Below are 144,179 nucleotides of genomic sequence, written 5' to 3' on the forward strand. Positions count from 1 at the left end.
ACTACAACTAGTAGTACAAGACTGTACCATGCAGTACCGAAGAGCCCTTACTGCTGCTCGATCATCCTATTTTTCTAACTTAATTGAGGAAAATAAGAACAATCCGAAATTCCTTTTTGATACTGTCGCAAAGCTATCTAAAAAGCAGCATTCCCCAAGAGAGGATGGCTTTCACTTCAGCAGTGATAAATTCATGAACTTCTTTGAGGAAAAGATCATGATTATTAGAAAGCAAATTATGGACTCCTCTTTAAATCTGCGTATTCCTTTAAAGCTCATTTGTCCTGAGTCTGCACAACTCTGCAAGGACCTAGGATCAAGAGAGACGCGAAAGTGTGTTAGTACTATATCTCTTGACACAATGATGAAAATAATCATGGCCTCTAAACCTTCAAGCTGCATACTGGACCCTATTCCAACTAAACTACTGAAAGAGCTGCTTCCTGTGCTTGGCCCTCCTATGTTGAACATAATAAACGGCTCTCTATCCACCGGATGTGTACCAAACTCACTAAAAGTGCCAGTAATAAAGCCTCTCTTGAAAAAGCCAAACCTTGACCCAGAAAATATAAAAAACTATCGGCCTATATCGAATCTTCCATTCCTCTCAAAATTTTTAGAAAAGGCTGTTATACAGCAACTCACTGCCTTTCTGAAGACAAACAATGTATACGAAATGCTTCAGTCTGGTTTTAGACCCCATCATAGCGCCGAGACTGCACTTGTGAAGGTGGTAAATTACCTTTTAATGGCATCAGACCGAGGCTCTGCATCTGTCCTCGTGCTCCTAGACCTTAGTGCTGCTTTTGATACCATCGATCACCACATTCTTTTGGAGAGATTGGAAACCCAAATTGGTCTACACGGACAAGTTCTGACCTGGTTTAGATCTTATCTGTCGGAAAAATATCAGTTTGTCTCTGTGAATGGTTTGTCCTCTGACAAATCAACCTTGTTCCTCAAGGTTCCGTTTTAGGACCACTATTGTTTTCACTATATATTTTACCTCTTGGGGATGTCATTCGAAAACATAATGTTAACTTTCACTGCTATGCGGATGACACACAGCTGTACATTTCAATGAAACATGGTGAAGCCCCAAAATTGCCCTCGCTAGAAGCATGTGTTTCAGACATAAGGAAGTGGATGGCTGCAAACTTTCTACTTTTAAACTCGGACAAAACAGAGATTCTTGTTCTAGTTCCCAAGAAACAAAGAGATCTTCTGTTGAATCTGACAATTAATCTTGATGGTTGTACAGTCGTCTCAAATAAAACTGTGAAGGACCTCGGCGTTACTCTGGACCCTGATCTCTCTTTTGAAGAACATATCAAGACCATTTCAAGGACAGCTCTTTTCCATCTACGTAACATTGCAAAAATCTGAAACTTTCTGTCCAAAAATGATGCAGAAAAATTAATCCATGCTTTTGTCACTTCTATGTTAGACTACTGCAATGCTCTACTTTCCGGCTACCCGGCTAAAGCACTAAAAAAACTTCAGTTAGTGCTAAATACGGCTGTTAGAATCCTGACTAGAACCAAGAAAATTGATCATATTACTCCAGTGCTAGCCTCCCTAAACTGGCTTCCTGTCAAGGCAAGGGCTGATTTCAAGGTTTTACTGCTAACCTACAAAGCATTACATGGGCTTGCTCCTACCTATCTCTCTGATTTGGTACTGCCGTACATACCTACACGTACGCTACGGTCATACGACGCAGGCCTCCTAATTGTCCCTAGAATTTCTAAGCAAACAGCTGGAGGCAGGGCTTTCTCCTATAGAGCTCCATTTTTATTGAATGGTCTGCCTACCCATGTAAGAGACGCAAACTCGGTCTCAACCTTTAAGTCTTTACTGAAGACTCATCTCTTCAGTGGGTCATATGATTGAGTGTAGTCTGGCCCAGGAGTGGGAAGGTGAACGGAAAGGCTCTGGAGCAACGAACCGCCCTTGCTGTCTCTGCCTGGCCGGTTCCCCTCTTTCCACGGGGATTCTCTGCCTCTAACCCTATTACAGGGGCTAAGTCACTGGCTTACTGAGGGCTCTTTCATACCGTCCCTGGGAGGGGTGCGTCACTTGAGTGGGTTGAGTCACTGATGTGATCTTCCTGTCTGGGTTGCCCCCCTTGGGTTGTGCCATGGCGGAGATCTTTGTGGGCTATACTCGGCCTTGTCTCAGGATGGCAAGTTGGTGGTTGAAGATATCCCTCTAGTGGTGTGGGGTCTGTGCTTTGGCAAAGTGAGTTGGGTTATATCCTTCCTGTTTGGCCCTGTCCGGGGGTGTCCTCGGATGGGGCCACAGTGTCTCCTGACCCCTCCTGTCTCAGCCTCCAGTATTTATGCTGCAGTAGTTTAAGTGTCGGGGGGCTAGGGTCAGTTTGTTATATCTGGAGTACTTCGGTGTCCTGTGTGAATTTAAGTGTGCTTTCTCTAATTCTCTCTTTCTCTCTTTATTTCTCTCTCTCGGAGGACCTAAGACCTAGGACCATGCCTCAGGACTACCTGACATGATGACTCCTTGCTGTCCCCAGTCCACCTGGCCGTGCTGCTGCTCCAGTTTTAACTGTTCTGCCGTATTATTATTGGACAATGCTGGTAATTTATGAACATTTGAACATCTTGGCCAAGTTCTGTTATAATCTCCCTCTGGCACAGCCAGAAGAGGACTGGCCACCCCACATAGCCTGGCTCCTCTCTAGGTTTCTTCCTAGGTGTTGGCCTTTCTAGGGAGTTTTTCCTAGCCAACGTGCTTCTACACCTGCATTGCTTGCTGTTTGGGGTTTTAGGCTGGGTTTCTGTACAGCACTTTGAGATATCAGCTGATGTACGAAGGGCTATATAAATAAATTGTATTTTATTTTATTTGAACTACTACCACTACTACTACTACTACTACTACTACTACTACTTCCACTCCCACCACTACTACTACTACTACTACTACCACAACTACCACTATTAACACTAGTACTACTACCACTACTACCACTACTACTGCCACTACTACCACTACTACTAGTACTACTACCTTTACTACTACCACTAGTAATACTACCACTACTACCACTAGTACTACTACCACTACTACCACTACTACTACTACTACTACCACTACTACTACCACTACTACTAGTACTACTACCAATACTACTACCACTAGTACTACTACCACTATTAACACTAGTACTACTACCACTACTACCACTTCTACTACTACCACTACTACCACTAATACTAGAACTACTACCATTACTACTACCACTAGTACTACTACCACTACTACTACTTCTACCAGTAGTACTACTACTACTACCACCACTACTACTACCACTACTACCACTAGTTCTACTACCACTACTACTTATTCTACTTCTACTACTACTACTACCACTACTACCACTCCTACTACTACCACTACTACCACCACCATTTCTGCTACCACATCTACCACTAGTTCTACTTCCACTACTACTACTACCACTAGGAATACTACCACTACAACCACTACTACTACTACTACCACTAGGCCTACTACTACTACCACTACTATTATACCACTAGGCCTACACATACTACCACTACTACTGCTACTACTATTACTACTACCACTAGTACTACTACCACTACTGCCACTACTACCACTACTACGAATAATAATACCTGCACTACTATGACTAGTACTACTACCACTACTGCCATTACTACCACTACTACGAATACTAATACCCGTACTACTACCACTAGTACTACTACCACTACTGCCAATACTACCACTACTACGAATACTAATACCCGTACTACTACCACTAGTACTACTACCACTACTGCCATTACTACCACTACTACGAATACTAATACCCGTACTACTATCACTAGTACTACTACTACAACTACTACTACTAGTAGTACTTCCACTACTACCATTACTACTACTACTACTACTACTACCACTATTACTTGTTACTTATTTTTCTTATTCTTATCTGCAATTCTTTAAACTGCATTGTTGGTTAGGGACTCGTAAGTAAGCATTTCACTGTAAGGTCCAGACCAGTTGAATTCAGCGCATGTGACTAATAAAATTAGATTTGATTTGATTTACTATTACTATTGCTTCTACTACTACTACTACTACTACATACATTTGGCCAGCTGAAGCAAGTCACACAATTCATAGAAAATGACCATTCTAGTTTTTTATTTTTTTTATTTGTGTATTCCTCTAGCATTGTGATAATTCAAGTAAGACTGGAGATCCAGAGATATATGAATTGTTTATGACAACCACTGTAATATTACATGAAGGGTAGCCAATATATTACACCATACATGCAGTACAGACATATATTCATTATAACACATTGAGACCTTGCTTTATATTGATGGTGGTATGAATGCCAAATGCCCATTGGTGTATATTGACACACATTGGGTTGTGGCCCACAGGACTATGAGGAGAGGTTTAAGATGTCAATCTTGTTTTTGATGAGATAGTAGACCATGCTTGTCCAGAGCAGGCCTTTGAGACATAGGCTCAGTAAGGGGCTTGTGTGTGGGCTCCTGATCTGGACCTGGACTGGACAGCAGCAGTCACTGAGGGGGTCACTGAGGGGGTCACTGAGGGGTCACTGAGGGGGCCTGTGGAAGCACAGCAGGCTGTCAGTGGCCGCTGGGGTAGAGCAGTGAGAAACATAGTCAAAATAATACAGTTTCTTTCTGCTTCATTATTGTCTTGACTTTCATAATGTGCGACCACACCCATGTAGATATGGCTGCTTGGCAAAATGTGCTGTTGGATGTGTGTTCAGGACTTATTGAACATCCATGTACCTGTGACAGATCTTGTTTACCAGCCGGCTCTTTCTCTTTCAAACCGTATTTCAACAATGGTCATGAAGAGACAGGAAATGGAGCCCATGGCAGGAGCGGATTTACATTGGCTGATATCTCAGTCCATCACCATCCAACATAACCCTTAGAACCTTCCCTCTACAAACAAATTAGGCTAAACAAGGAAGTGAGATGGGGAAATTAGAAAGCATGCACCTAGTTCTCACAGGTAAACGTTATATGCCCAAGATTTTCTCCAGTTTTCAATGTCAAACTGTAGCAGGCTGTCTCTCTCCTCCCTTGATTTGAACCCTTCCCCTTTCAAGTAACACTTCATTGCACAGTGTTTCCCGGCTCTATTTTTTGGTATCAATTGAGCCTGGGGATGAGGTTAAGCCATGACTGACTTAGATATGATGTGTCTGTGTTTATTATAGAAAGACTTTGAATAGGCCAATGGTCAGTATTCATCCTAAAGGGCTTTGGTTGATGCCTTTCCCAAAATAATATCGTATGTCATTGGATGTCTTCCCCATCACATGTTTCTTGGTGTTTTGCTCTGGCCTCAGCAATATAATGAAACATTTAGGAGAGATATGCAGAAAAGTAATCCAAAACTGGAGGCCAGAATAGCAAAGATCTCCACAGCTACAGTGAACTTCCCAGGAGAGCTGACATAAGCTGGGATAAAGGTGATCCAGACTGCACAGAATATGAGCATGCTGAAGGTGATGAATATGGCCTCATTGAAGTTGTCAGGCAGCATTCTAGCCAGAAAAGCCAGCACAAAGCACAAGAGAGCCAGGAGTCCTATATACCCCAAGAACAGCACAGAAACCAATAGCTGAACCCACATCACACTCTAGAATGATCTTTTCCTTGTAGGTCTTCATGTTCTTGTAGAGGAAAGGAGGTGGAGACTGTTAACCAAAGTACACAGATCAGAACCTGTATGAGAGTGAAAGCCATAACACTGAGTCTCTGCTGTGTAGGACCAAACCATTTCATGACATTACTGGCTGGAATTGTAGCCCTGAAGGCCATCAACACCACGATTGTTTTCCCCAGAACACAAGAGATGCAGAGGACGAAGGTGATCCCAAACGCTGTGTGGCGCAGCATACAGGACCACTCAGAGGGCCGGCCAATGAAAGTAAGAGAACACAGAAAACACAGAGTCAAGGAGAAGAGCAGCAGGAAGCTCAGCTCAGAGGTATTTGGCTCTGACGAGGTGAATCTGTCTGTAGTGGAAGAATATCGGTGCTATTGTCATTGTCAGACACCCACCAAACACAGAGAAGGTTACCAAGTATAACCTTGAGTTCCCCGATGGTTATGTACTCCATCCCTTTCAAATTGGAGTTATCTCCCTCTTCGTTTGACTTGTTGCACATCTCGCTGCATCTGAAAGCATAAACAGTTTGATTATGTACAGCGAGTACATGTTTACATAGACCAGTAAAGTGCTGGCTGAGATTCTTCCCCACATGAACATGATGAAGGCTAGCGTAAAAGCTATGAGCCCTGAGGTCTCACTTGTGGTGTTGCTGACCCGTTTGCACAGGAGATGCTGTTGAAGCAGCAGATGGGTTTCTTCTTAACGAAGGCCCGGCTGGTCCCTGGCAGACAGCTCTCACTGCAGATAGACCTGGGTAAATGGAACACACAGACGCACTTTAAACCAAGGGATCCCTCATGTTATTATATAATTATTCTTTAATACAAAATGTTCACTGTAAATAGACTTGGCCTAAAGGAGCACAGTCACACACAAAGCCATTCAGAACAGTTACACAGACCATCTCCCTAACAGGTCCTTACCTCAGGCCAATGGCCTGCCCAGACAGCACTCAAACTGCTGGCTCTCTGGCTGTGAGGCATCATAGTAGCCAATGGTCTCAATCAAGAAGTACCCTATGTTATCCATCAGCCAGTTGACCAGGCCGTAGACCTCCGATGCGTCTCCCTGCCCATCAATAACACCCTCTCAGCATGCTGACCAGGGTATAGCCATCAATAACACCCTCTCAGCATGCTGACCAGGGTATAGCCATCAAATAACCCCCTCTCACCACGCTGACCAGGGTATAGCCATCAAATAACACCCTTTCACCATGCTGACCAGGCCTTAGCCATCAATAACACCCTCTCAGCATGCTGACCAGGGTATAGCCATCAATAACACCCTCTCAGCATGCTGACCAGGGCATAGCCATCAAATAACACCCTCTCACCACGCTGACCAGGGTATAGCCATCAAATAACACCCTCTCACCACGCTGACCAGGGTATAGCCATCAAATAACACCCTCTCAGCATGCTGACCAGGCCTTAGCCATCAAATAACACCCTCTCACCACGCTGACCAGGGTATAGCCATCAATAACACCCTTTCAGCATGCTGACCAGGGTATAGCCATCAATAACACCCTTTCAGCATGCTGACCAGGGTATAGCCATCAAATAACACCCTCTCAGCATGCTGACCAGGGCATAGCCATCAATAACACCCTTTCACCATGCTGACCAGGCCTTAGCCATCAAATAACACCCTCTCAGCATGCTGACCAGGGCATAGCCATCAATAACACCCTTTCAGCATGCTGACCAGGGCTTAGCCATCAATAACACCCTTTCAGCATGCTGACCAGGCCTTAGCCATCAAATAACCCCCTCTCACCACGCTGACCAGGGTATAGCCATCAATAACACCCTCTCAGCATGCTGACCAGGCCTTAGCCATCAATAACACCCTCTCACCACGCTGACCAGGGTATAGCCATCAAATAACAACCTTTCACCATGCTGACCAGGCCTTAGCCATCAATAACACCCTCTCAGCATGCTGACCAGGCCTTAGCCATCAATAACACCCTTTCACCATGCTGACCAGGCCTTAGCCATCAATAACACCCTCTCAGCATGCTGACCAGGGTATAGCCATCAAATAACACCCTTTCACCATGCTGACCAGGCCTTAGCCATCAATAACACCCTCTCAGCATGCTGACCAGGGCATAGCCATCAATAACACCCTCTCAGCATGCTGACCAGGGCTTAGCCATCAAATAACACCCTCTCAGCATGCTGACCAGGCCTTAGCCATCAATAACCCCCTCTCACCATGCTGACCAGGGCATAGCCATCAATAACACCCTCTCAGCATGCTGACCAGGGCTTAGCCATCAATAACACCCTCTCAGCATGCTGACCAGGCCTTAGCCATCAATAACACCCTCACACCATGCTGACCAGGGCATAGCCATCAATAACACCCTCTCACCATGCTGACCAGGGCATAGACATCAATAACACCCTCTCAGCATACCAACCAGGGTATAGCCATCAATAACACCCTCTCACCATGTTGACCAGGATATAGCCATCAATAACACCCTCTCACCATGTTGACCAGGGTATAGCCATCAATAACACCCTCTCACCGTGCTTAGTGGTGAAATTCACACAATCTTGCTTTCTCCACCTTCCTTGCATCACAGGCTACAGGTGTTATTTATTGGCTTAGTAAAGCCACAGAGTTACAGGCTACAGGTGTTATTTATTGGCTTAGTAAAGCCACAGAGTTACAGGCTACAGGTGTTATTTGTTGGCTTAGTAAAGCCACAGTGTCACAGGCTAAATATATTATTTGTTGGTTTAGTAAAGCCACAGTGTCACAGGCTACACACATTATTTGTTGGCTTAGTAAAGCCACAGATTTACAGGCTACAGGTGTTATTTATTGGCTTAGTAAAGCCACAGAGTTACAGGCTACAGGTGTTATTTGTTGGTTTAGTAAAGCCACAGAGTTACAGGCTACAGGTGTTATTTGTTGGCTTAGTAAAGCCACAGAGTTACAGGCTACAGGTGTTATTTATTGGCTTAGTAAAGCCACAGTGTCACAGGCTAAATATATTATTTGTTGGTTTAGTAAAGCCACAGTGTCACAGGCTACACACATTATTTGTTGGCTTAGTAAAGCCACAGATTTACAGGCTACAGGTGTTATTTATTGGCTTAGTAAATCCACAGAGTTACAGGCTACAGGTGTTATTTGTTGGTTTAGTAAATCCACAGAGTTACAGGCTACAGGTGTTATTTGTTGGTTTAGTAAATCCACTCTCAGATGCAGACACGCTGAATTAACAACCGTTTAATAACCCAACAGGGGCAGGCAATAGACAGGATGGCATGCAGGGGTCAGTAAACCAGAGGTGGGACATTGGTACTGAATGGCAGGCAGGGGTCAGTAAACCAGAGGTGGGACATCGGTACTGAATGGCAGGCAGGGGTCAGTAAACCAGAGGTGGGACATCGGTACTGGATGGCAGGCAGGGGTCAGTAAACCAGAGGTGGGACATCGGTACTGGATGGCAGGCAGGGGTCAGTAAACCAGAGGTGGGACATCGGTACTGGATGGCAGGCAGGGGTCAGTAAACCAGAGGTGGGACATTGGTACTGGATGGCAGGCAGGGGTCAGTAAACCAGAGGTGGGACATTGGTGCTGAATGGCAGGCAGGGGTCAGTAAACCAGAGGTGGGACATTGGTACTGGATGGCAGGCAGGGGTCAGTAAACCAGAGGTGGGACATCGGTACTGAATGGCAGGCAGGGGTCAGTAAACCAGAGGTGGGACATCGGTACTGAATGGCAGGCAGGGGTCAGTAAACCAGAGGTGGGACATCGGTACAGGTCGGCAGGCAGGGGTCAGTAAACCAGAGGTGGGACATCGGTACTGGACGGCAGGCAGGCAGAGGTCAGGGTAGGCAGAGAGGTCAGGCAGGCGGGATCAGAGTCAGGACAGGAAATGGTCAAAACCAGGAGGGCGAGAAAAAGAGAGACTGAGAAAAGCAGGAGTTAATAACAAAAACACTGGTTGACTTGACAAACAAGACGAACTGGCAAAAGACAGACAGAGAACACAGGTATAAATACTCAGGGGATAATAGGAAAGATGGACGACACCTGGAGAGGGGTGGAGACAATCACAAAGACAGGTGAAACAGATCAGGGTGTGACAGCTTCAGAGTTTCAGGCTAAAGGTGTTATTTTTTGGCCTTGTTACCATAGTCACTGTTGGTTCTGATGGACCCCACCCAAGTCCAGCCAAAGTGTTTGACCAGCTGGGCCATGGCTCTGCTCATGTAGAGGTCACTAGAAACAGTTCTGAAGTATGAAGGGTATTGCCTTCTGTTACTCAGACAAGCACAGCTGGCTGAATGACTGGGCTGAAAGACAAAAAAAAACACAAAACAGTTCATTTTAACACTTTATGTTGCCATTCCGTTAAAAGTAGCACATAGGCAAGACAGTATTTTCACCTAGTATCATCTCTGCCTTTCTTTTGTATTAATACATACAGACAGACACTCCCTGACTCACCACAGGTATGTAGAAGGGGTCCATGGTGCGTGGCATGTCAGATACTCCCTGACTCACCACTGGTATGTAGAAGGGGTCCATGGTACGTGCCATGCCAGACACTCCCTGACTCACCACTGGTATGTAGAAGGGGTCCATGGTGCGTGGCATGTCAGATACTCCCTGACTCACCACTGGTATGTAGAAGGGGTCCATGGTACGTGCCATGCCAGACACTCCCTGACTCATCACTGGTATGTAGAAGGGGTCCATGGTGCGTGGCATGTCAGATACTCCCTGACTCACCACAGGTATGTAGAAGGGGTCCATGGTACGTGCCATGCCAGACACTCCCTGACTCACCACAGGTATGTAGAAGGGGTCCATGGTACGTGCCATGCCAGACACTCCCTGACTCACCACTGGTATGTAGAAGGGGTCCATGGTACGTGCCATGTCAGACACTCCCTGACTCACCACTGGTATGTAGAAGGGGTCCATGGTACGTGCCATGCCAGACACTCCCTGACTCACCACAGGTATGTAGAAGGGGTCCATGGTACGTGCCATGCCAGACACTCCCTGACTCACCACTGGTATGTAGAAGGGGTCCATGGTACGTGCCATGTCAGACACTCCCTGACTCACCACTGGTATGTAGAAGGGGTCCATGGTACGTGCCAGGCCTATAGTGGAGGTGGTGGTCTCCCCTATGACAGCGTGTACAGTGGGCTCGGTTCAGCTCTGTGGCCCCTCCTCATATCCGTTTATCAAAGCCAGGGACACCCGCACAGAGGGTGAGGCACGAGTTAAAAGGATCCTGTAGCCCAGAGACAGCCCTGGCAGCAGCTCAGAGCTGTTATTGATCTCCACTATGGCAAAGATCATGTTCTGGTTGTACTGGAGCTCACCTGGGTCCAACCTGCAAAGAGGAGATCTAGTACTGTCACTTCAGTTTTAGGAAGTGAAATCACAGGCAGATGGTTTTCAACACTTTCTTTTAAATATTATTAGTCTTACTCTGTGATTATACATGTTTGTGTATGTGAAAAAGAGACATAAAAGCAATAACTGTTTTTCAACACTTTCTTACCCTTCACACTGGATCCTTCCTGGGTTGACCTGCAAAGTTGGGTTCACACTGACTGGGTTTTGGTGAAAGGAGAAAACTTCTCCTATATTGATGTGTCCCTCGTTTGAGAACTGTGACAGTTATTATGTTCCATCACGTCTGCACACAGGCTCCCCAGCCTTAGCTATGACTGTTAGCGGATTGATCACCAGGAGGTCTTCCAGCTGCGGTGTCTCACACGTCAGGGTCCTGACAGCACTCCATCTGTTATCCTTGATATGTTACCGCTAATGATGGATGTTATGCTATAGGAGATTATCCCTCTCGTGGTGTGGCGGTTGTGCTTTGGCAAAGCGGGTGGGGTTAAATCCTTTCTGGTTGGCCTGTCCGGGGGTATCGTTGGACAGGGCCACAGTGTTCCCCTCACCCGGCCTGTCTCAGCCTCCAGTATCTATGCTGCAATAGTCTATGTGCTGGGGTCTAATTCTCCCATCTCTCTCTCTCTCTCCCCTCCACCCCCGGAAGACCTGAGACCTTGGACCATGCCTCAGGACTACCTGGCCTGATGACTCCTGGCTGTCCCGAGTCCACCTGGTCGTGCTGCTGCTCCAGTTTCAACTTTTCTGCCTGCGGCTATGGAACCCAGACCTGTTCACCGGATGTTCCACCTTGTCCCGGAACCTGCTGTTATGGACACTCTCTCTCCTTCTCTAATGCACCTGCTGTCTCAACCTCTGAAAGCTCGGCTATGAAAAGCAAATTGACATTTACTCCTGAGGTGCTGACCTGTTACACCCTCTTCAACCATGGATTATTATTTGACGCTGCTGTTCATCTATGAACATTTGAACATCGTGAAGAACCATCTGGCCTTAATGGCCATGTACTCTTATAATCTCAATCTGGCACAGCCAGAAGAGGACTGGCCACCCCTCAGAGCCCGGTTCCTCTCTAGCTTTACTAGGTTCCTGCCTTGCAAGGGAGTTTTTCTTAGCCACGGTGCTTCTATATAAAAATAAATAACTGTGCTTCTCCAAGCATGCACTTGTAGCCTAGGACTAAAGCCTACGGTATGGATAATTTGATTGAGACCATACTAAACAGCATATAGACACACTTGCTGTTGCACTCAGTGTGGAGAATCAGAGATGAAGGGCGGCATCGGGTACACATGGAGATGTAGCCTAATAAGCAACTCATTCTAAAACAATTACAAATATTGAAATGTCAACAATGAAAAATTACATGACCCTCATCTGGACTAGATTAAAAAAAAGTACTAAAACATCCCCCTGAATTAAATTGAAACCTTTTTCCTCCAGGTCCCTGTTCTGTAAACTACATTATTGTGATTTTACATGACTTTTCCCCATGATGTGTTTTTTTGTATTTTTCTCTGGTTTAAGTAATATGATATAACACTTTGGACCAAATATACAGAAAAGCAGCCCAAAACTGGAGGCCAAAATGGCAAATATCTCCACAGCTACTGTGAACTTCCCAGGAGAGCTGACATAAGCTGGGATAAAGGTGATCCAGACTGCACAGAATATGAGCATGCTGAAGGTGATGAATTTGGCCTCACTGAAGTTATCAGGCAGCTTTCGAGCCAGAAAAGCCAGCACAAAGCACAAGAGAGCCAGGAGTCCTATATACCCCAACACAGCCCAGAAACCAATAGCTGAACCCACATCACACTCTAGAATGACCTTTTCAGTGGCGTGGGCTGTGTTTTTGACTGGGACTGAAGGAGCGAGAGCTAACCAGAGAACACATATAACCACCTGTAGGAGGGTACAGCTGAACACACTGATTCTCTGGAGAGGAATAGAGCACTGGGGAACTGTATTGCCTGGCATTGTGGCCTGGAAAGCTATCACCACCGCTATGGTCTTTGCCAGGACGCAGGACATACACAGAGCAAAGGTGATCCCAAACGCTGTGTGGCGCAGCATACAGGACCACTCAGAGGGCCGGCCAATGAAAGTAAGAGAACACAGAAAACACAGAGTCAAGGAGAACAGCAGCAGGAAGCTCAGCTCAGAGTTGCTGGCCTTGACGACCGGAGTCTCTCGAAAGCAAAAGAAGATCAATGACACCAGTATGGTTAAACATGCTCCAACCAATGAGATTGCAGCCAGGAGGATTCCCATGGTTTCGTCAAATGAGAGAAATTCCACCACCTTTGGGACACAGCGACTCTTGTCTCCATTGGACCAGTATTCCAGGGAACACTGTGTGCATTTAGCTGAATCTACAAAGAAAATGCTATAGTCAATCTGATCAATAGTCAAGTTGTGTGTTATATTCTAGAAGATAACACATTTAACATTTTATGTATCTTTTTGGTAAGTGGATTTGGTTAGTATCGGTCAGAGCGACATCAGAGGCCGCTAGTGGCCCCCAGAGCAAAAATAAATGTTGCTTAGGGTTCCCAGAAGGCTCAACTCTTAGAAAAAACATGCTATCTAGAACCTAAAGGGATTCTTTCGGCGGTCCCCATAGGGGAACCCTTTCAAGAACCGTTTTTGGTTCCAGGTAGAACCATTTTGGGTTCCATATTAAACCTTTTCCACAGAGGGTTCTACATGGAACACAAAAAAGTTCTACCTGGAACCAAAAAGATTCATCCTATGGGGACACCCAAATAACCCTTTTGGAACCCTTTTTTCTAAGAGTATGGGGCCGGCGGTGGTATCAGGTGTCTCACCTGTTAGGTTGCTGATCTCTCCAGCAGCACAGGGGATACAGGAAAAACAGCAGACTGGCATTCCTTTGATCTCTGCTTGGCGGTACCCTGGGAGGCAGCTGTCACTACACACAGACCGAGGCCTCTGAAACACAACACAACACCTGCTCACTCCCTCTTCCTGTCTCTCTCTCTCTTTACTCCTTCACTCACATTATTAAACCCATTGGTTACACAATCACTCAATTCATTCTCACAGTATGTGTCAACAGATTTCTACCATCAATTAAAGTATATTTAATGTAATAATCTGTTTTGTTTAAGTACCTGTACCTGCTACCATGTGTTTTCTGTGTAACTGTGTACCTTTAAGGGATTGCCAGCCCATACAATCTGTATCCCATTCATGGCAAACTGGTCTCCTTTAGGGAGAGAGGCATTGTAATTCCCCACAGTGACAAACACAGTCTCTCCTGCCTGGTCTCTCTGCCAGTTCACCAGCTCATATATGGCTGTGGGGTCTCCGTTCTCATCAAAATACATTCTCTCCCCAGACTTCATGATGAAGTTTACGTCTCGCAGGTATCTCAACACCTGCAAGAGTTAAAATAATCAACATGGATTATAGTGTAAAATTCATACACAACACTGTCCCCATTGGAGAACGCTTTTTTGTTAAAGGTAGAATAATTTTTAGTGCCAGGTAGAACCCAAAGGGTTCCATGTAGAACCCTCTATGGAAAAGGTTTTATATGGAACCCAAAATGGTTCTACCTGGAACCCAAAGTGTTCTACTAGGAACCAAAAAGGGTTCCTTAAAGTGTTCTCCTATGGGGACAGCTGAAGAACCCTTTATGTTCTACATAGCACCTTTTTTCTAAGACTGTAGATTTCAAGTACTTTAGAAATAACATTGTGTGATTGTAAATATTTAGCAATTTCCTAAAACCTGTCAGTAAATAATCAAATCGGTTTAACAAAATGAATGTTAAATCAGTATAACACAAAAAACTATCGGTGGCCAATAGTTGTAGCCACTCACCTGTCCTGGCTCGATGCTGTCTCTGTGTGCACAGTTCCTATTCCCACCTTGGCCTTCACCGTGCCTGCAGGTCAGCAGGTCATGTATGGAGTGGGCCACAGCATACACTGCCTTATACACATTATTAGAGAACCTCAGCTCGGAAGTGTCAGTAAAGGGGTTACTGATTTCCTCTAGTCTCTCAGACCCAGAGCACTGCCTCTGCCTAGGCCCACTGTCTTTCTCCTGCTGAGGGGAAAACCTGCAGCTGAACGTGGTCTCCCAGAACTCTCTGAGCAGGGTGTTGTTTGGATCCTGGGCTGGACCGACACGGAGCAGGAACTCTCTGAGGCCTGGGATCTTAGACTTACTGATGGTGAATCCCAGAGTACCGCTGAGGACAGCAGAGCTCCTCCTAGTGGCCAGGCGATCAATAGCTGTCCAGGACTCACTGCCCACCCACTGCAGCCCGGTCAGGTTCTGGGCCAGTGCCTCCTCCAGCAGAACAGCCATCTCCAACTGGGACAGAAAGGCCACCACAACCTTGGAGCTGGCCCTGCTAATCACCTCAACCACCCTGGCTATCTGCTCCCTGGGGTTGTTCCATAAGATAGCCTCAGAGTACTCTATACACACACCCTCCAGACCAGCAGCCTCCATGAAGGTCGCCATGCCGTTGTTGCCGTAGGCGTTGTCACTTCTAACAGCCCCCACCCAGGTCCAGCCAAAGTATTTGACCAGTTGGGCCAGGGCTCTACTCTGGTAGAAGTCACTGGGGATGGTTCTGAAGAAGGAGGGGAACTCCTTTCTGTTACTCAGACATGCACAGGTGGCTAAGTGGCTGATCTAGATAGAACAGGAGGAATAAGACAATAAGTAATCATTTTTCATCAGCCAGAATTTTTCAACTGTATGTGTGACTTCATTACCACTGGTATTTGAAAAGCTCCTGTGGATCGTGACATCACAATAGTGGAGGAAGAATCAGAGGCACCGATGATGGCGTGGACTGCTGATTGGCCAGAGCAGGTCTTTCCCACCGTCCTCTCCTGACCGTTCATCAGAGCCATAACCGCACGCATGGAGGACAGAGTCGAGCCACAACTATCATATATCCTGTAGCCAATAGAGATGTTGGGGAGCAAAGAACTGCTGTTATTGATCTCTTCGATGGCGAAGATCATGGTCTGAGCTAAATGAAAATCTATGAGGTTCATGCTGCGGAAACAGAAGGGGAACAAAAAGCATTGCATTAGGTTCGTCTGGTAGAAGATGTGAAACTGCAGAAATGACCATGGTCCGATTTCATTGTCAGGTTTGGTTCTTCTTTGAATCTTATGATTCCAATCTTCTGTTCTACTTGTCAAAATAAAATGGTCAAGTCAATGACACATAAATCCATCACAGAGACTGGGTGACTGTCAAAGAGCTTACCTGGAGCAGATGAGAGGAGGTGGTGTGTCTGTGAAGGAGAGCAGGGGCTCTGAGATTTCGGTGTGGATGGTAAAGGCTCCTCCTATAGTCACGTCTCCTTCCTTGGACAGCATAGGGAACTCTGGTCTTCCCAGTATCCGACAGAGAGCCTCCTCTCCCTCTGCCCAAAAGGCTCTTAACACCCCCATCACTACCACCCATAGTAGCTGCATCACACTCTCTCACACACACTCTGTAAGAGGCCTCCTAAAGGAATCAGGGAAGACCTGACCCCCACCCCCTAAAATGTCTGGGTTTTATGCATGCTGGAGACTGTGACGCTTTCTTCTAAGCAAATCAGAGAAGGATGAGGTCATAAGGGCTGTGTTTTGGCTGTGCTACTGCCAAAATACGCAACACCACAGTTTTATAACAAATACCCTACATTATATATTCAAACTCCTGCATATTTAGGTTTGACCAATGTTGTATACACATTTTCCTAGTGAGTGATAACGAATACAGATTGTGTGTGTTTTAGGACTGCTAATGCCAGCACACAGTATACAGGTGGATGAAGGTGTCATATTCAAGTCCTTTGTGTGTATAGTTGTGCTTCCCTCTCAACCCTGCATGTTTTCCTAAACCTTAGCCTCCAGATGTAATCTCTCAGTGTACACCCTAATCACCAAACCTTATTAGAAAACAGATGTTCACACACCTTGCTCACAAGTTTTTATGGGATATGGGGGAGCCTTCCTAACAAACTTAAAACTGAAATATGTCTGATGTTGACTTACTAGTTTAGTATAGGTTGAGTCTCTGATGAGCAGTAGGGTCGTTCCAAGACATGAGTCCGATTTGCATCCCTTTAATATTTGAAGTAGAAATTGTGCCCAAATATTGCATTTCAAAACCTGTTGTATTAAATTAACATTACGTTTTTTTCTGGATATTTTTTTAATGTGTCAGACTAGTTGAAGCGTACAAATGCAGCATTTTCAAATGTCCCTCTGTGCACACTGTGTCTTCTCGGAAGATTTCAACCAACTTAACCCCAAAATGTCTCCAAGTGTTCACCATAATTTAAAAGCCACTGTTATTTTGTTGATAATTATTATTCATTTCATGTGAATAGTGAATTATTATTTAAGGAAAAAGGAAACTTCCTCATTGTAAGGTCAACACTGTTACATGAACTGGACTCTCGTTTTAACATGGGGAAACTATTGTTTTTTTGGCCATTTTCTGGTGTTTTGTGGTGAGAAACTGAGTGGGTCAATCATTACACATCGACCCTATTACCCATAGATAGACAGGCTATAAATGTTTGAACAACAGCATTTATTTTGTGAAGTTTGCATTCAGTTCCCCCTCCCTGTTGTACACTATAAGCTTCCATTCCCCCTGTCAGAAGGGGACTCATGGCTGATTTAACATGAAGTCATCATTCCTGTTACGGTCAACCATGTTACTTTATTTGGCAAATAAAGCTAGAATTCTTAGGGCTGGATTCAATCTGTATCGCAGAAGTATCGTGGAAGATCTTCATTGTTAAGCAATTGAAATTTAAGGGTAATATTGCTGTGTTCGCAGAGACTGCATTCGTGGTAAACACTTTATCTGTCAGATCAATCGGATATCATGATTACTATGATTTGTAGTAGAAGTAGAAGACATGATGTCATAATCTAGACATTACATTAATCAGGAATTGAATCCTGAAAAAAACTGGATTAGGACACACAGAGAGTAATTTTAGTTGTGTGTAGTTTGATTGTTGGGCTTGTGGTACCTGTAGCGTTGCTAATCTTTCCCTCTGCACATGGGACACAGTCATAACAGCATTCAGGCTTTCCATTATGTACAGCCTCTCTCACTGCACACTGACACAGTTATCTTTAGGGGACAGACAGTAGACATGGTTTACTCTAAATGTTACATGTTTTACTTCAGCAGGGTTTGTTACATAAATATTTTAAATTGCAATATTGAGCCACACATTAAGGAAGGAAAGGATGTTTTATTGTCACATACACCAAATAGGTGTGGTGAAATGTGTTGTTTTACAGGGCCAGCTATGGTAGTACAGCGCCCATGGAGCAAATTAGGGGTAGCCTTTTTCTGCAGTCAATGGCCAAATCACCCTCTTTGGCCGCATGGGTGGAATGTTACAAATATTTTTCATAATTTCATAATTAATATTGTCTTAGTTTTTGGGGGGGACAAAAAACATTGTTTCTACATCAATCAGTTTTGTTATACTTCTGTCATGTACACTACATTTAAAAAATATATATGGACACCCCTTCAAATGACTGGATTCTGCTATTTCAGCGACACCCGTTGCTGACAGGTGTATAAAAGACATACAATCTCCATAGACAAACAATGGCTGTAGAATGGCCTTACTGAAGAGCTCAGTGACTTTCAACGTGGCACCGTCACAGGATACCACCTTTCCAACAAGTCAGTTCTTCAAATTTCTGCCCTGCTAGAGCTGCCCCAGTCAACTGTAAATGCTATTATTATGAAGTGGAAACATCTAGGAGCAACAACAGCTCCTAGATGTGGTAGGCCACACAAATTAAAGCTCACCACCATTCGACTGGAGCAGTGGAAACACGTTCTGGAGAGATATAAAGCTCACCGCCAATGCTATGTGGAAGGTCTCCATGGTACGTGCCATCCCAGACACTCCCTGACTCACCACAGGTATGTAGAAGAGGTCCATGGTACGTGCCATGCCAGACACTCCCTGACTCATCACAGGTATGTAGAAGGGGTCCATGGTGCGTGCCATGCCAGACACTCCCTGACTCACCACTGGTATGTAGAAGGGGTCCATGGTACGTGCCATGCCAGACACTCCCTGACTCACCACAGGTATGTAGAAGGGGTCCATGGTACGTGCCATGCCAGACACTCCCTGACTCATCTCAGGTATGTAGAAGGGGTCCATGGTGCGTGCCATGCCTATAGTGGAGGTGGTGGTCTCCCCTATGGCAGTGTGTACAGTGGTCGGGCTCGGTTCAGCTCTGTGGCCCCTCCTCATATCCGTTTATCAAAGCCAGGGACACCTGCACAGAGGGTGAGGCACGAGTTAAAAGGATCCTGTAGCCCAGAGACAGCCCTGGCAGCAGCTCAGAGCTGTTATTGATCTCCACTATGGCAACGATCATGTTCTGGTTGCACTGGAGCTCACCTGGGTCCAGCCTGCAAAGAGGAGATCTAGTACTGTCACTTCAGTTTTAGGAAGTGAAATCACAGGCAAAATTATTAGTCTTACTCTGTGATTATGAATGTTTGTATATGTGAAAAAGATACATAAAAGCAATAACTGTTTTTCAACAGTTTTTTACCCTTCACACTGAATGCTTCCTGGGTTGACCTGCGTGTTTGATTCACACTGACTGAGAGAGAGAAAAAAGTAGACTTCGCACGTCAAACGTCTGATTTATGACCCTATGTCCGGATGACGTGTACATGCCCAAATTTACATCGTCACCACCCAAGCTGCTACCCCTGAGGTTGTAGGAAATCAAAATACCGGCAGACAGAATATGACGAGACAACCACCTGTTGTTTTTGGGTCTCTAAACATTCTGGGGTATTATATGACCATTTTTGTATACAGGATGTCTCCCGAAAAACATCACCCCCGCTCTGTAAACTAATTACAGAATATCTCTCCTTAGAGACACGACCGCAGAGCAAGGTTAGTGACAACAGATACTATCCATTCTGTACGTACGGCAAAAGTGAAACTCCAGACAAGGCCACCAGCTCCGAAGAGTTAGCAGCCCGGAACTTCTAAAAGATCATCTGTGAATCCGTCCTAATGGAGCTTTCTGAAGGTGAGATAGTGAAAACAATATATTAGATATTCTGTGGAAAGAACTGAAAACTGCTGTTCACAAATGCTCTCCATCCAACCTCACTGAGCTCGAGTTGTTTTGCAAGGAGGAATGGGAAAAAATGTCAGTCTCTCGATGTGCAAAACATATAGAGACATACCCCAAGCGACTTACAGCTGTAATTGCAGCAAAAGGTAGCGCTACAAAGTATTAACCTAAGGGGGCTGAAGAATTTTGCACGCCCAATTTTTCAGTTTTTGATTTGTTAAAAAAGTTTGAAATATCCAATAAATGTCGTTCCACTTCATGATTGTGTCCCACTTGTTGTTGATTCTTCACAAAAAAAATACAGTTTTATATCTTTATGTTTGAGGCCTGAAATGTGGCAAAAGGTCGCAAAGTTCAAGGGGGCCGAATACTTTCGCAAGGCGCTGTATACCTTACAAACAAAAAGTGTGCACCCTATATTAAAAGCTATTTTTGTGTTTACAGCTGACAGACCACAAAGAAGGATCCCGGCTGCAATATGGACTCTGAACGACTACGGCGGGTACGATGACATAGATGCTATTCTCCCGTTCTGTACGAACGTTTTTTCAGACAAACCGAGAACGTTTTTTCAGACAAACCGAGAACCGAGGCTATAACTGTCACATCAACTCCCCCGGGAACCTCCACTCACACACTCCATATTCCAGACCCAAACAAGTAACGCACAACTTATGCGCAAGTGCATTGCGCAGAATCACCCCAGCCCGAAAAGTGTGAGTGGGCAAGAAACTTACTGCTTCAAGAAATGGCGCTACATGGACACAGTATGAAGACATTATATATATATATATATATTATTAGTTATATATATTTGATTATTATTTATACATTTTTATGATTGAATATGTTAAATAAAAATGACAATTAATGTTTTTTCAGACTCCAACGAGATATGCCCGGCAGAATCTGGAATGCTTGGTGAAAAAAGTCTAGAGCCCCCGGTGTCCACGATTCGTCAGAACATCCCTCTTCAAAAAAGCTGAGGTAATTTAATTATGTATTGTTAATATATACTATTACACCTGAAATGTATTAGACATTTTTTATCTAATATATTTTATGGTTAATAACCTATTTTGTATGTATTATTGTCTTTCAGACTCCTCCTCGGTGTATAACAACACAGAAGACCATACACACCGAGAGCACGTGGAGGATTTCGGCACACCGGACATTCACAATAAAACACTGAAACCGGATGATTTTACAGTTTTAAATGACATTTCAGAGGAAGATGACTTGATATTATGTGAAATGGCCAACCTTCCTGATTCCTCCAATTCTTTTGTAGGGCGGGCGCAGTGACTTGAAAGCCATAAGGATCTTTTCAATGGCATATATTCAATAGCATATAGCACAGAAGTCACAATTTTAGCATGTGAACAATTTGATAGTACAAAAGCGACGAAGTCTGTCTGTTCATGTGTATGTTCCAAAGCCTGCAAGGATGTAACCTTTTTCATGCCTGTGTTTAGCTTTAAATGGATTGATTCTAAATCTTTTTTTTGCACCCAGTGTCATAGCTCAAGGTAGTAAAATCTTGTGTTTTGTAGGCCCCGCCTTCAACCAGAGATACGTTGACAGTTTAAGCTTCTTAGCCATGAGATTGGCTCAATTGCCAGAGGTCTTGGGTTTTGAAAACTCTGTGAAAGGTTGGTTCCCCCACTTCTTCACAACTGAGGAGAATCAACATTATATCGAATCTAATCCCAGCCCCGAAATGTACGGGTGTGATCAAATGTCTCCCAAAGAGTGAGAGAGATTCATGACGTGCTATGAGACAGTAAGACATAGCACCTTAGATTTGAATTGAGAGATGGAATCATACTGTGACAATGATGTGGTTATACTTAGACTGGTTTTATTTTCAATCTCTTCTCAATTTTAGTTCAATTATACCTTCCGGTAACCTGCCTCACCCAATGTGATACGGAACCGCTATTATTATTATTTTTATCCCTTATAGCAAGAACCACGTAGCCATCAGATGCTAACCAGCTAATTAGCTACAAGCTATATAGTCATTGTTAGCCACTTCTAGCGGCCTTTACCTTCTGCACAGGTACCAGCCTTTTATTTTATATATATATATATATTTTTTAGCCTGGATAATACTCGCCAGCCTACCAGTAACGGACTGTCTCTCCACTAAAACGCCGGATTCCTGACGTAATCCCTGGACCATTACTCCTGATCGTCATAGCTAGCTAGCACCCACCGAGTCACCCAGTACTGAAGCTATCCCTGAGTCCCACGTCCTGGCCTACTCAATTGTTCACCCGGATTCCACCGAAACACGGCTAGAACACACTACTCCACCAGATCCTTGCCGTAAGCTCTGGACCTTGACACCGGATCACCGCTGCTACCGAGTGGCTACAGTGACTAACACCCCTGCCCCGAAGCTAGCACAAGTTAGCCGTGAGCCAGGCACATCTCCAGGATAGAAAACTAAATTACTACAACTACAATACCTCTTTTGCCATCTGGTTTGGATCCTTAGTTGACACTGCGCCCCGCCGCACCACAACGACTGGTCTGCCGACGAATACTCCATCCCCTGTGCCTTCAATCGGCCTCCGTCGGATGTCGGAGCAGACACTTCTACTAGCCCCGGGCTACTAACTTTAAACGCTGTGTCGCCTGCGTGCTAGCGTAGTAGCGACTACTCCGTGGCTTCCCTGTTCCATCTATTGCTGCCCCCTGTACCATATGATAACTTGGCTACATAGCTGATGCCTGCTGGGCTATCCATTAATCACGGTACTCCATTCTGTTTATTTTTTTTGTTTATCTGTCGGCCCCAGCCGCAAACTCAGGCCCTGTATGTAGTTAACCGACCCTCTCTGCCCATTCATCACCATTTTACCTGTTGTTGTTTTAGTTGATTAGCTGTTGTTGTCTCACCCATTGTTGTCTTAGCTAGCTCTCCAAATCAACACCTGTGATTACATTATGCCTCGCTGTATGTCTCTCTCAAATGTCAATATGTCTTGTATACTGTTTAAGTTAGTTATCATTGTTTTAGTTTACAATGGAGCCCCTAGTTCCACTCATTATACCTCTGATACCTCCTTTGTCCCACCTCCCACACATGCGGTGACGCCCAGAAATCTGTTCCTTTTATTCTTTGTCTCCAACGCTCTAGGCGACCAGTTTTGATAGCCTTTAGCCGAACCCTCATCCTACTCCTCCTCTGTTCCTCGGGTGATGTGGAGGTAAACCCAGGCCCTGCGTGTCCCCAGGCACCCTCATTTGTTGACTTCTGTGATCGAAAAAACCTTGGTTTCATGCATGTCAACATCAGAAGCTGTAACGCTCAATGAGTGAATAGGTGTGGAGTCAGGCGCAGAGAGCAAAGGATGCGGGAAAAAACACGCTTTAATGTCCAGAATAAATCACAGGAACAAAAATAGTATACCAAACCAGGTAATATTACAGAACAAAAGTAACCTATCGTGAAAAATAAAAGGACAGCGAGAAACCCAAATGAAAACACTAACCACTCTAACACATACAGATGAACAAGCCCGCACAAACAGAAGCGGGCTGAACGAACTTAAATAACCCCACCCTAACAACCAAACAAGAAACAGGTGAAACCAATTAGACAAAACCAAACGAACACAGAACAAAGGATCGGTGGCAGCTATTAGACCGGTGATGACGACCGCCGAGTGCCACCCGAACAAGAAGGGGAGTCACCTTCGGTAATATTCAGACAGTACCCCCCCGACGCGCAGCTCCCGCAGCGCGCCGGCGCCGGCCTCGGGGACGACCCGGGGGCCGAGATGCCGAGCAATCCGGATGGAGGCGATGGAACTCTCTCAACATAGATGGATCCAGAATATCCCCCACCGGGACCCAGCACCTCTCCTCCGGACCGTACCCCTCCCAGTCAACAAGGTACTGCCGGCCCCTCACCCGGCGTCTCGAGTCCAGAATAGCTCGTATCGTGTACGCCGGGGACCCCTCGATGTTCAGGGTGATGAGGGACCTCCGGAACCTCACCTTCCTGCATGGGACCAGCTACCACCGGCCTAAGGAGAGACACATGAAACGAGGGGTTAATGCGATAATACGAAGGAAGTAATAATCGATAACAAACCTTGTTTATTCTCCTCAGGACTTTAAATGGCCCTAAACACTGCGGACCCAGCTTCCGGAAGGGCAAGCGGAAGGGCAGGTTTCGGATCGAGAGCCAGACCCTGTCCCCTGGTGCAAACACGGGGGCCTCACTGCGGTGACGGTCAGCGCTCTTCTTCTGCCGTCCACTCGCTTGGCGTAATGACTCCTGGACGGCCCTCCAGGTCTCCTTAGAGCGCTGCACCCACTCCTCCACCGCAGGAGCCTCAGTCTGGCTCTGATGCCATGGTGCCAGGACCGGCTGGTACCCCAACACACACTCAAATGGTGACATGTTGGTAGAGGAGAAACCTACCCATCTCCTGGTTCACTCTCTCCACCTGCCCATTACTCTCGGGGTGATACCCTGAGGTCAGGCTGACCGAGACCCCCAGACGTTCCATAAATGCCCTCCACACACGGGAGGTAAACTGGGAACCCCGATCAGAAACTATATCCTCGGGCACCCCATAGTGCCGGAAGACATGGGTGAAAAGGGCCTCCGCAGTCTGCAGGGCCGTAGGGAGACCGGGCAACGGGATAAGACGGCAGGACTTAGAGAACCGATCCACAACGACCAGGATCGTTGTGTTCCCCTGAGAGGGGGGAAGGTCAGTAAGAAAATCCACCGATAGCTGGGTACACGGCCGTTGTGGAACAGGGAGGGGTTGTAATTTCCCTCGTGGCAGGTGCCTAGGAGCCTTACTCTGGGCGCACACCGAACAGGAGAAGACATAGAATCGCACATCCCTCACCAAGGTGGGCCACCAGTACTTCCTCCTAAGACCTCGCACTGTCCTAGAAATACCTGGGTGACCCGACAAGGGTAGACTATGAGCCCATCGAATCAATTGATCACGAACAGCGAGCGGCATGTACCTATGACTCTCCAGACACTGTGAAGGCGCAGGTTTCTCCCTTAGCGCCCGTTCGATGTCCGCGTCCACCTCCCATACTACTGGTGCCACCAGCTTAGCCGCCGGAATGATGGGAGTAGGATCGATGGACCGGTCCTCAGTGTCATAGAGGCGGGACAGCGCGTCGGCCTTAGTGTTGAGGGAACCTGGTCGATACGAGATAGTAAAACGAAATCTGGTGAAATACATGGCCCACCTTGCCTGACGAGGATTCAGTCTCCTAGCTGATCGGATATACTCCAGGTTACGGTGGTCAGTCCAGATAAGGAAAGGGTGCTTAGCCCCCTCAAGCCAGTGTCTCCACACCTTCAGGGTCTTAACCATAGCCAACAACTCCCTGTCCCCCACATCATAATTCCGCTCCGCTGGCCCAAGCTTCTTCGAAAAAAAGGCACAGGGGCGGAGCTTCGGTGGCGTACCCGAGCGCTGTGAGAGCACCGCTCCAACCCCAGCCTCGGATGCGTCCACCTCTACTATGAACGCCAAAGAAGGGTCCGGATGCGCCAACACCGGCGCCTCAGTGAACAGCGCCTTCAACCTACGGAAAGCTCCGTCCGCCTCTGCTGACCACTGCAAACGCACCGGCCCCCCCTTCAGCAGTGAGGTAATAGGAGTTGCTACCTGACCAAAACCCCGGATAAACCTCCGGTAGTAATTGGCAAACCCTAAGAACCGCTGCACCTCTTTTATCGTGGCCGGCCAATTACGCACGGCCTTGACGTGGTCACCCTCCATTACCAGCCCCGAGCTGGAAATGCGATAACCCAGGAAGGAAACGGCTTGTTTGGAAAACTCACATTTCTCTGCCTTCACGTACAGGTCATGCTCCAGCAGTCGCCCAAGAACCTTGCGCACCAGAGACACATGCGCAGTGCATGTAGCGGAGTAGATCAAAATATCGTCAATTTACACTACCACACCCTGTCCGTGCAGGTCTCTGAGAATCTCATCCACGAAGGATTGAAAGATAGCTGGAGCATTATTTAACCCGTATGGCATGACGAGGTACTCATAATGGCCAGATGTAGTGCTAAATGCGGTTTTCCACTCATCTTCCTCCCGAATACTCACCAGATTATACGCACTCCTGAGATCCAGTTTCGTGAAGAACTGCGCTCCGTGAAATGATTCCACTGCCGTAGCAATGAGAGGTAGTGGGTAACTAAAACCCACCGTGATGGAATTGAGACCTCGATAATCAATACACGGACGCAAACCACCATCCTTTTTCTTCACAAAAAAGAAACTTGAGGAGACGGGTGACATGGAGGGCCGAATGTACCCCTGTCCCAGAGCTTCGGTGACATATGTTTCCATAGCCAACGTCTCCTCCTGGGATAAAGGATACACATGACTCCTGGGGAGTGCAGCGTTTACCTGGAGGTTTATCACGCAATTCCCCTGTCGATGGGGTGGTAATTGGGTCGCTTTCTTTTTACTGAAAGCGATAGCATAATCGGCATACTCAGCGGGAATGCGCACGGTGGAAACCTGGTCTGGACTCTCCACCGTTGTCGCACCAATGGAAACTCCTACACACCTGCCTGAACACTCATCAGATCACCCCTGGAGAGTTCCCTGTTTCCACGAAATCGTCGGATTGTGAATAGCCAGTCCCCAGCACCACCGAAAACGCAGGTGAATCAATAAGGAACAGACTAATCCGCTCCTTATGATTCCCCTGCGTAATCATCTTCAAAGGAATTGTGGCCTCACTGACCAGCCCTGACCCTAATGGTCGAGTATCTAAAGAGTGCACCGGAAAAGGGTGGTCTACTTTTACGAACGGAATCCTCAACCTCTGAGCGAGTCCGCGATCTATAAAGTTCCCAGCTGCGCCTGAATCGACTAGCGCCTTATGCTGGAGAGAGGGAAAAAATTTAAGGAAACAAATTAATAAAAACATGTCACCAACAGGAAACTCTGGGAGAGTGTGGTGCTTACTCACCTGGGGTGACCGAGGAGTGTTCTGCCTGCCCTCTCGACTCCCAGATGAACTCCTCCAGCACCGACCTGAAGTGTGCCCTCTCTGGCCACAACTGGTACAGGAGGAGCCTCCTCCTTCGATCTCCCTAGACGCGGCCCCTCCTAGCTCCATTGGGATAGGAGCGGGAGGGTCACGAGGTGGAACTAACAGGACCCTTTCAGAACGTCCGTGAGCAGCTAGCAGATGGTCTAACCGGATCGACAGGTCTATCAGTTCATCCAAGCTAAGCGTAGTGTCCCGACAAGCCAGCTCCCTGCGGACGTCCTCTTTCAGGCTACACCTGTAATGGTCTATCAGGGCCCTGTCGTTCCACCCTGCTCCAGTGGCCAAGGTCCGGAAATCCAGCGTGAAGTCCTGCGCGCTCCTCGTCCCCTGCCTGAGATGGAACAACCTCTCACCCGCCGCTCGGCCCTCCGGAGGGTGATTGAACACGGCCCGGAAACGGCAGGTGAACTCTACCCGTAAGGCAAGTGACGAGAACATTCACGCTCTCCTCGTCCGAGGGAGCCGGCCGAACGGTGGCCAGGTAGAGGTCTAGTTGAAGCAGGAATCCCTGGCACCCCGCCGCTGCTCCATCGTACTCCCTCAGAGGTGTAATGCGCAGAGCGCTGGAACCAGATCCCGCTTGGGGAGATGGTAGAGTTGCTGGTGGGAGGGTAGGTGGGGTAGTAGGGAGACCACTCCTCTCCCAACGATCCATCCACTCCATCATTTGATCTATCTCCGATCCGATGCGATGGAGGATGGACGTGTGATGAAGGACTCTCTCCTCCATCGTGGGAAGAGGGGTGGTCGCTGCTCCTGCTGACTCAATCATATGTTGCGGGCTTCTGTAACGCTCAATGAGTGAATAGGTGTGGAGTCAGGCGCAGAGAGCAAAGGATGCGGGAAAAAAACACGCTTTAATGTCCAGAATAAATCACAGGAACAAAAATAGTATACCAAACCAGGTAATACTACAGAACAAAAGTTACCTATCGTGAAAAATAAAAGGACAGCGAGAAACCCAAATGAAAACACTAACCACTCTAACACATACAGATGAACAAGCCTGCACAAACAGAAGCGAGCTGAACAAACTTAAATAACCCCACCCTAACAACCAAACAAGAAACAGGTGAAACCAATTAGACAAAACCAAACGAACACAGAACAAAGGATCGGCGGCAGCTAGTAGACCGGTGATGACGACCGCCGAGCGCCACCCGAACAAGAAGGGGAGTCACCTTCGGTAATATTTGTGACAGAAGCCTCCTCCCTAAGTTTGTTTTACACACTGCTTTAGCACACTCAGCCAACCCTGATGTATTTGCTGTGTCTGAATCCTGGCTTAGGAAGGCCACCAACAATTCTGAGATTTCCATACCCAACTACAACATTTTCCGCCAAGATAGAACTACCAAAGGGGGAGGAGTTGCAATCTACTGCAGAGATAGCCTGCAAAGTTCTGTGATACTTTCCAGGTCTATACCAAAACAGTTTGAAATTCTAAGTAAAAAAATGTACCTCTCCAGAAATAAGTCTCTCACTGTTGCCACCTGCTATCGACCCCACTCCGCTCCCAGCTGTGCCCTGGTCACCATTTGTGAATTGATTGCCCCCCATCTAGCTTCAGAGTTCGTTCTGAATATATCTGGGATATGCTTACCACCACAGCAGTCCTACAATCTAAGCTAGATGCCCTCAATCTCACACAAATCATCAAGGAACCCACCAGGTACAACCCTAAATCCGTAAACATGGGCACCCTCATAGACATTATCCTGACCAGTCTCCAACTTCAGCAATTTTTGCAATTTGTTCCAGTCACTGGCAGCAGAGAACTGGAAGGAAAGGCGACCAAATAAGGTGTTGGCTTTGAGGATGATCAGTGAGATATACCTGCTGGAACGTGTGCTACGGGTGGGTGTTGTTATCGTGACCAGTGAACTGAGATAAGGCGGAGGACGCAGTGGTGGGTGGTATAAGGTGGTTTGGTAATAAAACAAAACTTTTCTCGATGGAGAACAAGAGCACCTCCTCCCAGCTGCCCACTGCACTGAGACTAGGTAACATGTTCACCACTGATAAATCCAAGATAATCGAACATTTCAAAGAGCATTTCTCAACGGCTGGCCATACCTTCCTCCAGGCTATTCCATCCCCAGCCAACAGCTCTGCCCCCCCTTCCCCCCCGCAGCTACACACCCAAGCCTCCCCAGCTTCTCCTTCACCCAGATCCAGACAGCCGATATTCTGAAAGAGCTGAAAAACCTGGACCCGTACAAATCAGCTGGGCTAGACAATCTGGACCCTCTCTTTCTAAAGTAATCCACCGCCATTGTTGCAACCCCTATTACCAGCCTGTTCAACCACTCTTTCGAATCATCCAAGATCCCTACAGATTGGAAATCTGCCGCAGTCGTCCCACTCTGCAAAGGGGGTGACAACCTAGACCCAAAATGTTACAGACCTATACCATCCTGCCCTGCCTATCTAAAGTCTTCGAAAGCCATGTTAATAAACAGATCACTGAGCATTTCGAATCCCAACGTACCTCCGCTGTGCAATCCGGCTTCCGAGCCGGTCACGGGTGCAACTCAATAACGCTCAAGGTACTAAACGATATCATAACCGCCATCGATAAAAGACAGTACTGTGCAGCCGTCTTCATCGACGTGGCCAAGGCTTTCGACTCTGTCAATCACCATATTCTTATCGTCAGACTCAATAGCCTTGGTTTTTCTAATGACTGCCTCGTCTGGTTCACCAACCACTTTGCAGACAGAGTTCAGTGTGTCGAATCGGAGGCCATGTTGTTTGGACCTCTGGCAGTCTCTATGGGGGTACCACAGGGTTCAATTCTCAGGCCGACTCTTTTCTCTGTATACATCAATGATGTCGCTCTTGCTGCGGGCGATTCCCTGATCCACCTCTACGCAGACGACACCATTCTGCTTACTTCTGGCCCTTCCTTGGACACTGTGCTAACTAACCTCCAAACGAGCTTCAATGCCATACAACACTCATTCCGTGGCTTCCAACTGCTCTTAAACGCTAGTAAAACCAAATGCATGCTTTTCAACTGTTCACTGCTCTCACCTGCCAGCCCGACTAGCATCACCACCCTGGATGGTTCCGACTTAGAATATGTGGTCAACTATAAATAGCTAGGTGTCTGGCTAGACTCTAAACTCTCCTTCCAGATTCATATTAAACATCTCCAATCTAAAATCAAATCTAGAATCGGCTTTCAATTTCCCAACAAAGCCTCCTTCACTCACGTCGCCAAACTTACCCTAGTAAAACTGATTATCCTACCGATCCTCACCTTCAGTGATGTCATCTACAAAATAGCTTCCAACACTCTACGCATAATACTGGATGCAGTCTATCACAGTGCCATCTGTTTTGTTACCAAATTACCTTATACCACCCACCACTGCGACCTGTATGCTCTAGTTGGCTGGCCTTCGCTACATATTCGTCGCCAAACCCACTGGCTCCAGGTCATCTATAAGTCCATGCTAGGTGAAGCTCCGCCTTATCTCAGTTCACTGGTCACGATAACAACACACATTTCAGCAGGTATATCTCACTGATCATCCCCAAAGCCAACACCTATTTTGGTCGCCTTTCCTTCCAGTTCTCTGCTGCCAGTGACTGGAACAAATTGCAAAAATTGCTGAAGTTGAAGACTTTTATTTCCCTCACGAACTTTAAACATCAACTATCTGAGCAGCTCACCGATCACTGCAGCTGTACATAGTCCATCTGTAAATAGCCCACCCAATCTACCTACCTTATCCCCATACTGTTTTTATTTCATTTACTTTTCAGCTCTTTTGCACACCAGTATCTCTACTTCCACATCATCATCTGCTCATGTATCGCTCTAGTGTTAATCTGCTAAATTGTAATTATTCGCTCATGTGGCCTATTTATTGCTTACCTCCTCATGCCTTTTGCACACAGACTTTTTTTGTGTTATTGGCTTGTTTATTGTTTACTCCATGTGTAACTCTGTGTTGTTGTCTGTGTCACACTGCTTTGCTTTATCTTGGCCAGGTTGCAGTTTTAAATGAGAACTTGTTAACTTTTTATGGCTGCAGGGGCAGTATTGAGTAGCTTGGATGAAAAGGTGTCCATTTATTTAATACATAATATTTAGTACAAACCTTTTTAAAACATGTTATAATTAGTTAAACAATTTTACGGCGCAATATTGAATTTGTTTATTTTACCTTTATTTAACCAGGCAAGTCAGTTAAGAACAAATTCTTATTTTTTATGATGGCCTAGGAACAGTGGGTTAACTGCCTGTTCAGGGGCAGAATGACAGATTTGTACCTTGTCAGCTCAGGAGTTTGAACTTGCAACCTTCTGGTTACTAGTCCAACGCTCTAACCACTAGGCTACCCTGCTGCCCCTAGTCTACCCTGCACGTATGTTTTATTTATATTTACATCATTACCAGACACAGTACTAAACTTTTAATAACCTTTAAATGTTTATAACATGCTGTTGTAGGAAAGACTGTATTCATATAAAATTCCTTCATTACAGATAAAGGGCCTGGCTATATGTTTCTAAATCCATCCGTCTCCAACTCACCATCGTCAAGACAGAATCTCTTGCTCGCAGGATATCCCACACACGCTCCGTCAAGGCTCCGTAAGTTTTCAACTCATGGATAGATCAAACGTCTTGCATTTAGACCCTGTGTTTGTCTTAAGGATAGAAGCGGCCAGCGACGTAATTGTTCACGATTTTGGAAAAGACTGTCCAGCTTTTTCATCAGGGTTATGAATATAGGGTAATCAATCCATTTAAATCTAAACACGGGCATAAAAATTTTTACATCCTTGCAGGCTTTGGAACATACATATGAACAGACAGACTTTGTCTCTTTTGTACTATCAAATTGTTCACATGCTAAAATTGTCACTTTGGATTCGGGGCTATATGCCATTGAAGAGATCCTTATGGCTTTCAAATCACTGCGCCCGCACACAAGCTCTTCCAATGCATAGCCTGGCAGGTTTGTACCACTCAGGGCCTGTTCAATTTGACAGAGCGCTAGCCTTATCTTAAGCCATTCTCTCATACAGGAGAAAAACTCCTGGGTTTTGCATGATAAAGGGGTTTGGCACCGCTGTCTGTGAAAATCTTCACAGTTGAATCCACAGGTTTGAATATGTAAGCCATATGTCCATCACTCGTATCCAAAACTCCTTCAAAACATTCAGCGGTATCATACAAAATGTCCTCGATGATTTTATCATTGGGTTCGTGACAAGAGATGCATAGCACCCCGAGAATTGGCATAGCAGACATCATTTTATGTTCTGGGTTTTATTTAATGTTCTGGGTTTTATTTAAAACATATTGTTAAGTGTTCTGGGGCCGCATGTGTTGTTCTGGGCCTTATTTATAATGCGTCTGCCGCCAACACAATCCCCCCCGGACAATCCTGCTTCATAGACAACAACCCTAAGGGCAATAAAATAGGGTGGGTGTGGGGCCATCCTCTTTGAAATGTTCAAACACATACCCCCCAGTTCCACGAGGTCCCTACACATCAATCATCATGACAACTTCAAAGGAATAGATGCAATATAGCCATAAAATAACACACACACTCTAACACGTGACAACAGTTTTGTGTCTTTGGCTATGCCGGATTAAGTGATATGACATGCTATTCTATAAAATCCTTTCTCTGTAATTAATATTAACTGATCGAGCTAATCATGTAAATGTAATTAACTAGAAAGTCGGGGCACCACAAAATAATATTTATAGAGCTGTTATCTTCCAAATAAACTCTTAAAGACCTAGTAATATTTTACATCAATAGCAGTCAATATTAATCGTCACCTTATTTCAGTCTCATCTGAAAGTTGTAAATTCTTGGTTATCTGCACGAACCCAGTCTTCACTATGAGTCATCCATACATCAATTGTCTTAAATCATTTATTTACTAACTAAGTAATTCACAGAAATGCATAAACAAACAGTAGATAGTTACAAGGAAGTGTTAACGGAGTTTCCCTATTGGGATAAACCGTCATCGCGGCTTGGTGTACAAAAGGGAAGTGGGGGTCGACTGAGATAAGACAACACACAGTTGATAATTATAACAATTGTAATGCTAATCCCTTGCACATGAACGCTCACACATTCGGGAACAATTGCAATCAATATATATATTTACCCTCAGTGTGTCGTCGGGATCTCTGTTGAAATATTTGATTCTGTTGGAGAGTCTGTCCGCCCTCTCTCTCTCTCTGTCATGGTTTGTATGGATAGTTCAGAGTGACATTCATTCACATCGTTATAGAATAGATGTTTCTGCGGTTGTCGGTCTTCGCGTTCAATGATACCGGATTCCTAGCTGCAGACTAGTAATTTAATCAAACACTTGTTCTTATTCTGTTGGTATCGATAGTCTAAGAGTTTAACCACGTGGGATGGTTAAAAGATTCAGCAATCGTCTCAAACCTTGGCCCTCTCTTTATCGAGGTAAGCTGGTCTGCAACCTTTGTCCTCTCATGATTGAGAGAAACATGGTCTGTTGAGGAATTCTAAAGGTGGGGGTTTTATTCGGAAGAGCAGAAAAAGGCTGTCGCATGACGCCAAGTCCTGGCTGTGTTCATGGGGGCGTGCCAGTGACTTAAGTGAAACTTTACACAGAAATACAATTCTCTCACGTTACATCAATACATAGCATCCCATAATTTCACAAATAGTTTCATCTTTCCTCATTCATCCTGTACAGAAATTAGATGCAAGCCTCAAAACTGAGGAAATTATATAAACAGAGTTATGGTAATGTGGTCGTATTGTCTCTCATGAGTTTCACAAAATTGTACCAAACGGACCAGTTCGTAGCTAGATGCTTCACCGATCTTTTATACCTTCTCCAGAACATAAACGTTGTTCAGACCTCAAGTTCTGCGAGGTGGAAGAAATTCCTTTGTTTTCTCTATGAAAATGTCCCTCTCTATATACTGTGGCCATGAGGAGATAATCTCCTCCAGGAATTTACGACCTGAGGTTGCAGCAGCCTGAGTGTAGGAGACAGAGAGAGAAGGATGGGCTTGCTGTACCCAAAGAGGGCAACCTCATGACAACAGGAACAGGATGCACTTATATTGGCATAACCACGTGACACCTTCCCACCAGGATATCCTGACCGGATGCCCATATTTGGGCATGTATGTGTCATCCGGACATAGGATCATAAATCAGACGTTTGACGTGTGACGTCTACTTTATTCTCTCTACTGGGTTTTGGTGAAAGGAGAAAATGTCTCCTAAGTTGATGTCTTTTGAGAACTGTGACAGTTATTATGTTCCATCACGTCTGCACACAGGCTCCCCAGCCTTAGCTGTGACTGTTAGCGGATTGATCACCAGGAGATCTTCCAGCTGCGGTGTCTCACAGCACTCCACCTGACAGCACTCCATCTGTAATCCTTGATATGTTACCGTTAATGATGGGTGTGATGCTATAGGAGATTATCCCTCTCGTGGTGTGGGGGCTGTGCTTTGGCAAAGCGGGTGGGGTTAAATCCTTTCTGGTTGGCCTGTCCGGGGGTATCGTAAGACAGGTCCACAGTGTTCCCCTCACCCGGCCTGTCTCAGCCCCCAGTATCTATGCTGCAATAGTCTATGTGCTGGGGGGCTAGGTTCAGTCTGCCCTATCTGGTGAAATTCTCCTGTCTTATCTGGTGTCTAATTCTCCCATCTCTCTCTCTCTCCCCTCCCATCCCGGAGGACCTGAGCCCTTGGACCATGCCTCAGGACTACCTGACCTGATGACTCCTGGCTGTCTCTAGTCCACCTGGTCGTGCTGCTGCTCCAGTTTCAACTGTTCTGCCTGTGGCTATGGAACCCAGACCTGTTCACCGGACGTTCCACCTTGTCCCGGGCCTGCTGTTTTGGACTCTCTCTCTCTCTCTCTCTCTTTCTCTACCGCACCTGCTGTCTCAACCGCTGAAAGCTCGGCTATGAAAAGCAATCTGACATTTACTTCTGAGGTGCTGATCTGTTTCACCTTCTACAACCACTGATTATTATTTGACCCTACTGGTCATCTATGAACATTTGAACATCTTGAAGAACCATCTGGCCTTAATGGCCATGTACTCTTATAATCTCAATCCGGCACAGCCAGAAGAGGACTGGCCACCCCTCAGAGCCTGGTTTCTCTATAGGTTTACTAGGTTCTGGCCATACTAGGGAGTTTTTCCTAGCCACGGTGCGTCTATATAAAAATAGATAACTGTGCTTCTCTGAGCATGCATGGATAATTTGATTGATCACCATACTAAACAGCCTACAGACACACTTGATGTTGCGCTCAGTGGGGAGAATCGGAGATGAAGGGCGGCATGGGGCACACATGGAGGTATAGCCTAATAAGCAACTCATTCTAAAACAATTAAAAATATTGAAATTACATGACCCTCTTCTGGACTAGATTAAAATAAATACTAAAACATCCCTCTGAATTAAATTGAAGCCTTTTTCCTCCAGGTCCCTGTTCTGTAAACTACGTTATTGTGATTTTACATGACTTTTCCCCATGATGTGTTTTTTTGTATTTTTCTCTGGTTTAAGTAATATGATATAACACTTTGGACCAAATATACAGAAAAGCAACCCAAAACTGGAGGCCAAAATGGCAAATATCTCCACAGCTACTGTGAACTTCCCAGGAGAGCTGACATAAGCTGGGATAAAGGTGATCCAGACTGCACAGAATATGAGCATGCTGAAGGTGATGAATTTTGCCTCACTGAAGTTATCAGGAAGCTTTCGAGCCAGAAAAGCCAGCATAAAGCACAAGAGAGCCAGGAGTCCTATATACCCCAACACAGCCCAGAAACCAATAGCTGAACCCACATCACACTCTAGAATGACCTTTTCAGTGGCGTGGGCTGTGTTTTTGACTGGGACTGAAGGAGCTAGAGCTAACCAGAGAACACATATAACCACCTGTAGGAGGGTACAACTGAACACACTGATTCTCTGGAGAGGAATAGAGCACTGGGGAACTGTATTGCCTGGCATTGTGGCCTGGAAAGCTATCACCACCGCTATGGTCTTTGCCAGGACGCAGGACATACACAGAGCAAAGGTGATCCCAAACGCTGTGTGGCGCAGCATACAGGACCACTCAGAGGGCCGGCCAATGAAAGTAAGAGAACACAGAAAACACAGAGTCAAGGAGAAGAGCAGCAGGAAGCTCAGCTCAGAGTTGCTGGCCTTGACGATCGGAGTCTCTCGGAAGGAAAAAAAGACCAATGACACCACTATGGTTAAACATGCTCCAACCAATGAGATTGCAGCCAGGAGGATTCCCATGGTTTCGTCAAATGAGAGAAATTCCACCACCTTTGGGACACAGCGACTCTTGTCTCCGTTGGACCAGTATTCCAGGGAACACTGTGTGCATTTAGTTGAGTCTACAAGGAAAACACTATAGTCAATATGATCTATAGTCACGTTGTGTATTATATTCTAGAAGATAACACATTCTACATTTTATGTATCTTTTTGTTAAGTGGATTTGGTTAGTATCAGTCAGAGCGTCATCAGAGGCCGCTAGTGGCCCCCAGAGCAAAAACAACATTTTGCTGAGGGCTCCCAGGAGGCTACACTCTTAGAAAAAAACATGCTATCTAAAACCTAAAGGGATTCTTTGGCGGTCCCCATAGGAGAACCCTTTCAAGAACACTATTTGGTTCCAGGTAGAACCATTTTGTGTTCCATATAAAACATTTTCCATAGAGGGTTCTACATGGAACACAAAAGAGTTCTACCTTTAACCAAAAAGAGTTTCATCCTATGGGGACACCCCAAGAACCCTTTTGGAACCCTTTTATCTAAGAGTATGGGGCCGGCGGTGGTATCAGGTGTCTCACCTGTTAGGTTGCTGATCTCTCCAGCAGCACAGGGGATACAGGAAAAACAGCAGACTGGCATTCCTTTGATCTCTGCTTGGCGGTACCCTGGGAGGCAGCTGTCACTACACACAGACCGAGGCCTCTGAAACACAACACAACACCTGCTCACTCCCTCTTCCTGTCTCTCTCTCTCTTTACTCCTTCACTCACATTATTAAACCCATTGGTTACACAATCACTCAATTCATTCTCACAGTATGTGTCAACAGATTTCTACCATCAATTAAAGTATATTTAATGTAATAATCTGCATTTTGTTTAAGTACCTGTACCTGCTACCATGTGTTTTCTGTGTAACTGTGTACCTTTAAGGGATTGTCAGCCCATACAATCTGTATCCCATTCATGGCAAACTGGTCTCCTTTAGGGAGAGAGGCATTGTAATTCCCCACAGTGACAAACACAGTCTCTCCTGCCTGGTCTCTCTGCCAGTTCACCAGCTCATAGATGGCTGTGGGGTCTCCGTTCTCATCAAAATAAACTCTCTCCCCAGACTTCATGGTGAAGTTTAAGTCCCGCAGGTATCTCAACACCTGCAAGAGTTAAAATAATCAACATGGATTATAGTGTAAAATTCATACACAACACTGTCCCCATCGGAGAACGCTTTTTTGTTAAAGGTAGAATCATTTTAGGTTCCAGGTAGAACCCTTTGGGTTCCAGGTAGAACCCTCTATGGAAAAGGTTTTATATGGAACCCAAAGTGTTCTACCTGGTACCAAAAAGGGTTCCTCAAAGGGTTATCCTATGGGGACAGCTGAAGAACCCTTTATGATCTAGATAGCACCTTTTTTCTAAGACTATAATTCAAGTACTTTAGAAATAACATTGTGTGATTGTAAATATTTGGCAATTTCATAAAACCTGTCAGTCAATTCTCAAATCTGTTGAACAAAATGAACTTTTGGTGGCCGATAGAGGTAGCCACTCACCTGTCCTGGCTCGATGCTGTCTCTGTGTGCACAGTTCCTATTCCCACCTTGGCCTTCACCGTGCCTGCAGGTCAGCAGGTCATGTATGGAGTGGGCCACAGCATACACTGCCTTATACACATTATTAGAGAATCTCAGCGCGGATGTGTCAGTAAAGGGGTTAATGATTTCCTCTAGTCTCTCAGACCCAGAGCACTGACTCTGCCTAGGCCCACTCTCTTTCTCCTGCTGAGGGGAAAACCTGCAGCTGAACGTGATCTCCCAGAACTCTCTGAGCAGGGTGTTGTTTGGATCCTGGGCTGGACCGACACGGAGCAGGAACTCTCTGAGGCCTGGGATCTTAGACTTACTGATGGTGAATCCCAGAGTACCGCTGAGGACAGCAGAGCTCCTCCTAGTGGCCAGGCGATCAATAGTTATCCAGGACTCACTGCCTACCCACTGCAGCCCGGTCAGGTTCTGGGCCAATGCCTCCTCCAGCAGAACATCCATCTCCCACTGGGACAGAAAGGCCACCACAACCTTGGAGCTGGCCCTGCTAATCACCTCAACCACCCTGGCTATCTGCTCCCTGGGGTTGTTCCATAAGATAGCCTCAGAGTACTCTATACACACACCCTCCAGACTGGCAGCCTCCATGAAGGTCGCCATGCCGTTGTTCCCGTAGGCATTGTCACTTCTAACAGCCCCCACCCAGGTCCAGCCAAAGTATTTGACAAGTTGGGCTAGGGCTCTACTCTGGTAGAAGTCACTGGGGATGGTTCTGAAGAAGGAGGGGAACTCCTTTCTGTTACTCAGACATGCGCAGGTGGCGAAGTGGCTGATCTAGATAGAACAGGAGAAATAAGACAATAAGTAATTATTTTTCATCAGACAGAATTGTTCAAATGTATGTGTGACTTCATTACCACTGGTATTTGAAAAGCTCCTGTGGATCGTGACATCACAATAGTGGAGGAAGAATCAGAGGCACCGATGATGGCGTGGACTGCTGATTGGCCAGAGCAGGTCTTTCCCACCGTCCTCTCCTGACCGTTCATCAGAGCCATAACCGCACGCATGGAGGACAGAGTCGAGCCACAACTATCATATATCCTGTAGCCAATAGAGATGTTGGGGAGCAAAGAACTGTTGTTATTGATCTCTTCGATGGCAAAGATCATGGTCTGAGCTAAATGAAAATCTATGAGGTTCATGCTGCGGAAACAGAAGGGGAACAAAAAGCATTGCATTAGGTTCGTCTGGTAGAAGATGTGAAACTGCAGAAATGACCATGGTCCGATTTCATTGTCAGGTTTGGTTCTTCTTTGAATCTTATGATTGTAATCTTCTTTTGTACTTGTCAAAAAAGAATGGTCAAGTCAATGACACATAAATCCATCACAGAGACTGGGTGACTGTCAAAGAGCTTACCTTGAGCAGATGAGAGGAGGTGGTGTGTCTGTGAATGAGAGCAGGGGCTCTGAGATTTTGGTGTGGATGGAGAAGGCTCCTCCTATAGTCACGTCTCCTTCCTTGGACAGCATAGGGAACTCTGGTCTTCCCAGTATCCGACAGAGAGCCTCCTCTCCCTCTGCCCAAAAGGCTCTTAACACCCCCATCACTACCACCCATAGTAGCTGCATCACACTCTCTCACACACACTCTGTAAGAGGCCTCCTAAAGGAATCAGGGAAGACCTGACCCCCACCCCCTAAAATGTCTGGGTTTTATGCATGCTGGAGACTGTGACGCTTTCTTCTAAGCAAATCAGAGAAGGATGAGGTCATAAGGGCTGTGTTTTGGCTGTGCTACTGCCAAAATACGCAACACCACAGTTTTATAACAAATACCCTACATTATATATTCAAACTCCTGCATATTTAGGTTTGACCAATGTTGTATACACATTTTCCTAGTGAGTGATAACGAATACAGATTGTGTGTGTTTTAGGACTGCTAATGCCAGCACACAGTATACAGGTGGATGAAGGTGTCATATTCAAGTCCTTTGTGTGTATAGTTGTGCTTCCCTCTCAACCCTGCATGTTTTCCTAAACCTTAGCCTCCAGATGTAATCTCTCAGTGTACACCCTAATCACCAAACCTTATTAGAAAACAGATGTTCACACACCTTGCTCACAAGTTTTTATGGGATATGGGGGAGCCTTCCTAACAAACTTAAAACTGAAATATGTCTGATGTTGACTTACTAGTTTAGTATAGGTTGAGTCTCTGATGAGCAGTAGGGTCGTTCCAAGACATGAGTCCGATTTGCATCCCTTTAATATTTGAAGTAGAAATTGTGCACCAATATTGCATTTCAAAAGCCTGTTGTATTAAATTAACATTACGTTTTTTTCTGGATATTTTTTTAATGTGTCAGACTAGTTGAAGCGTACAAATGCAGCATTTTCAAATGTCCCTCTGTGCACACTGTGTCTTCTCGGAAGATTTCAACCAAACTTAACCCCAAAATGTCTCCAAGTGTTCACCATAATTTAAAAGCCCCTGTTATTTTGTTGATAATTACTATTTATTTCATGTGAATAGTGAATTATTATTTATTATTATTTATTTCATGTGAATAGTGAATTATTATTTATATATATTATTTATTTATATGAAATTTAAGGGTAATATTGCTGTGTTCGCAGAGACTGCATTCACGGTAAACACTTTATCTGTCAGATCAATCGGATATCATGATTACTATGATTTGTAGTAGAAGTAGAAGACATGATGTCATAATCTAGACATTACATTAATCAGGAATTGAATCCTGAAAATAACTGGATTAGGACACACAGAGAGTAATTTTAGTTGTGTGTAGTTTGATTGTTGGGCTTGTGGTACCTGTAGCGTTGCTAATCTTTCCCTCTGCACATGGGACACAGTCATAACAGCATTCAGGCTTTCCATTATGTACAGCCTCTCTCACTGCACACTGACACAGTTATCTTTAGGGGACAGACAGTAGACATGGTTTACTCTAAATGTTACATGTTTTACTTCAGCAGGGTTTGTTACATAAATATTTTAAATTGCAATATTGAGCAACACATTAAGGATGGAAAGGATGTTTTATTGTCACATACACCAAATAGGTGTGGTGAAATGTGTTGTTTTACAGGGCCAGCTATGGTAGTACAGCGCCCATGGAGCAAATTAGGGGTAGCCCTTTTCTGCAGTCAATGGCCAAATCACCCTCTTTGGCCGCATGAGTGGAATGTTACAAATATTTTTCATAATTTCATAATTAATAATGTCTTAGTTTTTGGGGGGGACAAAAAACAGTGTTTCTACATCAAACAGTTTTGTTATACTTCTGTGATGTACACTACATTTAAAAAATATATATGGACACCCCTTCAAATGACTGGACTCGGCTATTTCAGCGACACCCGTTCCTGACAGGTGTTTAAAAGACATACAATCTCCATAGAAAAACAATGGCAGTAGAATGGCCTTACCGAAGAGCTCAGTGACTTTCAACGTGGCACCGTCACAGGATACCACCTTTCCAACAAGTCAGTTCGTCAACACGTTTTCTGGAGTGGTGTAAAGCTCACCACCATTGGACTGGAGCAGTGGAAACAGGTTCTGGAGTGGTGTAAAGCTCACCACCATTGGACAGGAGCAGTGGAAACAGGTTCTGGAGTGGTGTAAAGCTCACCACCATTGGACTGGAGCAGTGGAAACATGTTCTGGAGTAGTGTAAAGCTCACCACCATTGGACTGGAGCAGTGGAAACTGGTTCTGGAGTGGTGTAAAGCTCACCACCATTGGACTGGAGCAGTGGAAACAGGTTCTGGAGCGGTGTAAAGCTCACCACCATTGGACAGGAGCAGTGGAAACAGGTTCTGGAGTGGTGTAAAGCTCACCACCATTGGACTGGAGCAGTGGAAACATGTTCTGGAGTAGTGTAAAGCTCACCACCATTGGACTGGAGCAGTGGAAACAGGTTCTGGAGCGGTGTAAAGCTCACCACCATTCGACTGGAGCAGTGGAAACACGTTCTGGAGTGGTGTAAAGCTCACCACCATTGAACTGGAGTGGTGTAAACACGTTCTGGAGTGGTGTAAAGCTCACCACCATTGGACTGGAGCAGTGGAAACAGGTTCTGGAGCGGTGTAAAGCTCACCACCATTGGACTGGAGCAGTGGAAAGAGGTTCTGGAGCGGTGTAAAGCTCACCACCATTGGACTGGAGCAGTGGAAACACGTTCTGGAGTGGTGTAAAGCTCACCACCATTGGACTGGAGTGGTGTAAACACGTTCTGGAGTGGTGTAAAGCTCACCACCATTGGTCTGGAGTGGTGTAAACAGGTTCTGGAGCGGTGTAAAGCTCAGCACCATTGGACTGGAGCAGTGGAAACACGTTCTGGAGTGGTGTAAAGCTCACCACCATTGGACTGGAGTGGTGTAAACACGTTCTGGAGTGGTGTAAAGCTCACCACCATTGGACTGGAGCAGTGGAAACAGTTTCTGGAGCGGTGTAAAGCTCACCACCATTGGACTGGAGCAGTGGAAAGAGGTTCTGGAGCGGTGTAAAGCTCACCACCATTGGACTGGAGCAGTGGAAACACGTTCTGTAGTAGTGTAAAGCTCACCACCATTGGACTGGAGCAGTGGAAACAGGTTCTGGAGTGGTGTAAAGCTCACCACCATTGGACTGGAGCAGTGGAAACAGGTTCTGGAGCGGTGTAAAGCTCACCACCATTGGACTGGAACAGTGGAAACAGGTTCTGGAGCGGTATAAAGCTCACCACCATTGGACTGGAGCAGTGGAAACACGTTCTGGAGTGGTGTAAAGCTCACCACCATTGGACTGGAGTGGTGTAAACACGTTCTGGAGTGGTGTAAAGCTCACCACCATTGGACTGGAGTGGTGTAAACACGTTCTGGAGTGGTGTAAAGCTCACCACCATTGGACTGGAGCAGTGGAAACAGGTTCTGGAGTGGTGTAAAGCTCACCACCATTGGACTGGAGCAGTGGAAACAGGTTCTGGAGTGGTGTAAAGCTCACCACCATTGGACTGGAGCAGTGGAATCAGGTTCTGGAGCGGTGTAAAGCTCACCACCATTGGACTGGAACAGTGGAAACAGGTTCTGGAGTGGTGTAAAGCTCACCACCATTGGACTGGAGTGGTGTAAAGCTCACCACCATTGGACTGGAGCAGTGGAAACAGGTTCTGGAGTGGTGTAAAGCTCACCACCATTGGACTGGAGCAGTGGAAACATGTTCTGGAGTAGTGTAAAGCTCACCACCATTGGACTGGAGCAGTGGAAACAGGTTCTGGAGTGATGAATCAGCTGCAGGTTTTGGTGGACTAGAGGTATCCAATCAGAGATAGGCGTGATAGGACTGTGGTTATTATTGCTTCTATTGAAATAATGTATCATCACTGTGCTGCTTTAAAAACATAATGGCTTTTTAGTGCATGAGGGACATCATCAGTGATCATCAATATTCTGGGGGGTAGGGGGTGGGTACTATCTATTATATTCAATTACACTATCCTGCAGGTCAATAACATATTGAAGGGGAATGGCCATAGCTCTGCTGTAGAGCTCCAGGGCTTTAGCTGTGTTGTAGAGCTCCAGGGCTTCAGCTGTGTTGTAGAGCTCCAGGGCTTCAGGACGGAATTAATACATCTCAATAGTCTGACATGACCGTGTCTCCTCGTCTACTCCTCTTTCATCTGCACTGATTTAAAAAAACATCGCACTGATGAATGAAAGAAGGCAATTTGCTTTAATTCATCTAGTTATTTTATGTCAGTGCAGATGATGGAACGGATAAGGCAAGGAGATGCATCTAGTGACTATAGGGTAGGGTCAGTTGTGGGGCTGTGTGGGTGGAGCTGTGGAGCTGAGTGGGTGGTCTGCCTTAGGCCTAGAGTCTGTGGGGTCAGCTGTAGAGCTGAGTGGATGGTCTGCCTTAGGTCTAGTGTATGTGTGGTCAGCTGTAGAGCTGAGTGGGTGGTCTGCCTTAGGTCTAGAGTCTGTGTGATCAGCTGTAGAGCTGAGTGGGTGGTCTGCCTTAGGCCTAGAGTCTGTGGGGTCAGCTGTAGAGCTAAATGGGTGGTCTGCCTTAGGTCTAGAGTCTGTGTGGTCAGCTGTAGAGCTGAGAAGGTGGTCTGCCTTAGGCCTAGAGTCTGTGGGGTCAGTTGTAGAGCTGAGTGGGTGGTCTGCCTTAGGTCTAGATTATGTGTGGTCAGCTGTAGAGCTGAGTGGGTGGTCTGCCTTAGGCCTAGAGTCTGTGGGGTCAGCTGTACAGCTGAGTGGGTGGTCTACCTCAGGCCTAGAGTCTGTGGGGTCAGCTGTACAGCTGAGTGGGTGGTCTGCCTTAGGCCTAGAGTCTGTGGGTTCAGTTGTAGAGCTGAGTGGGTGGTCTGCCTTAGGTCTAGATTCTGTGGGGTCAGCTGTAAAGCTGAGTGGGTGGTCTACCTTAGGCCTAGAGTCTGTGGGGTCACCTGTAGAGCTGAGTGGCTGGTCTGCCTTAGGTCTAGAGTCTGTGGGGTCAGGACTAATGGGACCTTGGGCCCTGAGGCTCGGGATGGGCCAGGTCAGAGTCTCAAAACTGATTGTCAGAGCTGATGGTTGAATAACTGTGATGTTAGATAGCTTTGGGCTATACATTTTGTTTTGCTGTCAAATTTGGTGTGAAGTTCAGGGGCTGTATTTCAGTAACATTTGTCTGTACCTGTGACTGTTGAGCTGGTGTCCTCGTTAACGATTACTGAGTGATATTCCTGATTAGAATGCTGTCTGCACTAATGTGCTGCTCAGGAGTTAAATATGATCTGCATTAGCTACTGCACATGTGGCAGATCCTCTTCCTGGGTTTCACATAAAAACAAAGAAATACATGACAAAGTACACAGTAGTACTAGACAAGAACAACATAAAATATGATATTAAATTGAATTAAAATAACAGTTCTATAAAGGAAAGACGCCAAGAGACAACAGAAATACTATTCACATATACAGTGCAGTACATTGTCATATTCTTAAATACAGTGCAGTACATTGTCATATTCTTAAATACAGTGCAGTACATTGTCATATTCTTAAATACAGTGCAGTACATGTATTGAATATTATTTGTAGATCAGTCAGGCAGTCACAATTTACCCATGATACATCACAGTTTTGATGCTCTCGAACAGTGAGTCATTGCATGTGTGTACACATATCTGTCAGACAATATATTTGTTTATGTTTGTGTAATTTTGGCCGATTGCAGTAATTGTATTCAATGTTTTCACTTCCATTATTAGTCTTCACATCACCTCATTCCTTTGCAATTTAGGCCCATCATAGTCATCTAGATAAGGATATTAAAATAATACTTTTGACAGTCACACTAAATTAACAGTTAATTCAGCGTGCCTGATTTAGCGAGGCATTGAAGTGTGCTCTGTTCAATTTGTTGTAATTATTTTTTATCCAGCCCTGTGGTTGTTTAAATGATCTTATGATATGGCTCTTAGGCCAGGTTCAATTAAAAACCTGGGTTGTTTGTGTTGTGTATTTGTGCAGATGCCTGTCAGATCATTTTCCAGGCGAGTGCTCTTCTGAGGGCCGTCCGTAGGGGAGTTAGATCTGAGCTCAAGAACACATGTGTTGAGGTGGAGGAGCCTGAGGCCTGCCCCATGTCTCCCCCGTGGTTCCTTCTGGTTCCCCTCATACCCCAGGTAGGCGTCGCCTTCTGACAAGCCCCTTGACTTACTGACAGAACTCCCCCTGGCTCTGAGTTCCCCTTCACTGCCTCCCACCAGGCACCATCAGAGGAAGTCATGGCCTGTTCCTGGACCATTGTGGCATTGACAGTGGTCAACACTATGTGGCCAATACAGACTGGACAGAGAAAAAGCACTTTATAATCACAAACGCAATACTAACTTTCAAACATTCAGCCTCCCTACTAAATAACATGGAGCTTTCAGCCTCCCTGCTAAATAACACTGAGCTTTCAGCATCCCTACTAAATAACACTGAGCCCATTGTAAGGCTCATATAGTGTTGCAATACATAGAGTTGGAATACATAGAGTTGGAATACATAGAGTTGGAATACATAGAGTTGGAATACATAGAGTTGGAATACATAGAGTTGGAATACAAGGAGTTGGAATGCATAGAGTTGCAATACATAGAGTTGCAATACATAGAGTTGCAATACATAGAGTTGCAATACATAGATTTAGAATACATAGAGTTGGATACATAGAGTTGCAATGCATAGAGTTGGAATACATAGAGTTGGAATACATAGAGTTGCAATACATAGAGTTGCAATACATAGAGTTGCAATACATAGAGTTGGAATACATAGAGTTGCAATACATAGAGTTGCAATACATAGAGTTGCAATACATACATTTAGAATACATACATTTAGAATACATAGAGTTGGATACATAGAGTTGCAATGCATAGAGTTGCAATACATAGAGTTGCAATACATAGAGTTGGAATACATAGAGTTGCAATACATAGAGTTGCAATACATAGAGTTGCAATACATAGAGTTGGAATACATAGAGTTGCAATACATAGAGTTGCAATACATAGAGTTGCAATACATAGATTTAGAATACATAGAGTTGGATACATAGAGTTGCAATGCATAGAGTTGGAATACATAGAGTTGGAATACATAGAGTTGCAATACATAGAGTTGCAATACATAGAGTTGCAATACATAGAGTTAGAAAACATAGAGTTGCAATACCTATTCAAGTAATGAACATTTTCCAGAATGCTATCCTCAACAATGTAGCTAAATCAAATCAAATCAAATCCATTTGTAATGGTCACATACACATATTTAGCAGATGTTTTGGCGAGTGTAGCGAAACGCTTGTGTTCATAGATCCAACAGTGCAGTAGTTTCTAACATTTTACAACAATACACACACATCTAAAAGTAAAATAATGGAAGTAAGAACTATATAAACATTAGGATGAGCAATGTCGGAGTGGCATTGACTAAAATACAGTAGAAGACAGTGTATACATTTGAAATGAGTGAAGCAGTATGTAAACTTTATTACAGTGACCAGTGTTCCATTATTATAGTGGCCAGTGATTCCATGTCTATGTATATGGGTCAGCAGCCTCTAAGGTGCAGGGTTGAGTAACCAGTGATTCCATGCCTATGTATATGGGTCAGCAGCCTCTAAGGTGCAGGGTTGAGTAATCGGGTGATAGCCGTCTAGTGGTGGCTATTTAACAGTCTCATAGCCTTGAGATAGAAGCTGTTTTTCAGTCTCTCGGTCCCAGCTTTGGTGCACCTGTGCTGACCTCACCTTCTGGGTGATGGTGGAGTGAACAGGCTGTGGCTCAGCTGGTTGATGTTCTTGATGATATGTTTGGCCTTCCTGTGTCATCGGGTGCTGTAGCTATGTGATTGATTACATTATGGTTCACGTGGAATAGTGAACAGATATGCCAATGACACAGTCTTGGACTGTTGTAAGACAATGACACAGTCTTGGACTGTTGTAAGACAATGGGACAGTCTTGGACTGTTGTAATACAATGGGACAGTCTTGGACTGTTGAAAGACAATGGGACAGTCTTGGACTGTTGTAAGACAATGGGACACTCTTGGACTGTTGTAAGACAATGGGACACTCTTGGACTGTTGAAATACAATGGGACAGTCTTGGACTGTTGTAAGACAATGGAATGGGACAGTCTTGGACTGTTGTAAGACAATGGGACAGTCTTGGACTGTTGTAAGACAATGGAACAGTTTTTGACTGTTGTAAGACAATGGGACAGTATTTTTTTTACCTTTATTTAACTGGGCAAGTCAGTTAAGAACAAATTCTTGTTTTCAATGAATGCCTAGAAACAGTGCGTTAACTGCCTGTTCAGGGGCAGAACGACAGATTTGTACCTTGTCAGCTCGGGGGTTTGAATTTGCAACCTTCCGGTTACTAGTCCAATGCTCTAACCACTAGTCCACCCTGCCACCCCGTGTCATCAGACTGCTGTAAGACAATGGGACAGTATTGGATAGCTGTTAGACAATGGGACAGTCAGACTTCTTACCACTGTCCCTAGACTCTATGAAAGGAAAAGAGATTGAATGTAAGCAATATGAAATACACCTCAGCAGGCCAGATGGAGTTTCCACCTTATTGCTTAAACCCAACCCATCCAAGCCATTCTGGCATGGGCTAGGGGTTAGGTGTTGGTTTCAGAGTATGAGCCTCTCTGCCTAGACACAGGTGTTGACTACTATCTCAGTGTGACCGAGAGGCATAGAGGGCCTTATCGTGGACTCTGTCTCCCTCCACTGACTGTGTTGACTGAGAGCAGCCTCTATAGATCACTATTAGTCAATGACAACATGCAGAAGCATCCTCTCTATCAATCTGACGTTGACTGCAGGTTATACTATCTGGCATGTTATTTAGCAGGGGTTGTAGTTTCCTAATCGGGTGGGAAATACATGTTTTTTAATCACTATTATTAACTTGATTTTTACAACAAATGATGATGTTCTCCCGGTATTGTATCTAAGTCTACTCTGGATGGACTGTCTTTGGTGAATTAACATTCTCAACATTATTTGCCAAGTCTCGATTAAAACCCTTTCCTGCAGTCACAACTGACCAAATCGCCCTGTAGTGGCCTCATGGGTGGAATATTATTTCTATTTTTAATCATTGCATAATTAATAAACATTATTATTAAAAAGAAACTGCAGAAATGTGGTGTTTCTATGTCAAACAGTTGTGTTATATTTCAGTCTTCTGTGATGTAAATAAAGTGTAATATTGGGATGCAAACTCAAAATGTAATACATTTCAACTCTATATCTGACATGGTGCAGGTGTCTAATTTTCTTTAAGCCCTAACCATAACCATGTGTGTGAGGCGTATACTTTTGTGACCCTGATTTGGCCCACGGCAGTAAAAGGTTAGGGGAAATCTGCAATTGCTACATCCATTTTTGGAGTCTATAAATAATGATTTATTCCAATTAATTCTTGAAGAATATAGTCTTACCACATCAGAAAAAAAATAAACTTGTTTTACTCCAATATTTGTAAACAATGTAAATGTAAAGAAACACTGCATAGTCTCACAACATGGTTAAAACTATCATTTTATTATCATGGATGGTCAGTCTTTGCCTCCATCTCTCTGTGTATTAATCTGAGAGTGGTTACATTTCTCCAGGCCTGTCCCTCTGCGTTTTACCAAAACAGTGATGGTATAAGCACTTTGTTATTGTGTCACCTGCATATTGGCCCTTTAAGGTAGAAAGGGTCAATTCCTACCTAGAGAAATTAGTGAGTAAATCGTGTAGTGATGTCAATGGTAGATTTATTCTTAACTTTGAGATATGTGCTCATACAGCAGGCTATCCTCAGCCCATATTGATGACCTGGTTCCTGTAAAGACCCTATCTGTTACACAGGCCCATCTGTACATCAGCCTAGCACAGTCATTGTGATCTATCATTACACACCGGACTGTCATCCTCACACTATTGTTCTATTAACGTTCAACATGTAAGGATATGAATATTTCAATGTCTTCAGAAAATGTTTCTTCATCTCTCCATTTCTATAGCACATAGAACATTGTTTATTGTATAAATTAAAACAGGTCTGCTCCAGCCCATAGCTAATGAGCGTGTTGATCATTGAATAGAGCAACAGTTACCTCTCTGAATGCCTCTTGCCAGCTTGTTGCATCTCCTAATGCATCTCCTAATCACTTCCCCCATCACTCTGCCAGACCTGGAGACTGATTATGGTTGCTCGCCACACCTGGTGAACCCTCACTTCATCGCCCCCGGCCCTGATGTCATCACCTGTGTATGAAACACCTACCTGCCCTCGCCTGCCCGCCCAGCCTCTCCGTTCCCCCTGTAACCCCTGGGTTTACCGTAAATTGGCAGGTCTGGGGCAAGGTGTCCTCAACTGTGCCCATCCCTAAGCGCCACGTTTAACCGCTTCAGCGAGTCTTTGTCATGCTTCGTTACATCTGGCCTAACGCGGCTTGTTAAAACAGCACTCCAGGCAAGGCTGGGGTGTTGCAGAGGCACACAGGTGATTTTCCGGTTCTCTAAGTTCACAACAACCCTCCCTGTCTCTCTCCGGGGAAGTCTCTCTGTAATTGTTTTTCTTCGCCAGTCTGCTACAGTTAGTGTTTTTTTTTCCACTTAGTGGCCCTCAGCTGAAACCGTGGCAGCTCAGGGAGAGAAAATCTTATGGTTGGCGTCTCCACCCACATGCTTTTCATTAAAGGGTAGGGAGGATTTTGAATGTCAAAAAGAAAAACAGCTCATCCTTAAAATAAGTTGGGGGCTGTTTGTTAACCTGTTCTCTAGAGCTAACGTGTGGTATACAGCTGTATATATACTATATACTTTACCAAAGTAAATGTACAGTGTTACAACAGTCTGAAAGAACACCCCCCCCCCCCCCCCTCGCTCTTGCTCTCTTTTTCTGCCAGGCCTCACCTTTCATATAATATATGAATATCTCTCAGAACCCCATCTCTGTCACAGGGCAACTAGCGCTCTCAGTGGACCCAGTGCAATTGCAATAATTGAGTAGAACAAATGTGCAATTTTTCAAATGTAAGATCCCTGTTTAATTTAGTTTAGAGTGATCAACACAACGATTATTCCCTGTTATATTGTACTGATGACATTCTGTGAACACTAACCAGGTTTCCACCCAAACATTTCATGCGGATGACTTTACTTGCTCATTAAAAAAAGTAATGCCAGGGCTGAAAGAAACAGGAAATCCCAGTTACAATTTCATAAATGTCGACAGACAATTTGTTCATTCGACATGGTGGGATTAGTTTTTTGTCAGTCAAATGAATTACGCGAGAGACGTCGATGGAAACCCCTTGATGCACAAGTATTGATATAATAACCATCAGATCAAAGAACCTGTAGTTACCGATGATATGTTACCTTGTAGGCCTACCACCACGACTCGGAATAGCATGAAACGTTTACAGGGAGATGAAGTAAGTTATGATGAACAACACATGGTGGTTAGTGCATAGTGATCATGCAGATCTCCAATAGGCTAAATATTGAGGGTAGGCTATTATTTGAAAGCTGATGACATGATCGGAGCTTTTGCTCTTATCCATATCTCATCACACTTTATCAGCGGACTAGAGAGCATGGGCCAAAACCAGATTGGGCAAGTTCTGTCCATCGCAACAGTTTTTGAGACAAAACCGTTGTCAGAGTTGTATGTATTTTATTCAGTACGTGGGAACTTAACCACAAAAGTGGTTTTTATGTGCACTACATCATCAAGCACAGCTTTTTATCCACAACAGCTACGTTTTCTGGAAACGTATATCTGGTGCGATTAAAAATATATACAGTGCCTTGCGAAAGTATTCGGCCCCCTTGAACTTTGCGATCTTTTGCCACATTTCAGGCTTCAAACATAAAGATATAAAACTGTATTTTCTGTGAAGAATCAACAACAAGTGGGACACAATCATGAAGTGGAACGACATTTATTGGATATTTCAAACTTTTTTAACAAATCAAAAACTGAAAAATTGGGCGTGCAAAATTATTCAGCCCCCTTAAGTTAATACTTTGTAGAGCCACCTTTTGCTGCGATTACAGCTGTAAGTTGCTTGGGGTATGTCTCTATCAGTTTTGCACATCGAGAGACTGACATTTTTTCCCATTCCTCCTTGCAAAACAGCTCGAGCTCAGTGAGGTTGGATGGAGAGCATTTGTGAACAGCAGTTTTCAGTTCTTTCCACAGATTCTCGATTGGATTCAGGTCTGGACTTTGACTTGGCCATTCTAACACCTGGATATGTTTATTTTTGAACCATTCCATTGTAGATTTTGCTTTGTGTTTTGGATCATTGTCTTGTTGGAAGACAAATCTCTGTCCCAGTCTCAGGTCTTTTGCAGACTCCTTCAGGTTTTCTTCCAGAATGGTCCTGTATTTGGCTCCATCCATCTTCCCATCAATTTTAACCATCTTCCCTGTCCCTGCTGAAGAAAAGCAGGCCCAAACCATGATGCTGCCACCACCATGTTTGACAGTGGGGATGGTGTGTTGCTTTTACGCCAAACATAACGTTTTGCATTGTTGCCAAAAAGTTCAATTTTGGTTTCATCTGACCAGAGCACCTTCTTCCACATGTTTGGTGTGTCTCCCAGGTGGCTTGTGGCAAACTTTAAACAACACTTTTTATGGATATCTTTAAGAAATGGCTTTCTTCTTGCCACTCTTCCATAAAGGCCAGATTTGTGCAATATACGACTGATTGTTGTCCTATGGACAGAGTCTCCCACCTCAGCTGTAGATCTCTGCAGTTCATCCAGAGTGATCATGGGCCTCTTGGCTGCATCTCTGATCAGTCTTCTCCTTGTATGAGCTGAAAGTTTAGAGGGACGGCCAGGTCTTGGTAGATTTGCAGTGGTCTGATACTCCTTCCATTTCAATATTATCGCTTGCACAGTGCTCCTTGGGATGTTTAAAGCTTGGGAAATATTTTTGTATCCAAATCCGGCTTTAAACTTCTTCACAACAGTATCTCGGACCTGCCTGGTGTGTTCCTTGTTCTTCATGATGCTCTCTGCGCTTTTAACGGACCTCTGAGACTATCACAGTGCAGGTGCATTTATACGGAGACTTGATTACACGCAGGTGGATTGTATTTATCATCATTAGTCATTTAGGTCAACATTGGATCATTCAGAGATCCTCACTGAACTTCTGGAGAGAGTTTGCTGCACTGAAAGTAAAGGGGCTGAATAATTTAGCACGGCCAATTTTTCAGTTTTTGATTTGTTAAAAAAGTTTTAAATATCCAATAAATGTCGTTCCACTTCATGATTGTGTCCCACTTGTTGTTGATTCTTCACAAAAAAATACAGTTTTATATCTTTATGTTTGAAGCCTGAAATGTGGCAAAAGGTCGCAAACTTCAAGGGGGCCGAATACTTTCGCAAGGAACTGTATATAAATATATGCAGAATTGATTATATTTCCATAAAGAAATGTCGCTAGATACGGTGGGATTCTGTAGCAGCTAAAAGTTTTCACATTCCTTCAAGCCTATCGGGCTGGTGTTTATAGAACGTTTGTTTTCACTTTCTACAAGCCTCTCAGGCTGGTGTTTATAGAACGTTTGGTTTCACTTCCTACAAGTCTCTCAGGCTGGTGTTTACAGAACATCTGTTTTCACTTCCTACCCACCTCTCAGGCTGGTGTTTACAGAACATCTGTTTTCACTTCCTACAAACCTCTCAGGCTGGTGTTTACAGAACATCTGTTTTCACTTCCTACAAACCTCTCAGGCTCGTGTTTACAGAACATCTGTTTTCACTACCTACCAGCCACTCGGGCCGGTGTTTACAGAATATTTGTTTTCACTTCCTACAAGGCTCCCAGGCTGGTGTTTACAGAACATTTGTTTCCACTTCCTGCAAGAGTCTCAGGCTGGTGTTTAAAGAATATTTTTTTTTACTTCCTACAAGCCCCTTGGGCTGGTGTTTACAGAATATTTGTTTTGACTTCGTACAAGCCTCTTGAGCTGGTGTTTACAGAACATTTGTTTTGACTTCCTACAAGCCTCTTGGGCTGGTGTTACTGAACATTTGTTTTGACTTGTTACAAGTCTCTCGGGCTTGTGTCTACATAACATTTGTTTTGATTTCTTACAAGCCTCTCGGGCTGGTGTTTACAGAATGTTTGTTTTGACTTCCAACTAGTCTCTCAGATTGGTGTTTACAAAACATCTGTTTTCACTTCCTACCAGCCTCTCGGGTCGATGTTTACAGAATATTTGTTTTCACTTCCTACCAGCCTCTCGGGACGGTATTTACAGAATATTTCTTTTCACTACCTACCAGCCACTCGGGTCGGTGTTTACAGAATATTTGTTTTCACTTCCTACAAGGCTCCCAGGCTGGTGTTTAGAGAATATTAATTTTCACTTCCTTCAAGCCTCGCAGGCTGGTGTTTATAGAACGTTTGTTTTCACTTTCTACAATCCTCTCAGGCTGGTGTTTATAGAACGTTTGTTTTCACTTTCTACAAGCCTCTCAGGCTGGTGTTTATAGAACGTTTGGTTTCACTTCTTACAAGCCTCTCAGGCTGGTGTTTACAGAATATTTGTTTTGACTTCGTACAAGCCTCTTGAGCTGGTGTTTACAGAACATTTGTTTTGACTTCCTACAAGCCTCTTGGGCTGGTGTTACTGAACATTTGTTTTGACTTCTTACAAGTCTCTCGGGCTGGTGTTTACAAAACATCTGTTTTCACTTCCTACACGCCTCTCAGGCTGGTGTTTACAGAACATTTGTTTTCACTTCCTACAAGCCTCTCAGGCTGGTGTTTACATAACATATGTTTTCACTTTCTACCAGCCTCTCAGGCTGGTGTTTACAGAACATTTGTTTTTACTTTCTACAAGCCTCCCAGGCTGGTGTTTACAGAACATTTGCCTTGACTTCCTACAAGCCTCTCAGACTGGTGTTAACAAGAATATTTGTTTTCACTTCTTACAAGCCTCTCAGGCTGGTGTTTACAGAATATTTGTTTTGACTTCGTACAAGCCTCTTGAGCTGGTGTTTACAGAACATTTGTTTTGACTTCCTACAAGCCTCTTGGGCTGGTGTTACTGAACATTTGTTTTGACTTCTTACAAGTCTCTCGGGCTGGTGTTTACAAAACATCTGTTTTCACTTCCTACCAGCCTCTCGGGCCGATGTTTACAGAATATTTGTTTTCACTTCCTACAAGGCTCCCAGGCTGGTGTTTATAGAATATTTGTTTTCACTTCCTACAAGCCTCTCAGGTTGGTGTTTAGAGAATATTTATTTTGACTTCCTACACGCCTCTCAGCCTGGTGTTTACAGAACATCTGTTTTCACTTCCTACAAGGCTCCCAGGCTGGTGTTTACAGAATATTTGTTTTCACTTCCTACAAGCCTCTCAGGCTGGTGTTTACAGAAAATTTGCCTTGACTTCCTACAAGCCTCTCAGGCTGGTGTTTACAGAATATTTGTTTTTACTTCCTACAAGCCTCCCAGGCTGGTGATTACAGAACATTTACCTTGACTTCCTACAAGCCTCTCAGGCTGGTGTTTACATAACATTTGTTTTGACTTCTTACTAGCCTCTCAGGCTGCTGTTTACAGAATATTTATTTTGACTTCCTACACGCCTCTCAGGCTGGTGTTTACAGAACATTTGTTTTCACTTCCTACAAGCCTCTCAGGCTGGTGTTTACATAACATATGTTTTCACTTTCTACCAGCCTCTCAGGCTGGTGTTTACAGAACATTTGTTTTTACTTTCTACAAGCCTCCCAGGCTGGTGTTTACAGAACATTTGCTTTGACTTCCTACAAGCCTCTCAGACTGGTGTTTACAAAACATCTGTTTTCACTCCCTACCAGCCTCTCGGGCCGGTGTTTACAGAATATTTGTTTTCACTTCCTACAAGCCTCCCAGGCTGATGTTTACAGAATATTTGTTTTCACTTCCTACAAGCCTCTCGGGCTGGTGTTTACAGCATATTTGTTTTGACTTCCTACACGCCTCTCAGGCTGGTGTTTACCGGACTTTTGGTGCTGTCTGACAAGGATATAAAGGGCCTCTCTCCAAGAGGCCAGTTAGACATATTTTCAAGTTGTTTTTTATGTGTTCTATATGCCCAGTCCATTTCAGTGTTAAATGGATGATATGACAGAAGATATCAACATTAAGGTCAGCAGATCAAGTCAAGTTCTGAGTTAGCTACCAAACTTTTTATTAGTGTCCTGTATTTAGACATAGCCTACAGATGCAAATATATTTGCACACTTTTACTTTACAATTGAGTGCAATGGACCATAATGGTCTGTTTTTTCTTTTCAAAACTGGTTGAATTTTTACCCTGTAGTAACCTGCAATTTATCATTATGTAAGATACATTACACAGTAAACAATGATCATTACCTCCAATCAAATTAATTAAAATGTTGAGTAATTTAGTAATTTTTTCTACTTTGAAGTTAAACATCTCTAATTCAGTTTAGTTATTATTATTTTATATATTTATTTTTTAAATTGGGAGGTGGGGGGTCCTGCGCAGTTGTAAATCAAACAAAAGCATGTGTAATCATCAAAAAAAAAATTCAAATGTAACTTATTTCAGAAGAAATAGTGAATCATGCAAGAGTGCCAATATACATCTATTTGACCGCATCTGTACACTGCCTGATTAAACCTCACTGCTCTGTGCCTCCTGCCTTTTCCCTGGAGGAGCTCAGTAATACAGCAACAATCTCAGTGTTGTTCTCGCTCTCACCACGTTGTTTTCATTATCATCTGAACAGGTCCTCCTCTGAGAGAGGTGCAACCTGGGACATCGTGTTATGACCCTACTTACTAAGCAGAGGTAGTCTCAGGGAGATATTAGAGGTCAGGAGGGGAAACTGTTACCTCGAGCGCAACAACACACCTCTACACCTCTCCATCACTCCCCCTCCCTCTCGCTCCATCCTCCCCTCTCTTTCTCACAAAGGGAGGGTATTAGTTAAGAGGAGCTAAACTATAGCCTGAGGCAACATAACACTCATTCTATCTGGTTACATCTTTCTCTCTCTGCCCTCCTCTCTGTCTCACATAGCCTGCAGCACTAGTCTTAATGATCTGTTCCCAAACACCAGAGCACATTATTACACAAAACGGGCCTTAATGAGTCATTACTCCACAGGTTTACAGCAGAGATTTGTATTTAGAGAGTTGGGACATTGAGGTTTTTCGCGTTATAATGCCGTTTACATGACACTACAACATTCTATGGCAAGACATGTTAGCGCCCTATTAACATGACACAGGGAATATTTAAACACTGCAATGTAACGGAATATCTAGATTTAGAACTATGTTTAAACACTGCAATGTAACGGAATATCTAGATTTAGAGCAATATTTAAACACTGCAATGTAACGGAATATCTAGATTTAGAACAATATTTAAATACTGCAATGTAACGGAATCTCTAGATTTAGAACAATATTTAAACACTGCAATGTAACGGAATATCTAGATTTAGAACAAATTATTAAACACTGCAATGTAACGGAATATCTAGATTTAGAACAATATTTAACAGGGTTTTAGACATTTTTGCTAATTAGAAAATTAAAAGAGGAATGCCTTATTTACATAAGAATTCAGACCCTTTGCTATGAGAATCGAAATTGAGCTCAGGTGCATCCTGTTTCCATTGATCATCCTTGAGATGTTTCCACAACTTGATTCGAGTCCTCCTGAAGTAAATTCAATTGAATGGACATGATTTGAAAAGGCACACACCCGTCTATATAAGGACCCACATTTGATAGTTCATGTCAGAGCAAAAACCAAGCCATGAGGTTGAAGGGATTGTCCGTAGAGCTCCAAGACAGCGTTAAATCGAGGAACAGATCTGGGGAAGGTACCAAAAAAATTCTGCAGCGATGACGGTCCCCAAAAACACAGTGGCCTCCATCATTCTTAAATGGAAGAAGTTTGGAACTACCAAGACTCTTCCTAGAGCTGCCCGCCCAGCAAAACTGAGCAATCGATGGAGAAGGACCTTGGTCATGGTGGTGACCAAGAACCCGATGGTCACTCTGACAGAGCTCCAGAGTTCCTCTGTGGAGATGGGTGAATCTTCCAGAAGGACAACCATCTATGCAGCACTCCACCAATCAGGCCTTTATGGTAGAGTGGCCAGCCTCAGTAAAAGGCAAATGACAGCCTGCTTTGAGTTTGCCAAGAGGCACCTAAATGACTCTCAGACCATGACAAACAAGACTCTCTGGTCTGATGAAACCAAGATTGAAGTCTTTGGCCTGAAACATGCAACCATCCCTACAGTGAAGCATGCTGGTGGCAGCATCATGCTGTGGGTATGTTTTTCAGCAGCAGGGACTGGGAGACTAGTCAGGATCAAGACAAAGATGAATGGAGTAATGTACAGAGAGTTCCTTGATGAAAACCTGCTCCGGAGCGCTCAGGACCTCAGACTTGAGAGAAGGTCCACCTTCCAACAGCACAACAACCCTAAGTACACAGCGAAGACAATTCAGAAGTGGTTTTGGGACAAGTCTCTGAATGTCCTTGAGTGGCCCAGCCAGAGCCCGGACTTGAACCCGATCCAACATCTCTGGAGAGACTAGAAAATAGCTGTGCAGCGATGCTCCCCATCCAACCTGACAGAGTTTGAGAGGATCTGCAGAGAAGAATGGGAGAAACTCCCTAAATACAGGTGTGCCACGCTTGTAGCATTATACCCAAGAAGACACAAGGATGTAATCGTTGCCAAAGGTGCTTCAACAAAGTACTGAGTAAAGTGTCTGAATTCTTAAGTAAATGTAATATTTCAGTTTTTTATTTAAAAATATACATTTACACAAAAATATATATTTTGTTTGCATTGTCATTATGGGGTAATGTGTGTAGATTGATGAGGGGAAATAATTATTGAATCCATTTTAGAATGAGGCTGTAACATAACAACATGTGGAAAATGTCTAAAGGTCTGAATACTTTTCAAATGCCCTGTATACAGTAACAGTCAAAAAAGTTTGGAAACACCTACTCAGTCAAGGGTACATTGTAGAACAGTGAAGACATCACAACTATGAAATAACACATATGGAATCATGTAGTAACCAAAAAAGTGTTTCAAAGTAGCCACCCTTTGCCTTGATGACAGCTCTTGGCACTAGCTTCAAGAGGTAGTCACCTGGAATTATTTCCCAACAGTCTTGAAGGAGTTCCCACATATGCTGAGCACTTGTTGACTGCTTTTCCTTCACTCTGCAGTCTAACTCATCCCGAGCTATCTCAATTGGGTTGAGGTTGGGTGATTGTGAAGGCCAGGTCATCTGATGCAGCACTCATCACTCTCTTTCTTGGTCAAATAGCCCTTACACAGCCTGGACATGTATTTTGAAAAACAGGACAATGCGTCCCACTAAGCGCAAACCAGATGGGATGGCTTATCGCTGCAGAATGCAGATTTCCACCGGTCTAATGTCCATTGCTCATGTTTCTTGGCCCAAGTAAATCTCTTATTATTATTGGTGTCCTTGAGTAGTGGTTTCTTTGCAAAAATTCGAAGATGAAGGCCTGATTCACACAGTCTCCTCTGAACAGCTGATGTTGAGATGTGTCTGTTACTTGAACTCTATGAAACATTTATTTGGGCTGCATTCTCAGGTGCATTTAATTGCCAATGTCTGAGGCCGGTAACTCTAATGAACTTATGCTCGCAGCAGAGGTAACTCTGGGTCTTCCTTTCCTGTGTCGCTCCTCATGAGAGCCAGTTTCATCACAGCACATGACGGTTTTTGCGACATCACTTGAAGAAACTTTCAGTTCTTGAATTTCCCGGATTGATTGACCTTCATGTCTTAAAGTAATGATGGACTGTCATTTCTCTTTGCTTATTTGAGCAGTTCTTGCCATAATATGTACTTGGTCTTTTACCAAATAGGGCCATCTTCTGTATACCACCCCTACCTTGTCACAACACAACTGATTGGCTCAAACTCATTAAGAAGGAAAGAAATTCCACAAATTAACAAGGCACACCTGTTAATTGAAATGCGTTCCAGGTGACTACCTCATGAAGCTGTTTGAGTGAATGCCAAGAGTGTGCAAAGCTGTCATCAAGGCATTTACTTTGAAAAATGTGTTTAACACCTTTTTTGGTTACTACGTGATTCCATATGTGTTATTTCATAGTTTTGATGTATTCACTATTATTCTACAATGTAGAAAATAGTACAAATAAAGAAAAACCCTTGAATGAGTAGGTGTGTCCAAACATTTGATTGGTTGTGTTTATTAACATATACGTACTGTACTATACATGGAAGATTTTTCACAACACTTACCGTTTTGCTCCTATTCTGCCATGACAACAGCAGTGTTATATAATTATTTTGTCATAACTCCAATGAGACACACATTCTTCCTTGAGGAGTGTGTAAATTAGAGGTCTGAGACTTATAGCAGGTACCTGTCTGCAGGGAGGTGAGGTGAGCCTCCTCACATCGCTGTAAGATCAGCTGGTTCACTCAGGCAGAATGGTAAATGGTGTTTGTCTCCTGTCTCACTCCATTATGGTCCAATGTGCATGGCAGTTGTTTGTTATTGTCACTGTCTTGCTGTGAAACTGGCAGATGCTCTCGTCTTTCCATTGACCGGCATCCCTGGGGAGATAAGAGCTATCTGAGAGGAGGGGTGGGGGTGGGGGGGTAGGGGGGGGGGGGGGGGGGGGGGGGGGGGGGCAGTCAGGTAGGCAACATATAAAGAGGGCTCTTGCCATGACCCCACAATGAGTGGGTGGGGATGTCTGTGTGTCTGTGTGCTGTACTGTCTGAGGGTTCAGCATGGATGTATGTCTTTGGCAGTTGGACAGGTGTATTATTAGACTTTATGAGGATATGCAATATGTTACAGTTTATTAAGGTTTGGTTTCTAAAACTGGAGGAATCTCTCTTCATGGGAACGCAGGCTGTTGTAGTGAGTTAACAACATGCAGGCTGTTGTAGTGAGTTAACAACTCTCTTTACTGCATGGCTTGATTCTATGTCTCCTTATGGATTATAGTACAGTAGGAACTGTCAAAGTCTTGGTGTGACTTTGTTGGATGTACAAGTTATAAACTGGTATATAGATTTTTGACTTATCTGAGCAAATGGTGGCAGTGAGGAGACAATGAAGAGGTCAGGGTTCCTTTGTGTGACAGTGCTGTGCTTGGAGTTCTTCTGTCTAATCTCCTCCCAGCCTCAGTCCAAGCTTCAGCAGTGTAGACCGATGGTGGGTCCCTCTGCCCTGCCTGTGCTACAGAGGGACGGGAATGTGATGCTAGGGGGCCTCTTCTCCCTCCATGACATGGTGATGCAGCCTGACTTCTCCTTCACCTCCAAACCAGCCCGCTCACGCTGCACCGGGTGAGGGTCTGAGTTAGTTCTCTAGACTATGGCCGTCACCATAAAAGGATTCAATGTAAGGCTCATCCTTCTGTCCTCTCCTCTCCCACGCAGGTTTAACTTCCGGACATTCCGCTGGATGCAGACCATGATGTTTGCCATCGACGAGATCAACAGAGATGATCATCTGCTCCCCAACTTCACTCTGGGATATAAGATATATGATTCGTGCAGTACTCCTTACCACGCCCTGAGGGCTTCTGTGGAACTTATGGGGGGAGAAGGGGAAGGAGAGGTGGAGGGGGGATCCTGTCATGGCCTGGTTCCAGTGGTCATCGGGGATGGAGGTTCCACTCTGTCTCTGGTGGTGGCTCGCTTCCTGGGAGTCTTCAGAGTACCTCAGGTAGGCAGACTGACCACTTACAATTAACAGTATGCACTAATCTTCACAGTTTTAGGGTGTTACTAACAGAAGTACATTGGCTGAAGAGTTACTTCTTCCTCTAATCCTCTCTCTCTCTCTCTCTCTCTCTCTCTCTCTCTCTCTCTCTCTCTCTCTCAGGTCAGTTATTTCTCTAGCTGTGCATGTCTCAGTAACAAGGCAGAGTTCCCAGCCTTCCTCAGGACCATGCCCAGTGACTTTTTCCAGGTGACTTCTCATTCCATGTAACTCTCTAACTTCTCCACTTTCTCTCTCTGATCTAATTCCTATCGAATCTCTACTCTAGTAGCAATTGAGCGTTGGGAAATGGTTCATCAATGTCTAATTCCAGGTGGATGCTCTGGTGCAGCTCGTCCAGCACTTCAGCTGGAAATGGGTGGGTGTGGTTGCCGGGGACGATGCATATGGTCGTGGGGGAGCACAACTATTTTCTGAGAAGGTTTGTGGGATATACTGTATCATTTTCTCCTGTGTGGATAAATACACAATGTGAATGTGTTATGGTTGAAAGTATCTGCTAAATGACCATAGTATACCTTTATAGGTGCAGAGGCTTGGTGCCTGCATGGCCCTCCATGAAATCATCCCCAAAAACCACGCGGAGGGGGCCATGGCCTCCATCGTTGCCCGTATTCGGTCCTCTGGGGCTGGCGTGGTTCTGGTGTTTGCCCTGGAGCAGGATGCTGGCGCTTTGTTTGACGAAGCCCTGCGGCAGGGTCTGACAGGGGTGCAGTGGCTGGCCAGCGAAGCCTGGAGTACAGCCTCAGTTCTCTCCACCCCAACCCGCTTCCTCCCCATCCTCCAGGGCTCCATGGGCTTCGCCATCCGCCGAGCTGTGCACATCCCTGGACTACAGGAGTTCCTGCTGCGTCTCCACCCCTCCAGCCCAGACGCCTCCGAGGACCCGTTCCTACGCCCTTTCTGGGAGGAGGTGTTTAGGTGTAGCCTGCAGGGTGATGGGGGTGGAGATAGTCATTGGGGTAAACCTCTGTGCTCTGGGTCTGAGGACCTGGGCAGTGTCAGGAACATCTACTCTGACGTGTCTCAGTTGAGGATATCCTATAATGTGTACAAGGCTGTGTACGCCATCGCCCACGCGCTGCATGCTATGAGGAGCTGTGAGACAGGAAGAGGACCTTTCCCTCTGCATGCCTGCCCAAATACTGACAGCATACAGCCATGGCAGGTACTGGACTGGTACTGGTCAGAAAAATGTACTGATGTTTTAAACAAGAAAAATAGTTACTTTGAAATAAAGTTTTAGACAAAACATTTTTTTTTACTTTCATATATAGTTTTAAGTAAGAAAAGTATTTACTTTTAAAAATAGTTTTAAACAAGCCAAATGGTTCAATTTGAAACATTCTGAATGTATGCCCGATTGTCTTTCTCTCCTCAGCTCCTGCACTACCTGAAGCAGGTGGAGTTCTCTAACTCGTTTGGTGATGAGACTAAGTTTGATGTGAACGGGGACCCAGTAGCTGTGTATGACCTGGTGAACTGGCAGTTAGGGGCAGAGGGCCAGGTGAAGTTTGTCACAGTGGGGAGGTTTGACGAGACTACCAGTCTGGGCAGGAAGAAACTATACATCCAGAAAACGGACATCATCTGGAATGGAAACCAGACGACAGTAAGGCTCTCATAAATGTCTGAACTTTTACCTTTTAATCTCTTATTATTCTTTAAGAAATGCTGACCTAGTTAGATTTATTTTGGAAAAAAATATGATTCAATATCTTAGAAAATGAGGAGGCAAAGAATAGCTGGAGGGGATGGATGCAACAAAGAACATTCATTTTATTAAACTGCATCCAACTATGATGTCTGTTAAATATTTTTGTTGTTGTTGTAAGAAATTGCATTTAGTAGTTTAGTTTTCCTTTTTAGATGTATTCTTTTGAATTTCATGGTCATAGAACACGGTCTTATAATACATGAATTAAGTTGAATTTGTATCTGTATTTATTATTGTATCTCTGTTGCTCTCGTGTGCATTCATGTTTATTTATGTTTATCTCTGTTGCTCTCGTGTGCATTCATGTTTATTCATGTTTATCTCTGTTGCTCTCGTGTGCATTCATGTTTATTCATGTTTATCTCTGTTGCTCTCGTGTGCATTCATGTTTATTCATGTTTATCTCTGTTGCTCTCGTGTGAATTCATGTTTATTCATGTTTATCTCTGTTGCTCTTCCTGTGCATTCATGTTTAATTCTGACTGAAGCAGTGTGTGATCTCCCTACCTCCCAGGTCCCTCTGTCAGTATGCAGTAGCAGCTGTCTTCCAGGCACTCGGAGGGCCATCAGGCCTCACTTCCCTGTCTGCTGCTTTGACTGTGTGGTCTGTACAGCAGGGGAGATTAGCAATCAGACAGGTGAGGCCAGTCTACAGCCTGTAGGGATGTGAGAGTGTGTTGTCATAACCCAGCCTCACTACAGAAATATGTCTTGTCTCCATGTTCCCCAGATGCTATAGAGTGTGTTGTCATAACCCAGCCTCACTACAGAAATATGTCTTGTCTTCTCCATGTTCCCCAGATGCTATAGAGTGTGTTGTCATAACCCAGCCTCACTACAGAAATATGTCTTGTCTTCATGTTCCCCAGATGCTATAGAGTGTGTTCGCTGCCTACCTGAGTTCTGGTCCAATGAGGAGTGTACAGCCTGCATCCCCAAGCAGGTTGACTTCCTGTCCTATGGTGACACAATGGGTATGGCTCTGCTCTCCGTGGCCCTCCTGGGGTCCTTCTGCACTGCCATAGTCGTCCTCATATTCGCCTGTCACTACGCCACCCCCATCGTCAGGGCCAACAACTCTGAGCTGAGCTTCCTACTGCTCTTCTCCTTGACTCTGTGTTTTCTGTGTTCTCTTACTTTCATTGGCCGGCCCTCTGAGTGGTCCTGTATGCTGCGTCACACAGCGTTTGGGATCACCTTCGTCCTCTGCATCTCTTGTGTTCTGGGGAAAACAATAGTGGTGTTGATGGCCTTCAGGGCTACACTTCCAGGCAGTAATGTCATGAAATGGTTTGGGCCTCTACAGCAGAGAGCCTTCATCTCACTCTGTACTATGGTCCAGGTAGGAACACTGACCCAGCTGTTCTCTTCGTATCATGCGCCCTTGTTGGACTGTTACGTATCAACATAACAATTATTTTCCTCCTCCAGGTGGTGATCTGTGCTGTGTGGCTGGCTGTTTCCCCTCCCAGCCCACGCAGACTGATGACACGTGAGAGTGCCTGTGTCATCCTCCTATGTGATGAGGGCTCAGCCCTGGGCTTCTGCCTTGTGCTGGGCTACATCGGCCTGCTGGCCTCTCTCTGTCTCCTCTTAGCCTTCCTGGGCAGAAAACTCCCAGACAACTTCAACGAGGCCAAGCTCATCACCTTCAGCATGCTGATCTTCTGTGCCGTGTGGGTGGCCTTCGTCCCTGCCTACGTCAGCTCTCCTGGGAAGTACTCCACGGCCACGGAGGTGTTCGCCATCCTGGGCTCCAGTTTCGGCCTGCTGACCTGCCTCTTCCTGCCCAAATGTTACATCATTCTGCTGAAGCCTGAGAAGAACAACAGGAAACACCTCATGGCCAAGTCTGAACCTGACAAGACATTCTAGTGGATCTTACAACGTCTATAATTTATATCAGGGACGGGCAACTGACGGCCCGCCCCCCCTTTTGTAGGCCTGCCCCCCCTTTTGTAGGCCCGCCCCCCCTTTTGTAGGTCCGCCCGCCCCCCCTTTTGTAGGCCCGCCCGCCCCCCCCCTTTTGTAGACCCGCCCCCCTTTTGTAGGTCCGCCCCCCCTTTTGTAGTACCGCCCGCCCCCCCTTTTGTAGGCCCGCCCCCCCTTTTGTAGGCCCGCCCCCCCTTTTGTAGGCCCGTTGATCAATTTGCAAAACTGATCAATTTAGTTTTTTTTAGGACAGTCAGGTTATCAACTTAATATTGAATATTAAGAATGGTAGAATACACAAGGTCAAATATAGAAATGTGGTTCTGCGTCAGCATTTTCCTGTTGTTGTGTCAGTCACTGACAGTCTCTCAATTAGCCCATGTCAGCTAACGTTTTTCTAGATTGCTCTAGCCAGCTATCATAAAACTGTAGTAATCATGGTCAAATTACCACTCTCATTCAGATATCATATTGAAAACTGCAAACACTTCTCTACAACCTATGGCAAAATTTGTGGAATTACAGGAAAATAGCTGTAATATTGCTAAATCTTCTCTCTGCCACATGGGGAAATGTGTAGAATTGCAAGAAACGTGCTTTAAAACTGCACCAATTTCTCTACGCCCAATGGCAAAATGTATAGATAAATACAACTTTTTCTCTGCTGTCAAAAAAGAAGAAGAATTATCTTGCAAGGATGGGGGGCCTCCCAACAAAATGTAACTTAGGGCCCTCAGAAAAGACTACTGCATGTGTGGGTATGGATGTGGGTAGGCAGACCGCGACCTACTGCTGCCCCACATGAGTTCCGATTTTTTTGTGGCCCCTCCCTGATTTAGATTGTGGCCCCTCCCTGATTTAGATTGTGTGGAAATTATAATGTATTTTCAGGAAGTTCAATCAGGAAGTCTGAATGGTCATTTAACTATATCTAGTAAGTGTAATAATACCTTTTGTTTCCTATTCTAGGGGCATAGTGAGAATGAAAACAAACATGTCATCATCAGAGTGAGAATGAATACAAACATGTCATCATCACAGTGGGAATGAATACAAACATGTCATCATCACAGTGGGAATGAATACAAACATGTCATCATCAGAGTGAGAATGAATACAAACATGTCATCATCACAGTGGGAATGAAAACAAACATGTCATCATCACAATGAGAATTAATACAAACGTGTCATCATCATGATGTTCTCCAGAGTGGCGCAGGGGTCTAAGGCACTGTAATACCAGTGCAAGTGGTGTTATTACAGTCCCTGGTTCACATCTGGCTGGGATTGGGTGTCCAGTAGGGCGGCGCACAATTGGCCCAGTGTCGTCCGGGTTAGGCCATCATTGTAAATAAGTATTTGTTCCTAAATGACTTGCCTAGTTAAATAAAGGTTACATTTAAAAAATGTATATAATCATAGCGTCTTGTTTCTCCTCCTCTACCCTATTAGCCATGTGTTGAATGTCATTCACTCATTGAACTTAAAGTCTATAAGCAAGGCACAACAATGCACAATCCTCACGCTTGCTGTTCAACCAATGGGCTCACTCTGGCACCTTCTTCTCTCAACCAATGGGTGACATCTTGGGAGGTTTACCCATGCGCTATCACTTGCTATTTTTCAGTAACAGTTTTCAACATCCATCCACCTCCCCACCACCAGCAGCTATAATAGCCTTAATAAAGACCCTACATTGGAACTCCCTTCCCCAGTGTTGAGGGGGGGGGTTCAATCCCAGCTGCCCAACAAAAGGCATCTAGCTCTGAGAAGCATTTCTTGGAGGCCATACATCGAAACTATTTAATACAATTCCATATTGCATTCTGTCTCTGTTGTTTATACAGTTAAGCCTTTACTCGAGTACGGTGTTCTGTTGTCCCTCCTCAGAGTCAGTTATCTACCACAGGAGTGTTCTGTTGTCCCTCCTCAGAGTCAGTTATCTACCACAGGAGACTGCTGTTGTCCCTCCTCAGAGTCAGTTATCTACCACAGGAGACTGCTGTTGTCCCTCCTCAGAGTCAGTTATCTACCACAGGAGTGTGCTGTTGTCCCTTCTCAGAGTCAGTTATCTACCACAGGAGTGTAATGTTGTCCCTCCTCAGAGTCAGTTATCTACCACAGGAGTGTAATGTTGTGCCACCTCAGAGTCAGTTATCTACCACAGGAGACTGCTGTTGTCCCTCCTCAGAGTCAGTTATCTACCACAGGAGTGTAATGTTGTGCCACCTCAGAGTCAGTTAAAGCCACCCCTGCCTGCCTCCTAGACCCTGGCCCCTGGGAAGTACCTTCACACAGCTCTCTGGTAGGAGAAAGGATCTGAGAAGCTCGGTCACTGGAGGCCAGGCTGTATAGGCTGTAGCCATGCAGGCTAATCCAGGCCAAAGTGATGAGAGAGACCAGAGTGATGAGTGAGGCCAGAGTGATGAGAGAGGCCAGAGTGATGAGTGAGGCCAGAGTGATGAGTGAGGCCAGAGTGATGAGTGAGGCCAGAGTGATGAGTGAGGCCAGAGTGATGGGAGAGAGTGATAGGAGAGGCCAGAGTGATGGGAGAGACTAGAGTGATTGGAGAGGCCAGAGTGATGGGAGAGAATAGAGTGATAGGAGAGGCCAGAGTGATGAGTGAGGCCAGAGTGATGAGTGAGGCCAGAGTGATGGGAGAGACTAGAGTGATAGGAGAGGCCAGAGTGATGGGAGAGACTAGAGTGATGGGAGAGGCCAGAGTGATGGGAGAGAATAGAGTGATAGGAGAGGCGAGAGTGATAAGTGAGGCCAGAGTGATGGGAGAGACTAGAGTGATGAGTGAGGCCAGAGTGATGGGAGAGACTAGAGTGATATGTGATATGTGACAAATACATTTTGATTGGATTTGATTTGAAATAAGGCACAGAAAGCTGTCAGTGAAGTTAGCTAGCATGCTAACCTTATCTGCTGTTGTGCTTGTTTTACTAAAAGGTATTCAAAATAATTAGTCAGTAGGCCCTAATGCTGGATATAGTGCTGGATTTGTCATAAGCATTGATTTAGGGAAAACTTCACCACAGATGGAAACCACTGGCCTTTTTGACTTTGCCATCTATTCTTATCTCCAATGTTTTGACATCTTCCATAAAATGCAGCCTTGAATAAAAAAAATAGTGTGAATTAATAAGATGAAGCTCCGGTAATATGGATAACTATCGAAAGATTGCTGATATGCATTTTTCTACTTTGTAATGGACACGGTGCAACCTTTGGTAGGTAGACTGCCGGCAGGCTTCTGCTGCGTACAGCAGAGCCAAGTCAGTCCGTTGCTCATGGTTCTCACAGTTAAGTGAAATGAAAGGCTACAATGACTTGGCTTATGATCATGCACACTGTAAATGTTATGTAACTATTTTGTAAGTTCCTTGAATTGAATGTCACATGTGCCTTTTCATTATCTGGATAGACACTTGTGGTTTCTAGCTAATGTGACACCAATGAAAGCAGTTGAGTGTGTAGTGAAGCAAAACGTCAGTGTTAAAAGTCCTTCATCTTGGGGAGACAGGAAGCACGGTTGGCAAAACACTAAATAATACATCATGTTCATCTTGGGGAGACAGGAAGCACGGTTGGCAAAACACTAAATAATACATCATGTTCATCTTGGGGAGACAGGAAGCACGGTTGGCAAAATACTAAATAATACATCATGTTCATCTTGGGGAGACAGGAAGCACGGTTGGCAAAACACTAAATAATACATCATGTTCATCTTGGGGAGACAGGAAGCGCGGTTGGCAAAACACTAAATAATACATCATGTTCATCTTGGGGAGACAGGAAGCACGGTTGGCAAAATACTAAATAATACATCATGTTCATCTTGGGGAGACAGGAAGCGCGGTTGGCAAAACACTAAATAATACATCATGTTCATCTTGGGGAGACAGGAAGCACGGTTGGCAAAACACTAAATAATACATCATGTTCATCTTGGGGAGACAGGAAGCGCAGTTTGCAAAACACTAAATAATACATCATGTTCATCTTGGGGAGACAGGAAGCACGGTTGGCAAAACACTAAATAATACATCATGTTCATCTTGGGGAGACAGGAAGCACGGTTGGCAAAATACTAAATAATACATCATGTTCATCTTGGGGAGACAGGAAGCGCGGTTGGCAAAACACTAAATAATACATCATGTTCATCTTGGGGAGACAGGAAGCACGGTTGGCAAAATACTAAATAATACATCATGTTCATCTTGGGGAGACAGGAAGCGCGGTTGGCAAAACACTAAATAATACATCATGTTCATCTTGGGGAGACAGGAAGCACGGTTGGCAAAACACTAAATAATACATCATGTTCATCTTGGGGAGACAGGAAGCGCGGTTGGCAAAATACTAAATAATACATAATGTTCATCTTGGGGAGACAGGAAGCACGGTTGGCAAAATACTAAATAATACATCATGTTCATCTTGGGGAGACAGGAAGCACGGTTGGCAAAACACTAAATAATACATCATGTTCATCTTGGGGAGACAGGAAGCGCGGTTGGCAAAATACTAAATAATACATCATGTTCATCTTGGGGAGACAGGAAGCGCGGTTGGCAAAACACTAAATAATACATCATGTTCATCTTGGGGAGACAGGAAGCGCGGTTGGCAAAATACTAAATAATACATCATGTTCATCTTGGGGAGACAGGAAGCACGGTTGGCAAAATACTAAATAATACATCATGTTCATCTTGGGGAGACAGGAAGCACGGTTGGCAAAATACTAAATAATACATCATGTTCATCTTGGGGAGACAGGAAGCGCGGTTGGCAAAACACTAAATAATACATCATGTTCATCTTGGGGAGACAGGAAGCACGGTTGGCAAAATACTAAATAATACATCATGTTCATCTTGGGGAGACAGGAAGCACGGTTGGCAAAATACTAAATAATACATCATGTTCATCTTGGGGAGACAGGAAGCACGGTTGGCAAAACACTAAATAATACATCATGTTCATCTTGGGGAGACAGGAAGCACGGTTGGCAAAACACTAAATAATACATCATGTTCATCTTGGGGAGACAGGAAGCGCGGTTGGCAAAACACTAAATAATACATCATGTTCATCTTGGGGAGACAGGAAGCACGGTTGGCAAAATACTAAATAATACATCATGTTCATCTTGGGGAGACAGGAAGCACGGTTGGCAAAACACTAAATAATACATCATGTTCATCTTGGGGAGACAGGAAGCACGGTTGGCAAAATACTAAATAATACATCATGTTCATCTTGGGGAGACAGGAAGCACGGTTGGCAAAATACTAAATAATACATCATGTTCATCTTGGGGAGACAGGAAGCACGGTTGGCAAAACACTAAATAATACATCATGTTCATCTTGGGGAGAGAGGAAGCACGGTTGGCAAAACACTAAATAATACATCATGTTCATCTTGGGGAGACAGGAAGCGCGGTTGGCAAAACACTAAATAATACATCATGTTCATCTTGGGGAGACAGGAAGCACGGTTGGCAAAACACTAAATAATACATCATGTTCATCTTGGGGAGACAGGAAGCGCGGTTGGCAAAACACTAAATAATACATCATGTAATTATAGCGTCTATAAAATACAGTGCATTCGGAAAGCACTCAGACCTCATAACTTTTTCCACATGTCGATATGTTACAGACTTATTCTAAAATAGATTAAATTACATGTTTTCCTCGTCAATCTACACACAATACCCCATAATGACATCACAATACCGCATAATGATGAAGTGAAAACAGGTTTTTAGATATTTTAGCACATTTTTATATTAAAAAAAAAACAACAGAAATACTATATTTACATAAGCATTCAGAGCCTTTGCTATGAGACTCAAAATGAAACCCAGGTGCATCCTGATTCCATTGATCATCCTTAAAATGTTCTTAAACTTGATTGGAGTCCACCTGTGGTAAATTCAAATGATTAGACATGATTTGGAAAGGCACACACCTGTCTTTATAAGGTCCCACAGTTGACAGTGCAAAAAGCAAGCCATGAGGTTGAAGGAATTGCCTGTAGAGCTCCAAGACAGGATTGTGTCGAGGCACAGATCTGGGGAAGGGTACCAAAACATTTCTGCATCATTGAAGGTTCCCAAGAACACAGTGGTCTCAATCATTGTGTTCTAATGTTATTAACCAAGGCCTTCATAAACAACCAAATTATTTTGTTTGCGATTGCGTATATTAAATATATTATTTACACTGTTAGAATGTTACGGTTAGAATGACTGCTCATTAGCGTGAAGGGAGGCCCAGCGGTTCTAGGGTTAAGGAATATATCAGTGAAGACCACCTCTTCCAGGGCAACATGAGACACCATACTTCTCTATATACTGAGCTAGAGGGAGGAAGAATTATGTCTAAATCAATTTAGGATGGGGTGAAATGCTAGTGCCTGGAAATTCAATTTACAGTTTCCTATGTCTTTCCATCTTTGTAAGTTTGATCATTTTATCCAGGATTGCTTAGCATACAATATGAATTTTGAAACCGCACATTTTATCCCTATAGACAGAAGGGGAAACATGGGAAGCATTGAACTACAGAAATTCTGCCGTGGCAATATATTAATTTTGACAATAGATATTCACTTCTTCAGGATTGGTGGGTCCCCTGTGGGACGGTTGAGCTAATGTAGGCTGATGTGATTAGCATGAGGTTGTAATTAACAAGAACATTTCACAGGACATAGACATATCTGATATTGGCAGAAAGCTTAAATTCTTGTTAATCAAACTGAACTGTCCAATTTACAGTAGCTATTACAGTGAAAGAATACCATGATATTGTTTGAGGAGAGTGCACAGTTTTGAACATGATAAGTTATTAGTCTTTTAGTCTTTATACCAAAATGTGAACAAAAATACAATGGTTCATTGGATCAGTCTAAAACTTTGCACATACACTGCTGCCATCTAGTGGCCAATATCTAAATTGCACCTGGGCTGGAATAATACATTATGGCCTTTGTCTTGCATTTCAAAGATGATGGTACAAAAAAATACAAAAAAACTGTTTTTTTTATCTTTGTATTATCTTTTTCCAGATCCAATATGTTATATTCTCCGACATTCCTTTCACATTTCCACAAACTTCAGTGTTTCCTTTCAAATTGTACCAAGAAAAATGCATATCTTTGCTTCAGGGCCTGAGCTACAGGCTGCTAGATTTGGGTATGTAATTTTAGGTGAACATTGAAAGAAAGGGGCCAATCCTTAAGTTTTGTTTGGGGATGATGAAAAAGCAGGACGAAAAAGCAGCCACTTTGTACAAATGGTTCTGCAATCCTATTTTTTTTATTTTAGAAAATAGAGGTGTATATAATAACGCAAAATCGATTCAGGAGAACGTTTCATGAAAAGAGTTTTATGCCTGTTTGGTGTAACCTCCCTAGCCCCCCCTTCCTTAACCCAACCTCCCTAACCCCCCCTTCCCTAACCCCACCTTCCTAGCCCCACAATCTCTAGCCCCCCTTCCCTAACCCCACCTTCCTAGCCCCACAATCTCTAGCCCCCCCTTCCCTAACCCCAGCTTCCTAGCCCCCACATCCCTAACCCCATCCCACTGCCCCATGTTTTCGTCTTCAGATATTCATTGTTTAGGTTGGGTAATGAAGAGAATTAAAAAAAAAGGTAGAAAGTGAACATAACAACAGATAAACAGGCAAATAGAACATGCAGGCATTTAAGTATTCCATTCTACATACAACAACAAAAAATAGCATGTGCAAAAAAAATTCAGTCTATAATCTATATTGTTCATCATGCCCTGTAGGCCAAGTCCTCCCTGGGAGATAAATTCGAAAGCTTGCCCGAAACAAAAGAAGGACACAAATCAACAGGAAGAAAAATAAACAATTCGCTCATATGGGACTGGCCATCTCTCCTTAGCAGTCGCAACAAACAAACAAATTGTAGGGGAATAGCTTCCAACTTTCACTGAGTGTACAAAACATTAAGAACACCTGCTCTTTCCATGACATAGACTGACATAGACTGACCTTATTGATGTCACTTGTTGAATCCACTTCAATCAGCGTAGATGAACGGGAGGAGACAGGTTAAATAATGATTTTCAAGCCTTGAGACAATTGAGACATGGATTGTGTATGTGTGCCATTCAAAGGGTAAATGGGCAAGACAAAATATGTATGTGCCTTTGAACAGGGTATGGTAGTAGGTGCAAGGTGCAATGGTTTGTATTAAGAACTGCAACAGTTGCTGGGTTTTACATTTCCAATAGTTTCCAGTGTGTATCAAGAATGGTCCACCACCCAAAGGACATCCAGCCAACTTGACACAACTGTGGGAAGCATTGGAGTTAACATGGGCCAGCATCCCTGTGAAATGCTTTCGGAACCTTGTAGAGTCCATGCCCCGACGAATTGAAAAATGAGGGGGGTGGGGGGGCAACTCAATATTAGGAATGTGTTCCTAATGTTTGATTTACTCAGCACATATTTGTCCCATGTAGGGATTCAATGCATTGTAGCCCCACAAGGAAGCAGTCTCAGTCCGCATGACACCTGAATATTATTGTCCGCTGTGCATTCATTGGTGTGATGTCATCTCTGTGTTAATATCCTGGTAAAATAACAATAACAAAGTCCAGTACTCAGCATATTCGTAATGCTCCTTGTACACACTTAAGGGGGATGTCCTCATCGTTGTCTTATGCTGAAGGCAGCATCATAGCCAATAGGCAAAGGCTTCGTGATAGTGCATGGATAGCATTCCTGAATATTGAGCCAGTCATAATGGGGGTTTTCATCTGTTCACCCTTGCGTCTTAGTTTTGAGCATCCCTTGCGGTGGAGAAATTTGTGTTTTCTCTTCTGGAAGGACAAGATGAGTTTTGCCGGGTGGATGAAGCCGCATCTCAGATGTAGTTTGTGTTGCTGGGATCTCACATCATTGTATGTCACACTCTGTTTTAACAAATGTATCATATTTTGACTAAAACGATAACTTATCGACCAACATCATTGTGCAACATCATGGGTAAACTCTTGGCACCTTTCAGCTTGAAAAAGTGGATTTCTATTGGTGTGGGGATTTAATAAGGGTGGCAAGTAGCCTAGTGGTTAGAGTATTGGACTAGTAACTGAAAGGTTGCAAGATTGAATCCCCGAGCTGACAAGGTAAAACTCTGTCGTTCTGCCCCTGAACAAGGCAGTTTAAACCCACAAGGCCATCATTGAAAATAAGAATTTGTTCTTAACTGACTTGCCAAGCTAAATAAAGGTAAAATAAAAATAGTACAGAATGATGTAATATCTGTCTGAATGGATCCATCAAATGTTGTTGAAGAGCAGATACTGTATCTCCTGTACTACACATTACCTTCAATAACATCACCCTCACAGGCTTTCTCCAATTACCCCCAATTACCTGCTCCCCAAGTTATCCTCCAATAACAAGTCCCCAATTAACCCCCCCCTGCCCCGTCCTCCCTACAAGCACCCCTGGTGGATGTGTGCTTGTTTTTTTAGCCGGGGGCTCATTTCTCCGTATATCAGCAGCTCCCCTTCTCTCCTCTTCCTCTCCCTCTTTCACTCTCACACTCTCTACAGGAGATGCCAGACTGATAGACACTCATACTCTCTCTCTCTCTCTCTCTCTCTCTCTCTGTCTGTCTGTCTGTCTCACCAGGATAAGATTTACTGTTGCCAGGTAGGTCAGAAGCAGAACAAGGTTGTGTGTCTATCATTGTTGTTTCACATGTCTGGTTACAGGTGTCTGTGTTGAATGGTGTATATTTTAATTGATAGCACTTTTGTTCATGTCTTTCTGTCTACAGAGTGTTCTGTCTGCAAGTTCTTGGTTTGGTCTCTCTCCAACAGGTGACAAAACTCTCCCAGTCTTCGGCCTTGTCTCTCTCCAGGTGATGAGCCTGTGTGGCTGGCTGTGGCTGCTCTACTGTCTCCATGTCCCTGGGTCTGTCTGGGGTCTGGATGGCGGTGGAGAGGGGGCTTGTCAGCTGGAAGCTAAGCCCGTCTCGGGCAGTGTTTACCGGGCAGGAGATGTGGTCATTGGGGGCCTGTTCCCCATCCATGTGGAAGCCCCTCTACCAGAACAGGAGTTCAGGAGCATTAAGGGAAATTCTACCTGTACAATGTATGCAGCTTGATAACAGCTTTTTGTCATTGTGTTTTCACCTGAAGGTAATGTGTATTCAGTTACCTCATCTCTCTGTTTCTTCCTTTGTTTCGTCTGTCAGGTTCAACCAGCGTGCTTACCGCTGGCTCCAGACTATGATCTTTGCTGTGGAGGAGATTAACCGTGACCCAGCCCTCCTGCCTAACCTCAACCTGGGGTTCCTGGCATCTGACACATGCCGGTCAGAGGGCACCACCCTGGGGGCAGCCCTAGCCATGGTGACCGGCAAGGAGGCCTCCGTGGTGGGCAAAGAGTGTGGCACAACTCCTGAGGTTCCCGTCATCATCGGGGATGCCCGTTCCTCAGCTTCCATGGTCGTGGCACAGACCCTCGGGCCGTTTGATTTACCCATGGTGAGGCAGGGGTTGGATTACAGGTTGGGATGAGATGATGACTCTTTTCACATCACATTTCAATCTCTTTCAAGATTTCCCTCTCTCTAAGGTTTAATTCCTTCTCCATCTGCCTCTTACAAATTATAATTCTCAGTCTCATTGACTCCTATTTTGGAGCTCTACAGGCAATTATCTCTCTCTCTCTCTCTCTCTCTCTCTCTCTCTCTCGCTCTCTCTCTCTCTCTGTACAATCTCTCTCTCTGTTCTCTCCCAGGTGAGTTACTTTGCCACTTGTGCATGCTTGAGTGACAACTGGAGGTACCCCTCATTCTTCCGTACGGTACCCAGCGATGCCTTTCAGGCTCGGGGCATGGCCAAGCTGCTGCGTCAGCTGGGCTGGGTGTGGGTGGGACTGGTGTCAGAGGATGGTGACTATGGCAAGTTTGGGGTTCAGGTGCTTCTCCAAGAGCTCCAGGGATCTGGGGTGTGTGTCGCCTACTCTGAGGTCCTCCCCAAGGTACGACCTCACTCTGATGATCTGACAGTATACTCTCTATTTTGCTCTCTTTCTCTCTCTTTCACTCTGACTCCCCTTCTCTTCTAATCTAATAGAAACGCTCTCTCTGATTTTCTTTGACACTCTTCCCTTTCTCTCACTGATGGTCATCCCCAAGTTACCATCAAAGAGAAAGATCAGGCACATTGCAGACACCATCAGAGGATCTACTGCCAGAGTGGTGGTGGCATTTGTTGGATTCGCGGGTCATTCAGGGGTGAGCTGTTACAGTTAGTATTGTTAATGATTTGTAACACAGCTGTATCAGTGTCCATGTGTCTTACCGTGTCTTGATGCCCTTTACAGACACAATCATTTACTAAATGATAATCTTGCATTTCATCTTGACTATCTAGATCTCTTTAACGATTTCATTCTCCAGGCCCTGATGGAAGAGGTTGTCCGTCAGAACATTACAGATAAGCAGTGGATTGCCTCAGAAGCCTGGGTCACTTTCTCTACTATCGCCGCCCCAAAAAACCTGCCCTCTCTTGCTGGGACAATCGGTTTTGCCCTGAAGAAAGCTGAAATTCCCGGCTTGGGGCCTTTCCTAACACGCCTCCATCCAGACGGGGACTACCAGAAGTCCGACCCCTTCCTGAGGGAATTGTGGGAAGAGATGTTTGGGTGTTCTCTGGGGGTTGAACCCAGCGTGACACTGCCGTCCAGGAGACAGTGTACTGGGTCAGAGGTCATACGTGAGGGAGAATTTACACCTAAATCTCAGTTTTTTGTCCTGACTCCCAATGTTATCTCAGTAAAATAAAGTGTCAATCCTAGGTGAGGGGGAGAGCCAGTATGCTGACGTGTCTCAGCTGAGAGCCAGCTACAATGTGTACAAGGCTGTGTACGCCATCGCCTACGCCATACAGGATATGATGGCCTGTCGACCAGGGGATGGAGTCTTTAACGGTGGACAGTGCCCTGATATCAGGAAGCTTCAGCCCAGCCAGGTGAGAATAACATGTTGATCTGTTTTCAAGTTAAGAACACTAATGTTTCCAGTCAGGATACAGTGAAAACACTTTGTAAGGTTTGAATAATGAAGAACAAAAGCCACAACTGGTTCTAACTCTTAATCCTGTTCCAATGCCCTTTTCTATTTGAGATTGTTCATTATCTGAGGGGAGTGAACTTCAGTACTCCTGTAGGGGAATCTTTCCACTTCGACATGAATGGTGATCCGCCTGCCTCTTATGACATCATCAACTGGCATGTGACCCCCGAGGGGACGGCAGAGTTTGTCCAGGTCGGACATTTTCTGTCCTCTGAGGGATTGGACGACCAGTTTCACATCGACATGGATAAAGTGGTGTGGGGTGGGGGCAGCGGAGATGAGGTTAGAACTGTTCAGTTTGGTGTGTGTGTCTGTGTGTCTGTGTGTGTGTGTGTGTGTGTGTGTGTGTGTGTGTGTGTGTGTGTGTGTGTGTGTGTGTGTGTGTGTGTGTGTATGTGTGTGTGTGTGTGTGTGTGTGTGTGTGTGTGTGCGTGTGTGTGTGTGTGTGTGTTTGACGGTGAGATTTATTGAGTTAATCACCCTGAGGCAGACATACAGAAGAGAGCCAGCTGGAAAAAAAACAAAAAAATAACAGTGGGACGTTATCTCAGACAGAAAGCTCTATCATCAACATGATTCTGAACAAGAGATATTTGTGTGGTCATTGTCCTGGCATAGTCCCCAGAGGGGCCCAGCGAGCCTGTCTGTGTCTGTGTTTAATAATGATGATAATAGCAATGATGATGATGATGATGATAACTTCTTCCTCTCCCCCCTCTGGTAGGTCCCTGTGTCTGTATGCAGTGCTGACTGTCCCCCTGGTACCAGGCATGCGGTACAGAAGGGGAGGCCTGTGTGCTGCTTTGACTGTCTGTCCTGTGCTGAGGGAGAGATCAGCAACACAACAGGTAGTCTATCAACGGTTCTGATTCCAATTCATATTTTTCCTCAATCCTGATTGGTCCTGATTTGGAGTCCTCATTCTTCTTCCTTCTCTATCAGGGTCAGTTGAGTGTATTAAGTGTCCAGAGCGGTTCTGGTCCAACCCTGATCGTACGGCCTGCATCCCCCAGCTGGTGGACTTCCTCTCCTATAGCGACACCATGGGCGTCATCCTGTCTGTCATCTCAGTTTCCGGGGCAACACTCACAGCCGGTACCCTGGCCACCTTCCTCTACCACCGTCACACGGCCCTGGTGAGTTGAATCATATGATCATATATAGAGGTACTGGACAGAGATGAGATTGTGTCATATAAGGTTGGGATTTTTGACATGTCATTGTCTAAATTATAATTTTCTGTCGCTTTACAGGTGAAAGCCAACAACTCTGAGCTCAGCTTCCTGCTCCTGCTGTCACTCAAGCTCTGCTTCCTGTGTGCGCTGGTTTTCATTGGCCGGCCGAAGCCGTGGACATGCATGCTGAGACACACCCTGTTTGGTATAAGCTTTGTGTTCTGCATCTCCTGTCTGCTCAGCAGGACTGTGGTGGTGCTGGTGGCCTTCAGGGCCACTCTGCCTGGAGAGAACCTGATGAGATACTTCAGCCCCACCCAGCAGAGGATGGGTATCTCACTCTGCACACTCATCCAGGTGAACATCTAGTTGTTACTGTATTCTATGGGAATGTAGTTGTTTCCTTCATTGACCATATTATTTGTTTACTAGATACCTAGTTTTCCATCCACCTCCGTTCCCTTACACAGGTGCTGATCTGTGTGCTGTGGCTGGCCTTAGCTCCACCCCGACCTGCTGAGAGGAGGGGCAGAGAGCGTCGGGGCCCGAAGGTCGTCCTGGAGTGTGAAGTGGGCTCTGTGGTCGGCTTCTCTCTGGTGCTGGGCTACATCGGCCTTCTGGCCTCCCTCTGTCTCCTCTTAGCCTTCCTGGCCAGGAAACTCCCAGACAACTTCAACGAGGCCAAGTTCATCACCTTCAGCATGTTGATCTTCTGTGCCGTGTGGATCTCCTTCATCCCTGCCTACGTCAGCTCTCCTGGGAAGTACACAGTAGCTGTAGAGATCTTTGCCATCCTGGCCTCCAGCTTTGGGCTGCTGTTCTGTCTGTTTGCTCCAAAATGTTTCATCATCCTCCTGAGACCAGAGAGAAACACCAAGAAACACATGATGTCCAAATAGAAACCACCAAGAAACACACAATGTCCAATTAGAAACCACCAAGAAACACATGATGTCCAAATAGAAACCACCAAGAAACACATGATGTCCAAATATTAACTTACACATGCTCATATCGTGATTTAGGGCTCGTCGATAATCAACAGGGGAATGTCCATTCTGTTTGAAACATTAATTTCCTGCTATTCCTTCACTTCACTTTGTTAATATTAGAATGTGTTCTTATAATGTGTCAGAAATAAACACGTCTATATGAACAATACCAATAAAGTTTACGTAGTGTCTACTCATGCTGGAAGAGTTAGTATTGAGTCTGACTGACAGAACCTACAGACCCCCTACACATGATTCCTTCGTCACACAGTCAGTGTGTGTGTGTGTGTGTGTGTATATGAGTGTATCTGTCCCTCATCGTATAACAAAATGAAAACAGGCACATTCCACTGTCTGCTTACCCACTGTGGGAACCTCTCCACTCCCCATCACTCCCTCTTTATACCCAAGAAGACTCAAGGCTGTAATCACTGCCAAAAGTGCTTCAACAAAGTACTGAGTTAAGGGTCTGAAAATGATGTATATGTGACAGTTCAGTTTTTTTTATATTTAAATTTGCATTCATTTCTAACAACCTCTTTTTGCTTTGTCATTGTGGGGTTTTGTGTGTAGATTTACATGGGGAAAATAACTATTTAGTCATTTTTAGAATAAAGCTGTGTTGCAGCCATCTGTGGCTAGACCGATGCAGTTTATTGTCATCAAGAAACCTGAACAAGGCATTGGCAAAGGTCAGTGAATCAGCAGCTGGAATGATTATTATTCCTCCAAATGTGCTTATGATTTGAAAGGGTTTATTGCTGTGTTGTTTTACCAGAACACCCAGCTGCTTCTTAGTCGTGACATCACTACTCTAATCAGTAATCAATGAGTAAGACATATTCCCAATGTCCTTTTTTGGTTCCTCATCAAATCACAAAATCGAATAAAATTGATTGTCCAATGCGTCAAATACAACCTTACAGTAAATGCTTACTTACGAGGCCACAACCAAAAAAAATACAGACAAGAATAAGATATAAAAGTAACAAGTAATTAAAGAGCAGCAGTAAAACAGCAGTAGCGAGACTATATACAGGGGGTACCGGTACAGAGTCAATGTGGAGGCTATATACAGGGGGTACCGGTACAGAGTCAATGTGGAGGCTATATACAGGGGGTACCGGTACAGAGTCAATGTGGAGGCTATGTACAGAGGATACCTGTACAGAGTCAATGTGGAGACTAAATACAGGGAGTACCGGTACAGAGTCAATGTGGAGACTATATACAGGGGGTACCGGTACATAGTCAATGTGGAGACTAAATACAGGGAGTAACGGTACAGAGTCAATGTGGAGGCTATATACAGGGGGTACCGGTACAGAGTCAATGTGGAGGCTATATACAGAGGATACCTGTACAGAGTCAATGTGGAGACTAAATACAGGGAGTACCGGTACAGAGTCAATGTGGAGACTATATACAGGGGGTACCGGTACATAGTCAATGTGGAGACTAAATACAGGGAGTAACGGTACAGAGTCAATGTGGAGGCTATATACAGGGGGTACCGGTACAGAGTCAATGTGGAGGCTATATACAGAGGATACCTGTACAGAGTCAATGTGGAGGCTATATACAGGGAGTACCGGTACAGAGTCAATGTGGAGGCTATATACAGGGGGTACCGGTACAGAGTCAATGTGGAGACTAAATACAGGGAGTACCGGTACAGAGTCAATGTGGAGACTATATACAGGGGGTACCGGTACAGAGTCAATGTGGAGGCTATATACAGGGGGTACCGGGACAGAGTCAATGTGGAGACTATATACAGGGGGTACCGGGACAGAGTCAATGTGGAGACTATGTACAGAAGATACCTGTACAGAGTCAATGTGGAGACTAAATACAGGGAGTACCGGTACAGAGTCAATGTGGAGACTATATACAGGGGGTACCGGTACAGAGTCAATGTGGAGGCTATATACAGAGGATACCTGTACAGAGTCAATGTGGAGACTAAATACAGGGAGTACCGGTACAGAGTCAATGTGGAGACTATATACAGGGGGTACCGGTACATAGTCAATGTGGAGACTAAATACAGGGAGTAACGGTACAGAGTCAATGTGGAGGCTATATACAGGGGGTACCGGTACAGAGTCAATGTGGAGGCTATATACAGAGGATACCTGTACAGAGTCAATGTGGAGGCTATATACAGGGAGTACCGGTACAGAGTCAATGTGGAGGCTATATACAGGGGGTACCGGTACTGAGTCAATGTGGAGACTAAATACAGGGAGTACCGGTACAGAGTCAATGTGGAGACTATATACAGGGGGTACCGGTACAGAGTCAATGTGGAGGCTATATACAGGGGGTACCGGGACAGAGTCAATGTGGAGACTATATACAGGGGGTACCGGGACAGAGTCAATGTGGAGACTATGTACAGAAGATACCTGTACAGAGTCAATGTGGAGACTAAATACAGTAAGGGAATACCCCCCTGAATTGTACAAAAATGAATGGCAAGATATTGGCATTGGACAAACCATATACACGATGTCCAATACCACCCAAAGCGGCGTTGATTCGTGTAAAGTATATGGCAAATGCCATATGGCAATTGCCAATTGTAACACCTCAAAAATCCAACAGGGGGCGAGTGCGCTCCACCGGGGTTTTTCATATTGGAAATGTAACCCAAGTCAACATCCAAAAGAAAATTTTTGAAAAAAGGATATTTTTTTCAAAAACTTTTCACCCCTTAAAAAAGTGCTTTCTGGGCCTTTTTTCGAAATTCTTTCGATTTTTTTGTCAATTACACATGTGTAAGAGCTGTATGAATATACTTTTGTCCAATTTTTTTATCATATTTTTTTTTTTTTTAATTACATGCGCATAAGGCATATGTTTTGTACATTTGCAATATGATTTCATAGGAAGTCAAAAGTCAAAAGTCAAAAATGTCAAAATTTGGTAAAAAACTTCACACATCCTTAAAAAAGTGCTTTCTGGACCGTTTTTCAAAATTCTTTCAATTTTTATGTCAATTACACATGTATAAGAACTTTATCAACATACTTTAGTCATACTTTATTATCCTATTTTTTATTTTTTTTTACTTGTGCATAAGGCATATGTTTTCTCCATTTGGAATATGATTTCATAGGAAGTCAAAAGTCAAAAGTCAAAAATGTCAAAATTTGGTAAAAAACTTCACACATCCTTAAAAAAGTGCTTTCTGGACCGTTTTTCAAAATTCTTTCAATTTTTGTGTCAATTACACATGTATAAGAACTTTATCAACATACTTTAGTCATACTTTATTATCATTATTATAATTTTTTTTTTTACTTGTGCATAAGGAATATGATTTGTCCATTTGCAATATGATTTCATAGGAAGTCAAAAGTCAAAGTCCAAAGTCAATTTTTTGGGGGGCCAAAATTGACTGAACTGATGAACTCGGGACGGCCGGGCAGTGATAGTTGTTCATTTCCATCACTCGTTGTGTTGATTTCATCATGTCCATTTGAATCATGTCCACTATAGAATCATATTGCAAATGCGCGTGCAACTGGTAACCGGGAAAAAAAAAATGATGATTTCATTATGTCCATTTGTTTATGTTTCCTTACTTTTTCAAAGTCACTGTGCATTTGCAATATGTTTCAATGGGCAGGTACCATCACGAATTTGTCATGCTCAAAATTTTTTAGATGTATTTTTTTTTGTTTCTTACTTTTTCAAAGTCACTGTGCATTTGCAATATGTTTTAATGGGCAGGTACCATCACGAATTTGTCATGCTCAAAATTCAAGCTTTACTTTGCTCAAACTATACCTTTGTCATCTTGTGATCTAAAATATGCAACTGGTTACCCAAAAAATGTGTTGATGTTTTTTTGTTTATGTTTCCTTACTTTTTCAAAGTCACTGTGCATTTGCAATATGTTTCAATGGGCAGGTACCGTCACGAATTTGTCATGCTCAAAAAATTTTAGATGTATTTTTTTTTGTTTCTTACTTTTTCAAAGTCACTGTGCATTTGCAATATGTTTTAATGGGCAGGTACCATCACGAATTTGTCATGCTCAAAATTCAAGCTTTACTTTGCTCAAACTATACCTTTGTCATCTTGTGATCTAAAATATGCAACTGGTTACCCAAAAAATGTGTTGATGTTTTTTTGTTTATGTTTCCTTACTTTTTCAAAGTCACTGTGCATTTGCAATATGTTTCAATGGGCAGGTACCGTCACGAATTTGTCATGCTCAAAAAATTTTAGATGTATTTTTTTTTGTTTCTTACTTTTTCAAAGTCACTGTGCATTTGCAATATGTTTTTTCACTATAGAATCATATTGCAAATGCACATGCAACTGGTCATCCCCCCCAAAAAAAATTAGATTTTTTTTATGTTTCCTTACTTTTTCAAAGTCACTGTGCATTTGCAATATGTTTTTTCACTATAGAATCATATTGCAAATGCACGTGCAACTGGTCACCTAAAAATAAAAATAAAATGTTTATGTTTCCTTACTTTTTCAAAGTCACTGTGCATTTGCAATATGTTTCAATGGGCAGGTACCATCACGAATTTGTCATGCTCAAAAAATTTTAGATGTATTTTTTTTTGTTTCTTACTTTTTCAAAGTCACTGTGCATTTGCAATATGTTTTTTCACTATAGAATCATATTGCAAATGCACATGCAACTGGTCATCCCCCCCCAAAAAAATTAGATTTTTTTTATGTTTCCTTACTTTTTCAAAGTCACTGTGCATTTGCAATATGTTTTTTCACTATAGAATCATATTGCAAATGCACGTGCAACTGGTCACCTAAAAATAAAAATAAAATGTTTATGTTTCCTTACTTTTTCAAAGTCACTGTGCATTTGCAATATGTTTCAATGGGCAGGTACCATCACGAATTTGTCATGCTCAAAATTTTTTAGATGTATTTTTTTTTGTTTCTTACTTTTTCAAAGTCACTGTGCATTTGCAATATGTTTTTTCACTATAGAATCATATTGCAAATGCACGTGCATCTGGTCACCCCCCCCAAAAAAAATTTGATTTTTTTTGTTTATGTTTCCTTACTTTTTCAAAGTCACTGTGCATTTGCAATATGTTTTTTCACTATAGAATCATATTGCAAATGCACGTGCATCTGGTCACCCCCCCAAAAAAATTTTTGATTTTTTTTGTTTATGTTTCCTTACTTTTTCAAAGTCACTGTGCATTTGCAATATGTTTTTTCACTATAGAATCATATTGCAAATGCACGTGCAACTGGTCACCTAAAAATAAAAATAAAATGTTTATGTTTCCTTACTTTTTCAAAGTCACTGTGCATTTGCAATATGTTTTTTCACTATAGAATCATATTGCAAATGCACGTGCATCTGGTCACCCCCCAAAACATTTTTTAGATTTTTTTTGTTTATGTTTCCTTACTTTTTCAAAGTCACTGTGCATTTGCAATATGTTTTTTCACTATAGAATCATATTGCAAATGCGCGTGCAACTGGTAACCGGGAAAAAAAAAATGATGATTTCATTATGTCCATTTGTTTATGTTTCCTTACTTTTTCAAAGTCACTGTGCATTTGCAATATGTTTCAATGGGCAGGTACCATCACGAATTTGTCATGCTATAAAAATCCTGCAGGAATGTGAAATTGACTGGCCCGATGAACTCGGGATGGCTTTGCAGTGATTCTGGTTCATCTCAATCGCTCGTTAGGGTAGATTTCAGAATGTCGCTTTTGGTGATGGTACCTCACTGTTTAAACATATTGCAAATGTACAAGAGTCAAGTGGACAAGAGTCCATCAGTCAATTAGATATCATTCTGACACCAAACTGATACAAACTGACACCAAACCCACTTTTTCCAACTCGTTTAGTAGCCAACTATTACATACTTCAGAGCTGGCCCAAAATTCACAACGCCTTGGGTTCAAACCATAAAAAAACCATAAAACACGTAGTTACGTTCTAGCTGCGGGTCCATTTCTTATGTTATGTGTTGGCCTAGCTGAGGCGACCCCGAATCCCAAGTTTCGGCTCGATAGGTCATTTGGTGTCCGAGAAAAACCCTAATTGGTGCTGAAAATCCACAATTTTCCATTACTTGCTACGGGGTCCTTGAATGAGCTATCGGACAGAAACGTTGGGGTCTGTCTATATGGGCCGAGACGTTCGCAATGCACCTAGTCTTGCGACTCTGGGACATTTCTAAATGTCGTCATTTTCGTGATGCAAAAATGAATTGAAAGTATTGCAAATGTACGAGGCTGTTTCTCGGTCCGAGAACCTTCTAGAACCACCTAACTCACCACACACTATCGACATGAGGCCTAGAACAGGATTGTAAAGTTTCGGAACTCTAGGTCTGACGGTTCTTTTTTAGCTCCAACAAAGCTAACTATTGCAGCCACTGTCTGTCTCTACGCACCCCAATACGTCCCTCCATCCAAGTTGTGTTTTAGTGTGAATTTTTTTTCCATTGATTTTTTGGGGGAAAAATGACTGATTTACAGTTCATGGGGGTTCCCTAATCACACATATGAAATTTTGGAGAGATCAGACTTTTTTAACCCTTCGAAACAGCACCTGAGACACCAATTATGGCACTTCCGGTTGGCACAGGAAGCTATAAATCAACACATATCCTCATTGGGGTATGTTGTTACAGAATCCTGAGTTTTAAGTCCTTACGTTAAGAACTGACTGATTTACACAGGGTTGAATGCACTATGTCTGTCAAACTGCAGGCAGGGTATGGGTAAACACTTTTAGGGGCATTTTAACCACTTCCGGTTGGTCCAGGAAGCTCAGAATCAACACAGGTAGACCTCATAGTGGCCTGATGGACTGGTACCGAAGACAGGTTCATACGGCATTCATAACCCATATAGACTTCAGGTTGAAATTAGGGGTGCAGGCAATGTATTCCTATGGGGAGAGATGACACTGTAATCTGTGAGATCAAAAAACACTGTTTTACTGTTAAGGGTTAATGCCACACGGTCAAGGTTAGGCTTGTTCAGATCGGGAGGACCTTAGGAACATTCATGTGGTGCAATTTTTCTTCTCACTCTAACGGTTCTCTCACTGTCACCCAAAAGCAAATGACATTGTGGTGCAGGCTTCATTTTGGGCCTACTATTCTAATGCTCGCTGCGCCTAGACCGAGCGAGCTACGGTCAAGCGGGATATCTCGCTGAACTCGGTACGGCCTAGGGATTATGGTAATGCCATTTCCTGCTCTCTGTGTCTTTAAGCACCGCACTTTATCACTCCATCCTTCCTGTGTGTGTGTGAGGGAGCTTTTCTTTGACATCTGTTGGGATTAATGACTGATTTACAGTTCAGAAGGGTTACCTAGTCACACATATGAAGTTTTGGAGAGATGTGACTTTTTTAACCCTTCGAAACAGAGAGTGTGACCCAATTAAAGGCACTTCCGGTTGGCACAGGAAGCTATAAGTAAACACATGTCTTGATTTACATAGCCACTTACAGAATCCCGAGTTTTAAGTCTTTACGTTAAGAATTGACTGATCTACACAGGGTTGAATGCACTATGTCTATCAAACTGCAGGCAGTGTATGGGTAAACACTTTTAGGGGCATTTTAACCACTTCCGGTTGCTCCAGGAAGCTTAGATTCGACACAGGTAGATCTCATAGTGGCCTGATGGACTGGTACCGAAGACAGGTTCATACGGCATTCATAACCCATATAGGCTTCAGGTTGAATTTTGTGGTGCAGGCTATGTATTCCTATGGGGAGAGATGTCACTGTAATCTGTGAGATCAAAAAACCCTGTTTTACTGTGAAGGGTTAATGCCACACGGTCAAGGTTAGGCTTGTTCAGATCGGGAGGACCTTAGGAACATTCATGTGGTGGAATTGTGCTTCTCACCCTAACGGTTCTCTCACTGCCACCCAAAATCAAATGACATTGTGGTGCAGGCTTCATTTTGGGCCTTCTTTTTTTCAAGTTTGCTGCACTCAGAACGAGCTACGGTCAAGCGGGGCGTCTCCTTGAACTCGGCACAGTCTGGAGACTATGGTGATGCCATTTTTTGTGTTGATTTCAGAATGCCATTTTGGTGATGGTCCCTCTCCGTTTAAACATATTGCAAATGTACAAAAGTCAACTAGCAAGTCAGTGTCCATCAGTCAATTAGATGTCATTATGACACCAAATGGATATCAATTGACACCAAACCCACTTTTTCCTACTCATTTAGTAGCCAACTATCACATATGTCAGAGCAGTCCCATAATTCACAGCGCCTTCGGTTTAAAACATAATAAAAAGGTAAAACACATAGTTACGTTCTAGCTGCGGGTCCAGTTCGGACATTATGTGAAGGCCTATGTGAGGCGACCCCGAATCCCGAGTTTCGGCTCGATAGGTCATTTGGTGTCCGAGAAAAACCCTAATTGGTGCTGAAAATCCACTATTTTCCATGCCTTGCTACGGGGTCCTTGAACGAGCTATCGGACAGACACGTCGGAGTCCGTCTCTATGGGCCGAGCCGGTTTCAATGCACCTAGCCTTGCGTCTCTGAGACTTTTCTAAACGTCGTCATTTTTGTGATGGTCAAAATGAATTGAAGGTATTGCAAATGTACGAAGCTGTTTCTCGGTCCGAGAACCGTCTAGAGCCACGTAACTCACCACGCACCATCGACCGGAGGTCTAGAACAGGTTTCTAAAGTTTCGGAACTCTAGGTCCGACGGTTCTTTTTTAGCTCCAACAAAGCTAACTATTGCAGCCACTGTCTGTCTCTACGCACCCCAATACGTCCCTCCATCCAACTTGTGTTTTAGTGTGATTTTTTTTTCCTTTGATTTTTTTTGGGAAAAATGACTGATTTACAGTTCATGGGGGTTGCCTAATCACACATATGAAGTTTTGGAAAGATCAGACTTTTTTAACCCCTCGAAACAGCCCCTGAGACACCAGTTATGGCACTTCCGGTTGGCACAGGAAGCTATAAATCACCACATATCCTCATTGGGGTATGCTGTTACAGAATCCTGAGTTTTAAGTCCTTACGTTAAGAACTGACTGATTTACACAGGGTTGAATGCACTATGTATGTCAAACTGCAGGCAGGGTATGGGTAAACACTTTTAGGGGCATTTTAACCACTTCCGGTTGGTCCAGGAAGCTCAGAATCAACACAGGTAGACCTCATAGTGGCCTGATGGACTGGTACCGAAGACAGGTTCATACGACATTCATAACCCATATAGACTTCAGGTTGAAATTAGGGGTGCAGGCAATGTATTCCTATGGGGAGAGATGACACTGCATTCTGTGAGATCAAAAAACACTGTTTTACTGTTAAGGGTTAATGCCACACGGTCAAGGTTAGGCTTGCACGGATCGGGAGGACCTTAGGAACATTCATGTGGTGTAATTTTTCTTCTCACCTAAACGGTTCTCTCACTGTCACTCAAAAGCAAATGACATTGTGGGGCAGGCTTCATTTTGGGCCTACTTTTCTAATGGTCGTTGCGCTTACACCGAGCGAGCTACGGTCAAGGCGGATAGCTCGTTGAACTTAGCACAGTCTGGAGACTATGGTGATGCCATTTTTTGTGTTGATTTCAGAATGCCATTTTGGTGATGGTCCCTCTCTGTTTAAACATATTGCAAATGCACAAAAGTCAACTAGCAAGTCAGTGTCCATCAGTCAATTAGATGTCATTATGACACCAAACCCACTTTTTCCTACTCATTTAGAAGCCAACTATCACATATGTCAGAGCAGTCCCATAATTCACAGCGCCTTTAGTTTAAAACATAATAAAAAGGTAAAACACATAGTTACGTTCTAGCTGCGGGTCCAGTTCGGACATTATGTGAAGTCCTATGTGAGGCGACCCCGAATCCCGAGTTTCGGCTCGATAGGTCATTTGGCGTCCGAGAAAAACCCTAATTGGTGCTGAAAATCCACTATTTTCCATGCCTTCCTACGGGGTCCTTGAACGAGCTATTGGACAGAAACGTTGGGGTCCGTCTCTATGGGCCGAGCCGGTTTCAATGCACCTAGCCTTGCGTCTCTGAGACTTTTCTAAACGTCGTCATTTTCGTAATGGTCAAAATGAATTGAAGGTATTGCAAATGTACGAAGCTGTTTCTCGGTCCGAGAACCGTCTAGAGCCACGTAACTCACCACGCACCATCGACCGGAGGTCTAGAACAGGTTTCTAAAGTTTCGGAACTCTAGGTCTGACGGTTCTTTTTTAGCTCCAACAAAGCTAACTATTGCAGCCACTGTCTGTCTCTACGCACCCCAATACGTCCCTCCATTCAAGTTGTGTTTTAGTGTGATTTTTTTTTCCTTTGATTTTTTGGGGGAAAAATGACTGATTTACAGTTCATGGGGGTTGCCTAATCACATATATGAAGTTTTGGACAGATCTGACTTTTTTAACCCTTCGAAACAGCCCCTGAGACACCATTTAAGGCACTTCCGGTTGGCACAGGAAGCTATAATTAACCACATATCCTCATTGGGGTATGCTTTTACAGAATCCTGAGTTTTAAGTCTTTACGTTAAGAACTGAGTTATTTACGGAGGGTTTAGTATGTGTGTGTTATTTCAGAAAATCATAGAAAATCACAGAAATGTCGCAGAGCTCCGCAGCACACTTTAAAAAGATTCGTATGAACACCCTGCAACTGGATCTGTAACCGTTGAAAAAAAAAAACGCCTATTTGTGACCATCACCAAGATGTCATTGTTCCGTTTCTCTTAAATGACGATAGATAAATGGCTGTTTTTTTTTTTATTGACACCGGAGGCTCCTTGACTTTGACCTGAAGTGGAAAAATAATTTCTCTATTTCCATTTAGGACCTTTAATCCCAGAAAAACGGCCATAACTCAAAAACCGTCGAGGCCTAGACGCCATCTTGTTCGGGGCCAACTGCCCATTATGCCAAACCTACGCTCACCGAGTTTCGGCTTCGAAATATTTTCCGTTTTCGAGATAAGGCCCCGTCGTGATTCGTGATGTTTTGCCAAATTGCCATATGATTCCGTATGCCCTCTTGTGGGAAATTCCGGGACAGCGGAAAAACGGTCAAAAACTTGTTTATTTTTTAAAACGGAAACCGAATGTCCGACAAAGTTCATTTGATGACTTCCCGGTAGGTCTGGCCCTACCGCACGGCCCGACGCCGACCGCGAATTTTACAAACGATTTCGGACGTCTAGTAAGGGACCGTACATTTGCAATATGGACTTTCTCACTGATCATACACGAAATGCCGAAATGTTCCCTTAATGTATGGGAGTACCGGTACAGAGTCAATGTGGAGACTATATACAGGGGGTACCGGTACAGAGTCAATGTGGAGACTAAATACAGGGAGTAACGGTACAGAGTCAATGTGGAGGCTATATACAGGGGGTACCGGTACAGAGTCAATGTGGAGGCTATATACAGAGGATACCTGTACAGAGTCAATGTGGAGGCTATATGCAGGGAGTACCGGTACAGAGTCAATGTGGAGGCTATATACAGGGGGTACCGGTACAGAGTCAATGTGGAGACTAAATACAGGGAGTACCGTTACAGAGTCAATGTGGAGACTATATACAGGGGGTACCGGTACAGAGTCAATGTGGAGGCTATATACAGGGGGTACCGGGACAGAGTCAATGTGGAGACTATATACAGGGGGTACCGGGACAGAGTCAATGTGGAGACTATATACAGGGGGTACTGGGACAGAGTCAATGTGGAGACTAAATACAGGGGGTACCGGTACAGAGTCAATGAGGAAACTAAATACAGGGAGTACCGGTACAGAGTCAATGTGGAGACTAAATACAGTCAGTACAGAGGCAATGTGGAGACTATATACAGGGGGTACCGGTACACAGTCAATGTGGAGACAAAATACAGGGGGAACCGGTACAGAGTCAATGTGGAGGCTATATACAGGGGGTACCGGTACAGAGTCAATGTGGAGACTATATACAGGGGTTACCGGTACAGAGTCAATATGCGTGGGCACCGGTTTGTTGAGGTAGTACATTTAGGTCATGTGACTATGCACAGATGACAACAGCAGAGAGTAGCAGCGGTGTAAAGATGGGGAATCGGTCGGGGGGCAATGCAAATAGTCTGTGTAGCCATTTGATTAGATGTTCAGGAGTCTTATGGCTTGGAGGTAGAACAGTCTGTGAAGAGGGTGGCTTTAGTCCTTGACAATTTTTAGGGCCTTCCTCTGGCCCCGCCTGGTATAGAGCTCCTGGATGGCAGGAAGCTTTGCCCCAGTGATATACTGGGCCGTTCGCACTACCTTCTGTAGTGCCTTGCGGTCGGAGGCCGAGCAGTTGTGTAAGGGTTTTCCTCCTCTTCGTTTGAGGAGGAGTAAGGATCGGACCAAGATGCAGTGTTGTAAGTGTTCATGATGATTACTTTAATAAATAAACTGAATTCTATAAAATACAAAACAATAAATGTGAACATGAACGAAACCGAAACAGTACCGTGTGGCGGCAAACACTCACACGGACACAAAAACCCACAAACCAACAGTGAAACCCAGGCTACCTAAGTATGATTCTCAATCAGAGACAACCTGCCTCTGATTGAGAACCATACTAGGCCGAAACAGAAACCAAACATAGAAAAACGAACATAGACTGCCCACCCAACTCACGCCCTGACCATACTAAATAAAGACAAAACAAAGGAAATAAAGGTCAGAACATAACAAGTTGCCATACCAGGCAGTGATGCAACCATACTCTCGATGGTGCAGCTGTAGAATCTTTTGAGGATGGGAGGAACATGCCAAATATTTTCTGAGGGAAAATATTTAATTTTCATGAAATCACAAGTGCAATATAGCAAAACACAGCTTAGCTTGTTGTTAATCCATCTGGCGTGTCAGATTTCAATTCAGCTTTTCGGCGAAAGCATAACAAGCGTTTATGTAAGAACATCTCTCTCAGTAGACAAAATATTACAAACAGCTAGCAACCAAGAAGATTGGTCACGAAAGTCAGAAAAGCAATAAATTAAATCACTTACCTTTGATGATCTTCGGATGTTTGCACTCACGAGACTCCCAGTTACTCAATAAATGTTCATTTTGTTCCATAAAGATTATTTTTATATCCAAAATACCAACCATTTGTTTGGCGCGTTATGTTCAGAAATCCACAGGCTCGAGCGGTCAAGACATCGCAGACGAAAATTCCAAATAGTATCTGTAATGTTCACAGAAACATGTCAAACGTTTTTTATAATCAATCCTCAGGTTGTTTTTAAAATATATAATCGATAATATATCAACTGGGACTGTAGCTTTTTCAATAGGAGAGGGAGAGACAATGGCTGCCCCACTCTGTTGCTCAAGCAAAACTCTGCGAACACCCAGCTATCCACTGACACGATGTGATCTTTCTCGCTCTTTTTTCAAAATAAAAGCCTGAAACTATGTCTGAAGACTGTTGACACCTTGAGGAAGCAATAGGAAAAGGAATCTGGTTGATATCCCTTTAAATGGAGCAAAGGCAGGCTATGGAACATGGAGTTTTCAAAATATAAGCCACTTCCTGGTTTGATTTTCCTCAGGGTTTTGCCTGCAATATCAGTTCTGTTATACTCCCAGACAATATTTTGACAGTTTGTGTTTTCTATCCTAATCTGTCAATTATATGCATATTCTAGCATCCGGTCCTGAGAAATAGGCCGTTTACTTTGGGAACTTTATTTTTCCAAATATAAAAATAGTGACCCCTAGCTTCAAGAGGTTAAATGGAGGCAAGGCAACCTATGGAACAGAGAGCTTCCAGGAAAAACAGCACATCCTTGTTGGATTTTCCTTCCGGTTTTCACCTGCAATATGAGTTATTTTATTCTCACAGACAATATTTTGACAGTTTTGGAAACTTTAGAGTGTTTTCTATCCTAATCTGTCAATTATATGCATATTCTAGTTTCTGGGCCTGAGAAATAGGCAGTTTGAAATGGGTACGTTTTTTAGCCAAAAACGAAAATACTGCCCCCTACACTCAACAAGTTAACCTCTTTGATCTCTAGGGGCGCTATTTCATTTTTGGATAAAAAACGTTCCCGTTTTAAGAGCGAAATTTTGTCACGAAAAGATGCTCGACTATGCATATTCTTGACAGTTTTTGAAAGAAAACACTCTGAAGTTTCAGAATCTGCAAAGATATTGTCTGTAAGTGCCCCAGAACTCATTCTACAGGCGAAACCAAGATGATGCGTCAACCAGGAAATGAGCAGAATTTCTGAAGCTCTGTTTTCCATTGTCTCCTTATATGGCTGTGATTGCGCAAGGAATGAGCCTACACTTTCTGTCGTTCCCCCAAGGTGTTAGCAGCATTGTGACATATTTGTAGGCATATCATTGGAAGATTGACCATAAGAGACTACATTTTCCAAGTGTCCGCCTGGTGTCCTGCGTGGAATTCGGTGCGCAATTGCCAGCTGCTCGTACTTTTCCATTTGATTGAGGGGAGAAACCATGCTTCCACGAACGATATATCATTGAAGAGATATGTGAAAAACACCTTGAGGATTGATTCTAAACAACATTTGCCATGTTTTCAGTCGATATTATGGAGTTAATTTGGAAAAAAGTTCGCGTTTTGAGGACTGAATTTTCGTTTTTTTTTGGTAGCCAAATGTGATGTATAAAACGGAGCTATTTCTAATACACAAAGAATCTTTTTGGAAAAACTGAGCATCTGCTATCTAACTGAGAGTATCCTCATTGAAAACATCAGAAGTTCTTCAAAGGTAAATTATTTTATTTGAAGGCTTTTATGTTTTTGTTGAACTGTTGCGTGCTGGATGCTAACGCTAATGCTAACGCTAAATGCTACGCTAGCTAGCTACTTTTACACAAATTATTGTTTTCCTATGGTTGAGAAGCATATTTTGAAAATCTGAGATGACAGTGTTGTTTACAAAAGGCTAAGCTTGAGAGATGGCATATTTATTTCATTTCATTTGCGATTTTCATGAATAGTTAACGTTGCGTTATGGTTATGAGCTTGAGTCTGTATTCCTGATACCGGATCCGGGATGGGGAGATCAGAGAGGTTAACACAGTGTCCAAAGATTGGCCAGAAGTTTACAGAGTGGTGTTGTCTGTGTGTAAGTGGATCAGAGAATCACCAGCAGCAAGAGGGATATCGTTGATGTACACAGAGAAAAGAGTCGGCCCGATAATTGAACCCTGTGGCACCCCCATAGAGACTGCCAGAGGTCCGGACAGCATGCCCTCCATTCCAATTTGACACACTGAACTCCATCTGAGAAGTAGTTGGTGAACCAGGCAAGGCAGTCATTTGAGAAACCAAGGCTGTTGAGTCTGCCAATAAGAATGTGGTGATTGACAGATGTGGCGGATGAATCAGATTTAGTTGGGTAACATAGATAATTAAGATGTTTTATTTGCTTAATATGCTTATGTGAGATACTTGTCACTAGAATGTATCATTTTGGACTACAGTGTTGGCAGTTGCACTTTTCCCTAAGCTTGGGCTCAGTCACTTGGGGCCCAGAGAGGGGAGAGGTCAGGCTTGTCTTTCACATGTCCCTGGTGCTACGCAGAATTTCAGAAAGGGAAGAGAACGGAATGTTACGTTGTCTTCATATGTGAATGTGTCTTTACCTATTCCTAAACCATGTGAAGGGATGGCGTGATTAATGGGGAACCAAAGTCTCCAATGTCTGTGCGCCAGTCACTCCCTCCTTTTCTAATTGGGGGGAGGTGTATGGCAGTGTCTGGAAACATTGTATGTCCTCTCTGGATCTTACACTTATCCTGGGACAGTGTATGACCTAGAGGCTCGCTCCCCTCAGTGAGCTTGTTCAGGAGTGGGGTCAAGAGGGGGTTTACTTGAGATGGGAGTATCTAGAGTTGATAATTGATATATGCCATAGGATGAGTTGGTGGTTTTGTACTATGAAGTACCAGGAAAGAGATTAGAACCTCATCTGAGGGACCAAACTGAACGATAATTTATAGCAAATGTTATCTGGCTAAGGGATACTCCTTTCTCAAGAAAAAGTATTTATTTGTGAACAGTTCCTAAGATCTGTGGTTCATCATGTTGAGAGGGGTGTATCTTGGCTATAAAATAATCTTTGTATTTTTCTGTAGTCACTTTCAATGATTCATTAGATATAGCGCATCATTGAAAGTCAAAAAGGCTTTTGCAAAGTTTATTATCATTAAAGATGTAGTTTAAGTATAACTCTGACTGGTGTGTGGTTTGTAACTCTCCTCATTTGGTAAAGCAGAAATACAACACCACACAGAGTCAAAAGGCTTAGCCAGGTTGATGAATGCGGCTGCACAGTATTGTCTCTTATCGATGCCGGTTATGATATCGTTTAGGACCTTGAGCCTGTCTGAGGTGCACCCATGACCAGCTCGGAAACCAGATTTCATAGCGGAGAAGGTACGGTGAGATTCGAAATGGTCTGTGATCTGTTTGTTAACTTGGCTTTCGAAGACCTTAGAAAGGCAGGGTAGGATAGATATAGGTCTGAAACAGTTTGTGTCTAGAGTGTCTCCCCCTTTGAAGAGGGGGATGACCGCGGCAGCTTTCCAATCTTTGGGGATTTCAGATGATATGAAAGATAGGTTGAACGGGTTAGTAATAGGGTTTGCAGAGGGTCCAGATTGTCGAGCCCTGCTGATTTGTAGGGGTCTAGATTTTGCTGCTCTTCAGAACATCAGTTATCTGGATTTGGGTGAAGGAGAAATGGGGGAGGCTTGGGCAAGTTGTTGTGGGGGAGGTGCAGAGCTGTTGACCGGGGTAGGGGTAGCCAGGTGGAAAACTTATTGAAATGCTTAATTATCGTGGATTTATCGGTGATGACAGTGTTTCCTAGCCTCAGTGCAGTGGGCAACTGGCAGGAGGTGCTCTTATTCTTCATGGACTTTACGTTGTACCAGAACTTTTTGGAGTTTGTGCTACAGGATGCAAATTTCTGTTTGAAAAAGCTAGCCTTTGCTTTCCTAACTGCCTGTGTATATTGGTTCCTAACTTCCCTGAAAAGTTGCATATCACGTAACGTCATTTAAAAAACGTTTTTAAAAAGAATAGAAAACAAAGTAATAACTGGCTCAGGCCACAGTGTACTGTGCATTAGTTTGGTCCACTAGAAAGGGAATTCTATCTCTCTCTCTCTCTCTCTCTCTCTCTCTCTCTCTCTCTCTCTCTCTCTCTCTCTCTCTGTCTCTCTCTCTCTCTCTCTCCTCCCTCCCTCCCTCTGTCTCTCTCTCTGTCTCTGTCTGTCATTCTTTCTTTCTATTCAATGCTAATGCAGTAAGCCACAGGACTTTTTTGTGCTGGTCAAGGGCAGTCAGGTCTGGAGTGAACCAAAGGCTATATCTGCTCCTGGTGCTTAATTGTTCTTATCTGTTCTTAATTGATAGCATGAGAATTTAGAACATACTTAATAGATAGCACTGAGATTTTAGAACATGCTTAACATGTAGCATGATAATTAAGAACATGCTTAATAGATAGCACTGAGAATGTAGAACATACTTAATATTGTTGTATTTGTATTATTATTATATTTCACCTTTATTTAACAAGTTCTCATTTGCAACTGCGACCTGGCCAAGATAAAGCATAGCAATTCGACACATACAACAACACAGAGTTACACATGGAATAAACAAAACATACAGTCAATAATACAGTTGTAATGGTTTTCCTCCTCTTTGTCTGAAGGATCAGAGGACCAATATGCGGCGTGGTAAGTGTTCATGGTTGTTTATTTAAACACATAAACTGAACAATCCATACAAAAACAATAAACGTAACGTGAATAACCGAAAGCGAAAACAGTACCGTGTGGTGTAAAACACAGACACGGAAACAATCACTCACAAAACAACAGTGAAACCCAGGCTACCTAAGTATGATTCTCAATCAGAGACAACTAACGACACCTGCCTCTGAATGAGAACCATACTAGGCCGAACACAGAAAACCAACCTAGAAACTCAAAACATAGAATACCCAACTCATGTCCTGACCAATTCAAACAAACAAATAACACAAATACTAGGGTCAGAACGTGACAGTACCCCCCCTCCCAAGGTGCGGACTCCGGACGCAAAACCTGAACCTATAGGGGAGGGTCTGGGTGGGCATCTGTCCGCTGTGGCGGCTCTGGTGCTGGACGTGGACCCCACTCCACCATAGTCTTAGTCCGCCTCTGTGGTCTCCTAGGAACGGCGACCCTTGCCGCCGACCCTGACCTGGGAACCCTAAACAACAGGCTCACCGGACTGAGGGACACCTCTGGACTTAAGGGGTAGCTAAGGACTGAAGGGTAGCTCAGGACTGATGGGTAGCTCAGGACTGAGTGGTAGCTCAGGACTGAGTGGTAGCTCAGGACTGAGGGGTAGCTCAGGACTGAGGGGTAACTCTGTACTCAGTGGTAGCTCAGGACTGAGAGGCAGCTCAGGCTGGTTGATGGCTCTGGCAGCGCCTGGCTGGCTGACGGCTCTGGCAACTCCTGGCTGGCTGACGGATCTGGCAGCTCCTGGCTGGCTAACAGCTCTGGCAGCTCCTGGCTGGCTGACGGCTCTGGCAGCTCCTGGCTGGCGGACGGCTCTGGCTGCTCCTGACTGGCGGGCGGCTCAGATGTCGCTGGGAAGACGGGCGGCTCAGATGGCACTGGGCAGACGGGCGGCTCAGATGGCGCTGGGCAGACGGGCGGCTCAGATGGCACTGGGCAGACGGGCGGCTCAGGCGGCGCTGGGCAGACAGGCAGCTCAGACGGTGTGGGCAGACGGGCAGCTCAGGCGGCGCTGGGCAGACTGGAGACTCCGGCAGCACTGGAGAGGAGGAAGGCTCTGGCAGCGCTGGACAGAGGAGCTCTGGCGCCTCTGGACTGAGGGGCCCTGGCGCCCCTGGACTGAGGGGCCCTGGCTCTTTGGCACCAGGACACACACACAAACAAACACACAAACACACATACACATTCAGTACACACACACTAATACAGACGTCGTCAGCACAATTAAAGTGATTAACTTCATTGTCACAGCCACTCTTTAACTTTAATTACATGCAATTATATCCCACAAAAACCTGCTGTCAATGGTACAGCTCAGAGAACACAAAGTTTAGAGGAAGAATCTCTCTCTCTCTCTCTCCTCCCTCCCTCCTTCCCTCCCTCCGTCACTCCCTCCCTCTGTCTCTCTCTCTGTCTGTCTTTCTTTCTTTCTCTCTGTCTCTCTCTCTCTCTCTCTCTCTCTCTCTCTCTCTCTCTCTCTTCCTCCTGTCTCTCTCTCCCTCCCTCCCCCCCTCCCTCCCTGTCTCTCTCTCCGTCTCTGTCTCTCTCTCTGTCTCTGTCTGTCTTTCTTTCTTTCTTTCTTTCTTTCTTTCTCTCTCTCTCTCTCTCTCTCTCTCTCTCTCTTTCTTCCTCTCTATTCATCTCTATCCTCTCTCTCTCTCTCTCTCTTTCTCTGTCTCTCTCTCTCTCACTCTCTACCCATCTCGCCAATCAATTTAGACACAATTAATAAAATAATTGATAGTACAGTATGATGTAATATCTATCTGAATGGATCCATCAGATGTTGTTGAAGAACAGATCCTGTACTACACATTATCTTCAATAACATCACCCTCACAGGCTTTCTCCAATTACCCCCAATTACCTGCTCCCCAAGTTATCCTCCAATAACAAGTCCCAATTAACCCCCTCCTGCCCCGTCCTCCCTACAAGCACCCCCTGGTGGCCGTGTGCTTGTTTTTTAGCCGGGGGCTCATTTCTCCCTATATCAGCAGCTCCCCTTCTCTCCTCTTCCTCTCCCTCTTTAACTCTCACACACTCTGCAGGAGATACCAGACTGACAGACACTCATCCTTTCTCTCTCTCTCTTTCTGTCTGTCTGTTTGTCTGTCTATCTGTCTGTCTCACCAGGATAAAGTTTACTGTTGCCAGGTAGGGCAGAGGTAGAACAAGGTGTTGTGTGTCTATCACTGTTGTTTCACATGTCTGGTTACTCTGAAACAACAGGTGTCTGTGTTGAATGGTGATTATCTTCATTGATATCACTTTTGTTCATGTCTTTATGTCTACAGAGTGTTCTGTCTGCAATGTCTTGGTTTGGTCTCTCTCCAACAGGTGACGGAACTCACCCAGTCTTCAGACTTGTCTCTCTCCAGGTGATGTGCCTGTGTGGCTGGCTGTGGCTGCTCTACTGTCTCCATGTCCCTGGGTGTGTCTGGGGTCTGGATGGAGGTGGAGAGGGGGCTTGTCGGCTAATAGCTAAGCCAGTCTCAGGCAGTGTTTATCGGGCAGGAGATGTGGTCATTGGGGGCCTGTTCCCCATCCATGTGGAAGCCCCTTCGCCAGAGCAGGAGTTCAGGAGCATTAAGGAAAATTCTACCTGTACAATGTATGCAGCTTGTGTGATAACATATTTTTGTCATTGTGTTTTAACTTGAAGGTAATGTGTATTCAGTTTAACTCTTATCTCTCCGTTTCTTCCTTTCTTCTGTCAGTTTCTACCAGCGTGCTTACCGTTGGCTCCAGACTATGATCTTTGCTGTGGAGGAGATTAACCGTGACCCAGCCCTCCTGCCTAACCTCACCCTGGGGTTCCTGGCTTCTGACACATGCCTGTCAGAGGGCACCACCCTGGGGGCAGCCCTAGCCATGGTGACTGGCCAGGAGGCCTCTGTGGTGGGCACAGAATGTGGCACAACCCCTGAGGTTCCCATCATCATCGGGGATGCCCGCTCCTCAGCTTCCATCGTGGTGGCACAGACCCTTGGGCCGTTTGATTTACCCATGGTGAGGCAGGGGTTGAATAACAGACTGGGTTAGGATGAGATGATGACTCTCTTACACAATACATTTGAATATTAATCTAGATTAATCTCTCTAACATTTATTTACCATCTCTGTCTCTTTTTTAAATTCTAATTCTCTCTGACTCTCTCTGTCTCTCACTCTCTTCTCTCCCAGGTGAGTTACTTTGCCTCCTGCGCGTGTTTGAGTGACAACTGGAGGTACCCCTCATTCTTCCGTACGGTACCCAGCGATGCCTTCCAAGCTCGGGGCATGGCCAGGCTGCTGCGTCAGCTGGGCTGGGTGTGGGTGGGGCTGGTGTCAGGGGATGATGACTATGGCAAGTTTGGGGTTCAGCTGCTTCTCCACGAGCTCCAGGGATCTGGGGTGTGTGTCGCCTACTCTGAGGTCATCCCCAAGGTACGACCTCACCCTGATGATCTGACAATGTACACTCTCTGTTTTACTCGGACTTCCCCTCTCTTCTAATCTAATCTCACTGATGGTCATCACCGTAGGTAGGATCTCAGAGACGTATCAGGTACATCGTGGACACCATCAGAGGATCGACTGCAAGAGTGGTGGTGACATTTGCTATCACAAAGGATGCACATGTGAGCAGTTACCAGTCAGAGTATTGTTAATGATTTGTAACACAGCTGTAGCAGTGTCCTTGTGTCTTACCGTGTCTTGATGCCCTTTATGGACACAATCATTTCCTAATTGATAATCTTGCATTTCATCTTGACTATCTTGATCTTTTTAACAATTTCATTCTCCAGGCTCTGATGGAAGAGGTTGTCCGTCAGAACATTACAGATAAGCAGTGGATTGCCTCAGAGGCCTGGGTCACTGACTCTACTCTCTCCTCCCCTGAAAACCTGCCCTCTCTTGCCGGGACCATTGGATTTGCCCTGAAGAAAGCTGACATTCCCGGCTTGGGGACTTTCCTAACACGTCTCCATCCAGATGGGAACTATCAGAAGTCTGACCCCTTCCTGAAGTCAATGTGGGAAGAGATGTTTGGGTGTTCTCTGGGGGTTGAACTCAGCATGACCCAGTCGTCCAGGCGACAGTGTACTGGGTCAGAGGTCATAGGTGAGGGAGAGTTTACACCTAAATCTCAGTCTTTTTGTCCAAATTCCCAATGTTATCTCAGTAAAATAAAGTGTCAATCCTAGGTGAGGGGGAGAGCCAGTATGCTGACGTGTCTCAGCTGAGAGCCAGCTACAATGTGTACAAGGCTGTGTACGCCATCGCCTACGCCATACAGGATATGATGGCCTGTCGACCAGGGGATGGAGTCTTTAACGGTGGACAGTGCCCTGATATCAGGAAGCTTCAGCCCAGCCAGGTGAGAATAACATGTTGATCTGTTTTCAAGTTAAGAACACTAATGTTTCCTGTCAAGATACAGTGAAAACACTTTGTAAGGTTTGAGTTCTAAAGAACAAAAGCCTGGTTCTAACTCTTAATCCTGTTCCAATGCCCTTTTCTATTTGAGATTGTTCATTACCTGAGGGGAGTGAACTTCAGTACTCCTGTGGGGGAATCTTTCCACTTCGACATGAATGGTGATCCGCCTGCCTCTTATGACATCATCAACTGGCATGTGACCCCCGAGGGGACGGCAGAGTTTGTCCAGGCCGGACATTTTCTGTCCTCTGAGGGATCGGGCGGCCAGATTGACATCGACATGGATAAAGTGGTGTGGGGTGGGGGCAGCGGAGATGAGGTTAGAACTGTTTAGTTTGGTGTGTGTGTGTGTGTGTGTGTGTGTGTGTGTGTGTGTGTGTGTGTGTGTGTGTGTGTGTGTGTGTGTGTGTGTGTGTGTGTGTGTGTGTGTGTGTGTGTGTGTGTGTGTGTGTGTGTGTGTGTGTAATGATGATGTCAAAAGAAATGATTATGTTGATGACGACAATTGCAATGATGAAAATGATCATGATGATGATGATACATTTGTCCTCTCCCCCCTCTGGTAGGTCCCTGTGTCTGTATGCAGTGCTGACTGTCCCCCTGGTACCAGGCATGCGGTACAGAAGGGGAAGCCTGTGTGCTGCTTTGACTGTCTGTCCTGTGCTGAGGGAGAGATCAGCAACACAACAGGTAGTCTATCAACTGTTCTGATTCCAATTCATATTTTTCCTCAATCCTGATTGGTCCTGATTTGGACTCCTCATTCTTCTTCCTTCTCTATCAGGGTCAATTGAGTGTATTAGGTGTCCAGAGCGGTTCTGGTCCAACCCTGATCGTACAGCCTGCATCCCCCAGCTGGTGGACTTCCTCTCCTACAGCGACACCATGGGCGTCATCCTGTCTGTCATCTCAGTTTCTGGGGCAACACTCACAGCCGGTGCCCTGGCCACCTTCCTCTACCATCGTCACACGGCCCTGGTGAGTTGAATCATATGATCATTTATAGAGGTACTGGACAGAGATGAGATTGTGTAAGGTTGGGATTTTGGACATGTCATTGTCTAAATTATCTTTCTCTGTCTCATTCCAGGTGAAAGCCAACAACTCTGAGCTTAGCTTCCTGCTCCTGCTGTCACTCAAGCTCTGCTTCCTGTGTGCTCTGGTTTTCATTGGTCAGCCGAACCCGTGGACGTGCATGCTGAGACACACCCTGTTTGGTATAAGCTTTGTGTTCTGCATCTCCTGTCTGCTCAGCAGGACTGTGGTGGTGCTGGTGGCCTTCAGGGCCACTCTGCCTGGAGAGAACCTGATGAGATACTTCAGCCCCACCCAGCAGAGGATGGGTATCTCACTCTGCACACTCATCCAGGTGAACATCTAGTTTTTACTGTATTCTATGGGAATTGAAATGCCCAGTGCAGTCAAAATCTTGATATTCCTGTGTTTTATATATATTTCCACACTATGAGTTTGGAATAATACTGTGAAATTGTGTGATGATGATAATGCCCTTTTTGTATAGGAAATGGTGGAAAAAGTACTCACTCGTCATACTTGAGTAAAAGTGAAGATTCTTTAATAGAAAACAACTCAAGTAAAAGCAAAAGTCGCCCAGTAAAATACTACCTGAGTGAAAGTCTAAAAGTATTTGGTTTTAAATATACTTAATTAACAAAAGTAACTGGAATTGATCAAATGTACTTAAGTTTCAAAAGTTAAAGTAAAAGTGTCCTTATATTAAGTAAACCAATGGCACAATTTTTAAAACATTTTTTATTGACGGTTTGCCAGCGGCACACTCCAACACTCAGACATAATTTACAAACGAAGCATTTGTGTTTAGTGAGTCCAGTAGATCAGAGGCAGTAGGGATGACCAGGGATGTTCTCTGTTTAATGAGTCCACCAGATCAGAGGCAGTAGGGATGACCAGTGATGTTCTCTGTTTAGTGAGTCCTCTAGATCAGAGGCAGTAGGGATGACCAGGGATGTTCTCTGTTTAGTGAGTCCTCCAGATCAGAGGCAGTAGGGAGGACCAGGGATGTTCTTTGTTTAGTGAATCCACTAGATCAGAGGCAGTAGGGATGACCAGGGATGTTCTCTGTTTAGTGAGTCCACTAGATCAGAGGCAGTACGGATGACCAGGGATGTTCTCTGTTTAGTGAGTCCACTAGATCAGAGGCAGTAGGGATGACCAGGGATGTTCTCTGTTTAGTGAGTCCACTAGATCAGAGGCAGTACGGATGACCAGGGATGTTCTCTGTTTAGTGAGTCCACTAGATCAGAGGCAGTAGGGATTGACCAGGGATGTTCTCTTGATGTTTGTGTCAATTTGACCATTTTCCTGTCAAAATGTAATGAGTAATTTTGGGTGTCAGGGAAAATGTATGGAGTAAAAAGTACATTATTTTCTTTAGCAATATAGTGAATTAAATATAAATAGTAAAGTACACTCCAAAAAACGACTTGAGTAGTACTTTAAAGTATTTTAACTTAAGTACTTTACACCACTGAGTGTAAGTGATGTTTGAAAAGAAGTCTGAAATTCCAGTCTGTTTTGGCAGGATGGAGTTTTGGCCTGACTGGTGACATCACCAGATGGTACATTAGTTCATCCTTGAAAGGGAACGGGAAAGGGGGATACCTAGTCAGTTGTACAACGGAATGCCTTCAGCTGAAATGTGTCTTCCGCATTTAACCCAACCCCCTCTGAATCAGAGAGGTGCGGGGGGCTGCCTTACTCGACATCCACGTCTTCGGTGCCAGAGGAACTGACTGTGTTTTAACTACTTCGCAGATATGAAACACACAGACAATCATATCAGTCACAAATGTCAAATTCCCAGTTTATGCTTCAAAACCATCTTAGGTTCTTTTTGACAAAAAAAATCCATTACATAATGTAAGGCATAGTGGGCAGAATAGACGGATGCAGTTCAGTGCATGATTAATTTAATTCAACAATACATTTCTTGGTGGTTTAACAAATATTGCTATCAGGCTGTAAATCACAGCTGGCCTGGTACATTGTTTACTGCCTCCATTCGGGATGCACAGTTTCAGTTTCAATGACTCAATATTTTTTACAAAACATATTTTTTACAAAACTGTAACTAAGGCTGGGAATGTCAATACAATCAAACTAGCAAGGGCAATGACCACAAGTCAGTCATAACGTGGCTAATAGACTAGCGTACGTGTCAAACACAAGGCCCGTGGACCGAATAGGACACACAAGTGAGTCATCTACTTTATGAAACTAGATTCGCTCACATCAGCGAACTCAACTTCAATTGCAATGCTTTCGTTTGTCAGGTTTACAGCGCGCAGCGGAGGGAAAGTGTACAGACCCATTCTACAGTCCTAGCCAGGCTACTAGAATGTTGCACTCCGGCTTCTGTTTTTAACCTGTTTGGGATAGGAGGCAGCATTTTCACGTTCGGATGAAAAGCGTGCCCAGAGTAAACTGCCTGCTACTCAGGCCCAGAAGTTAAAATATGCATTGTATTAGTAGATTTGGATGGAAAACACTCTGAAGTTTCTAAAACTTTGAATGATATCTGTGAGTATAACAGAACTCATATGGCAGGTGAAAACCTGAGAAAAATCCAACCAGGAAGTGGGAAATCTGAGGTTTGTAGTTTTTCAACTCATTGCCTATCGAATATACAGTGTCTATGGGGGCATATTGCACTTCCTAAGGCTTCCACTAGATGTCAACCATCTTTAGAACGTTGTTCCAGGCTTCTACTATGAAGGGGGAGAGAATGAGAGCTGTTTCAACCAGAGGTCTGGCAGAAGGCCGTGAGCTGATCGTGCGCCTGTGAGAACGACCTGCATTCCATTGCATTTCTGAAGATAAAGGAATTCTCAGGTTGGAACATTATTGAAGATTTGTGTTAAAAACATCCTGAAGATTGATTCTCTACGTCGTTTGACATGTTTCTGTGAACTGTAATATAACTTTTTGAACTTTTCTTCTGAACCTTCACCTGGACTTGCCCGCGCCTCGTGAGTTTGGATTTGTGAACTAAATGAGTCCTGTGAACTAAACGAGTCCCCCACGCTCAGACGAGTCCTTTGATGCTACAGACATTTTCTTCATTATCAGGGTGTCTCACGATCTGGCAATCACCACTGTAGCTCGGCCACCTTCCACTGCAGATGTGGACGGCCACCATTGGGCGGATGCTGTGGATTGTGATGCAGCCTGTGAAATAAAACATCTAGCTTAAACAGATGGATTTTAATGGGGATTCCTTTAGATTTCCACTCGGGGCGAGGACGTCAACTTTGCAAGACCATAAAGATAGAGAGTTCCAAATCTCTATGCCAACAACAGCTCATTTTCAGTTTTCCTCTCCCCACTCAGACCACTCCCAGACAGTCCTAGCTACATTCTTGTATGATAAATTGCTCTTTGCTAAGAAGCCATTTTTTTGAATATTTTTTTTACCTTTTAATTGAAAACAATCACACCTAATTGTTACCCAGAAAGTATTTTATATTTTTTATTTTTAAACGGCTTCATTGGATCTTTAATTATTTCCTTCAGTTGCTAGGTTTCCATCCAATGGACAGATCTTCATGTTAGTTATTTACAGTAGCAGACGCTCTTATCCAGAGCTTACAGATATCTAGGTGAGACAACCACATATCACCTTAATAAACTAGGTTTCCATCCATATCTAGGTGAGACAACCACATATCACCTTAATAAACTAGGTTTCCATCCATATCTAGGTGAGACAACCACATATCACCTTAATGAAACTAGGTTTCCATCCAATTGGCGACAGATCTTCATGCGAATAGTCAAAGATCTGCAAAAAGAAAATATGCCCCATTTCCCACCAGTGGCGTTTCCACCAAACAGACTTGTCGAGGATAAAAATTAGTGGGAGATGACGTAATGCACAGAACATGTACTTTTTTGTTTAAATTTCATGTACCGAATAAAAGTTGAATGTTCAAAGTATTTCCATGCATTTTCAACTCCTACTGAGAGTTTTTTCCCAAACTGTTGAGTTAAATAGCAATGTGCCCACTCTGGTCTTGGTACGTGAGCCCTAGCCAACAGCTCCCAGATACAGTGCTGGTAGGATGTGTGGGTAGGGTGGTCTACATGGCGAGATTATTATGGAAAATCATATTTTTATTTGTTAAACGGCAGTCAAGCATCGATCATCATGTCACCAGAATAAGACCTTCAACATTTATTGGAAAGGAACGTCAAGCTCATACCGTGCACTTTCAGCACCCTGTGAACTTCATCATAACTTATTTCATCTATAGCCTAATAAACTGCATGGAGGAACAAACTCACTGATTGACTCCAAATTTACTTTGATAATGACGGTTAATAGATCCGTTTTAGCGCATCAAGGTGTTTCCTCCAACATTCATTTCTCAACACAAAAATATCCAACCATGTCGAATTAACAAATTATCTGTCGGGATTTATAACATTGTACTGAAACTTCCTGTTTCCATCACAGCTGTCGTATTTTTTTATACGCGGTATAATTTTACTCACATAAAAACTGTGGATGACAACGTGGTTACTGAACATATCATTTGTTGTTGTGATAACTGTGCTTGCGTTTTCCTTCCACCTCCATTTCCTTACACAGGTGCTGATCTGTGTATTGTGGCTGGCCTTAGCTCCACCCCAACCGGCTGAGAGGGGAGGAAGAGAGGGTCGTGGGCCGAGGGTCGTCCTGGAGTGTGAGGTGGGCTCTGTGGTCGGATTCTCTCTGGTGCTGGGCTACATCGGCCTGCTGGCCTCCCTCTGTCTCCTCTTAGCCTTCCTGGCCAGGAAACTCCCAGACAACTTCAACGAGGCCAAGTTCATCACGTTCAGCATGCTGATCTTCTGTGCCGTGTGGATCTCCTTCATCCCTGCCTACGTCAGCTCTCCTGGGAAGTACACAGTAGCTGTAGAGATCTTTGCCATCCTGGCCTCCAGCTTTGGGCTGCTGTTCTGTCTGTTTGCTCCAAAGTGTTACATCATCCTTCTGAGACCAGAGAGAAACACCAAGAAACACATGATGTCCAAATAGAAACCATCAAAAAACACATGATGTCCAATTAGAAACCACCAAGAAACACATGATGTCCAATTAGAAACCACCAAGAAACACATGATGTCCAATTAGAAACCACCAAGAAACACATGTTGTCCAATTAGAAACCACCAAGAAACACATGATGTCCAATTAGAAACCACCAAGAAACAGATCTCTATTGACCACAGGAGTGTGCTGTTGTCCCTCCTCAGAGTCAGTTATCTACCACAGGAGTGTGATGTTGTCCCTCAGTAGAGTCCGTTATCTACCACAGGAGACTGCTGTTGTCCCACCTCAGAGTCCGTTTTCTACCACAGGAGACTGCTGTTGTCCCTCCTCAGAGTCAGTTATCTACCACAGGAGTGTGCTGTTGTCCCTCCTCAGAGTCAGTTATTTTAATGAAAGATCCATCATTTTTACATTGATCCTCTCTCAGCTTGTCCTCTTATACATCTCTCAGATCTTTGTAGTGTTTGACAGCTTTCCTAATTAAATGTGCTCTTTCACTGCAGGTCCACAAACTTTCATTCTCCTCCTCTTTCACTGTTCTGTCAGAAATCATCTTCTGGCTGTCTCCTAGATCCTGGCTGTACAGCCTGTAGCCCTCCAGGATAACACAGGCCAGAGTGATGGGAGGGGCCAGGGTGATGTGAGGGACAAGAGTGATGAGAGAGGCCAGAGCGATGAGAGGGACCAGAGTGATGAGAGGGGCCAGAGTGATGAGAGGGGCCAGAGTGATGAGATGGGCCAGAGTGATGAGAGGGGCCAGAGGGATGAGAGGGGCCAGAGTGATGAGATAGGCCAGAGTGATGAGAGGGACCAGAGTGATGAGAGGGGCCAGAGTGATGAGAGGGGCCAGAGTGATGAGAGGGGCCAGAGTGATGAGAGGGACCAGAGTGATGAGAGGGACCAGAGCGATGAGAGGGACCAGAGCGATGAGAGGGGCCAGAGCGATGAGAGGGGCCAGAGCGATGAGAGGGGCCAGAGCGATGAGAGGGGCCAGAGTGATGAGAGGGACCAGAGCGATGAGAGGGACCAGAGCGATGAGAGGGGCCAGAGCGATGAGAGGGGCCAGCGTGTGAGACGGGCCAGAGTGATGAGAGGGACCAGATTAATGAGAGGGACCAGAGTGATGAGAAGAACCAAAGTGATGAGAGGGGCCAGAGTGATGAGAGGGACCAGAGTGATGAGAGGGGCCAGTGTGATGAGAGGGACCAGAGTGATGAGAGGGACCAAAGTGATGAGAGGAACCAGAGTGATGAGAGGGGCCAGTGTGATGAGAGGGACCAGAGTGAGGAGATGGGCCAGAGTGATGAGCGGGACCAGAGAGATGAGAGGGGCCAGAGTGATGAGAGGGACCAAAGTGATGAGATGGGCCAGAGTGATGAGAGGGACCAGAGCAATGAGCGGGGCCAGAGTATCAGTGCTCTCTGCTGTGGCTATCATTCGATCATTATACTTTCCTCTTCTGGAGCTCCCTCCAGCTATGGAAGGATATGCGGCCTCGCAGAGGAGTGGTCCTGTTATGGAAGGATATGGGGCCTCGCAGAGGAGTGGTCCTGTTATGGAAGGATATGGGGCCTCGCAGAGGAGTGGTCCTGTTATGGAAGGATATGGGGCCTTGCAGAGAGAGGGCGGAGGGCCTCCAGTTATGGAAGGAACTGGGGCCCCGCAGAGGGGGGGGGGGCTACAGTTACGGAAGGATATGGGGCCCTGCAGAAAGAGAGGGGGGCCTCCAGTTATGGAAGGATATGGGGCCCCGCAGGAAGGGGGAGTGACTTCTTTTATTGAAGGAAATGGTCCCTGCCATGCCACATAATGTCCCACAGCCAAAAAGTGTTCCCCCCTCCATCACCAATAGGATTCGATAAACTGTTAACGTCCGTTGCTATATCAAAGGTGTGATTAACATTTTGGAGGTAATTTTTACAGCCTAATTGCATTCTTTTCACCCCCACTATGCAAACAAAGCTGATATCCGTGACATTTTGGCTGTTCATTAAACACGTTTTGTTTTGCTAATAAAAAAAAAACATTACTTTAAACTACTTTTGTGTGCCTTGTGAACATGACAACAACATGAAATCCATGTCTTGCTTTGTTTCAGAAACAGCAAAGAAAACATGTCATCTGCTTGACACATTAAAGTTACTTACCGTACAGATCACAACGTCTGCTAATTTACACTCCATTCATATGGAAATTTATTTGATTCAGACACCGGCTTGTCTGGCTGTCATGTTTCTATTTTCATTTACACTGAAATAATATCATTTCAGTAGTCCTCTATTATAAATATATATATATTTTTGCATGGCTCATTAGTAAACCCTTGTGGTTGAATATGTATCTGTTGTAGGTCACATGGGATACAACAATGAACAATGTGGAACCTCAAAGGACACCTTAGAAGGTACAATAATGAACACCTTGTAAAACAGCTGTGAAAACCAATCTGACAACACTTAAGATTTCAATACATAAACTTTTGTCACGTTTGGTATAAGTATCGGGAGACAGGTGTAGTAATGGGTAATAGGGGTTTTATTGACCCAAATTACAGCGTGCCATGTAAAGGCACGGGGACAAAGACCGAAACAAACACGGATACAAAACACAGGGTTGAAACCCAAACAAAAGAGCGAGGAGTACCTGGAATAAATGCCCGGGACGAGACTCGTAATACATACACTGGACGAAGATAGAAAAGAATGTGATTGATAAACAAAAGGTTATTTCACTTGCCCAGCTGTCCACCTCCTTGACAATTCCCCGTCAGAAGAAGAGTAGATTGATTTTGGTAAATATGCGCTTCACTGCGAAATGGCCAGCATGCATCTAGATCAGCACGGCCTCCTTCTCCTCCTTAGTAAAAATCACCCCTCCTGTGTGGCTGGCCATCCTTAACCCGTAGGTACATGTGATTGCTTAACAAGTTGGAAGAGACGAGTTGTTGAACTACTCAGGTCTAAATACACTTGTACTTCTGTCTTTCTCTCTCTGTTTCTCTCTCCCCATTAATCTCTCTCTGTCTTCCACTCTCTTCACACCTCTCTCACTCTCACTTTCATCCTATCTTTCTCACTTTCTCCCCCCTCATTCTCTCTGTGTCTGTCTAGCAAAGACACCTAGTTAAGAGCATATGGAATTACCATAATTGCTTACACCTATCCATTTGATTGGTCAGGTTTAACTTATAGCTAGATACGTCAACATGACATGCATACAGTTGAAGTCAGAAGTTTACATACACTTAGGTCGGAGTCATTAAAACTTGTTTTTCAACCGCTCCACAAATGTCTTGTTAGCAAACTATAGTCCCTCTCATCAAACTATAGTCAAGGCCTACCCTTCAAACTCAGTGCCTCTTTGCTTGAAATCATGGAAAACAAAAACAAATCAGCCAAGACCTCAGAAAAAAATTGTAGACCTCCACAAGTCTAGTTCATCCTTGGGAGGAATTTCCAAATGGCTGAAAGTACCACGTTCATCTGTACAAACAATAGTACGCAAGTACAGTATAAACACCATGGGACAACAAAGCTGCCAAATTGTTCAGGAAGGAGACGTGTTCTGTCTCCTATAGGTTAACATACTTTGGTGCGAAAAGTGCTAATCAATCCCAGAACAACAGCAAAGGACCTTGTGAATATGCTGGAGGAAACAGGTACAAAAGTATCTATATCCACAGTAAAACAAGTCCTAACCTGAAAGGCAACTTAGCAAGGAAGAAGCCACTGCTCCAAAACCTCCATAAAAAAATCCAGAATACAGTTTGCAACTGCACATGCAACTGCACATGGGGACAAAGATCGTATTTTTTTGAGAAATGTCCTCTGGTCTGATGAAACAAATATAGAAGTGTTTGGCCATAATGACCATCGTTATGTTTGGAGGAAAAAGAGGGAGGCTTGCAAGCCGAAGAACACCATCCCAACCGTGAAGCACGTGGGTGGCAGCATCATGTTGTGGGGGTGCATTGCTGCAGAAGGGGCTGGTGCACTTCACAAAATAGATCAAATCATGAGGAAAGAAAATTAGGTGGACATATTGAAGCAACATCTCAAAACATCAGTCAGGAAGTTAAAGCTTGGTGGCAAATGGGTCTTCCAAATGAACAATGTCCACAAGCATACTTCCAAAGTTGTGGCAAAATGGCTTAAGGACAACAAAATCAAGGTATTGGAGTGGCCATCACAAATCCCTGACCTCAATCCTATAGAAAATGTGTGAGCAGAACTGAAAAAGCGTGTGCGAGCAAGGAGGCCTACAAACCTGGCTCTGTTACACCAGCTTCGTCAGGAGGAATGGACAAAAACTCTGGAAGGCTACCCAAAACGTTTGACCCAAGTTAAACAATTTAAAAGCAATGCTACCAAATGCTAATTGGGTGTATGTACATTTCTGACCCACTGGGAATGTGATGAAATAAATTAAAGCTGAAATAAATCATTCTCTCTACTATTATTCTGATTTTTCACATTCTTAAAATAAAGTGATGATCCTATCTGACCTAAGACAGGGAGTTTTTACTAGGAATTGTGAAAAACTGAGTTTAAATGTATTTGGCTAAGGTGTATGTAAATGTCTGACTTCAAATGTATATCTACCACCAGGGAACAGTAGTATCTATCTATCCAGGAGGGGGCAGTGATATCCCAGTGTGCCCTGTCCTTACAGTAACATCCATCTCTCCAGCAGGGGGCAGTGATGTCTCAGTGTGACCTGCCTTACAGTAGCATCAATCTGTCCAGCAGGGGGCAGTGATTTCCCAGTGTGACCTGGCCTTACAGTAGTACATCAACACATACAGTACTATACCATACTGGAAATGTAAACCCTTCCAGGTTCCTAACCTGATCTAGAAGGTATGATCAGTGTAGCACCCTATCTTAATAGGACACAAACATTGAAAATGAATTGTCTAAACCATGAGAAAATACCAACCATTGTTTGCATCTAATTATGTAAAAAAAAACACACAAAAAAACACTATAATTTAATCTATAAACTGTCACATAAGACATAGTCAAGGTTTGGCTTTGTTCCAAGATGTTAAATTGTGTAAAGCCAACAGTAGCAATTGTAGTCACAGACGCGCGCGAATCAGCTGTGACTGCAGTGTCCGTATAGATGAGGTATGTTCTGTAATGTCCTTGTAGAGGTTTTCTGTAGTGTAATATCCTTGTAGAGGTATGTACTGTAGTGTCCATACAGAGGAGGTCTGTAATGTAGTGTCCTTGTAGAGGAGGTCTGTACAGTACCTTAGTGTCCTTGTAGAGGAGGTCTCTACTGTACAGTCGTGGCCAAAAGTTTTGAGAATGACACAAATATACATTTTCACAAAGTCTGCTGCCTCAGTTTTATGATGGCAATTTGCATATACTCCAGAATGTTATGAAGAGTGATCAGATCAAAAATCAGAGCAATTAATTATTTCAAAGTCCCTCTTTGCCATGCAAATGAACTGAATCACCCAAAAACATTTCCACTGCATTTCATCCCTATCACAAAAGGACCAGCTGAGATCATGTAAGTGATTCTCTCGTTAACACAGGTATGAGTGTTGACAAGGACAAGGCTGGAGATCGCTCTGTCATGCTGATTGTGTTCGAAAAACAGACTGGAAGCTTCAAAAGGAGGGTGGTGGTTGGAATCATTGTTCTTCCTCTGTCACCCATGGTTACCTGCAAGGAAACGCATGCCGTCATCATTGCTTTGCACAAAAAGGGCTTCACAGGCAAGGATATTGCTGCCAGTAAGATTGCACCTAAATCAACTATTTATCGGATCATCAATAACTTCAAGGAGGGCGGTTCAATTGTTGTGAAGAAGGCTTCAGGGAGCCCAAGAAGGTCCAGCAAGCTCCAGGACTGTCTCCTAAAGTTGATTCAGCTGTGGGATCGGGGCACCACAAGATCAGAGCTTGCTCAGGAATGGCAGCAGGCGGGTGTGAGTGCATCTGCACGCACAGTGAGGTGAAGACTTTTGGAGGATGGCCTGGTGTCAAGAAGGGCAGCAAAGAAGCCACTTCTCTACATGAAAAACATCAGGGACAGACTGATATTCTGCAAAAGGTACAGGGATTGGACTAATGAAGACTGGGGTAAAGTCATTTTCTCTGATGAATCCCCTTTCCGATTGTTTGTTAGGGGCATCCGGAAAAAAGCTTGTCCGGAGAAGACAAGGGGAGTGCTACCATCAGTCCTGTGTCATGCCAACAGTAAAGCATCTTGAGACCATGCATGTGTGGGATTGCTTCTCAGCCAAAGGAGTGGGCTCACTCACAATTTAGCCTAAGTACACATCCATGAATAAAGAATGGTACCAACACATCCTCCGAGAGCAACTTCTCCCAACCATCCAGGAACAGTTTGGTGACGAACAATGCCTTTTCCAGCATGATGGAGCACCTTGCCATAAGGAAAAAGTGATAACTAAATGGCTTGGGGAATAAAACATCGATATTTTGGGTCCATGTCCAGGAAACTCCCCAGTCCTTAATCCCTCTGAGAACGTGTGGTCAATCCTCAAGAGGCGGGTGGACAAACAAAAACCCACAAATTGTGACAAACTCCAAGCATTGATTATGCAAGAATGGGCTGTCATCAGTCAGGATGTGGTCCAGAAGTTAATTGGCAGCATGCCAGTGCGGATTGCAGAGGCCTAGAAAAAGAAGGGTCACTGCAAATATTGACTCTTTGCATCAACTTCATGTAATTGAATTCATGTAAACACTTTTGAAATGCTTATAATTATACTTCAGTATTCCATAGTAACATCTGACAAAAATATCTAAAGACACTGAAAAAGCTAACTTTGTGAAAATGTATATTTGTGTCATTCTCAAAACCTTTGGTCATGACCGGAGGTCTCTACTGTAGTGTCCTTATAGAGGAGGTCTGTACTGTAGTGTCATTGTAGAGGAAATCTGTACTGTAGTGTCCTTGTAGAGGAAATCTGTACTGTAGGACACTTGTAGAGGTGGTATGCACTGTAGTGTCCTTATAGAGGAGGTCTGTACTGTAGTGTCCTTATAGAGGAGGTCTGTACTGTAGTGTCCTTATAGAGGAGGTCTGTACTGTAGTGTCGTTGTAGAGGAGGTCTGTACTGTAGTGTCCTTATAGAGGAGGTCTGTACTGTAGTGTCCTTATAGAAGAGGTCTGTACTGTAGTGTCGTTGTAGAGGTCTGTACTGTAGTGTACTTGTAGAGGAGGTCTGTACTGTAGTGTACATGTAGAGGATCCAGCCGAGCGTGAGAACACACAGGTAGGGGTTCTTTCAGACACACCTATGGCAGGGAGGAAGAGACGTTAGCAAACGTACTTTCATCTAGCTAAAAATGGATAATACCCTTAACACAATTTAGATTAGTTTTAACTTTTTGGGGACTGGAGGGCAGTATTGAGTAGCTTGGATAATGACTTCTTGACGCACCCATCCCATTAGCGGGATCATTTTCGTCAACATCCGTTGAATTGCAGAGCACCAAATTCAAATTAAATTACTAAAAATATTTTATTTTCATGAAATCACAAGTGCAATATAGCAAAACACAGCGTATCTTGTTGTTAATCCACCTGGCGTGTCAGATTTCAAAAAAGCTTTTTGGCGAAGGCATACCAAGCGTTTATGTAAGGACATCTCTCTCAGTAGACAAAACATTACAAACAGCTGGCAGCAAAGTAGATTGTTCCCGAAAGTCAGAAAAGCAATAAAATGAATCGCCTACCTTTGATGATCTTCGGATGTTTGCACTCACGAGACTCCCAGTTACACAATAAATGTTCCTTTTGTTCCATAAAGATTATTTTTATATCCAAACTCCCTCAATTTGGTTGCCACGTTATGTTCAGAAATCCACAGGCTCGAGCCGAGGCAGACGAAAATTCCAAATAGTATCCGTAAAGTTCGTAGAAACATGTCAAATGTTTTTTATATTCAATCCTCAGGTTGTTTTTACAATATCTAATCAATAATACTTCAACCGGACTGTATCTTCTTCAATAGGAGAGAAAGAGAAAATGTCTACTCCACTCTGTTGGCGCATGCAAAACGCTGCTGGCACCCAGCTATGCACGTGATCTTTCTCGCTCATTTTTCAAAATAAAATCCTGAAACTATGTCTAAAGACTGTTCACACCACCGGGAAGCCATAGGAAAATGAATCTGGTTGATGTCCCTTTAAATTGAATGAAGGCATGCATTGGAACAGAGAGCTTTCAGGAAAAACAGCACTTCCTAGTTGGATTTTCCTCAGGTTTTTGCTTGCAATATCAGTTCTGTTATACTCACAGACAATATTTTGACAGTTTTGGAAACTTTAGAGGGTTTATATCCTTATCTGACAACTATATGCATATTCTATATTCTGGGCCTGAGAAATAGGCAGTTTCATGTGGGTATGTTTTTCATCCAAACATCAAAATACTGCCCCCTACACTCAACAAGATAAGGTGCCCAGAGTAAACTGCCTGCTTCTCAGGCCCAAAAGCTAGAATATGCATAACATTAGTAGATGTGGATAGAAAACACTCTGAAGTTTCTAAAACTGTTTGAATGATGTCTGTGAGTATAACAGAACTCATATGGCAGGCAAAAACCTGAGAAAAAAAAACAACCAGGAAGTGGGACATCTGAGGTTTGTAGTTTTTCAAGTAATTGCCTATTGAATATACAGTGTCTATGGGGTCATATTGCACTTCCCACGGCTTCCACTAGATGTCAACCATCTTTAGAACCTTGCTTCAGGCTTCTACTGTGAAGGGGGAGATATTGAGAGCTGTTTGAGCTAGGTGTCTGGCAGAGTGCCATGAGCTCAGTCTCGTGCACGCCCGTGAGAGTTAGCTGCATTCCATAGATTTCTAAAGTCAAAGGAATTGTCCAGTTGAAACATTATTGAAGATTTATAACAAAACAACCTAAAGATTGATTCTATACATCGTTTGACATGTTTCTACGCCCGCGCCTCGTGAGTTTGGATTTGTGAACTAAACGCATGAACAAAAAGGTAGTTATTTGGACATAAATGATGGACTTTATCGAACAAAACAAACATTTATTGTGGAACTGGGATTCCTGGGAGTGCATTCTGATGAAGATCATCAAAGGTAAGTGAATATTTATAATGCTATTTCTGACTTTTGTGACGCCTCTCCATTTTTGGAATGTTTTTCTGTGGCTAGTTGCTGACCTAACATAATCTTAAGGTGTGCTTTCGCCGTAAAGCCTTTTTGAAATCTGACACAGCAGTTCCATTAAGGAGAAGTTTATCTATATTTCCATGCATAACACTTGTATATTTTATCAATGTTTTTTATGAGTATTTCTGTAACTTGATGTGGCTCTCTGTACTTTCACCGGATGTTTGTTTGAGACAATGCATTTCCCGAACATAACACACCAATTTCAAATGAGGTTATTGGACATAAATATTAACTTTATCGAACAAAACACACATTTATTGTGTGACATGAAGTCCTGTGAGTGCCATCTGATGAAGATCATCAAAGGTTAGTGATTCATTTAATCGCTATTTCTGACTTTTGTGAGGGCTCTCCTTGGCTGGAAAATGGCTTTATGGTTTTCTGTGACTAGGTGCTGACCTAACATAATCGTTTGGTGTGCTTTCTCCGTAAAGCCTATTTGAAATCGGACACTGTGGCTGGATTTACAAGAAGTTTAAAATGGTGTAAAATACTTGTATGTTTGAGGAATTTCAATTATGGGATTTATTTTTATTTTTTATTTGGCGCCCTGCAATTTCACTGGCTGTTGGCAAGGTGGGACGCTACCGTCCCACATATCCCAGAGGTTTTTAATGAAGCAATGTTCCATCATTCCTACCTGGTGGATCATATCAATGTTTCTGATGTGTGGTCATTTCTGTTAGCCATTAGTTTGGTTGTTAGCTCTTAGTTTGGTTGTTAGCCCTTAGTTTGGTTGTTAGCCCTTAGTTAGGTTGTTAGCCATTAGGTCGGAAGTTAGCCCTTAGTTTGGTCGTTAGCCCTTAGTTTGGTTGTTAGCCCTTAGTTTGGTAGTTAGTTCTTAGTTTGGTTGTTAGCCCTTAGTTTGGTTGTTTCCAGAGGAGAGGGAGAAACAGTGAGAGAGCTGGTTTAATTCAGACAATGAGAGGGGAAGGGAATCTCATGTACCCTAGAGCTGGTTTGATTCAGATGAAGAGAGGGGAAGGGAACATCATCTCAAACCTCTAATGTGCTGCAAGATGTTTCATACACTGTGAAACAGTAAACATTCTGAGGGGCGTACCAGCCAGGCCTATAATACAGTAAACATTCTGAGGGGCGTACCAGCCAGGCCTGTAACACAGTAAACATTCTGAGGGGCGTACCAGCCAGGCCTATAACACAGTAAACATTCTGAGGAGCGTACCAGCCAGGCCTATAATACAGTAAACATTCTGAGGGGCGTACCAGCCAGGCCTGTAACACAGTAAACATTCTGAGGGGCGTACCAGCCAGGCCTATAACACAGTAAACATTCTGAGGGGCGTACCAGCCAGGCCTGTAACACAGTAAACATTCTGAGGGGCGTACCAGTCAGGCCTGTAATACTGTAAACATTCTGAGGGGTCTACCAGCCAGGCCTGTAATACAGTAAACATTCTGAGGGGCGTACCAGCGAGGCCTGTAATACAGTAAACATTCTGAGGGGCGTACCAGTCAGGCCTATAATACAGTAAACATTCTGAGGGGTCTACCAGCCAGGCCTGTAATACAGTAAACATTCTGAGGGGCGTACCAGCCAGGCCTGTAATACAGTAAACATTCTGAGGGGTCTACCAGCCAGGCCTGTAATACAGTAAACATTCTGAGGTCTGTACTGTAGTGTAATTCAATGGCTCAGTAATTCAACAGCTCAGACACGAGACGTATGTTGCAAGGTCTACAAGAAATCACAGGCTACAAACGAAAACCAGCCACGTCACGGACGCCAACGTCACACTTCCAGACAAACCAAACACCTTCTTTGCCCACTTTGAGAATAATACAGTGCCACTGTCGCGGACCACTAACAACGACTGCGCCCCCCCCCCTTCTCCTTGGCCGAAATGAGTAAAACATTTAAACGTTTTAACCCACTCAAGGCTGCTGGCCCAGACGGCATCCCTAGTCCTCAGAGCATGCGCAGACCAGCTGGCTGGTGTGTTAACGGACAGATTCAATCAATCCTTATCCTAGTCTGCTGTCCCTACATTCTTCAAGATGGCCACCATTGTTCCTGTACCCAAGATGGCAAAGATATCTGAACAAAATGACTACTACACTGCTGTTATCATGAAGTGCTTTGAGAGACTAGTCAAGGATCATGTCACCTCCACGTTACCAGCCACCCTAGACCCACTTCAGTTTGCATACCACCCCAACAGGTCCACAGACGATGCAATCGCCATCACACTGCACGCTGCCCTATCCCATCTGGACAAGAGGAATACCTACGTAAGAATGCTGTTCATTGACTTCAGCTCAGCTTTAAACACCATAATACCCTACAAGCTCATCATCAAGCTGGAAGCCCTGGGTCTCTACCCAACCTGTGCAACTTGGTCCTGGACTTTCTGACGTCAACAAAACAAAGAAGATGATTGCGGACTTCAGGAAACAGCAGCGGGGGTACCCCCCTATCCACATCGAAGGGACAGCAGTGGAGACGGTAGTACGTTTTAAGTTCCTCGGCGTGCACATCACAGACAAACTGAAATGGTCCACCCACACAGACAGTGTGGTGAAGAAGGCTCAACAGCGCCTCTTAAACCTCAGGAGGCTGAAGAAATTTGGCTTGTCACCCAAAACCCTGACAAACTTACAGAAGCACAATCGAGACCATCCTGTCGAGCTGTATCACCGCCTGGTACGGCAACTGCATCTGCCTCAACCGTAAGGTTCTCCAGAGGGTAGTGCAGTCTGCACAACACATCACCGGGGGCAAACTACCTACCCTCCATGACACCTACAGCACCCGATGTCACAGGAAGGCCAAAAAGATCATCAAGGACAAAACCACTCGAGCCACTGCCTGTTCACACTGCTACCATCCAGAAGACAAGGTCAGTACAGGTGCTTCAAAGTTGAGACCGAGAGACTGAAAAACAGCTTCTAACTCAAGGCCATCAGACTGCTAAACAGCAATCACTAACTCAGAGAGGCTGCTGCCTACGTTGAGACCCAATCACTGGCCACTTTAATAATGGTATCACTAGCCACTTTAAAAAGTGGCGCTTTAATAATGCTTACTTATCTTACATTACTCATATCATATGTGTATACTGTATTTTATACCATCTATTGCACCTTGCCTATGGCGCTATTTATATATACATATTCTCATTCACCCCTTAAGATTTGTGTGTATTAGGTAGTTGTTGGATAAATGTTGGAACTACTGTAGAAGCACAAGCATTTTGCTGCATTCGTAATAACATCTGCTAACCATGTGTATGTGATCAATAACATTTGATTTGATATGATTTTATTTGCTCCTCTTCCTCTACCACTTGATCATCTCTTCACAGGTCTCTTTAAATCCTTTCTTTCACCTGTTCACTATGGTGAAAGACAATAAGCCATTCACCTGGGCTCAGTTTCTACTGTTCCCCCTGAAGGACTGATAGTGATACCATGGGCTCCAAAGGGAACTCTAATGGGGCCTCTAATGGGGACTCTAATTGGGCCTCTAATGGGGACTCTAATTGGGCCTCTGATGGGGCCTCTAATTGGGATTCTAGTGGGGCCTCTAATTGGGCCTCTGATGGGGCCTCCAATGGGGACTCTAATTGGGCCTCTGGTGGGGCCTCTAATTGGGACTCTAATGGGGCCTCTAATTGGACATCTAATGGATATCTAAAGGGGACTCTAATGGGGACTCTGATGGGGCCTCTAATGGGTTTCTCTAATGTCACCTCTAATTGGGATTCTAGTGGGGTCTCTAAGTGGGCCTCTGATGGGGCCTATAATTTGTTCTCTAATAGGGTATCTAATTGTGCCTCTGATGGAACCTCTAATTGTCCCTCTAATGGTGCCTCTAATTGGACCTCTGATGGGGCATCAAATGGGGCCTCTAATTGGGCCTCTGATGGGACTCTAATTGGGTCACTGATGGTCTTCTGGTGGCATAGGGAGAATTCCTTGATAATGACCTGAGGCCCTGATAGCTTACTGGACCCAGAATGCTGCTACTGAGGCCCAGATAGCTTACTGGACTGTGGTGGTAATTCTACCCGTTGTGGTGGTGCTATTGGGTAGTAACTCTACACGTTGTGGTGGTGCTATTGGGTAGTAACTCTACCCGTTGTGGTGGTGCTACTGGGTAGTAACTCTACCCGTTGTGGTGGTGCTACTGGGTAGTAACTCTACCCGTTGTGGTGGTGCTATTGGGAAGTAACTCTACCCGTTGTGGTGGTGCTACTGGGTAGTAACTCTACCCGTTGTGGTGGTGCTACTGGGTAGTAACTCTACCCGTTGTGGTGGTGCTATTGGGTAGTAACTCTACCCGTTGTGGTGGTGCTATTGGGTAGTAACTCTACCCGTTGTGGTGGTGCTATTGGGTAGTAACTCTACACGTTGTGGTGGTGCTACTGGGTAGTAACTCTACCCGTTGTGGTGGTGCTATTGGGTAGTAACTCTACCCGTTGTGGTGGTGCTAATGGGTAGTAACTCTACCCGTTGTGGTGGTGCTATTGGGTAGTAACTCTACCCGTTGTGGTGGTGCTACTGGGTAGTAACTCTACCCGTTGTGGTGGTGCTATTGGGAAGTAACTCTACCCGTTGTGGTGGTGCTACTGGGTAGTAACTCTACCCGTTGTGGTGGTGCTACTGGGTAGTAACTCTACCCGTTGTGGTGGTGCTATTGGGTAGTAACTCTACCCGTTGTGGTGGTGCTATTGGGTAGTAACTCTACCCGTTGTGGTGGTGCTATTGGGTAGTAACTCTACACGTTGTGGTGGTGCTACTGGGTAGTAACTCTACCCGTTGTGGTGGTGCTATTGGGTAGTAACTCTACCCGTTGTGGTGGTGCTAATGGGTAGTAACTCTACCCGTTGTGGTGGTGCTATTGGGTAGTAACTCTACCCGTTGTGGTGGTGCTACTGGGTAGTAACTCTACACGTTGTGGTGGTGCTATTGGGTAGTAACTCTACCCGTTGTGGTGGTGCTATTGGGTAGTAACTCTACACGTTGTGGTGGTGCTACTGGGTAGTAACTCTACACGTTGTGGTGGTGCTATTGGGTAGTAATTCTACCCGTTGTGGTGGTGCTATTGGGTAGTAACTCTACCCGTTGTGGTGGTGCTATTGGGTAGTAACTCTACCCGTTGTGGTGGTGCTACTGGGTAGTAACTCTACACGTTGTGGTGGTGCTACTGGGTAGCGCTTTCAACCTGATGTAGCATGTGGTGTGACTGTGAACCGAGGTAGGGACAAGGGGAGTGCTTGTGACTCCAGGGGACTCTGTGGTTGAAAGGCAGGGGAGAGATGGAGAGAGGAGGAAAGGATGGATGGAGGAAGGAGAGATGGGGAGAGGAGGGAGAGATGTAGAGAGGAGAGGCTCCCACAGTGGGTAAGCAGACAGTGTTAAGAGGGAGTGATGGGGAGTGGAGAGGATCCCACATTGGGTAAGCAGACAGTGGAATGTTTCTGTTTTCGTTTTAGTGTATGATGAGGAACATACACACACACGCACACACACGCGCACGCACACACACACACACACACACACACACACACACACACACACACACACACACACACACACACACACACACACACACACACACACACACACACACACACAAACACACACACACATAAACACACTCACACTGACTGAGTGAGGAAGGAATCATGTGTAGGGGGTCTAAGTTCTGTCAGACAGACTCAATACTAACTCTTCCAGCATGAGTAGACACTAAGTCATCTTTATTGGTATTGTTCATATAGACGTGTTTCATTATGACACTTTATAAGAACACATTCTAATATTAACAAAGTAATATAGTGAAGTTAGAGCAGGGAATTAATATGTCCAAACAGAATGGACATTCCTCTGTTGAAATGAATATCAACGAGCCCCAAATCACGATGTGAGAATGTTTAAGTTAATATTTGGACATCATGTATTTCATGGAAGTTTCTAATTGGACATCATGTGTTTCTTGGTGGTTTCTATTTGGACATCATGTGTTTCTTGGTGGTTTCTAATTGGACATCATGTGTTTCTTGGTGGTTTCTAATTGGACAACATGTGTTTCTTAGTGGTTTCTAATTGGACATCATGTGTTTCTTGGTGGTTTATTATTGGACATCATGTGTTTCTTGGTGGTTTCTATTTGGACATCATGTGTTTCTTGATGGTTTCTATTTGGACATCATGTGTTTCTTGGTGGTTTATTATTGGACATCATGTGTTTCTTGGTGGTTTCTAATTGGACATCATGTGTTTCTTGGTGGTTTCTATTTGGACATCATGTGTTTCTTGGTGGTTTCTAATTGGACATCATGTGTTTCTTGGTGGTTTATTATTGGACATAATTTATTTCTTGGTGGTTTCTAATTGGACATAATTTATTTCTTGGTGGTTTCTAATTGGACATCATGTGTTTCTTGGTGGTTTATTATTGGACATAATTTATTTCTTGGTGGCTTCTAATTGGACATCATGTGTTTCTTGGTGGTTTATTATTGGACATCATGTGTTTCTTGGTGGTTTATTATTGGACATAATGTGTTTCTTGGTGGTTTCTAATTGGACATCATGTGTTTCTTGGTGGATTCGATTTGTCCATCATGTGTTTCTTGGTGGTTTCTAATTAGACATAATGTGTTTCTTGGTGGTTTCTAATTGGACATCATGTGTTTCTTGGTGGTTTCTAATTGGACATCATGTGTTTCTTGGTGGTTTCTAATTGGACATCATGTGTTTCTTGGTGGTTTCTAATTGGACATCATGTGTTTCTTGGTGGTTTCTGTTTGGACATCATGTGTTTCTTGGTGTTTCTCTCTGGTCTCAGAAGGATAATGTAACACTTTGGAGCAAACAGACAGAACAGCAGCCCAAAGCTGGAGGCCAGGATGGCAAAGATCTCTACAGCTACTGTGTACTTCCCAGGAGAGCTGACGTAGGCAGGGATGAAGGAGATCCACACGGCACAGAAGATCAGCATGCTGAAGGTGATGAACTTGGCCTCGTTGAAGTTGTCTGGGAGTTTCCTGGCCAGGAAGGCTAAGAGGAGACAGAGGGAGGCCAGAAGGCCGATGTAGCCCAGCACGAGAGAGAAGCCGACCACAGAGCCCACTTCACACTCCAGGATGACCCTCGGGCCCCGACCCTCTCTGCCCCTCCTCTCAGAAGGTCGGGGTGGAGCTAAGGCCAGCCACAGCACACAGATCAGCACCTGTGTAAGGGAACGGAGGTGGATGGAAAACTAGTTATCTTCAAAACAAATAATATGGTCAATGAAGGAAACAACTACATTCCCATAGAATATAGTAAAAACTAGATGTTCACCTGGATGAGTGTGCAGAATGAGATACCCATCCTCTGCTGGGTGGGGCTGAAGTATCTCATCAGGTTCTCTCCAGGCAGAGTGGCCCTGAAGGCCACCAGCACCACCACAGTCCTGCTGAGCAGACAGGAGATGCAGAACACAAAGCTTATACCAAACAGGGTGTGTCTCAGCATGCACGTCCATGGCTTCGGCTGGCCAATGAAAACCAGTGCACACAGGAAGCAGATCTTGAGTGACAGCAGGAGCAGGAAGCTGAGCTCAGAGTTGTTTGCTTTCACCTGGAACGAGACAGAGAAAGATAATTTACACAATGACATGTCAAAAATCCCATCATTATATGACACAATCTCGTCTCTGTCCATTACCTCTATATATGATCATATGATTCAACTCACCAGGGCCGTGTGACGGTGGTAGAGGAAGGTGGCCAGGGCACCGGCTGTGAGTGTTGCCCCGGAAACTGAGATGACAGACAGGATGACGCCCATGGTGTCGCTGTAGGAGAGGAAGTCCTCCAGCTGGGGGATGCAGGCCGTACGATCAGGGTTGGACCAGAACCGCTCTGGACACCTAATACAGTCAGCTGACCCTGATAGAGAAGGAAGAAGAATGAGGACTCCAAATCAGGACCAATCAGGATTGAGGAGAAATATGAATTGGAATCAGAACAGTTGATAGACTACCTGTTGTGTTGCTGATCTCTCCCTCAGCACAGGACAGACAGTCAAAGCAGCACACAGGCCTCCCCTTCTGTACCGCATGCCTGGTACCAGGGGGACAGTCAGCACTGCATACAGACACAGGAACCTATCAGAGGGGGGAGAGGATGAAGCCATCATTTTCAAAGTCATTGCTATTATCATAATTATTTCACAGACAGGCAGGCTTGCTGGACCCCTCTGGGGATTATGTCAGGAAAATGACCAGTTGCGCTGCAGTCTAAGGCGCATATGAGTGCAAGAGGTGCAACTACTGTCCCTGGTTCGAATCCAGGCTGTATCACATTAGGCGGTGATTCAGAGTCCCATATGGCGATGCACAATTGGCCCAGCATCATGCCAGGGTTGTCTGTCATTGTAAATAACATTTGTTCTTAACTGACTTGCCTCAATAAATAAATGTTAAATTAAAATAATAGATGTCGATGTCAGAGCTTTCACTCTGAGGTAAATTCCTGTTATCCATTTGGTCTACTTTATGTCTTTCTCTTTTCTGTATGGTTGCCTCAGGGTGATAAAATAAAAAATTATAACGCACGCACACACACACACACACACACACACACACACCAAACTGAACAGTTCTCACCTCATCTCCGCTGCCCCCACCCCACACCACTTTATCCATGTTGATGTGAAACTGGTCGTCCAATCCTTCAGAGGACAGAAAATGTCCGACCTGGACAAACTCTGCCGTCCCCTCGGGGGTCACATGCCAGTTGATGATGTCATAAGAGGCAGGCGGATCACCATTCATGTCGAAGTGGAAAGATTCCCCCACAGGAGTACTGAAGTTCACTCCCCTCAGATAATGAACAATCTCAAATAGAAAAGGGCATTGGAACAGGATTAAGAGTTAGAACCAGTTGTGGCTTTTGTTTTTTAAAACTCAAACCTTACAAAGTGTTTTCACTGTATCCTGGAAACATTAGTGTTCTTAACTTGAAAACAGATCCACATGTTATTCTCACCTGGCTGGGCTGAAGCTTCCTGATATCAGGGCACTGTCCACCATTAAAGACTCCATCCCCTGGTCGACAGGCCATCATATCCTGTATGGCGTAGGCGATGGCGTACACAGCCTTGTACACATTGTAGCTGGCTCTCAGCTGAGACACGTCAGCATACTGGCTCTCCCCCTCACCTAGGATTGACACTTTATTTTACTGAGATAACATTGGGAACCAGGACTAAAAAACAGAGTTTTAGGTGTAAAGTCTCCCTCACGTATGACCTCTGACCCAGTACACTGTCGCCTGGACGGCAGTGTCACGCTGGGGTCAACCCCCAGAGAACACCCAAACATCTCCTCCCACAATTCCCTCAGGAAGGTGTCGGACTTCTGGTAGTCCCCGTCTGGATGGAGGCGTGTTAGGAAAGGTCCCAGGCCGGGAATGTCAGCTTTCTTCAGTGCAAAACCGATTGTCCCGGCAAGAGAGGGCATGTTTTTTTGGGAGGCGATAGTAGAGTAGGTGACCCAGGCCTCTGAGGCAATCCACTGCTTATCTGTAATGTTCTGACGGACAACCTCTTCCATCAGGGCCTGGAGAATGAAATCGTTAAAGAGATCTAGATAGTCAAGATGAAATGCATGATTATCAATTAGGAAATGATTGTGTCTGTAAAGGGCATCAAGACATGGTAAGACACAAGGACACTGCTACAGCTGTGTTACAAATCATTAACAATACTCTGACTGGTAACTGCTCACCCCTGAATGACCCGTGAATCCTACAAATGCCACCACCACTCTGGCAGTAGATCCTTTGATGGTATCCACTATGTGCCTGATCTGTCTCTTAGACGGTACCTTGGAGATGACCATCAGTGAGAGAAAGGGAAGAGAGTCAGAAAAAATCAGAGAAAGCGTATATGTTAGATTAGAAGAGAGGGGGAGTCAGAGTGAAAGAGAGAGAAAGATAGAGCAAAAGAGAGAGTGTACATTGTCAGATCATCAGAGTGAGGTCGTACCTTGGGAATGACCTCAGAGTAAGCGACACACACCCCAGATCCCTGGAGCTCTTGGAGAAGCAGCTGAACCCCAAACTTGCCATAGTCACCATCCCCTGACAACAGCCCCACCCACACCCAGCCCAGCTGACGCAGCAGCTTGGCCATGCCCCGAGCCTGGAAGGCATCGCTGGGTACCGTACGGAAGAATGAGGGGTACCTCCAGGTGTCACTCAAACACGCACAGGTGGCAAAGTAACTCACCTGGGAGAGAAGAGAGTGAGAGAGAGAGAGAGAGAGAGAGAGTTAAGGATAATTATAATTTGTAAATGACTGAGAGCAGAGGGAGAAGGAAAGTAAACGTTAGAGAGAGAGAAATCTAGATAGAGATTGAAATGTACTGTGAAAAGAGTCATCATCTCATCCCAACCTGTAATCCAACCCCTGCCTCACCATGGGTAAATCAAACGGCCCGATGGTCTGTGCCACCACGATGGAAGCTGAGGAGCGGGCATCCCCGATGATGACGGGAACCTCAGGGGTTGTGCCACATTCTGTGCCCACCACAGAGGCCTCCTTGCCGGTCACCATGGCTAGGGCCGCCCCCAGGGTGGTGCCCTCTGACAAGCATGTGTCAGATGCCAGGAACCCCAGGTTGAGGTTAGGCAGGAGGGCTGGGTCACGGTTAATCTCCTCCACAGCAAAGATCATAGTCTGGAGCCAGCGGTAAGCACGCTGGTTGAACCTGACAGACAGAAGAAAGGAAGAAACAGAGAGATGAGATAACTGAATACACATTACCTTCAGGTGAAAACACAATGACAAAAAGCTGTTATCAAACAAGCTGCATACATTGTACAGGTAGAATTTCCCTTAATGCTCCTGAACTCCTGCTCTGGTAGAGGGGCTTCTACATGGATCGGGAACAGGCCACCAATGACCACATCTCCTGCCCGATAAACACTGCCGGAGACGGGCTTAGCTTCCAGCCTACAAGCCCCCTCTCCACCTCCATCCAGACCCCAGACAGACCCAGGGACATGGAGACAGTAGAGCAGCCACAGCCAACCACACAGGCTCATCGCCTGGAGAGAGACAAGTCTGAAGACTGGGAGAGTTCCGTCACCTGTTGGAGAGAGACCAAACCAAGAACTTGCAGACAGAACACTCTGTAAACAGAACGATATTAACAAAAAGTGCCATCAGTGAAGATATACACCACAGACACCTGTAACCAGATGTGAAAAAACAGTGATTGACACACAAAATCTTGTTCTACCTCTGCCCTATCTGGCAACAGCAAGCCTTATCCTGGTGAGCCAGACAGACAGAGAGAGAGAGAGAGGATGAGTGTCTGTCAGTCTGGCATCTCCTGCAGAGAGTGTGAGAGTGAAAGAGGGAGAGGAAGAGGAGAGAAGGGGAGCTGCTGATATAGGGAGAAATGAGCCCCCGGCTAAAAAACAAGCACACGGTGCTTGTAGGGAGGACGGGGCAGGAGGGGGTTAATTGGGGACTTGTTATTGGAGGATAACTTGGGGAGCAGGTAATTGGGGGTAATTGGAGAAAGCCTGTGAGGGTGATGTTATTGAAGGTAATGTGTAGTACAGGAGATACAGTATCTGTTCTTCAACAACATCTGATGGATCCATTCAGACAATGTTACATCATACTGTACTTTAAATTATTTTATTAATTGTAGCTAAATGGATTGGCGAGATGTGTAGAGAGTGAGAGAGAGAGAGTGAGGGAGAACGAGAGAGCGAGATAGAGACAGAGAGAGCTTGAGAGACAGAGAAAGAGAGAGAGAGAGAGAGAGAGAGAGAGAGAGAGAGAGAGAGTCATGCAGAAGAACAGCTCCTGACTTTTTATAACTTTCTGGTTGTCAAGAGTGAGTTTAACACATGTGTATCAAATGTGCCAGCTAGCTTACCATCTAACTCCAACTGTTTACTGGTGGTAACCATGGCAACACCAGCAGCAGCAGACTGAGAGACTTTCCACCCCTTTTTTTGAATTTCAAGCAGAAATCAAATCAGAGAAGGGAGGAATCCATTTTAAACACAGAACTCTGATGGAGAACCGGGATACTTTCTTTGCAGACTGCTCACACAACAGGACTGTTACAAACCTGTTATTTTACACAGACCACACTACAGCTGGAACCAGGCATTTCAGCTGTACAACAAAGAAAGGCATCTGCAAGGGAAGGCAAATACACATTTTTGAGGACAGCGAGAAGGACCAGGAAAACAGGTTTCTGATGGTAAACATGCACCAGAACGGCATTATCATGGTCCAGGGCAGTGACGCTGCACTCAGCTCTTTTGTGCAGGACTTCCCCACCCTAAGGAAGATAGCGGAATCCAAAAAAGACAAGGACAGCCAACCTGACCTCTCTCCTCAGGCACCCCAACAGCACGAGCCCAGGCCCAGACCTACAACCACACAACAGGTCTATCCTGCCCCCTACCTTCCTACAACCAACATAGTCAAGACCACCATCAGCCTGCTGAGATACAGGCTCTCTCTGTTAGAGTTAGAGGTATGGGTTACTGACCTAAAGGAGCAGCCCCTCAGCTACACCACCTACAGCCCAGACACAGAGCTTCTACAGGACAGGATCAACCAGTGCAGGTCCCAGCTGAAGAACTCTGTCTAGGAGCTGAGAGAGAGCCTTACCACAGCGCTTGAGGAGGTAAAAGCCACCATGAGGAGAGAGCTGGTGCAGGTAAAGCAGGAGATGTTAAAGGAGTTGTCTGTCATCAAGAGGGTGCCACAGCAGATAGAAACTGCAGACTGTAGAGACTCATAGAGAGAAACTGCAGTCCCTCACCAACCCTTCACCCACACCCCCAGTCAGCAAGGAGGCTCATATGGGGACACCTACTAAAGAGAGAAGTTCTCCGGTCCCCCACACACACCCCTCCTTCTACACAGACCCTGTGTACCCCAGCCCCAGACCGTAAACCAACTACTCTGGTAAAACCCACTGAGGTGGCCATCCTCATTGACCCAAATGGGAAATTAAACAAAGAGGATAAACTCTTCCCCGACAACAAGGTGTCCAAAATATGGTGCCCAAAAATGCAGGATGCACTCCACATCCTGTCCCAGCCTGACATTGACACACCAGGCCATGTAGTGAGATTTAAAACCTCTTTGGGCTGAGATTCCGCTAACGGGATCGATATGACAACAGCCAGTGAAAGTGCAGTGTGCCAAATTCAAAACAACAGAAATCTCCGAATTAAAATTCCTCAAACATACAAGTATCTTATACCATTTTAACGGTAATCTTGTTGTTAATCCCACCACAGTATCCGATTTCAAAAAGGCTTTACGACGAAAGCACACCAAACGATTGATTATGTTAGGTGAGTGCCTAGGCGCAGAAAAACAAGGCCATTTTTCAAGCCAAAGAAAAAAGCAGAAATAGAGATAAATGAATCACTAACATCTGATGATCTTCATATATGACACTCATAGGACGTCATGTTACACAATGTATGTTTTGTTCGATAAAGATCATATTTATATTAAAAAATCTCAGTATGCGTTACGTTCAGTAGTTCCAAAACATCCGGTTATTTTGCATAGATCCCAATTTACAGAAATACTCATAATAAACATTGCTAAAAGATACAACTGTTATGCATGGAACTTTAGATAAACTTCTCATTAATGCAACCGCTGTGTCATATTTCAAAAAAGCTTTACCAAAGACCAAAACAACCCAAACAGATATCTGCCATGTTGTGTAGTCAACAGAAGTCAGAAATAGCATTATAATTATTCACTTACCTTTGATGATCTTCATCAGAATGCTCTGCCAGGAATCCTAGTTCCACAATAAATGTTTGTTTTGTTCGATATTGTCCATAATTTTTGTCCAAAATGACTCCTTTTTGTTTGCACATTTAGCCCAGTAATCCAATGCTCCAAATGCTCAATGCACGATTGCTTAGTTCAGACGAAGAGTCAAAAAAGTTATATTACAGTTCGTAGAAACATGTCAAATGATGTATAGCATCAATCTTTAGGAGGTTTTTATCATAAATCTTCAATAATGTTCCAACCAGAGAATTCCTTTGTCTTCAGAAATGCAATGGAACTCATGCTAACTCTCACGTGAATGGGCGTGGTCAGCTCCTGCCACTCTGCCAGACCACAGTAGAAGCATCAAACAAGGTTCTAAAGAATGTTGACATCTAGTGGAATCCTTAGGAAGTGCAATTTGACCCCAAAGACACTGCATATTCGATAGACAAAGAGTTGAAAAACTACAAACCTCAGATTTCCCACTTCCTGGTTGGATTTTTTCGCAGGTTTTTGCCTGCCATATGAGTTCTGTTATACTCTGTAAAGGGAATTTTTATCTATAATGACTAACTATGTATACATTTCAATCAGGATGTACTAATCAGAATACTATTATGTTACTGTATATGTACTAATCAGAATACTATTATGTTACTGTACATGTATGAATTTTCTTTCTTGATCCCAGTACTGAATATAATGTGGTGAATGTGGTCAAGAGTTTAGAACAATGACGGTCTGTTCCTTGGTACAAATGAATTAACTATATCTCCAGACTGACTAGAATGCTGATCTACACTGGCTGACCTTGGCTCTAGGCGAGGAGGGAAGGCTTGAGAAGTATAGAGCCTTTCTACCAGTGTCAAGAAGAGACGGAACATTTAGAAAATGCTGACGTCATTTTCAGTTTATAACCTGTAGTAAAACGTGTAAGTAATGAGTACTCTCTTGAATAAACTCTACTGTCAGATTTTAAGACTGGGCTCTATCCATCATTATAGAATAAGGGAATTACAAATCCTTATGAATTGACAGTGTTTAATTTTAATTGGGTATTAAAACATAGAGCAAATTAATTCCTTTAACAATTGGTCCTACGAGCCGGATCTAAAAATACATCCCTGCCATCTGGAGGTCGTAAAATCGTGCAGAAGATAGACTGAAGATCGTGCAAATTCCCAAAATTATCTGCTAGAATAATGTATTAAGATGGGAGTCGCATCTAAATAAATGTATTGTAGAAGAGAAAGTCACCTAAAGTTAAATGTAGGGAATAACGGAGAGATACGATACAATTTCGTGCTATCCGGATGTTATAGCTCTTTATGAATCGACTGACATACGATAAAATTAGCACAGAACATGGTACGTCTAAATGTTAGGGTATAGAAAGTTGAGAAGTTTGGTTGGTTTAACTTTGTTGATTAGAATTTTAAGCTGAACTCAATCTGAATAGGGAATATGTATTTTACAGAGACAGGCAGATTTGCGCCGTCATTTTACGTTGAACAACATCGTTCCTCAAAGAAGAGAAAATGGGTTGTGGCATTTAGGGGGAAAATGCGTGCATTATAGCTTAGAGTTACTTTTCAAAAGTGTCTGAAAGTTCCAAATACATTTTTTTTAAAGGAGAAGTATCGTAAAGATAGTCTGAAAAGATGCTACAGCTAGCAACGGAATTGCATTCAATGGGGCTATATAGTGCAACACGTTGGACTATAAAATAGGTAAGAATAGTTTAATCGTAAAAAGTTGTGGTTGTTTTCCTGAGTATTGATCTTTGGTTTGGTAACGCTAGTGAATTCAAACAAGAAGTTAACATATTCTAAAAACACAATCTGTTTTTCATTACGGGGAACAAGTATATGTCTTATCTTAAAGGGACAGTGCACGTTTATCACAGTGGTTTGAGTGTATGACAGTGTATAAAATATTTTGGGACGACAATTTGAAGATAGACTGAATGAGTTACATGAAACATCGAGGGCTTTAAAACGAATGATGTGAAGGGATTATCATTATTATTAGGTTTCGTTGTTGTAGTAAAAGTTTGGGTTAAGGGGATTTCCCTGTTCTCAGAGACAAGATATCTTAAAGGGGTACACTCACATAGGGTGTTTAATTTTAATTGGGTATTAAAACATAGAGCAAATTAATTCCTTTAACATAGTCAAAGACATCGTTCAAACAGTTTTAGAAACTGAGTGTTTTCTATCCAAATCTACTAATTACATGCATATATATTATCAACTGAGTCTGAGTAGCAGGCAGTTTACTCTGGGCACCTTATTCATCCAAGCTACTCTTGTTATTGCAGGCCCCCCAGCAATAACAAGTTTTAACTAACCTCCAGACGAGCTTCAATGACATACAACTCTGCTTCCGTGGCTTCCAACTGCTCTTAAACACAAGTTAAACTAAATGCATGCTCTTCAACCGATTGCTGCCCACACCTGCCCGCCCATCCAGCATCACCCCTCTGGATGGTTCTGACTTAGAATATGTGGACAACTACAAATACCTAGGTGTCTGGTTAGACTGTAAACTCTCCTTCCAGACTCACATTAAGCATCTCCAATCCAAAATTAAACCTAGAATCAAAGGAACCGATCCTTGACTTCGGTGATGTCATTTACAAAATAGCCTCCAACACTCTGCTCAGCAAATTGGATGCAGTCTATCACAGTGCCATCCGTTTTGTCACCAAAGCCCCATATACTACCCACCACTGCGACCTGTATGCTCTCGTTGGCTGGCCCTCGCTTCATATTCATCGCCAAACCCACTGGCTCCAGGTCATCTATAAGTCTTTGCTAGGTAAAGACCTGCCTTATCTCAGCTCACTATAGCAGCACCCACTCGTAGCACGCACTCCAGCAGGTATATTTCACCGTTCACCCCCGAAGCCAATTCCTACTTCGTCCGCCTTTTCTTCCTGTTCTCTGCTGCCAAATACTTGAACGAACTGCAAAAATCACCGAAGCTGGAGACTCATATCTCCCTCACTACCTTTAAGCACCAGCTGTCAGAACAGCTCACAGATCACTGCACCTGTACATAGCTCATCTGTAAACAGCCTACATATGTCACGTCCTGACCTTAGTTCCTTTATTATGTCTCTATTTTAGTTTGGTCAGGGCATGAGTTGGGGTGGGCATTCTATGTTTTGTTCTTGTGTTTATATTTCTGTGTTTGGCCTGGTATGGTTCCCAATCAGAGGCAGCTGTCGATCGTTGTCTGATTGAGAACCATACTTAGGTAGCCTGTTTTCCCACTTTTGTTTGTGGGTGGTTATTTTCCGTTTCAGTGTTTTCACCATACGGGACTGTTTCAGGTTTTCCTTTATTCTCTTGTTCGTTTGTATTCAGTGTTCAGTTTATTAAAAGTATCAGGAACACGTACCACGCTGCGCTTTGGTCTACTCCTTCTTCCACCAACGACAATCGTTACAACATAGCTCATCTGTAAATAGCCCATCCAACTACCTCAACCCCATATTGTTATTTATTTAAAAAATGTTGCTCCTTTGCACCCTAGAATCTCTACTTGCACACGCATATTCTGCACATCTATCACCCCAATGTTTAATTGCAATATTGCAATTATTTCGCCACTACTACCTATGTATTGCCTTACCTCTCTTATCCTACCTCATTTGCACACATTGTATAGACTTTTTCTATTGCATTATTGTAACGGTTTTCTTGCGGTGAAGGAGAGGCGGACCAAAATGCAGCGTGGTGGTTATTCATGTTTAATTTATAAAGACACTATAGATGAATAAACTAACAAAACAATAAACGTGCGAAAACCTAAACAGCCCTATCTGGTGCAAACACAGAGACAGGAACAATCACCCACAAAACCCAACACCAAACAGGCTACCTAAATATGGTTCCCAATCAGAGACAATGACTAACACCTGCCTCTGATTGAGAACCATATCAGGCCAGACATAGAAATAGACAAACAAGACATCCAACATAGAATGCCCACTCAGATTACACCCTGCCCAACCAACCAAAACATAGAAATATACAAAGAAAACTATGGTCAAGGTGTGACAGTACCCCCCCCCCCCCCAAAGGTGCGGACTCAAAACCGCAAAACCTGAACCTATTGGGGTGGGCATCTGTCCGCGGTGGCGGCTCTGGTGCTGGACGTGGCCCCCACTTCACCATAGTCTTAGTCCCCCAACTTGTCCGCTTCTGTGGCCTCCTAACCACGGCGACCCTACTTAATGACCCCACTGGACTGAGGGGCAACTCGGGACAGAGGGGCAACTCGGGACAGAGGGGCAACTCGGGACAGATGGGCAACTCGGGACAGAGGGGCAACTCGGGACAGAGGGGCAGCTCGGGTCAGAGGGGCAGCTCGGGACAGAGGTGCAGCTGCTCGGGACAGAAGTGCAGCTGCTCGGGACAGAATTGCAGCTGCTCGGGACAGAGGGGCAGCTGCTCGGGACAGAGGGGCAGCTGCTCGGGACAGAGGGGCAGCTGCTCGGGACAGAGGGGCAGCTGCTCGGGACAGAGTGGCTCTGGCGCCTCGGGGCTGAGGGGCACCGGCAGCTCTGGGCAGGAGGAAGGCTCTGGCAGCGCCGGAGAGGCGGGAGACTCCGGCAGCGCTGGAGAGGAGGAAGGCTCTGGCAGTGCTGGCGAGGCGGGAGACTCCGACAGCGCTGGAGAGGAGGAAGGCTCCGGCAACGATGGACAGGCGGGAGCACCTGTAAGGATGAGCCGGAGAGACAGCCTGGTGCGGGGGGCTGCCACCGGAGGGCTGGTGCGTGGAGGTGTTGACGGATAGACCGGACCGTGCAGGCGCACTGGAGCTCTTGAGCACCGAGCCTGCCCAACCCTACCTGGTTGCATGCTCCCGGTCGCCCTGCCAGTGCGGCGAGGTGGAATAGCCCGCACTGGGCTATGCAGGCGAACCGGGGACACCATGTGCAAGGCTGGTGCCATGTAAGCCGGCCCAAGGAGACGCACTGGAGACCAGCTGCGTAGAGCCGGCTTCATGGCACTTGGCTCAATGTTCACTCTAGCCCGGCCGATACGCGGAGCTGGAATGTACCGCACCGGGCTATGCACCCGCACTGGGGACACCGTGCGCTTCACAGCATAACACGGTGCCTGCCCGGTCTCTCTAGCCCCCCGGTAAGCACAGGAAGTTGGCGTAGGTCTCCTACCTGGCTTCGCCACACTTGCTGTGTGCCACCCCCCAATACATTTTTGGGGCTGACTCTCGGGCTTCCTACCGCACCGCCGTGCTTGTCTCTCCAACTCCATTCTCCTATACCCCTCTTCGCACTGCTCCAGCGAATCCCAGACAGGCTCCGGCACTCTTCCTGGGTCGACCGCCCACCTGTCTATTTCCTCCCAAGTAGTATAGTCCATATTCTTGCCATCCAAACCGTCCTCCCATGTCCATTCCTCTTTTCGCTGCTGTTGCTGTTGCCCGTTACCACGCCGCTTGGTCCTGTTGTGGTTGGTGATTCTGTCACGGTCTTCCTCCTCTTCATCTGAAGAGGAGAGGCGAGAAGGATCAGAGGACCAAAATGCGGCGTGGTGTGTTCATAGTGAATTTTAATAAAGAAAACACTGAACACTGCAACACTATACAACAACAATAAACCAATGACGACCGTGAAGCTACAAATGAGACCTGTGCTGACACAAGCCACTAACATAGACAATGACCCACAAACAAACAGTGCAACCCAGGCTACCTAAGTATGATTCTCAATCAGAGACAACTAATGACACCCGCCTCTGATTGAGAACCATACTAGGCCGAAACATAGAAATCCCCAAATCATAGAAAATCAAACATAGACTGCCCACCCAACTCACGCCCTGACCATACCAAATAAATACAAAACAAACTAAATAAAGGTCAGAACGTGACAATTATTGACTGTATGTTTGTTTATTCCATGTGTAACTCTGTGATATTAATTGTATCACACTGCTTTTCTTTATTTTGGCCAGGTCACAGTTGTGAATGAGAACTTGTTCTCAACTAGCCTAACTGGTTAAATAAAGTTGAAATAAAATAAATAAATCCTGCCATCGAAAAAACTAAAATAAATAAAACATGCCAGGGTTGCATGCCAGGGTTACAAGCCAGGGTTACATGCCAGGGTTGCATGCCAGGGTTACAAGCCAGGGTTACATGCCAGGGTTACATAACAGGGTTGCATGCCAGGGTTACAAGCCAGGGTTACATGCCAGGGTTGCATGCCAGGGTTACAAGCCAGGGTTACATGCCAGGGTTGCATGCCAGGGTTACAAGCCAGGGTTAAATGCCAGGGTTGCATGCCAGGGTTACAAGCCAGGGTTACATGCCAGGGTTGCATGCCAGGGTAACAAGCCAGGGTTGCATGCCATGTTTGCATACCAGGGTTGCCATGTCCTCGGTTTTACTGCTAAATTGAGCTACTTTTGAAAATTATGTCACGGTCGACAATGTATTGGTCGCGGCTTGTGGGTTGGTGGGCAACTTCCAAGTTGAGTGGTGCAAACTGAGTTTCATATACAGTCATTGGGATGGTACAGAGCGGCGTGTGTGTGTGTACTGCTGAGACAGAGCGCTGCAGCTGATGCAGGCAGATGAGTCACATCAGTGCGAGGAGGCCAGCACGTCGTGACAAGTGACGTGAGATTCAACCAAAGACACTAGATAGCTACATACTCCTCCCTCAAAAATGTTTGTTGCCTCTTTTCTGTGTTTCCTCAATGCCCCCAGTCCTACCAATCACTACAGCCAACACAGCAAGGGAGAGAAACTGAGAAATTGTAATCCAACAGTTTCAGAGAAACTCTCTGGTTATGTAGCTAGCTAGCTAACATTTGCCAGAAAGTTGAAGTCAGAGGAGAGAGAGAGAGAGAGAGAGAGCTATGAGCAGTGGTGCAGAGTTGAGGCCAGAGGAACCGATTGGATACGCTTGCATACTGGCTATACACAGTTCTACCGTCAGAATGCCATGTAAATGCTAGACACAATTCTACCGTCAGAATGCCAGGTAAACGCTAGACACAATTCTACCGTCAGAATGCCAGGTAAATGCTAGACACAGTTCTACCGTCAGAATGCCAGGTAAACGCTAGACACAATTCTACCGTCAGAATGCCAGGTAAACGCTAGACACAATTCTACCGTCAGAATGCCAGGTAAATGCTAGACACAATTCTACCGTCAGAATGCCAGGTAAACGCTAGACATAATTCTACCGTCAGAATGCCAGGTAAATGCTAGACACAATTCTACCGTCAGAATGCCAGGTAAACGCTAGACACAATTCTACCGTCAGAATGCCAGGTAAATGGGTAAAATATGGCTGAAAAAAGAGCAAAGACTGGGGTCTGAGAACAGGGTATAATGGAATTAATTCAGAGCATCCCAGGAGCTGACAGAAAAGCTTCCTGTAGGCAAATCAGAAATCCAAGCCCACCACCACTAGATCTTATTTCTCATTCACAAATGGAGAAACACAAAAGAAATGCTGCTTTGTTTTCTAATGCCAGGACATCGTTTGACACAGGAACTATATATGGGAATAACACCGTTAATTCTTCAGAATCTAAGGCGCTGCGTGGGGGGTTCTAAACTGACATTACATTTCAATCGGACGCTACAGATGTTTACCTGAGAAGACAGATCTTTGGGATGTCTCAAGCCTGGCACACACCACTCTAGCTCTGCCACCTTTCACCTCATAGAGAACTTGTTCTCAACTAGCCTAACTGGACTAATAACGTTTTCGGGACGTCTCATGGTCTCATGGTCTCATGGTCTGACAAACACCACTCTAGCTCTGCCACCTTTCACCGCAGATGCGGAAGTGTGACACTGGCAGATGTGATGGACACGCATCCAAATGCCACTCCAGCATTGCAACTGTAGATAACTTGGGATGTAATAATCATTCCAGCTGCTGATCACAAATACATACATGGGTTTCCAAAGCCCTCCTGCAACTCTGGAAATATGAGAACATACAGTGTATTCGGAAAGTATTCAGACCCCTTGACTTTTTCAACGTTTTGTTACGTTCCAGCCTTATTCTAAAAATGACTAAATAGTTATTTTCCCCTCGTAAATCTACACACAAAACCCCACAATGACAAAGCAAAAAGAGGTTGTTAGAAATGAATGCAAATTTAAATATAAAAAAAACTGAACTGTCACATATACATCATTTTCAGACCCTTAACTCAGTACTTTGTTGAAGCACTTTTGGCAGTGATTACAGCCTTGAGTCTTCTTGGGTATAAAGAGGGAGTGATGGGGAGTGGAGAGGTTCCCACAGTGGGTAAGCAGACAGTGGAATGTGCCTGTTTTCATTTTGTTATACGATGAGGGACAGACACACTCATATAAACACACACACACACACACACACACACACACACACACACACACACACACACACACACACACACTGACTGGGTGACGAAGGAATCATGTGTAGGGGGTCTAAGTTCTGTCAGACAGACTCAATACTAACTCTTCCAGCATGAGTAGACACTAAGTAAACTTTATTGGTATTGTTCATATAGATGTATTTCATTCTGACACATTATAAGAACACATACTAATATTAACAAAGTAATATAGTGAAGGTATTGCAGGAAATGTATGTTTCCAAACAGAATGGACATTCCCCTGTGGAAATGAATGTCAACAAGCCCTAAATCACGATTTGAGTAAGTGTAAGTTAATATTTGTCCATCGTGTGTTTCTTGGTGGTTTCTATTTGGACATCATGTGTTTCTTGATGGTTTCTATTTGGACATCATGTGTTTCTTGGTGGTTTCTATTTGGACATCATGTGTTTCTTGGTGGTTTCTATTTGGACATCATGTGTTTCTTGGTGTTTCTAATTGGACATCATGTGTTTCGTAATAGTTTCTAATTGGACATCATGTGTTTCTGGGTGTTTCTAATTGTCCATCATGTGTTTCTGGGTGTTTCTAATTGGACATCATGTGTTTCGTAATAGTTTCTAATTGGACATCATATGTTTCGTAATAGTTTCTAATTGGACATCATGTGTTTCTTGGTTGTTTCTAATTGGACATGATTTCTTTCTTGGTGGTTTCTAATTGGACATAATTTATTTATTGGTGGTTTCTAATTGGACATCATGTGTTTCTTGGTGGTTTCTAATTGGACATCAGGTGTTTCTTGGTGGTTTCTAATTGGACATCATGTGTTTCTTGGTGGTTTCTAATTGGACAACATGTTTCTTGGTGGTTTCTAATTGGACATCATGTGTTTCTTGGTGGTTTCTAATTGGACATCATGTGTTTCTTGGTGGTTTCTATTTGGACATCATGTGTTTCTTGGTGTTTCTCTCTGGTCTCAGAAGGATGATGTAACACTTTGGAGCAAACAGACAGAACAGCAGCCCAAAGCTGGAGGCCAGGATGGCAAAGATCTCTACAGCTACTGTGTACTTCCCAGGAGAGCTGACGTAGGCAGGGATGAAGGAGATCCACACGGCACAGAAGATCAGCATGCTGAAGGTGATGAACTTGGCCTCGTTGAAGTTGTCTGGGAGTTTCCTGGCCAGGAAGGCTAAAAGGAGACAGAGGGAGGCCAGAAGGCCGATGTAGCCCAGCACCAGAGAGAAGCCGACCACAGAGCCCACTTCACACTCCAGGATGACCTTCGGGCCCCGACCCTCTCTGCCCCTCCTCTCAGCAGGTCGGGGTGGAGCTAAGGCCAGCCACAGCACACAGATCAGCACCTGTGTAAGGGAACGGAGGTGGATGGAAAACTAGTTCTTGAAAACAAATAATATGGTCAATGAAGGAAACAACTACATTCTCATAGAATACAGTAAAAACTAGATGTTCACCTGGATGAGTGTGCAGAGTGAGATACCCATCCTCTGCTGGGTGGGGCTGAAGTATCTCATCAGGTTCTCTCCAGGCAGAGTGGCCCTGAAGGCCACCAGCACCACCACAGTCCTGCTGAGCAGACAGGAGATGCAGAACACAAAGCTTATACCAAACAGGGTGTGTCTCAGCATGCACGTCCACGGGTTCGGCTGGCCAATGAAAACGAGAGCACACAGGAAGCAGAGCTTGAGCGACAGAAGGAGCAGGAAGCTGAGCTCAGAGTTGTTGGCTTTCACCTGGAACGAGACAGAGAAAGATAAATTAGACTGAGTTATGTCAGAAATCAAATGACACAATCTCATCTCTGTCCAGTACCTCTATAAATGATCATATGATTCAACTCACCAGGGCCGTGTGACGGTGGTAGAGGAAGGTGGCCAGGGCACCGGCTGTGAGTGTTGCCCCGGAAACTGAGATGACAGACAGGATGACGCCCATGGTGTCGCTGTAGGAGAGGAAGTCCACCAGCTGGGGGATGCAGGTCGTACGATCAGAGTTGGACCAGAACCGCTCTGGACACCGAATACACTCAACTGACCCTGATAGAGAAGGAAGAAGAATGAGGAGTCCAAATCAGGACCAATCAGGGTTGAGGAAAAATATGAATTGGAATCAGAACAGTTGATAGACTACCTGTTGTGTTGCTGATCTCTCCCTCAGCACAGGACAGACAGTCAAAGCAGCACACAGGCCTCCCCTTCTGTACCGCATGCCTGGTACCAGGGGGACAGTCAGCACTGCATACAGACACAAGGACCTACCAGAGGGGGGAGAGGAAGTTATTATCATCATCATCGCTATTATCATCATTATTACACAGACAGGCAGGCTTGCTGGGCCCCTCTGGAGACTATGTCAGGAATATGACCATACAAACATCTCAAATTCAGTATCATGTTCCCCCTGAGTGGCTCAGCATTCTAAGAAACTGCATAAGGCAGTGCAAGAGGCACCACTACAGTCCCTGGTTCAAATCCAAACAATTTCACATTTGGCCATGATTCAGAGCGTCTTCAGGGTTTGGCTGGGGTAGGCCGTCATTTTAAATGAGAATATGTTCTTAACTGACTTGCCTAGTTAAAAAAGATACCGTTCAGTGTCATGTTGACTTTCTGGCTGAGATACCATTCCCCTGTTATTTATTTGGTCTTCTTGATGTCTTTCTTTTTTTCTGAATGTCTGCTTCAGGCTGAAAAACTCAATAAATCTCTCTCTATCACTCAAGCACACACACACACGCACACGCACATGCACACACACACACACACAATGAAACTAAACTGAACAGTTCTCACCTCATCTCCGCTGCCCCCACCCCACACCACTTTATCCATGTCGATGTGAAACTGGTCGTCCAATCCCTCAGAGGACAGAAAATGTCCGACCTGGACAAACTCTGCCGTCCCCTCGGGGGTCACATGCCAGTTGATGATGTCATAAGAGGCAGGCGGATCACCATTCATGTCGAAGTGGAAAGATTCCCCCACAGGAGTACTGAAGTTCACTCCCCTCAGATAATGAACAATCTCAAATAGAAAAGGGCATTGGAACAGGATTAAGAGTTAGAACCAGTTGTGGCTTTTGTTTTTTAGAACTCAAACCTTAAAGTGTTTTCACTGTATCCTGACAGGAAACATTAGTGTTCTTAACTTGAAAACAGATCAACATGTTATTCTCACCTGGCTGGGCTGAAGCTTCCTGATATCAGGGCACTGTCCACCATTAAAGACTCCATCCCCTGGTCGACAGGCCATCATATCCTGTATGGCGTAGGCGATGGCGTACACAGCCTTGTACACATTGTAGCTGGCTCTCAGCTGAGACACGTCAGCATACTGGCTCTCCCCCTCACCTAGGATTGACACTTTATTTTACTGAGATAACATTGGGAACCAGGACTAAAAAACAGAGCTTTAGGTGTAAAGTCTCCCTCACGTATGACCTCTGACCCAGTACACTGTCGCCTGGACGGCAGTGTCATGCTGGGGTCAACCCCCAGAGAACAACCAAACATCTCCTCCCACAATTCTCTCAGGAAGGGGTCGGACTTATGGTAGTCCCCGTCTGGATGGAGGCGTGTTAGGAAAGGCCCCAAGCCGGGAATTTCAGCTTTCTTCAGGGCAAAACCGATTGTCCCGGCAAGAGAGGGCATGTTTTTCGGGGAGGCGATAGTAGAGTAGGTGACCCAGGCATCTGAGGCGATCCACTGCTTATCTGTAATATTCTGACGGACAACCTCTTCCATCAGGGCCTGGAGAATGAAATCGTTAAAGAGATCTAGATAGTCAAGATGAAATGCATGATTATCAATTAGGAAATGATTGTGTCTGTAAAGGGCATCAAGACATGGTAAGACACAAGGACACTGCTACAGCTGTGTTACAAATCATTAATAATACTCTGACTGGTAACTGCTTACCCCTGATTGACCTAGGAATCCTACAAATGCCACCACCACTCTGGCAGTAGATCCTCTGATGGTGTCCGCAATGTGCCTGATCTGTCTCTTAGACGGTACCTTGGAGATGACCATCAGTGAGAGAAAGGGAAGAGAGTCAGAGAATATCAGAGAAAGCGTATATGTTAGATTAGAAGAGACGGGGAGTGAAAGAGAGAGAAAGAGAGCAAAAGAGAGAGTGTACATTGTCAGATCATCAGAGTGAGGTCGTACCTTGGGAATGACCTCAGAGTAGGCGACACACACCCCAGATCCCTGGAGCTCTTGGAGAAGCAGCTGAACCCCAAACTTGCCATAGTCACCATCCCCTGACAACAGCCCCACCCACACCCAGCCCAGCAGACGCAGCAGCTTGGCCATGCCCCGAGCCTGGAAGGCATCGCTGGGTACCGTACGGAAGAATGAGGGGTACCTCCAGGTGTCACTCAAACACGCACAGGTGGCAAAGTAACTCACCTGGGAGAGAAGAGAGAGAGAGAGAGAGAGAGCGAGAGTTAAGGATAATTATAATTTGTAAATGACTGAGAGCAGAGGGAGAAGGAAAGTAAACGTTAGAGAGAGAAAACTCTAGATAAAGATTGAAATGTAATGTGAAAAGAGTCATCATCTCATCCAAACCTGTAATCCAACCCCTGCCTCACCATGGGTAAATCAAACGGCCCGAGGGTCTGTGCCACCACGATGGAAGCTGAGGAGCGGGCATCCCCGATGATGACGGGAACCTCAGGGGTTGTGCCACATTGTGTGCCCACCACAGAGGCCTCCTTGCCGGTCACCATGGCTAGGGCTGCCCCCAGGGTGGTGCCCTCTGACAGGCATGTGTCAGATGCCAGGAACCCCAGGGTGAGGTTAGGCAGGAGGGCTGGGTCACGGTTAATCTCCTCCACAGCAAAGATCATAGTCTGGAGCCAGCGGT

At 44.5% G+C, this 144,179-nt stretch overlaps 7 protein-coding genes and 1 pseudogene across 7 annotated transcripts in view; 3 read left to right on the forward strand and 5 right to left on the reverse strand.

The window, feature by feature from the left end:
• Nucleotides 1-5,299: 5,299 nt before the first annotated feature.
• Nucleotides 5,300-11,808, reverse strand: LOC139385789 (extracellular calcium-sensing receptor-like; annotated as a pseudogene).
• Nucleotides 11,809-12,607: 799 nt separating this feature from the next.
• Nucleotides 12,608-16,581, reverse strand: LOC139385468 (extracellular calcium-sensing receptor-like). The gene is made up of 6 exons (XM_071130526.1): nt 16,409-16,581; nt 15,904-16,192; nt 14,996-15,820; nt 14,320-14,547; nt 13,975-14,098; nt 12,608-13,518 (listed from the first exon to the last, which is right to left on the reverse strand). Exons 1-6 carry the CDS (start codon nt 16,519-16,521, stop codon nt 12,608-12,610), a joined length of 2,490 nt encoding a protein of 829 aa, XP_070986627.1. The 5' UTR covers nt 16,522-16,581.
• Nucleotides 16,582-35,869: 19,288 nt separating this feature from the next.
• Nucleotides 35,870-39,799, reverse strand: LOC139385516 (extracellular calcium-sensing receptor-like). Its single transcript, XM_071130639.1, has 6 exons — nt 39,627-39,799; nt 39,122-39,410; nt 38,214-39,038; nt 37,587-37,814; nt 37,240-37,363; nt 35,870-36,780 (listed from the first exon to the last, which is right to left on the reverse strand). The coding sequence occupies exons 1-6, from the start codon at nt 39,737-39,739 to the stop codon at nt 35,870-35,872; spliced, it is 2,490 nt and encodes an 829-aa protein (XP_070986740.1). The 5' UTR covers nt 39,740-39,799.
• A 1,856-nt stretch (nt 39,800-41,655) lies between these two features.
• LOC139385790 (extracellular calcium-sensing receptor-like) lies at nt 41,656-65,213 on the forward strand. The gene is made up of 12 exons (XM_071131037.1): nt 41,656-41,722; nt 45,742-45,896; nt 61,016-61,182; nt 61,276-61,564; nt 61,724-61,810; nt 61,935-62,042; nt 62,148-62,330; nt 62,409-62,789; nt 63,003-63,233; nt 63,853-63,976; nt 64,208-64,680; nt 64,770-65,213. Exons 1-12 carry the CDS (start codon nt 41,656-41,658, stop codon nt 65,211-65,213), a joined length of 2,709 nt encoding a protein of 902 aa, XP_070987138.1.
• Nucleotides 65,214-75,203: 9,990 nt separating this feature from the next.
• On the forward strand, nt 75,204-79,497 carry LOC139385843 (extracellular calcium-sensing receptor-like). The gene is made up of 11 exons (XM_071131100.1): nt 75,204-75,433; nt 75,537-75,828; nt 76,085-76,327; nt 76,485-76,583; nt 76,749-77,064; nt 77,147-77,319; nt 77,475-77,705; nt 78,148-78,271; nt 78,366-78,559; nt 78,677-78,955; nt 79,069-79,497. Exons 1-11 carry the CDS (start codon nt 75,204-75,206, stop codon nt 79,495-79,497), a joined length of 2,610 nt encoding a protein of 869 aa, XP_070987201.1.
• A 20,286-nt stretch (nt 79,498-99,783) lies between these two features.
• Nucleotides 99,784-107,885, forward strand: LOC139385839 (extracellular calcium-sensing receptor-like). Its single transcript, XM_071131088.1, has 11 exons — nt 99,784-100,013; nt 100,120-100,411; nt 100,586-100,828; nt 100,927-101,022; nt 101,191-101,506; nt 101,590-101,762; nt 101,913-102,143; nt 102,391-102,514; nt 102,609-102,802; nt 102,915-103,193; nt 107,457-107,885. The coding sequence occupies exons 1-11, from the start codon at nt 99,784-99,786 to the stop codon at nt 107,883-107,885; spliced, it is 2,607 nt and encodes an 868-aa protein (XP_070987189.1).
• Nucleotides 107,886-123,848: 15,963 nt separating this feature from the next.
• On the reverse strand, nt 123,849-128,163 carry LOC139385984 (extracellular calcium-sensing receptor-like). The gene is made up of 11 exons (XM_071131301.1): nt 127,934-128,163; nt 127,535-127,826; nt 127,103-127,345; nt 126,843-126,941; nt 126,359-126,674; nt 126,103-126,275; nt 125,721-125,951; nt 125,096-125,219; nt 124,808-125,001; nt 124,412-124,690; nt 123,849-124,298 (listed from the first exon to the last, which is right to left on the reverse strand). The coding sequence occupies exons 1-11, from the start codon at nt 128,161-128,163 to the stop codon at nt 123,849-123,851; spliced, it is 2,631 nt and encodes an 876-aa protein (XP_070987402.1).
• Nucleotides 128,164-140,222: 12,059 nt separating this feature from the next.
• The window catches only part of LOC139385901 (extracellular calcium-sensing receptor-like), a 4,305-nt gene continuing 348 nt past the window's right edge, over nt 140,223-144,179 (reverse strand). The window contains exons 2-11 of the mRNA XM_071131194.1: nt 143,905-144,179; nt 143,477-143,719; nt 143,225-143,323; nt 142,741-143,056; nt 142,485-142,657; nt 142,101-142,331; nt 141,439-141,562; nt 141,151-141,344; nt 140,763-141,041; nt 140,223-140,651 (exon numbers count right to left, since the gene is read on the reverse strand). The exon at nt 143,905-144,179 is cut by the window's right edge and continues 17 nt beyond it. Of these exons, the coding sequence (XP_070987295.1) occupies nt 140,223-140,651; nt 140,763-141,041; nt 141,151-141,344; nt 141,439-141,562; nt 142,101-142,331; nt 142,485-142,657; nt 142,741-143,056; nt 143,225-143,323; nt 143,477-143,719; nt 143,905-144,179 (2,363 nt within the window). The remainder of the gene's footprint in view (nt 140,652-140,762; nt 141,042-141,150; nt 141,345-141,438; nt 141,563-142,100; nt 142,332-142,484; nt 142,658-142,740; nt 143,057-143,224; nt 143,324-143,476; nt 143,720-143,904) is intronic.

The sequence above is a fragment of the Oncorhynchus clarkii genome, chromosome 27, assembly GCF_045791955.1.
Source record: "Oncorhynchus clarkii lewisi isolate Uvic-CL-2024 chromosome 27, UVic_Ocla_1.0, whole genome shotgun sequence".
Classification (NCBI taxonomy): Eukaryota; Metazoa; Chordata; class Actinopteri; order Salmoniformes; family Salmonidae; genus Oncorhynchus; species Oncorhynchus clarkii.

Bases quoted from the DNA above. Each gene is read 5' to 3' on its own strand.
- LOC139385516 (XM_071130639.1), bottom strand. From the start codon at position 39,739: ATGCTGTCCAAGGAAGGAGACGTGACTATAGGAGGAGCCTTCTCCATC. The intron at 39,411-39,626 runs GTAAGCTCTTTG...CTGTTTCCGCAG, and splicing joins CCTCCTCTCATCTGCTCAAG to CATGAACCTCATAGATTTTC. The intron at 39,039-39,121 runs GTAATGAAGTCA...TGTTCTATCTAG, and splicing joins GAGCTTTTCAAATACCAGTG to ATCAGCCACTTCGCCACCTG.
- LOC139385839 (XM_071131088.1), top strand. From the start codon at position 99,784: ATGTGCCTGTGTGGCTGGCTGTGGCTGCTCTACTGTCTCCATGTCCCT. The intron at 100,829-100,926 runs GTACGACCTCAC...TCATCACCGTAG, and splicing joins ACTCTGAGGTCATCCCCAAG to GTAGGATCTCAGAGACGTAT. The intron at 103,194-107,456 runs GTGAACATCTAG...TTCCTTACACAG, and splicing joins CACTCTGCACACTCATCCAG to GTGCTGATCTGTGTATTGTG.
- LOC139385468 (XM_071130526.1), bottom strand. From the start codon at position 16,521: ATGCTGTCCAAGGAAGGAGACGTGACTATAGGAGGAGCCTTTACCATC. The intron at 16,193-16,408 runs GTAAGCTCTTTG...CTGTTTCCGCAG, and splicing joins CCTCCTCTCATCTGCTCCAG to CATGAACCTCATAGATTTTC. The intron at 14,548-14,995 runs GTGAGTGGCTAC...TAACTCTTGCAG, and splicing joins ACAGCATCGAGCCAGGACAG to GTGTTGAGATACCTGCGAGA.
- LOC139385984 (XM_071131301.1), bottom strand. From the start codon at position 128,163: ATGAGCCTGTGTGGTTGGCTGTGGCTGCTCTACTGTCTCCATGTCCCT. The intron at 127,827-127,933 runs GTATGCAGCTTG...TCTGTCTGTCAG, and splicing joins GGAAATTCTACCTGTACAAT to GTTCAACCAGCGTGCTTACC. The intron at 125,002-125,095 runs GTAGTCTATCAA...CTTCTCTATCAG, and splicing joins AGAGATCAGCAACACAACAG to GGTCAGCTGACTGTATTAGG.
- LOC139385790 (XM_071131037.1), top strand. From the start codon at position 41,656: ATGGCCTTACCGAAGAGCTCAGTGACTTTCAACGTGGCACCGTCACAG. The intron at 62,331-62,408 runs GTGCAGTGGCTG...CCCATCCTCCAG, and splicing joins TGCGGCAGGGTCTGACAGGG to GGCTCCATGGGCTTCGCCAT. The intron at 63,234-63,852 runs GTAAGGCTCTCA...CCTACCTCCCAG, and splicing joins GGAATGGAAACCAGACGACA to GTCCCTCTGTCAGTATGCAG.
- LOC139385843 (XM_071131100.1), top strand. From the start codon at position 75,204: ATGAGCCTGTGTGGCTGGCTGTGGCTGCTCTACTGTCTCCATGTCCCT. The intron at 76,328-76,484 runs GTACGACCTCAC...GTCATCCCCAAG, and splicing joins ACTCTGAGGTCCTCCCCAAG to TTACCATCAAAGAGAAAGAT. The intron at 78,956-79,068 runs GTGAACATCTAG...TCCCTTACACAG, and splicing joins CACTCTGCACACTCATCCAG to GTGCTGATCTGTGTGCTGTG.